This window comes from Falco punctatus (assembly GCF_963210335.1).
Source record: "Falco punctatus genome assembly, chromosome: 8".
Classification (NCBI taxonomy): domain Eukaryota; kingdom Metazoa; phylum Chordata; class Aves; order Falconiformes; family Falconidae; genus Falco; species Falco punctatus.
Window position 1 is genome coordinate 396,163 of NC_137588.1, and position 140,042 is coordinate 536,204.

Sequence of the window (140,042 nt, forward strand, 5' to 3'; positions counted from 1 at the left end):
TACTACTACAAATTTACAACTCAGTACACTAGGACAAAGAAAAAAACGATTGTTCTTTCTCTTTTTGTGTTACATTCAAGTATATTGGAAGTCATATTAGGATTAGGTAGTTATTGCTGAGTGAAACATTCTACTTTGCTAGTAAATGTGGCAGCAATGTACTTTTTAATTTGTGGATATTATGCAGCAGATTAATTTGGCAGACACTATGCACCAAAATAATTAAATCTTCAATATGATTACAAACTTTGCTATTTTCATACACTTTAAACCAGTTTTGGATACTTTTTAAAGCTGTAAGGTAATAGTTCTTTTTATTTAGAGATGCAAGAGTGAACAGTAACAAACTGTACTTTTAAGAATGACAAGTCATTCATTACCACTTACTAGCAAATAATAATTATCAAATGTGTAATTAATACAATTTTTCTCTTAAAAGCAACACACTTCACACTTTCATTTAATAGAATGTTGGCAGAGCTTGAAAAAGCTGGGCTGACAGGTTCCCCTGTTCTTTTAAGGATGGTACAGTAAAACCAAGAGCCTATGTCTGTCTTGGGGTTGTTTTTTTTTTTCCCCCAGACTGAAGTCAGGTAAATTGCTCTGGCTATGTGTTTTGATCCTTCCACAAAAGTATAATAAAATCAAAGAAACATGTTTTTGCCTGTGATAGACTTTAATATGCATGTAAGTACAGAGTGAGCAGGCTTATCTATGTTTCAGCTTACTAATTAGTAAGTAGTCATATTTGATCTTCAGTGATGGCCTCCATTCTTCTTTGGAGGAAATAGCGTGTATTCGATGCCAAGAGCTATGACAAAAGCTGCAAATCCCCACTTGAGTCCCCTAGTAAAGACTTCTGTTAAGGTGACAGGTTTTGCAAAGCCACCCATGTATCTCCAGGCTTCATTACTAGAAGAAAAACAAAACAAAAAGAATAAAACAAGATCAGTGGAGCCACTGTGATAAACATTAACAGGAACTTCTTGTTTGGGGCGGTGGGGGCAGCTGGAAGATGAAGGTATTTCAGCTAGATATACATTGAGACTGTAACATTTCTATCACTTCAGTATCATTTAAGTAACAGGAGTTGCCACAAGTGAAGTTTGTGATACTAACTCTAACCCTTTGTGTATATAATTTGAGACACAAGTAATACTAGGAAACAACATAACTATAGTAGCAGAATCACCTCCCCTAACCTATGTAATTGTTGTCTTCTGTTCACACTCTGAAACAAAATCAAAACCCGCTACCATATGCACAGGATGGAGTAACTACAAAGGCTAGTCACTGTGTTAGACAGTACCTAGCATAGTTAGATCTTAAAAGGGGAAGTTTTTCCAGCCATAGAAAACTCATCCCACTTTCTGTTTCACAATATGACATGTAACTATATTAGGGTCAGAAAAAACTACTAAAACCAATTTAAAAAAAAAAAAGCTGAGAGGATTGCGTTTAGCTAAAAATGTGCAGAATATTTATATTGTTTTGCCTTACTGCTTTCAACCTATGTTGTTAGTGAAATGTTAGCCATTGCTATAACTGACTGTATTTATGTGTAGCACAACCAGTGTAATCTCTATAGGTAGCTACAGTTTGTTTCTTCTAAGAATTTAAAGTCCTTAAGAGAAGGAAAAAAAACATTTGCACAGAAATAAGCAATAAATTCAGAATCGTTATTTCAGGAGAAGATTTTTTTTTTGAACCAGGAGGGGTGTCAGGTATTTATGTTTATAGATAATCCCCTTCTGCAGGTGGTTTCTGTGACTCACAATGAAGGCATATTGGCACAGAAAAGCATCTTCTAGATGCTAGTATAGGGTGCTAATTGATAAAAGCTTAGGTTTCCAAATACGACATCTATCACACAACTTATTCTGTATTGAATATGTACATTAATGTGCATTTGCTACAAAGGTGGAAAGCTGATCCCCTGTTAAAAGGAACTTAACACACCAAAGAGGGAAGTCCTAGAGAGGTTTAGTTTTTCAAGAATTCTAGTGCAAGGTATTAACAATGGAATCTTCTTCCTGGTTACTGAAGCAAATAACTTGATACTTTAATTTCTCCTTTGTTAAGAAAGACTGTCTTGATACTTGTACTTGTTCTATTACCTTACATAAAATTTTGAAAGTTCAGGAGGAATCATCTCATGCTTAAAGAGCTTGGTTTTGTTCCTTATTTCAACTGCTCAAATAATTGGCTCAATCCCCTTCTTTTACCAGAAAATTATTAATTTTTTTCATCTAGGAGGGGCAAAAAATACTAAACAAGCTCTTTTCCAGTTTGCTGTTTTCCAGCACTACCTGAACTTGGAATTGTATGCACTAAAAGGTTAGTTTAAATTTGTGATATTAAACTGTGTCCTTTTTTAAAATGGGAATAAGCCTATCGCTTGCTGTAAACAATTTTGTCTGAAGCAAAGGGGAAAAACAAGAAAAGCTAACACGGCTTGCACTCCACAGAAACAGAAGCAAAATAAATGTGCCACAGGCCTGTAAAGTTTAACAGTAACGATAATCCTAAGGACTCAAACGTCAAATGCTTCTTGTCATCATCAAAACTGTTTTACTCCATGCTTACAGCCTTAAAACTGCTTCAAAGGAGGGGAAAAAGTGCTGTGAAACCCAAAGCCACCTAGAGGTTATAGCACGTTAACAACTTTTTAACAGGTTACCTGTTTGCTCTTACGTTTTTCTTGTAGTTATTTGAAGCAGAGCCTTTTCTATGAAGGCCTCTGGAACAGTTTCCTCATACAGCTTTTCCCTTACAGAAGAACCAGACTACACAGCACAAATCATTTAGCATTTTTATTCCCCAAGATTAAAGACTACTTGAGCAAAGTATTACACAACTCACCATGTGGGAGAAATACTTTAAGCCCTGTTTTAACATCTGCCTAAATGATCCAGATTTGCTCTGGCTGAAGAAAGAGGTGGTGTTCTTCATTGTTGAGTGGGACAACTGAAAAGGTAAAAATCTGATCTTCCATTATGTCATTCCCCTTATCTTCCATTATATCATTCACTGCTTAGCAAAATTAAATGCTCTGTTGAATCAAAATCCACATTGTATGCTAGTACATTTCTTCTTTTCAAGTAAAGGCCTCCTGTTGTATATGAGGAACGCTATTCCTACTCTCAAAGTCAATGTAAGTTCCAGCAACTTCAGCAAGATCTGAGCACACAATCTCTTCCCTGAGAAGGGATAGGCTTACTTATGTGTCAATTTGTAATATTACCTATGTGTTTTGGTGGATGAGGTATTGGTCATTCATGCTGAAACAGATCTGGCACAAACATCACAAAGTGCAAGAGTGCCTTACAAAATGCGAAGACTGGTCAAAGCAATGCAAGGCATGACCTCCATGCAAAAAACTAAACAAAGACTTAACTGAAAATCTGTCTAGTATATTCCAGATGCATTTTCACTAGTTTCATTGAAGAAAGAATAATCTGCAATGACAAGGCCTGGTTGATGCTACAAGATGAGATATCCAGACTGTTTCTGAGGCTCTTGGACTTACCGAGCCCACGGATCCCTAAGACCCCGTTTAGCTAGCCTCTCTTGGACTTCCTCTAGTGGAGTACCCTCTATCTTCCATTGCCTGTAGTCAGGGAGTTCCATTTTGCCATGGCCATGTTCATTTCCATGCCCCATACCTACAGGAAAAGAGGTTTTTTATTTCTTGGACAGTATCAGCTTATTTTCACACGCTTGCAGAGAACAATACCCTGTACAGGAAAAACAGGGAGGTTACAAGAGGTATTCCAGAGTACATAACACTTCACATGAAGCATCTTCTCCATTGTACACAGTACAATGCAGAACAAAGAGCTAAGAGACTTTGTGCTGCATTTCAGAAGCTGGTGATTAAGCACAACAGGCAAACCGTGCAGACTTAAGCATTACTGTGTTTTAAGTCACCACCACCATTACATTAATGAGCAGTTACGTAATTTTTTTTGTGCCAGAAAAGCAATTGTTTCCAATGTCTATAAATGCACTTTAACAACATCAGAGCCCGCCAACTTGCAGGCTTTTCAAAGTAGCTCAAAAAGCTCACAGTCCAGTTTTGAAATTTCTGATTTAGGTATGGCAGAACTATGATGACGAAGCTCTGAAGAAAAAAATGAAAAACAAAGACTTAGCTCCACAGCTCCTTTTAAGTTGCCTCCTATTCAGTCAAACATAACTGTAGTGATAAACAGGTACAAGGCAGATGAGTGGACAAGGAGATGCACCTTACTACTCATTTCATGAGGCTGGGAAATATAGGCGTTATTTAGATACACTCTTGAAAGAACTATGAAAATGTTAAGGTTCTTATTAAAAACAGTGATCAAGGCAGACGGGAAGGCGAACATTTTCAGTGAGATCAGGAGTGACTGGAAGAAAATCATGATGGCTTTTAATTCTCTATTTTCACAAAGCTGCTGAGACTTTGAGCCAAGTTTTCCCACTTTAACACATATCTGGTAGCAAAGAAGAGATTTAAAGTCCTTAATGTTTAGAAGAATTGACTGGAATGCAATGGTGCAAAGAACACAGCTTTGAAGCCTGTAACTCTTGAAGACCTCAAGCTGCAGAGGCCAGCAAAGAGGATTCTCTTGCAGAACGAAACCTGAAGAACTCTAATGCGGTCATTACCCAAACCCGCACCCCGGTCTACAGCCTCACCATAAAAACCCAAGGCCTCTCTCCTACCAATACTTACCTTCCTACAAGAAAGGGGCTTATGCGCACATGCACACTGGCGCCCGCGGGTCAGGACCAGCAGGCTGCCCTGCAGCACCAGCCGGGAACCCTCCGCCAGCGCAACCGGCAAAAAAAGGGCCGAAAGGGCACTCCGAGGCCGCGGGGAAGGCGGGGCGCGCGCAAGCTCGGCTAACGGCGCGCGGAGAAACGCTCAGCAGCACCCGCCGGAGCGGCGGCCATCCCCACCACCCCCTCCCCTCCCGAGCCCAGCCCGCACATAGGCGCTCCCAGGGTGGGCAACGGCGCAGACGAGTCCCAGAGGACGCCCGCCCCTCCCGCCGACAGACCCACCACACCTGCCCGCTCCGTGACCCTCCTTCAGGACGCAGCGGCCACCCGGAAGCGGAAGTCTCGCTAGGGACCGGCCGCTCCAGGAAGCGTAGCCAGCCACGAGGGTTCCAGGCAGCTTCCGTTCCGGTTGCTCCCGCTGGCTTGCAGAAGGCAGCGCGGGCGCCCCCCAGCCCTCCGCGGCTCACTGCCCTCCTGTCGCCAGGCAGGCAGGTCCCGCACACGGAGCGGTACCGCCAGCTCTGGCGGGGAAGCTGGGGACGGTAGGAGGAGGGAGAGGCGGAGGAGAAAGTGGCCAATCAGCGCGGGGCTTGTTGGGGGCGGGAGCGGCCCAATGGGCGGGTGCGTTGTTGAGCTGTGGGGTTGGCAGTGGCTGGAGGTGGCAGCAGAGGAGACAAGGGTGAGGGGGCGGCGGCAATAGCAGTCGGTACCGGAGCCGTTGGGTGGCGGCGGCGGGCGGGGCCTAGGCCGACACCAAGCGCTCCCGCTTTCGCTGGTGGGCTGCTGCCCGCCGGTCGTTGCCGGGTGCGCGAGCAGGGACGGAATCCCGCAGGGTCTGCGTGTGCGGGGGCGCGAGTCGCCGCTACCTCCTCCCGCCCTCGCCGCCGCTCGGCCTCCCTTTCCCCCACACCCCGGCCGGCGGTTCTCCCGGCGCCGCGGAGGGGCGGGCGGGGGCAGCATCCCGTACCTAGCCGTTATGTAATCCCCGGCCCCGCGCGGCCCCGGCCCTGGCGGCGAGGAGCGGCGGAGCGGCGGCGGGGCCCGGGGCAGTGCCCTCCCGCTGCCTGTCGCGGGACTCGCCTCCCGCGGGGAAGAAGTCGTGGGGGGAGCCGGAGGTGCTGGCAGGCCCGACGGGCACCGGGAGCAGCTCGCTGGCGTTCAGCGGACACATCGTAAAAGGGCCTCGCTGTTTGTTTCCGCAGGGGCGGCGGAGGGGCGCCCCGGGACCCTGGAACGGCGCTGCACGGTGAGCGGCGGTTCGGAGTCCTACGGGCAGCCGCGATTTGCGCGAGCCAGGTGCTTGGGGCCGTGGAGTACCTGCCGCGGGGGGGTCGGCGTTTCTCCTGGTGTGGCTGTGTAATTGTGAAGGGTCGATTGCGTTGGTGTCTGGGTAATTATTTTTTCTGTTCCTCAAGGTTGAGTACATGGTCCCCTTCACCCGAAAAGAGACTGGTAAAAGTTAACTGCTCAGTGAGTTATGAAGGCTTGAATTCTTAGATCTCTTATAAGAATGAGAAAAAAACACTGGGTTATGGCGTTATGCTGACAGATTTTTAGGACAGGCTGTAGTGCCTTTTTTTATTTTAATATCTTGATGTAAAGGTGCTTCTGGTTTTCAGGGCTTTTTTATAGGGAGCGCATGAGAAGAGTTCCAGGAGGAATGCCATTATCATGTTGCTAACAGTGAAACTGTTCTAAATGGAGTGCCATCTGTTTAATCCAGACTGCCTCTGTCTGGTTTCAGCAGTCAGTGTTTTTCACTGTGAGATAGTCTGCAAGACTCAGAGCAGTCTCTTCTCTGCAGATGCAAGTGTCAGGTTGAGGGGAGACACCTTTGTTTCTGTAATGTATGCAGGGTGGAATTGCAGGAGGGCTGCTTTATTCGTGAGGTGCCTAAATCTCTGTCCTATGGAGGATGAAGTTCTGTCAGATAGATACCTGTGAAGTATTTCTTCTTTCTTATTGTGACTGAAAGTTAATGGGTATGCGTTCAGAGTCTGGTGTTGCTGAAGGTTGTTTGTATTTTCCTCAGAAAAAAAAAAAAATTGGGGACCCATGGATGTGTTTGGTACCAGACACCTTGGTTTTGTTTTTTGAAGGACAAATACAAAGTCCTGGGTTTACTTTTTTTGGTTGTTGTTTGTTTTCTTTTCTTTGTGGTGCTTGGAAGCATGCCTTGATTATTTATGCATGAAGCCATACTTTACTGGAATTGCTGAGTCTGTCAACATGAGCATTCAGTTCTGATCACAGAGTATGGACTTTGTGTGACCTACTGCAGTCAAACAGATTTGTAGCAGAAGAGTGCATTTGGCAAGATTTGTTTCCAAATATGCTATTGCTTTCAAGTTTTAGCAAGGTTTTGGGTAGCTGTTTTCCCCCCTGCCAAGTACGTCAAAACTACCAAGTAGGAAAAACTGTGTGCAGTTGATAGACTCACTCTACCATGAGGCTGCTTAATGTTTTGCTTCCTACATTTCCTTGTCTTTCAGCATGGACCATACTCTTTCTTTCTTTTAAAAACAAGACTGCACATATGAGGGATGTGATGTTTTGGGAATATAGGAAGCTTTTTGAAGCTGTATCTTCACCAAATAAGTGAGTCTGCATAATTTCGAGGGGGCTTACAGTCTTGCTGCAACCTGTTTTTTGAGATGGAAACTTCACCATAATGACAGTGTCGGTCTGAAGAAACGAATAGTATGCAGAAAGAACAAACGTAAAGAAAATTAATTTTGTATCTTGTGTAAAAAATGTGGTATGCCCTTTAGGAAGGGAAGGTCATTGTGGCTCCATGTACAAATAATAAGTACTTTTTGTGGTTTATTCAATTGCTGCGTTTGGTTGGGGTTTTTTTTTGTACTATTCATAGTGGTGATAATTACTGAAAAGATTAAGTGTTCAAGGGTACAGTTATGTTAGTCTGTATCTAGCCATCCTAGTTATGATTTGCTGGGATTCCTGCTTATGTTGCTAGGTTAGAGGAAGGTGGCAGGATTTTCTTGAACAGCTTTGAGAAGCCCATGTTTCCAGAAATTTGTTGATAAGCATTTTGGATTATCAGATTGTGAGATGCAGTATAGGTACTGCTCTTCTGTGCCAGCGTATATAATATCCTTTCTAGTGTTGAACTGTATTTATAGTGGTATGCTCTTCATGATTGTTTTTTGGAGTAGGGAGCTGTGTGACTGACAGTTACGTGAACTATTTTCAGGTTTGAGATTACAAGAAAGGGTTGTGGGGTTGTTTTGGGTTTGGTGTGATTTTGGGGCTGGTTGTTTGCTTGTTTCTTGGCTCAATATCTTAATACATATTTGAAATACTGAAATACTGCATCTTTTTTTTCCAGAAATTGCAGGTTACTTTTCTTCCAGCTTTGTATTAGTAGCCATTTATAAGTCATTGGAAGCCTTTTGTCATTTAAATAAAATGGTCAGTCCTGCTTAAATTACAGTAATGATGGGAAAGATCTGTCTTTAGTCCACATTGGTTTCTTTGCATGGTTTTAAAAAAAGGCTATGAAAGGTAGAGAAGCAGATTATCTTCTCAGGCAGCATTAGGGAGCTAAATATTTTATGGATAGTATATGCATATTTTATTATATGGATATTATATGGATATTATATTATATGGATAGTTTCACCTCTATTTTGTAGAAGTGATGTGCTGGAGCAGTCATCTTAGTTTACTGTTTCTGTTTGGTTTGGGGTTTTGTTTTTTGGGGCAGTGCAAAGACATGTTTTTCACAGGAACAGCCATACTGGGCTAATCTGCAATTCTCTCTTGAAGCCTAAAGCTCTTGGATCCTGGTAGGTGACAGGACCATTGTTTCAAGTCCTGCTTATTTCCCACAGCTAAGCAGTATTTGACAGCAGGTGCTTTATTATTACACTCTCTTCTAGGCAAGCGTATAGGGTTACTCCTTAGGTCAGCTCTCCCAGTCTCTCAGTGGGGATGATGTTTTGTATGGATTTTTAATGCATGGCTATACTTAATTTTTAAAAGCCTTTGAGCCTGTGTATGGTTTTTGCATCTGCCGTGTTTTTTGGCAATAAGCACCATGCTTTATGTGCTGTGTGAATAAATCATGCCTCTGTTCTGTTTTTGAGCCTGTTAGCTGCAAACTTCATGTGATACTCCTTGTTTTCTTTATGAGGAGGGACAGAGTTGTTTGGCTCCTTCCTGAGCAGTTTTACAGGAGTTTAGAATCTCTAAAGACCAGGGTGATGTGTTCACTCAAACACTTGTCTGGACAGGAAACTAATTTTAGCTTCCATTAATTTTCCTTATGCTTGTTCCCTTACATTAAGATACGAACTAGTATCAGGAAGGGAAACTGGAGGCTTCTCCAGCTGACTCCTAGTGAGGGACATCTGTGCCATAGGAATGGTCCTTTAAGAAGTTCTGTGACTCTTCTCACAGGAAATTCATTTGAGCAGAGACAGTCATCAGTAGTACAGTTTGACTTGCTACTTCAGTCAGTTATTTTCATTTCTAAATAGAATAGTTGTGAGAAGTAATTCTTATTTAATGCTGTTTTCCACAGTGTTTCCTTTGCAGTTATTTGCTTGTAGTAGCTAAAATTTCATGCAGAGTTGGTTTCAAGAAAGCATTAGTTTCTGAGTTGTGTAAATTGTTCACATGTTTCATGTAGGCTGTAAAACTATAAAATAGAGATGATGACTTTTAAGAAAGATTTGCAGGTGTCAGGTATTATCCCAATGATCTGTTGTTTCTTCTTGAACCTTTCTTTTGTCATCATCTTTGGCAAAAGTAGACATTTAAGAAAACCTGAATTGCGGGATGGTTGAGGTTGAAAGGGACCTCTGGTGATCCAACCCCTTTGCTCAAAGCAGGGCCAACTAGAGCAGGCACCTTGAGATGTTGTCCAGTTAGATTTTGAGCATATTCAAAGATGGAGACTTTGCAACCTCACTGGGTAATTGTTCTAATGTTCAAACGCCCTCATGCTGAACAAGTTTTTTCTTATGTTTAAATGGAATTTCTTACATTTCACTATGTGTCCAGATGGGTGCAAAGTTTTTTTAAGAGTAAGAAAGTATTCTGAGTTCATGTTTGTTTAACTAAGTGTAGCTAAACCAGCAAGCTGGTTGAATTTTTCTCTCTGCACCTTGGCTTGGATAATTCATGGTTCTAATAACAAAACAAATAATACAACTTTTTTTTTTAAGAAAAAGCTTTAGCCACAGGACAGATGTATGGAGTGACTTGGTCTCCTTTTTTGTATTTTGTACTCGGACTGCAGTTTCTAAACTAGAAATAAAAGGTCAAGAGGTAGAAGGGCACTTCTGATGAAATAAAATATAGTTATCTAGTAAAACCCTACTGTAAAACAAAATTCTGTATTGCCAGCAATACCACAGAGAGGAGAACATGTAAGCCTTGATCAGGAGCTTGGTAAAATAGTATAGAGTTTGCAAACTGTTCCAACACATACTGCAGGCTGTCAATCATAGTAAAAGTTTTGTATTGCAAGGGAAACTGCTGTGTGGCCATTAGTCATTCTTGTGTTAGTGTTAGGTTTTTTGTCAAATGTAATGAATTTGGGCACAGACTCTTTTATATTCTGCTTTCTATAGAGCCAAAGAAGATAGAGGTGGTGTGCTACAGATGTTTAATGTGTGACATTTATTTTCATTTATACTGTTTTAAGAATAATACATTATGTGGTCATGGAACATGTAACATATTTGTCTAACAAACTGTGTTGCTACTTTTAAACTATAATCTGCGTCTTTTCTTTTAATGCCAGTGTAGCGTAATTTGGATCTCATGTACCCTGATGAAGGACTAGGCTGAACTCCACAGCAACATTACTCTGTCACTGTGAGATATCCTTTTCCTCTGAGATCCTGTGTTTCCCATGCTATGGATTCTATTTGAAAATGTTCATGGGAATAAAAATGACTTATGGTTATCTACTTCAACAGGTATTTTATTCATAATCACAATTCAGATGATTTGTAAAAGACAGACCTATCATTGTCAAGTGACCTTTTTGGTCTTGATTGTTTTCTGTTCTTCTGCAGACAGTCCAGCTTGCCCCTGCTGCCCGCTGTCTATGTCAGATCTGCCACCTTCACCTCCTAGTGTGGTTCTGTAGAGCAATACGGATTTTATGGTTCAAAATTCTTAACTTCTTTTTGTGTGAAAATAGAGAGCCAGAGACATTTGGAAGGAGATCCCACTAGGGTAGTGACACAAAATGTCAAGTGAATAATTATTGCAAAGTGGTAACTATTTGTTTATTTTTCTCTTAATACTGAATACCATTACTTTGAAAATGCCAAGTTCCATGGCTGCATAATACTGTTCAGCACAGGATCTGATGGTGATAGTTGGAGCATTCAAACCTGTTTAAAACACTATTTCAGGAATTCCTGCTTTCTGCATAATCCGCATTATTTTTCAACAGGACAGATTAATTAATGACATCTCATTTTATAGTGTATAAATTATACACATGTTAGACTAGCAGTGAATTTTGCAATCCAGAAATAATAAGTCTGTGTTCTTGTGTGTAATCTCCATAATTTAGCCAATCTTGCTATGTTTTTGTTTTACTTACTGTGATTCTTCAGAAAACTGATCAGGTTAGATCTTCCATATTAGTGTCTGCATTTGTATATGGTTAATGGATTCTTTAAATAGTTATATGTTACTGTTCCTGTGAATATTTAAGTTAAATGTATGACGTGGACATTTGTGCAGGCTACATGACTGCAGTTTGCTGAATCATGCAGGGCAATGTTGATACTTCTGGGATTTTTTTCCATTTCTATTCTCTATCTTTAGTAGTTTGAGCTTTAAAATGTAATCATATTTAGAGTCTTCCCTCTTCTGTCTTTCCTGGACCCGTTTTCGGTGGGGGAATTATTCTACATCTATCTGGAAAGATAGTGAGAAAGTTTAAAAGAATGATCTGATTTTTAACGATTATTTAGCTGAGAAGCTATTGGGTTGAAAGATAATGAGGTGAAATATGTGTAAAATCTGTGTGGGGTTTTTTCCTTCATGGCTTCATTTATTTCCTTTTTATTCGCATAGGTTGGTTATTGTTTGAGTTGGAGGTTTTGATATCCCGTTACCACAATTACCTTTCTCCTGCTTTGAACTAATTTTCTGTGGATTGCAACACCTTATCAGCTTGCCTTCTCTTGCAGCCAGAACTTTCTCACTTGAAGGCTTCTTTCTGCATAATTTAGGTAATGGTGTTCTTATCATTATCTGTTCTTTGTTTCCCAAGGTTGACTCCCTTGATTAGAAGTCTGTTAATTCATCAGTTTTGATGACTGGAGAGGGTGGGTCAGCTTGACCTAAACTTTGTGTATGTACTTGTTGAACGTATAGTTAAACACTAAATCAGAGTTTGGTAATTTGGGAGTTTAGGCAGCAAAGTCAGTGCTAAGATTTATATTCTGCAGAATGCGGGATAAAGTCTGAATTTCCAGGCTTCTGTTATAACCATGTTGCTTTGCTAAAATATGTATGTGTACTTCAAGTAGACAGAACTAATGTGTTTGTAGTTGAACCCAGTCTTGACAGTACAAGTCTGTCTTTGTACAACAGTGATAGTATAAGAGTAAAAGAGGGTGTTAATATTTTTTTCAACTCTTATATTTTAATAACAGCAGTGAGATAGATCGTTGGTTAAAGTCCATTTACTGTAGTGAAATTCCACAAGAATGGAGGAGTTTAAGTTATAATAATGTGCCCTTGTACATAGAAATTTAAGGCATGCTGACAAAGACTTTATCCTAGTAAAAGCTCACGTTTCTCTGTGTGTGACGGTGGAGAACTTTCTGTTGCTTTTTTCTTTTTTCTTTTTTTCTTAAAGATGGTCGGTTGAGCCAGAACAGCATAGAGATGTGAGCTAAATACGGGCACAGAGGAGAGTGAAGGGGGTTTGGATGTGGAATGGAAAAATGACTAGCTCCTTATGTGCATGGATTTTAAATTTATTTTTTTTAGCTGCTTGTTTCCTCTTCTTACCATAGAGCAGGCCTTAGACAAAATTGCTGAGGTTCCAGAGCTGCTTCTAGATTGTTAATTATGCGTCCCCTCTATTTAATAATTATGTAACTGACAAACCACCATACCTGATAGTCTGTCTTCAACGTTGCACCTGTGCAATAGTTTGAAATAGTAACATCCTTAAGTTTCTGGAAGTTATTAAACCGTATTTGTGGCAATTTCTTGGGAAGATCACAGAACAAAGTGCTGTTTTAGTCGGACTTCACCTGAGCCATTCTAGTAGCTTACTTCACATAAGCAACTTGCAGCATGATTCTTGCCATGTCAGAGTAGCAAGAGCTTAATGAAAAATCTCTTAAACAGTTCAGTGTTACCTATGGAAGTACAGAGATGGGAATCCTGGGCTGGAGGCTAAGTTGAATATAAGTAGGAAAGGAATACCTAAAATAGCGAACTCATTTAAGCTAAGCATTCATAAGCTCTATTTCTGTGCTCTTTATTTTCATAGACATTCTGTGACAGCAGTCCTTCCTTTAAATCATAACTGTCACATGCATTTCATGATTCTCTAGTGAACAGGATGGCTAGTAGCAGGCTACTGCCTCTTCTGTTTGCTTACATCTGTGCACCTGCCAAGGCTTGTTTCATGTGCTGTGACTTTTCAACTTTGCCTTCACCCAGGTTACTGTAAATGCCAGGTGGATTTGGGAAGCCTCTCATTATCTGGGGAATAAGAGAACTTCCTAGCTTTCTTTTTTTTTTTTGTTTGGGAGAGAAGGAGAGAACAAGATTTTCTTTCTCCTCACCATAATCAGCGTTAGAACTTGAGACAGCAAATAAAAATTTTAAAATAATTTGCGCTGAATATTTGCCTGGTCCATCCAGCCGATTGCTGGAATGTGAACAGTCTAGGCGCAGCTTATTGTTGACAAGTCTCCAAGGGACCAATTGCAGAAATAACTGAGATGCCCTTTTGCTTGTGCAGGTGCTGAGTGGTCTTGGGATATGCATTGTAGTTCTTTTAAGATTTATAGTAGTCCTAGTGAGAATAACTGACCATCACAGAATGTGCACATTTTCTGCATCAGTGGTGAAAATACGTATGCAGTCATTCTTTGTACATACAGAAATGAAACTTTAGTAGATTGTTACAGTCACTTCAGCCATGGAAAGATGTTTTTGAGGCATCTGGATGTTTAAATACTTCAAATGGCAGATGCATTATACACACATACACACATACCTTGCGTTCTATCAAGCACTGCACTAAACTTTGTGAGAGAGTACATGCTTTGCTTTTTTCATCTTTATAGGTTAATTCCTTTCAGTTAGCTAGAAGTCTGCTATGGTTTCTAGCACTTAATTTTTACAGTTTACGTTGCAAAACTGAAAAAAAAGGGCTAATTGCCCTTTTTAACTGAAATTAAAATGTTAGCGTTTCATGTCCATTTTTTAGCTTGGCAAGTTAGCCCAAACTTAATTCCCAAACTGGAATTTTTAGGAAAATGGTTGAAGATGCTCTAATAAATTCTATAATAATGTTTATAAATTAACTTTGTTCATGACTTTACCCTTTTTTCCCCTAGCTACTTAAATATTTAAATTGCATAAAACTCATGATGTTAAGGCAGAAAAATAAATGCGCAAGAGTGGTATTGCACATTTGTTGTGCACAGTCTTAATTGGGTTAAGGACTGCAGACTGAGTTAGGGGTTAGCAGCCAATACTGATTGGCATTGATGTTGCTGAAATTGTGTAATCAAGTATTGTGCTGATTGTCACAGGGTGTTTTGTGTGTTGTTCCCCCCACCCCCTTTATTTAGCAATGTATAATTAACCAAATGTTCAAAGGTTGTTTTTTATTTCCTTTGTGCCCTTTTTCTCAGACTTGCAGGTATTGGTCCATGCTAAAGGAGAACACTGGGCTCATAAGACAAGTAAGAGGAAGTTCAAGGAAACTGAAGTAAAGAGTGGGCTGCCTCTTCATTTTAAAGCTTTCTGCATTTATTAGATGAAATTATCTGTTGGTCAGTGGGGGTGTGGGAGTTTGGTTGGGTTTTTTTGCCAGCTGCTAGGAGAGAGCTTCTTCAGCACTGCTGCTTGTCATTTTACTGAAACACTTTGTAGGAACATTACCACATTTGGGTGGTGGAGATGTGCATGGGTATGATGGTCATCTGCTTTTCTCTACTGATGATACTTCTGTGACTGTAACTTACCAGAGACTGTATTTGATAAATTATTTTGTTAATAAATTTTTGGTCTTGTGAGAGAGGAGGAAACAGATCTTAAATTAACACTATTATGCTAATGAGGGTACCTTAATCACCATTAAAAGAGTTTTCAGCTTTATCAAGTTTTGAGGTATTTCAAACTCATATGCCAATGGGTAGCTTTTGATAGAGTATTTTTCCTGCATATACTGACTTTGTGCAGAATTCCAGTAGCAGTTACTTTATTGCTATTTCTATGACCTATTGGGGCATTTTGCCATTCTGCTTTAGTAATGTGTGTTGACTTTGAATAGATTGTGATAATTATCTCTTTGTGAATGCAGACTTTATAGCTTTCTGAAATGCATAATGTTGCTATAAGTAAATTCTGCATGTTTAAGCATATGCGTCACATCTATGGAAAAAGGTTTTTATTAGCATTTACTTTTTATTGCAGGAGAATGTTTGAAGTTACAAAATTTTTGTTTGTTTTAGTTATTAAAATAAAACAGAACTGACTAGGAAACAAATTTGTTAAAATCTGGTTACAAAAGTCTTTTCAATGTGCCAGTTGGATAGCTGGCAGATAAGGCAAAAAGCATGAGGATTTCCCCTCAAGTATGAAACTCCTGCTGCTCACTGATAAGAAACAATTACTGCATAAGCATCTTAACTTGCAAATCTGCACATAATTGCAAGTACCAGGGTGTTAGGTCTGGATTTGTGTTTTGTTCAGGAAAGTTTTCTCGTGTACAGAAGTAGTCACATGTGGACATGTGGGTTGGTTTTGGTTTGCTGGTGTTTTGTTGTTGTGGTGGTTTTGGGGTTTGTTTTGTTTTGGCTTTATACCTGATCAGCCCTACTTTTTGAGAAGTTACTCAGTGCTCTCTCTGTAGGTCTGCTGTCTGCATTCCAATAACCTCCATATTTCTAAACCTTCTAAGTTGCTCTTGAAGGACTGCATGTGTTTTGTGAAGCATGCTGTATGAAAGGCATTAGATAAATATATTCCTTACATCAAAAATGTGTAATCTAACAATTTCCGGTGCCTGGTGCTTGAACTTTGGTAAATGCTGCTGATTCCTATCAGCACAATTACATAGGGAGAGTGATGCTTTTAACAGGCTGTTTAATTAAACTCAGGTTTTGATTAAAAAATTTTGACAATGTGTTTGAAGAGAATGAACTGAACTTGCTGTATTGCCAATATAAGAAAAAAGTATAAGATCATAACTGTTACTTAGATGGGCAATGTGACTTACCTGTAAAAGAGTAAGGAAGCCATTTATATTTAGTATAATTCATGTGGATCTATTTCAGTTTGACATAATATATAGTATTTGCTGAAGAAGATGAATATTGCAAAAAGCATTAATGTAAGGCTTTGACATATTTGCATATAAGGCTATTTCTAATCTTTTTCCAAAGGTAAATTTACTTGGGAGACTTGAGGGAAGGAAAAACGCCGTTCTACCAACTGATTTTGAAGTTTGTTTTTATAGCAGGAAAACTATTTAGTATTACAAATAAAACCTCAGAGTTTCTCTGTTTACGATGAGATTATGGCTGAAGTTTAGAACATTGAGTCCTTGGTGAGAATTTCTGCTGTTGTTTTGTTGAGTGTAAGAAAACATGTCTGAAAATCTAGAACATTGTAAAATTGACCATGTATAAATAATTCCGTTCCTCCCTCCACACCAAACAAACTGGAGGAAGGGTACCCATGAAGCTATCTGCATGGATTTTTTCAGTACTGCCTGCTAATTCCGTAATTCTTTGTAATCGTGAAAGACTCCTGCTTTCTGAAGGTACATTAGGGCAGTATTTGATAAAAACCTTCGAATTTTGTTCAGGCTATTAGTATAAAATATGCATGAAAAAAGTAGTATGCGTTTAACATCTTGCTCTTGTTTCTGTGTTGTTGGGGAGGGGATACAGGGCTGTGCATTTCAGTTGCTATACCTACGGAACGCTGTTCTTGTTTTTGTTGTCTGTGGGTGAGTGGGTTTACTGAGCTGTAGCTTAGATAACTGAAAATTATTGTGGAAGGTCTTGTCTAACAGGGTGCATAAAAGATATGGTGCATTTAAGTTACTTGTGCTAGGTTTGCGTTATATTCCTAAAGAGATAGTGTGCAAAGTTTAGCCCCAGAAAAAGACTTTAAATTTCAGGTAAAAAAAGGCCCCACCACCATCCCTGCAAGAAACATTCCCCCATATGTTAGTAAATTAGTGCTCCTCACTATTTAAAATTGCATGAAAAATTCACCACTTTACACTAAAATATTAACTAGTTATTCCTTAAAACTGGACAGTCCCTATTCCGTTTTAAAATTGGTTTAATAGCAGAATAAGGACTGTGTAAACTATATGCACAGTGTTTAACTATTCAACAGTAAAGGTTAATTATTAAACTCATATCAAGACAAAAGGGGAACCTGGGGTAGTTGTTACAGTAGTTTACTAATGTTCTAATTCTCATAGTTATTTCACAGGGAAGTAACATATACTTCCATGTGATAGGCCACAGAATGCCAGTTATATGGTAAGGTGAATTTCAGAATTTCATGAGAGCTTCTGAAAAGGTGATTAAAAAGGGTTGTGCTTTCTTCAGATGCACTCTTTCTTTGCTGGTTTTCTGCAGAGGAGATGGTCCAACAAAGGCCATTGTAACTTCTTGCTCTGGAGGAATCCTAGTGAAGTTAGTAGGATTGGTTATGAGCATAGGTTTTTATAGCATAGTTACCTTAATCAATTGGGTCAACTATGGATAGCTGATGTTAAGGTAGCTCTTAGTGAACTATATTGTACAGAATTATGGTGGTCAAGATCATCTTACGTGTAGAAATTTTGACTTGCATGGTCTGTCTCATCTCAATATAAAATAACAGTGTTTTCTTCTCATTTGCTGAGATTGCTCATTGCAGTTCTTAAAATCCCTTTCTAACTTTCAGAAAACAAGTGTGAGATTGAAAATGATTGATACTGAAATAATGCTGTGATGCACAACATGGAATAAGGCAAGTTGTTTCCCATAAAGTGACAGGCAGAAGTAGTAAAGGCAGCTATAGTACGAGCAGTTTTGACTCTGTAAGTTGAAGCAGATCTTGTTTCTGGATTCCTGATGCTACTTTGCTTTACCTGTGAATAGCAAGTAGTCTCTGTGTGTGGCTTGAGTCCTTTTCCTGTTTTGTGTGCAGGGCTTGATTGCCCCCTGTACTGCACTAGATCAAGCAGAACAGATGTGTTCTGAAGTTGTGCTATCTTGATGAGTAGTGGTGAGATCAGTGATGATTCCTGTAACTGTATTTATTGTTCAATTTGCTTTTTTAAGTCTAGGAACTTGCATTGGAAAAGCAAGACCAGAATATCAGTCAGAATTAACTTTATCCTTGAAAACCATACATCTTAAATGTGAATGATGCATCTGAGTCACACATACGAAATCTATGGCATCTTGCAATAAAGGAATATATCCTAATGCTCATAATTATTTTTTTTTAAACTTTTAACACTGGCATTTTGTAAGTTTACAGTGGAACTTTGTATTCTTACTGTAACATTTTTAAAAAATCAGCAATATGACACAATTTTAGCTGAAATTGAAGTACATTGAGATAAATTTGAAAATTCTACGCATGTAAGAGTTTGTGGATGTTTAAGTAAGTGTATGGGGGGGGGGGGGGGGGGGCAGGAGTCTGTCACCTCAGTTTCATTAACTTAGACTTTACTTTCCGGAGATGAAGGCTTTACTGTCTGGAAGCTGGAAAAATTAGAATGATGATTTCATTACTTCAGCAGAAGATCCTTTAGGTTACAGCTCGTTGGCAATATTTAGGGTAGAAGAAAGGAAGTTTGGAAATTTAGGTTACATGATTAATTAATTAACCTTTTGTGTGAATTACAGTTGTAGGAGACAGTGCAATGAGAAATACGTAATACTGGTGTTCTATCAGTCTGGATTTGATAGAGGACTTAATTTTTTTAATGGCTTTTTTCATAATATAACAGACATTTATTTCTATCAAGTGACAATTTTAGAGCTTGAAAATGAGAAGCTGCTTAGAATCTACAGTTTGTATTTCTAGAACTGTTCCCGTATGCATTTCTTTCCTTTGCAGGTAAGGTAGCGATCTTTCTCAGTAGAACATAGGCAGTCATGTTCTATAGTGTGTGCTTGAGGGTCTTTTGGTAGTGTGGTTTTTTTTGTTGATGGTTTGTTTGGTAGGTTTGGTTTTCTCACAAAAATTCTGTTTCGAGATTACTCCTTGCTGCTCATTTTTAGTACTTAGCACTGAGTGTCCCTTAGTTGTGATTTTGCAAGTGTTAGTTTCCTGTTAGATTTGTTTTGTTTTGTTTTTGTTTTATGCTCCATTTTTTACTATGCATTTTCTAGCTTTAATTAAGTCTTTCTAGATTTAATTTACTTGACAAACGAAAACTGTGAACCAAGGAGTTTGGGAGAGGTAGGGTTACATGGAAAGTACTTTGCATGGAAATGTTTTTGTAAGTAAAGAAATGAGTTGCAGACAAACTAGCATAGGAAGAGTTCCTGCATATGAACTGATGCAAAAGGAGGACAAGACTATTGTTTACAGTAGAGCGGGTTATCACACAGGATCCTGACAAGAGAATGTTTTAGGTTTAGTGTAGGATGACTACATGAAGTTGTTTATAAGGAGACTGGTGCTGAGAGACTAAGGTAACGTTTCTATGGCTAGTCTGTGTGTGTGTGTGTATATATGTATTTTTAAGTGTGGTGAGTCTTTAGAATAGACAAATTAACATGTGTTTTGCTGTATTTAGGGCTGCATGATAATTTCTTTATTGTTTCCCAAATCCTGTAAGTAAAGTAGAGGAGTACTTTCTTCCTATACAGAAGATAAATGTCTCCTTCCACATTCTTGATCATCTTAACTCTTCTGTTTCATTCATTGCATGAACTGCTAACAGGAGAATTTAGCTACCAGTGTACAATTGTGGTTTATTCTAGTTCTTAGACACTGTGAGGCAAACAGGACTTAAATTTTTCTCTAGTCACCTGACTTCTATAGCTCTCTACAACTTCTCTGTGCAATACAATGAAAACATCAGCTGTAAAATATTTTTCAAAACTCTTTATAAAGTGTCTATTTTCAGTGTTGTATTTTCATTCACACTGTCCTAATTGTTTGTCTTCAGCAATTTTGTATCTGCAAAGCACAGTTTCACTGTAGTAATTGCAGAAAGATAGAATGCTTGTCAGCTGACCTTTCTGATGCTTGAAAAGGCACAGAAGATAATTTAAAGCTTAAAATGACTTAGAGGAGGCTTTTTGGAGCAGATGTGCTATGTCTTTTACCTTTTTTTGACAGCAACTGAAATGGATGTGACCTTTTTGATAAGGAACGAGCTCACTGTGCACATGTGGTATAATGAAAATTTACGAGAGTTTTGTCAATCATGTTTGACTTCACCGTGGTAAGGCTTTCTCCCATCATTTTCACATAACTAACTTTGTTGCTGGTATCCAAAAAAAAAAAAGGTTTTTTTTAGACTGGTTATTATTAGTGAGCCAGAGTGGGCAGGGAAGAAATATGTTACCCAAGTTGTTCTGCATGACTAAAGTTTGTCTAATAAGGCTGGCAACCTAAATCCCACATATAGAATATGTCAGCATTTATGTTTTAATGTTGGAATGTATGTCTGGCTGCTTAAGCTTGCAATTAAATTACCCAAGAACTGGAATTCGAAGAAGGCTCTGCTTGAGCTGGTGATGTAAATTAATAACTGTCCAGACAATGTTTTGTTTCTTTTTGTCTGTCAGTTTTGTACCTTGTAGAAGTTTCTGTTTCTCTGTACTGTGGAGCTGTGTGGCCAAGAGCGTTCTGGCAAAATACTTGTACCTGTTTCTAACGCCCAGTTGCAGTTGTAGTTCTGACTTTTTGAGGACAACGGTTTTCTAATTAATTTTTTATGTCCTTACCAAAATGGGAGCTTATGTAAGTGTTTATTAAATATGACTGTGATAGAATAATATGTTTCTGTAGATGGATAGAAGGGAATCACAGTGGAGTTTGTGATATGTTTATTATAAGAAACATGTATTGTAATACATGTACTTTTAAATAAGTACAAGAAGTCATCTACCAAAATTGAACATTCCCAAGGCAGGTCTTATTTTTCTCTTGGGATTAGATTAGCTGAAGAGTCAATCCTTTTTCCACTGTAGAAATCAGAACATACCATGGCTGTTTAATATGGTCTAGCATGTCATTTGACAGTAGCTGGATGAAGCTGTATATACTGAGCAGTTAAGGAGGGAGAGGGTAATGAGGCACTGGCGCTGACACAGGCTGCCCAGAGCAGCTGTGGGTGCCCCGTCCCTTGGGAGCACCCTGCTCCACTGGAAGGTCTCCCTGCCCAGGGCAGGGGGGTTGGAAGGGACCTTCGAACCCAAACCATCCTATGATTCTATGAGTTTTCAGAGTTTTACATTTCACTGTTTTGATAGTATATTACTGTAGTAAGTTTTATTTCAGACTGGTATTTTCAAAGTCAATGATACAGAGAATGGTGAATTATATGAACGATATCTTTAAAATGGGAACCTATTTCTAGGTAGTGAATAAAAGGATTGTCATTTGAATGTAAGGTCATGGTATTTCAGTCTGTTTGTAACTTCAGTTACATATACATGTAAAAAGTATAGGTTTATACGTATTTTATAACTAGTTGAATCATAGAATGGTTTGGGTTGGAAGGAACCTTAAAGACCACCTAGTTCCAACCCCCCTGCCCTGGGCAGGGAGACCTTCCGCTAGAGCAGGGTGCTCCCAGCCCCGTCCAGCCTGGCCTTGAACCCTCCCAGGGACGGGGCACCCACAGCTGCTCTGGGCAGCCTGTGCCAGCGCCTCGCCACCCTCACCGTGAGGAACTTCTTCCTTATGCCTAACCTAAATCTACCTTCTCTCAGCTTAAAGCCATTATCCTATCACTACATGCCACAATCCCCCCCAAACTGTCATTCTAAGTGCATTTGGAAAGTCAGAGTTGTGAAGTGCTGTCTCATACTAGCATGAGCTAGGAGAGTGCTTTTGCTTAGTAAAATTCTGTTTAGATCTCAACTGTAATTGGCAGGTACACAATGCAAGACTGTGACTTCCTTTGAGGACAGAGTATTGTAGCATTAATTTTAAGCATAAAGATTCCAGGTCTAATGATTTAACAGCCTTATATCTCATTTTGCCACTTTATGCCAAATGAGTAAGTTTAGGAGAATTTTTTTATTATTTTTATTTTAAATGCTTTTTTGGGGAAGCTTTTGAGTAATTGATTTTTATATTTGATTTAAATGTTGAGTGACTGTGGTCCCAACTGTAACTTCTCTGTTCTGTCTGTTAGTGGGAATTTAAACTTTCTTGCTTGTTTGGTGTTTAAGGAATCCTAACGATCAGTCCATGTGTAACAATATTTTTAGTATATTTAAATATTACTGTTGCTAATAACTAATTTCAGTTTAACTGTTACAGTCCCTATAGATTATAAGAATGTTTGAGCCATAATAGAAAAAAATATCTAGGCTTTTTACAGTAAACATGAGAAATCACTTATATTCTCTGTATTTTATTTGCTTTGGGAGAGACGTGAACACTCTGGAAATTAAATTCAGTACTCTTAGTTCAGGCCGCTTCAATAAATATGCACAGGATTTAATGCAGTTGAACCAGTTGATTTTAGAGATACACCCACATGGTGCTTGATTTATTGTTTTTGCTTCTCCCCAAAGGTACAGCAAACCAGGGAATGAACACGAGCACAAGGTGTGCTTTACAGACCAGACGCTCATGCGAAAATCCCAGAATACAGTGTGTGTGCCAGGCCGAGACAGTCATGCTGCTGTTGTGCTTGTGTTCCTCTTCGACAGACGCGGCAGGGTGTGTTGGGAGGAGCCTGGCTGGTGGGATGCAGGACAGGGCAGCGCTCCCTGCTCTGACAGGAGGCTTGGAGCATGGGCATGGTGGGCAGGCACAGCCACCAGGCACCGGGCCAAGATGCTCGCTGTGCTTTTGTTAAGTGTTCGTGTAGGGTGTCAGTGCTGAGTTAGTGTACCATGACGTGACTATGTTGCCTGTTTGTATGAGTCCTTAAAAATGTTGTTAATATCCAGGCAGATAATTTGAAAGGGAGAGGTGATTTGCCCTAAAACCAAGCTAGTAGAGTAATCCTAGCTGGATTACCCTAGGTGTGGGCTCCTTCTGTATTGATACAGCAGAGCTATGTGTCTACATCTCTTTTAAGCCGCGTGAGCAAATCAAGCTTTAACATCTGAAAAAGCCTTCTGGGAAAAATGCAAACATAGCATTGGAGAAATGAATATTTTGTGTTTATATTTTTCTGTAAATGTGTGCAAGACTGACATGTAGATAAGGTCCTTTTCCTCCTGGGATATAGTTCATATTATTGGTCTTTAATGTACACCCTGTTTTAATGTACACCCTGTCAAAAATGTGCTGAAAGCATCAGAATAACTAGCTGTATTTATAGACAATCAAACAAGCTTCAGTTGGAATTTTCATTGAGTGAAAATGGATAGATTGTACAGTAGAGATGGCCCAAAGAGATCTGTTATGTAAAGCTCACTTCCCCTCACTCTTTTAACAAATACACAACAAGCACTGTATGTTGTTCTCTTCTTCAGGGATGAAAAAGCACAGGATTCCTGTGTAGGTGCCCCGCATTCTAATCCTTTGCATACTCTGGAGATTATCACGTGCAGCCTCAACAAAAATTCTTGTGTTTCTTCAAAGTAGAACCGTTAAACTCTTACTGTACCATATGTAAGAAAACACTGTGCAATGGAGTTTTTCTTGTGTTGTTCTTAAAGGGCATAGTATAAGCTCTGTGCTTCAGCAGTTGTTCTCAAGGTAGCTACTTTCCTAGGCAGCAGGTATGGCTTTGGTTCTGAAGCTGACTTATACTGGAAAACATCCCCAGACACAGGGCTTGCTTGAACATCAGAGCATGGCACAAACATTGGGAGAGAAGTACATGGCATACTGGAGGGGAAGGTCCCTTTTTCTTTTTCATGGTAGCTAGCCACTAGATGGGCTTAACTATAATATCAGCCTGCACCCAAATTTTGACACAAGCACAGGTTCAGTTGTTAGCTTTATGTGAGTTGACTTGTTAGACAAAGTGCTTTATGTGGACTTTCTCTAACGTGCAATAGCCTTCTGTAAGACAACTTAATTTCTTAGGTGGGTTAGGTGTTAGGCCATTATGACACTTGAAATTTTTGACTTGCCATCGTAGGAACACTGGCATCTGTATAGCATTCACAGTAAGACACTTGAATCATTCTTGTGATTCCTGGTGGTTTTGTAATTTCTTTAGATATGCCAGGCTAAATCCTGACTCAGGAGAATTGCTAATTTTTCAATTCAGTGATTTCACTTATTTGTCATATTCTTCTCTTTCTCCAGACTACTACGTTTTTACTGGCCTGATGCATGTGTTTCTTGATAGCCTCATGATTTTCCTTATCTCTGCGACAGTTAGCTTGCTTACTGTTCTCCTTGCAGTCTTGCTCTGAATTGTAGTGCTATAGGGCAAAGAATGCTTCTTGTTACTTAAAATATACAGTAGTATTTGGTGCTTTGCTCAGTGTGGCTTTATCAAATATGTTTTGCTTTCCTGTTGGAGCTGTGCTGTAGTTTCATACACATTGATGTTCACTGGAGTGTAAAGAGAAGGGGGATTTGTGTTTTGCATGGGGTTTTTTGTTGTTCTTTTTTGGGGGTTTGTTAGCTTGTTTTTAAGCATAATCTTAATTCCCCCTTCCAAGGTTTCTCCGAGGAACTAGTCAACTTCATACAGAGTTGATGTAATCTCAAATTGATATAATTGCTAGAGGAGAGCAGCCACTTGCCTCCAGTTTTTAACAGGATCATCTGAGCTGAAGTAATCATTTGGGGGAGAGGAGAATTTTTGGCCATGAGTTACAGCTTACGTTTGCTCAGATATCTACTACTTTCTGTGTGTAAAACTGTTTGAACCCCTATGCCCCATTTGTGATGCTATGTAAATTGCTTTTCAAAAAATTACCCTCTACTTAAATTTAGTTCTAGAAGACCTGAGATTTGGTTTGTAAGCAAACCGACAAACGAATGAAAAAATTTGAACTGTTACAGTCAGACTCTCCAACCAGGTCTCTGCACATCTGCTTGTGTTTAGTTTTTTGTGTGGAAAACTGTACAGAAATAGAAATGCCCTTGTCTGGTTTGCTGCTATATAACTGTGATTCATGCTTTGGGGCTAAAATAACTCTAGTTCCTATGCAGAAAAAAAAAAAAAATGTCTAACTTAATGCAGCTCTGGAAAGGTCCACCTTCTGAACGTCCAGGATCTGTATCTTTGGTTTTAACGCTAGAGATAGCAGGTTAGGTACAACTGAACATCTAGGTAGCAAGCATAATAACATAGAGCTAGATGGGATCACATGATGTTTCTAGAGACTGGTGTATATCAGATATCATGCCTGGATGTAAAGGGTGTTCCTAGCGTGTTGTAAAACTTGGGAAGCTTCTAGAAGTCCTGAATCAGCTCTTATAATCTGATACTATGTCTTGAAGATGCGTGCCTGATGATTATGAGGAACAACTGATAATAAGTTAAATACATATGTATATTTATCTTTCAAGTCTCCTGTGCATGTTTAAAAATCTGTACATAATCAGCTACAGTGTGCCTTACAGGGTAGAATTTGTTTATTTTTTCAAACCCCTCATAAATACTGTCAGGGAAAGAAGAGGAGGATTTGAATTCCATTCATTCGGAAGTGTATTTAAGATTTCTGCAAGGAATTGCCTTTTTTTTTTTTTTTTTTTAAAGAGTTGATTTTAGGAAATTTGTAAGGGACATGGGTTTGTGTATATCATCTCATGATAAAAGCATTCACTTGCAATTTAGCCTGAAAAGGATGGTACCAACTGTTAGTCTATCTCTAGTTAGTGCAGAGGAGGTGAAAAAAAAAAAGAGGGGGCACCTTTCAGTAATTCAGTAATTTGGAAGAGGAATTAATTTAATAAGCAGTATGGAATGGAAAACACCCATTGTTCATATACTTCAATTTCCTATTAGAGTGCTCTAGATACTGAAATCCTCTAATTTAGCTGGAGTGGCCTCATTTGCGTGTTGTTTACCTCATGCTCAGCATGAAGGGATCCTGCAGTCAAAGGTGAACTTCAGTGTAATACATAATTTTTGCAATGACATTGAAATTCTGGCTCTATAAGGAATATGTATTAAGAGCAATGATAGTAAGGAGGAGTCTTGAGTATATTCTGTTTAAGAGGTATGTGTTCTTCAAAGTCAGGGTATTGATTCAGCTCACATTTTTATAAAAATACTACTCTTTCATCTTACATCTTTCTTGCACTGTTGTTCATTAAGAAATAGTGCTTCAGTTTTCCTTTCTACAGTGCTTGTAGTACTATGCACCATTAATAAGTAAGGTTTTTCCACATAGGTGACAAAGCCTTCTTTTTGGATGAAGGCAATTTCTCCCTTCTCCCCCCTGCAAAACTGTTGAGCCTTTTTTTTTTTTTTTTTTTTTTTTTTTTTTTTTTTTTAATGGCAAATTGCTTTGATACAGAAGGACCCACCCAGCTTTAGTGGATTTGATAAACTTCGTTTTGTAAGGTCAGAATATATTACTGTTTGCTTTACTGTATTTCTCTTTATTTTCTGATCATTGGAATTTCTTTTCACTTTTCAGAAAACAGGGCAGTACTTGAAGGCTTGACAAATGCATCCCAGATTGAAAAACTGCTGCATTCCTCCTCCTCTTCCTCCTCTAGAAAACTGACTTTTTGAAGAGGTAAAGTCGAATGTTGCACTTTCTGTAGAAAATACTTTTTTTCAAGGCAAAGTGAACTAAATCTCAGCTTTTTCTGTTGCATGTCCTGTGGTGTTCTAAATTAACTTATATCCATGTCTAATTCTGGTGACTGATAGCTGTTTCCCTATCTATTGAAAAGTATGGTTTTGGAAATCTTTGTTCACTAGGGTCTATTGAGTTGTGTTGTATTATTTTATAGAATTATTTGTCAGCGCTTTTTCTGAAGTAAGTCACCGAAGTGTTTGTTGAATTTAAATTAATCTGATGTTATTTCTGATTCTGATACCTATTAGGGTATTTAAACACACTTTATAAATCTGAGACAGTTCCTTACCCACAGGAGTTTATATTCTTTGAATGACTTGCTGCCAACAGCCATGTGAAAAGCTGTATGTAGCCCTTTTCATATGAAATTGCTAACATTGAACTTACAGCTTCCCAGCACAATTTTTCTATCTTACTTCACTTCATTTTCTGTTTAACAAATACTGATGTGTTCTTAAATACCAGTGTTCTGAGACCAGAGTAGGTGATCCCAGTCATGTAGCCTGGCTATTTAAAAGCCATTAATCATAGCACTTTCATGATGTAACTTGTATATCAAACTTCTAATTTTTGGTTGAGTCTAAACAATTTTCAAAACGCATCTGAAAGAAAATTGTGGAAATTAAATAATTCAGTTCATGTTTACCTGCCTTTATCTTACAAATTTTACAACAAATTCTGAAAATAGTAGCATTTAATGTGTTTTTGACATTACTTGTATGAAGTTGGTGAGCATAAGTGTTTGTAGGATTAAAGATGATTGTAGCAGTCTTCATCTTGTTGTCATCTGGCTGTGGAAATGTTTCTCTTCCCCCACCCCCCATCCCTTCCCAGGCTAAAAGAACTTCAGAAAAACTCAACTGTTATGAAGGAAAAAAAAAGGGGGGGGGGGAAGCTTTGAATCTGATGGCTATTTGTAGGTTTTAGGGAAAATGCGGTAAAGATACATGACAGTACGTGGCAGCTTTGTTGCATATAATTGTTATATAGCAATATCAACTTCTTAAAAAAAAAAACTGACCAAAGTATCTCTTAAAATACAATGTCCCTTCACAGATTTTCTGTTTCTTGTTTCTGTTCAGGCAGCTTTTAACCTTCCAGTCCTGTAAAAAATAAACTTTTGTTGAAACCTTAGCTTTAAGAATCACTGTCTTCATATATCTAGTATGGCTTCAAACAGCTCTTATATTTTACTGTCTCCTCAATGTATCCCTTTCCAAGTCACTATTCTTAGGTCTTAGCCTCTAGTATTAGGCTACAGTTTCATTTCACTTCATCAAACTAAAATTTTCTGGGATCTTAATGACTTCCAGGTATTGCCAACCTGTACTGAGATCATGCAGAAAGACAAAATGACCCTTTACTGCTTTAGACCTATTTAAACATCAAGCAAAAGTATCTAGTGATGCCTTGTGTTTATAACATTTTTGCTGTTCCCTTAAGAATTAATTTTATGAGAATTCAAAAGATGTTAGAATATGAATAACAAGTTGTCCTTGCATGTTTGTTTGGTGTTTTTTTTGGTTTGTTTCTGAGAATTCCAACATACTTCTAGAAGAGCTAAATTTTGCCGTTGGAATGAGACACCTCAAAATTCTTTAACAACAAGGTTTAAGGAGTAAAGTTCTGCTATTAGAATTTCTAATAACTTAGGTGCTACGCAACTGCTTGACTCCAAGCTGTATCTAGAACTGTCATTACAATCTCTCACATGGTTTGTTCCATGATGCTCTTTACTTTGTTCCATTTGTCTTTTCTTTGTACTATATTTGGTAAGGGAGCAAGAATGAGATGATATGTTTCTCTTTAATAATATACATTTTGGCCTGAAGCACTGAATCATCCTTTTTCCTCCTCTGCAAGTCTGAAGAGAACAGTTTAATCATTGTTAGGAAATAGAACCAGTTGTCCAAAATGCAACTTTTCCTTTTGTTTGATTACATATTTCCAATAGAATTATATAGTAACAGCTGTTCATTGGCATAGGATTTTACAAAACTTAAGTTTTGCTGCTAGAACTCTTATTTAATTTCTTTTATTCTGTCTCTTATAAAGGTAAGAGAGAAGCAAAGGAAGTAAGAAAATGTTGGGATCAGAACGAGGTGTTGTGGAAGAATGGCTGTCAGAATTCAAGGTCAGCTAAGAAGACAAATGATAGCTATACCATTGGCTTTACGCCACAGACCACTGATTATTTTTTTTTTTTTAATATCCAATAATCAACGCTTTAAGTATCTATTACCTGATCTCTCAAATTCTTCTAATGCATAAAGCATGCAAAGGTCTCAGTAAAAGAGCCAGCTGGTACATAATATGCAATGCATAGTTTTAATAGTTTATTTTTGTTGTTTATTATTATAGAGCAGAACACTGCTATAGCAATGTGTTTTTTTAAAGTGTATATTTCTATGTAGATCAAGCTGTTAGAATTTAACTGACAGCTGGATAATGCTGCCCTAATTTCTGATGGGGCAAGTTTTTTATTTTTAAATTTGGAGTTGAAAAAATATTAAAGAAAAATATTTGGCTCTGTTTTTATCCAGACCATAGAGGGGTAAAAATTAATTGTTTTATCTTGAAGAATCCAGAGTAATTTTAAGCTGTTTTGCCTGTTGATAATTAACGATGAGTAAAATACAGGATAATGCATAAACAAGAAAACTGGATTTCATGACTGATGAAACAATTCTGTTACATGAGGAATTACTAATTCTTAATTTAAGTAATTGGTGATACACAGTAAGCCATTATGAGCTGTTGTTGGACATTTCTTGAGGAGCCAAGGATACAAAATCCCCAAATGTGGTTGCTTGATGGGACTTGAGTCTGTCCATGCTCATTCTAGATTATTCATACCTCTTAAATAATTCCAGTTGATTTGATAAAGACTTTGAAAAATGCCTATTAAATAGAATATCAAGAAAGAGAGTCCTCATGTCAAGCTGGAGGAAGTGATTTTATGAAAGATAAATCTGAAACTGCTTTTTGATTTAACCCTGAAAGTGTCCCCAAATGCTATTCATTTGGAGAAGAACTTGTACTTAATAAATAGATTTTGAGTCTGAAAACTTACTAAACTTCAAGAATTTTTCTTGCTGTTGAGATGAAACTGAATCCTTTTGTGGAGATCTTTAATACTTGGAAGCATTGATTTATCAGGGTAATGCTTTTTTTGCCTTTTTTTCCCCTTTTTCTTTAGGCATTACCTGAAACGCAAATTTCCAGCTATGCAGCTACATTGCACCGAAAAAAAACACTGGTACCAGCTCTTTATAAGATCATTCAAGACCCAAATAATGAGGTAGGAGACTTTAAAAAAGATTTTTGTTCATATTCTTATATCTTCTACCTCTACAACTACCGCTAGCATAATTGAGAAGTGAAGAGAGGAAGGGTCTTTGATTCTTCTTTCTACTGTAGTCTAACATGGTATCACCTCTTTTTACTCTCCTGTTTTTTGACAGTTACTTTAATGCCTTTCTGATAAAACACAACACTGTCTGCTCCCAAAAATACAGTTTATGCTGTCTGCTAGATTTTACTTGCCACAGCTGACTGTTACACTGGATTTGGCATGTTTTAAACCACCTTTAGGTCATCACAGAGGCAAAGTAGGCCTTACAGTGAAACTCAGTAGATCAATGTGCTTCTTACCTGGTAGCTTATTACAGTGGAAGATGGAGTCAGTTTATTAAACCCTCTTAAATTAACCACATCTTCTTTTGCATATAGTAGTATCATGTTTCTGTAATTCGGTTTACACTGCGTAAACAAGAGCAGGACTGGGGCCCCAAAGTATAATTATATGCAATGAAAACTTAGCTTACTCTTGTACATAATTAATTTTGTAAATGACGTTAAACCGAGCTTTCTATTCTGTTGGCTTCTGCAATGAGCATTTCTGGGAAAATGTGTGAAATACAACTTCTGCATACTATTCACTGCTGTGTAAACTACTTTAGATAAAATGCTTCAAAATACTTGATTTCTCATCTGTGATCTCTTGTGTATTTATAAATTAAATGGCAACTGTATGGCAAGTAAGTTCTTAATTTTCCTAAGTACTGCTTTTGGAAGCTGAATGCTTGAATGAGCTTAAAGGAGATTGCATAATGCTCATGCAGTTAAAAAAAATAAAGCTTTGTAGCTGCCAGCTTCATTTCAGTGTTACAAATAACTTGCGTAGGGGCCATTTTCTTTGTACTGAAGCCATTGGTATTATGTCTCCAACCTCAAGCCACCATTGCTGCGATTGTCTTTTAGTATATATGTATCTGTGTATGTATACTTCTGAAAATGTAAAATCTTTCCTTGCTTTGAGAATAAGCATTTGATTTATTTTTTTAATGATGCGAAGAACCAGATTTGCAAAGAGTATCTTCTTAAGGGTGTGACAGTAATCTTATGTTACTGTACGCTGATGCCTGCCAAATACTGCTCTTTGGAACTGCTTCTGCCATTTGGGCCTGATTGTGATATCGGGTATAAGATAAGCAATCCCAAACTCAAAGATGACTAACTTCAGGTTCTGCTTATTAAGGCAGTTTGTATTTCCTTGTTGCACGTCCTCCAAACTTATTTGCATGTGAGGAGTATAACCATAGTAAATTCATTACTCTACATAATCCTGTGGTAGTACTTGGCTCTTGAGAGGTTTTAAAAATATGCTTTACAGGGCATTATTTGTTAGAAGGACAACTGATAGCTTATGAAGATAAAGCTTAAGTGGTAGACTTATCAAAATTTACTTGCTGGATTCTTAAACTTGATGGACAAGTAATTTTTTTGTACAACTTAGTCATAAAGTTAATCTTGCTCATAAACAGCTTATTTAACTGTATAATATATTGATTTTTGCATCATTTGAATTAATTCTAAACTAAAGTGCTGTTTGAAGTACTGTTAGGTTTTTTTAGTTTTGCAATTTTTTGAGTTGGTTTATGGTTTTAGACATGAATGCTGTATGGATTTTAAGCTAACACAGTACTGAAATGTAAATACTGAATATTCATGTTGGTCGGTTTAGGTTTAACTTGGAAAGCTCAGCCTTGAAACAAAATGACATCACCTTTGCAATGCCAAGCACTGCCCAAACCTATTACTCTTCAAATAATAACTAATTTCACCCATTATGTTATAGTTAAGCTTAAAATGAGCCCGTTATTTTCTACCACAATTGAATTCTTCAAAAAGGCAAGCATTTCCACTCTTTGTCCTGCGTATTATAATACATTATATTTCACTTCAAGATGTGGCTCTTAGGATTTGGCAAATTTGTAAAATAAGTCAAACTAAAGCTATTCATCAGCTTCCTTAAAGCATGACTAGTTTGCATCTCTGTGAGGTGTAAAAATGAAGTCTGCAAATTATATTGTTCTCACTTACTGTATATTTAAACCAGTAAAAGCTAAATTTGTAATTGTTATGCTAATAGGAATGCTGTTTAATATAAGTTTTCAATTTATTGGAAAAGAGATACGTTATAAAATACTTTTTTCTTTGGATTTTTTTGGCTGGCTGCTGTGCTACTCAGTTTCCTTTGACTTTTGCCTGAAAGATCTTTGGAATTAAAGTAGTGTCTGCTGCTTCATGGATATACTCACTACTGGTGACAAAAGCTCCATTTCCTCTGTTTATCCAGTGCCTTCTCAATATTTATATTCAGAGAGCTAATTGGAAAAAGCTGGTTCTCTGAAAAGCCAGAAAACTAGGATGCAAGGAAGATACTTGTTCTTTCTTACAGTGTCAAGTTTCGTGTTTTCAGGTGGGAGGCAATCATAGTATACTTTGATAGGAAAAACTTAGGTGTTTGTGCATGTGAAAACGTTTGTGTTTTAGTGCCTTCGTGTTAGCAGCTTTTTCTTATGGACTTAAAGCTCTGAACACACCAAAAGTGTGGCTGCAGTGGTTGCCACAAAAAACTTTCAGGTTTTCACCTAAGAATTTTACAGTTGTTAAACCTTTTGCTCAACTAATATGACAACTACTAGGAATTAGGATTATTTACATGGTTGCAGCACCAGTGACTGGATATATCTTGTATCTTTCTAGGGAGCATGGTTTCACTTAGAAGACTAATATTCTAAAATATTCATTTGGAAGAAAGTAGAATAAACTCAGTAACTGCTCTGATTGAGTCTCATCTGACTTATGCTGAAGTAAATTATTTTTTCCCACTGTTTTTAATGGGACTTGAATTAGACTAGCTAATTTCAAATAGGAAGCAGCTTTGGGCTGCTGTCATCTCTGATCTAGTGGAAACACTCTTTATTGCTATGCTGCTATATATATCTGGTTTCTGATAATATTTGTTTAGCTTTTCTTGCATGTGTTATCTCCTTGCAGATACACTTGTATTTATTGTTTTCAGAGATTTCTTCTCTTCCTTCTTTATGCTAGCATCATGCTTAATTTTCTTGTAAAGAAAACCTACAATTTTTTTCTGTGATTTCGGAATTATTTAGTAAACACTATTTTTATTTGAACATCTGAAATGTGTTAGGCCTTTCATAAAATAAGAGTACATTTCTGTCTCTGAGGATTTGAACATTTACTGTAACAGATGGCTTTAATAATTAGTGTCACTTTTAGATAGGAGTTTCTACTAAGTAAAAATTAAGAAAAAGTATACTTATGCATCTTTTGAACATAAAGTACTGTGTATATATGAAATACTGGAATAAATAAGGTAGATAATATATGCTCAACTTGACAGAGAAAGCCCTAGCATTGTTTTATTAAAGTGATTGCAATAGAAGCTTTGTGGACTTCTAATTTCATTTAGATCCCAAAACAAAAATTAAGTGGTGAGGTATTTTAGCTGTATGGCTTGTAAAAATCTGTGTGCTGCAAATGAATGGACTTCTCTCGTATCAACATTGTTAGTGTCAGCTTTCTTCCCTCCCTCTTGTGGAGTCTCTTTGCTTCTCCTGTAAAAGCAGGATTTTAGCTTAAAGTAGCTGGGCTGTCAATCAGAAGCCTTGTTACACAAGGTACTTACACCAGACTCTTGTATAAGAAGAGATTTGTCTGATTGCAAAATTTTATTTTATGTAGATGTCATGTTATGGCTTATGTAATCAGTGGTTTAAAAATGGTGTGCTTCATTGGACAGAATACTGTGTGTTAGCAATAAAACTAACGTGTTCACCCTTTCTTGGGTGATGCTCTCAAGGCAGCTATGTGTATGGGTAGAAAATTCTGTCAAATTTGTGTTTTGCGTTAGTGATATACTAGAGTAAAATATCTTAAGTCTAAGTATGTGAAGTTGTACAGTCAATACAGATTCATGGCGTTGCACATTTATCAAACAGTCAAACGAGTCACTTGTAGAAATGTCAGTCCCTCTGATGATAAGAAGGGACTTCCCAAAATTTTAAGAGGAGGGATGGTTCACAACAAACCACTGAAGTACGTCTTCAGACAGCACAGCAGAAGAGTGACAGTGAATGCTACAGGAAATTCTTGGTACCAAGATTTTTGGTGAACAGACAAATTAATAAAAGAAGAATACATCAAAGTCTATGAAACATACTGCTAATGGTATGAAAGTCCTAAGCTTCATGTACCTGTGAGTGAGAATGCATACTGAAAGAGGAGTCTTATATGCCTTACCTGATCAGCTCTGCACTGGGCATTTCCTACTTAAGGCTTTTTGTGTCACCAGCACAGCTGCTATTATGTTGGTCAAATGTAGGGCTTTTATTGCTCAAAAAAAATATGTATATGTATTTTCAATGTTTAATATCATATATGTATATGAGAGCTGCATAAAGCATGTATGGTTAGAAAGAAGACCTACTTAAGGTTCTGGCCTCTAACTCTGTAACTCTTCTATAGGAGTATAGAAGCTTTAGGTTACACGAATGCCTCCATCTTTTTGGATGTTGAATCCTACAAGTATTTACCTTAGGTCAGATCATCCCATTTCCTGGAGTGTAATACTAGATTGTGTTACTTACTACTTGCTTAGATGTAAGGCTAGATAGGTCACAGACCTTATAAAAATTCCTCTTGGAATTCCACGCCTCCCCCCCCCCCCCCTTTCCCTCGTTTCTGACTTTGTTTAGTTGTTTTAGTTTCTGATATGATTAGTCATGAATAAGGGGGAGACAGTTTGATGGGGTTCTTTTTCTTCTCTTTTCCTGTTCATTAACAGTTTTAACAGTTCTGTGGATGCATTTTAATTATTGGTTTGACATGGTAGACTCTTAAAAATGGCAGGGTTTTTCTTATGCTTGTATCACACCGACTTGGTAAGGATCTTTTTTGATTCTTGTACTGAAACCCAAAGGGGCAGCTCAAGACAGAAAAATCAGTTTGCATTGTAATCAACAAATGCATACTTGTCAGTTTTGAGACTAAAAAGCTGTAGGTAAGAAATTAATTTCTATTTCTGTCAATAGACTTGTCATTAGCAGCTCATTTTTAACCTTTGTACTAATATAAACCTTACAACTGCACCATTAAAGTTTTATGGTGCACATAGTTCAAGCCATGTGTCTCTCACATGCCTTAAATTAGTACCTGTGTATAAAGTGAATCTTGTACTGACAGTCTTGGAGAGTAATGTTCTCAAAGCACAAGATGGTGGTGGCTATAGTAAGGCCACATTTCCCAATACTGCATACCAGTGCCCCTCAGGTCTGTCCTTGCAGGTGTCCTTCAAAGGAATGTAGTTATCACTTTGGTTCATTCACTTGCTTGCCATTGAGGAGTGCAATTTTTACTGCCTGCAGTGGCTATATGATATAGCCCCTATATTTGCTATTTTGTTCTCTTTTAATTCATTAGCCTTTTTGCTTTTCCACAGCTCCTGGAGCCTGTTTGCCACCAGCTCTTTGAACTTTATCGTAGTTCTGAAGTTCGGCTCAAGAGGTTCACACTGCAGTTTTTGCCAGAGTTGATCTGGGTATATCTGCGTCTTACTGCCAGCAGGGATAGGCAGAGTAATGGCTGCATTGAAGCATTGCTACTTGGCATTTACAATTTGGTAAGTGAGATGAGTGGGAATGGCTGAGGAAAGCTTTGCTCTGAGGTTTTGTGTCACTGACCACTAGGAATAAAGTAAATTATTGGAACAACATATTTAAAATTGTAATATGCTTACATGAAATCATATTTAATCTGCAGGATAGCATAAGGTAATGAAGATTTAGTAAGAAGTATTGCAAAAAATACTTCTTTTATAATAATCTTTTTGTGACAAACATTTGAAAAGGATCAGATCATGGGCTTTCTTGAACTGTTATAAACTTGTGTTTGTAAGGTAATTAAGTAGTCCTCAGTGCTGAAAAGTACAGCTTTCTATGGAGATGATTGTCAGGGCAACATGCTTCATTAATATGTGTCACTGACCCCCACCCCACCCCCTGCTTGCTCTGAATATGTCTTTTTCAGGGTAATTTGAAGCTGAACCACTCTGCGTGTTAGAACTTGGATGCATGTATGTGTACATTTGAGGCACAGTTGTCTTGAGTGGAACTGTGATTTTAAGAATACGTAAAAGTAACTGTACATGAAGTTTGGCTGTTGGATGTAAAAGTATTTTTTTATATCCTTACCTTGGCCTGGAAATGGTTACTCTTGTAACATTATGGAGTGGTGTGATAAATTTAGCAATACTGCCAAGATAGGCATTCTCTCATGGGGATTTTTGTGTACAGGACTTTAAAACATATTACACTGAAACATCGTCCTTGTCTTTACTGTCATAGTAAACCCCTCCTTTAAATTGCGTATTGTGTTTCTACACATCAGAAAACACAGAACAATCAAACTGATTGTTAAAAAAAATATAATTCTTGTTATGTGTCTCTACATCAACTCTTAACTGGAAGATTCAGTTCTTTTAGGAAAAAAATTGGAAACTGCTTGCTGATTTTTTGGTACTGTTTACTGTGTAAGAAGTAGCATGTTTATCTTTGTCGATGGCTTTCTCATAAAGGTCCTTTTATAGTTCCTTTGAAAGTCATGTTGGTCATTTATGTTTTTTAAGGACAGCAATTTCTCCATTCTCTCCAGATTAAGGAAGAAAGGGGCCTCAAAATGGACAGTGGCTCCCACTTACTTTTCCCTTTGATCAAATTGTTGATATTTTTTCTGCACATATACTGAGACTGAAGGAGTGAAGTTATTGTCTCAACACTTAAGAAGTGTAAGATGAGGATAAACCTTTTGCATTCTGCTAAATCCTATCAACAGTCCTCCAGCTGTGATCCCTAAAGCCTGCTACAAGTGCTGTGCTACCTTGGACTGAGTTTTCACATAAACTGGAATGACTAGAGGTCATTGTTTGGAAATTTGCTGTACAAAGTGAAAAGGCAGGGGTTTAGATTCCTTTTTGGTACAGTCGTCTGTAACTGCTCTTGGTATATTTGCTTTAAAAACTGCTGGGTTTGCTTATTAGTAGCCTAGCAAATATAAAATCTGACCGGTTTGAAAGTCTTTTGAAAAAACTTCGTGTATTTCTTACAGATAGAATGCCTGAAGAAACTTTGCCAGTCCGCTTGATTTCACTTTTTCTCTATGGTGCATTCATTATGAAGTACTGCCCATTGTCAGCAAGTAACTCATCAGCCCTCGTGCTTCTAGATCAATTGGGCTTAAAGTGTAAACTTGCTCTACTACGCAATTCTATTATAAATAAATGTTATAAAGGTGGGCTAGAAAAGCTTTTTGTTCAGTTTCGGTTTTGATGAAGGAGCCACTGATCAAGGAGCCAGTGCTGTGTTTTTTAAATGTTGCAGACCGGTACTGCAAAACAGTCTGTGATAGAGGTCTTTCCCACTTTTTAAATAGGTATGCAAATTTGCTGATATTCTGCAAAGGTGCAGAGACCTTTGGGGTGTTAATAGTCTTACTAGATCAGGACATCTGACTGCTTCCTGTTCTTATTTGTTAAACACCTTTTAAGAGATGAAAATGATTCAGAGTCCTGTCTCCTTACTTCTCTTTGGGTTTTTGTTCTGGTTTTTTTAATGCAGGAAATTGCTGACAAAGATGGAAACAACAAAGTTCTATCTTTCACGATCCCTTCGTTATCAAAACCCTCCATATATCATGAGGTAAGAGAGCTGCTGTGGTAAATTAGAATTGGATCTATTAGAGAAGTGAAAACTGGATCCATTTGACACAACAGGCCATTTTAGATGCATCTTGTTGCAGTAAGTTTTCAGTGTCAGTAGCTTGCAATTAGTCTAATCGAATTCAATAGCATTAGTAGAAGAAAAGGAATGTAAATGTTGAAATCTTTTTGCTGACAGTGCCCATTTTGAACAGAGGTCAGTTGTGTTGTAGTTGCAACTGTGCGTTTTTTTGCCTCTTTATTTGTTAGTATAAAAGTAGCCTTCATTCTTCTAATTCCTCCTTGGTACGGTTTGAACTTGGAATTGTGTTTTTCTTTCTCTACTGTTGCTGCACAAAAGGTTTATGCAATTAGGACAGACACTGTAAATGGATATGTAAGAATAAAAGTTGAAAATTGCTCTCACCTGGTCTATTTTAAGTGTGGAAGCTGTTTATAGTAATGAAATTAGATTTACTGTATTCTGGAATAATCTTAATTTTTACAGATCACAAGACAAGCGTGTCTTTTGGCATGGGTGGGTAGGAGTTTTAATGTTTTTGGAGACCTTTTACTTATGACTTGATTTCTCCCCTGTCCTTCCTTCTTCCTTCTGGCACCTACTTGTAGCCCTCTACTATTGGATCCATGGCTTTAACTGAAGGAGCTCTATGTCAGCATGATCTCATCAGAGTAGTTTATAGTGATCTTCATCCTCAAAGAGAAACCTTCACAGCACAGAACCGGTAGGTGGATGTATTCTAATACTGGATGTGCTTCGCTAGGCATTTAACAAGTCCTTAAACATTAAGACTGAATATATGAAATATTCAGTCCTTTCCATTGACTGCTTGGAAATAAATCTGGAGAACTTGGTGGTTCTTGGTAGAAGTCTTGGTAATCTTGAGGTATAGTATTTTTTTTGTTTGTCCCAGTTTTGCATGTTCTTCTGCTAGTTAATTTAGCAGAGACTAGCTTCTCTGTCATTTCTGCGTCCATCAGGAATATCTTTGGGTTTATGTCTGTCAACTCAAATTCTCCTGAAAGTGTAACAAAATTCAGCTTTGGCTCTGAGGCTGCGACTGCTTTTTCCACAGGAAAAGGGGAATGCAGTTGAGTGGACAGACAGAACTAAGGATGAGAGAAATTACCCTGCTGTTCTAGTGACTGCCAACTTTACCTAAAGCCAGCTCTGAGAAAACTGATAAAATAATTTTGAATGCATTGCAGGCTTGTCCAGTTCTGTAACTTTGCCCAAATATTATGCCATTTCCTCCATAGTTCCTGGATATACTAATGAATTTCAGTAATAATAATCTTAAGTGTTTAATACCGAACCTTTAATAACCTGTTTCAAGTTAGTGAATTATAATGAAAGAGGATTTTGGGATTTATGTGTTTACTTCTAAAATTTTTCCTGTGGGGTGTTTTTTGAGACCAAGTTGTAGATTGTGTTAAATTCTGATAAAATATGAAGAACTTAAACCATGCAAGATTTTGCTCTTATCTCTTTTCAGGTTTGAGGTGCTGAGCTTTCTTATGCTGTGCTACAATTCTGCTATTGTCTATATGCCTGCCTCTTCTTACCAATCACTTTGTAGGATGGGTTCCAGGTGAGAGGCTTGTCTTTGAAATAGTCTTGCAGGGTGCATCTAGACTTCTAAATAAGAAAGAATTAATTTACTTGTTGTGTTTAATAACTTATAATATTTAACCACTGGTCAGTCGTACAGTTTAATTGGAAATTTGAACCTGTGCTTGCATACAGATAAAACACATGGGTGATGTTACTGCTGTGTGGGCTTTCATTCTAGTTATAGTTAAATAACTTTATGTAACTTGGAAAGAAGAAAAAAAGAGGCAATTTTTTTTGAAAATTAATTGAAGCTGTTCAGACTGATTTGTGGTTGGTGTGTTTTGGGTTTTTTTGGTTTGGTTTTTTTTTTTTATTTCTGTCTCTTTTAGACATTTTTCAGTTTGGTTAGCTAAAAAAATCCTGTCAGGAATACCACCACTTTCCTTTACATCCAAATATTAATGTCTTGCTTCTGAGGATGGTTTATATGAAGTGCTTGTACAATGTTCTGGGGTTTAGTGGTTTGTTTGGGTTTTTCTTTGGTTTTTTGGTGGGATTTTTTTTGTGGGTTTTTTTCCTTCCTTTCTCCCCCCCCCCCCCCCCCCCCCCTCCAATAACATCCCACATTCTGGAGAATTCAGTACTGTGATTTCTCAAAGTCTTATATGTGCCCTTTATATAACGTTCTACTTGAATAGTCTTAGAAGCTTCTGGCTGGCAAAGATCCCTGCTTTTTGTTCTGAAAAATCTCTAGTATATCTGATATTCCCATCCTGGTTTTTACCAGCATTTTTGTCTAAAATGAAATAAATTCTCTTTCCTGGTACTCCCAGAGGAATGTCTTTAAATGTTATGATTTTTAGCCTGTTTGCTTCAGCGTGATACTGCCATGAAAGAAAAGCATTACATGCAATTTGGTTACATAGCAAAGAAGAAATTAACAACCTTCTAACAACATTTATTCTGTAGTAACACAGACATGCAGCTAAGATTATAGCCTGGGGTTTTTTCCTATATTTTCTAATGGGAATGGGTTATTTGTTGCTGTGCTTCCATTATCTTCACTTGAGTTGTAGCTATGCAAAATTTGCCAAATATGTTCAGTTTTCCTGCATCTGAAAATTAGACCCATTCTTTGGGTAGAGAAGAGACAACATTTTGTAGGCAAGGGATTTTTATGTTGTTTTTGAAACAGTGCAGCAGCTATTATGTATTAGTGATCATTTGTTGTTTCCATGATAGATACAGATATTAAAGTTATGAATAAACTATTCTGGGTTTTGTGGAGACTCAGTGCAATGCAGTATATGGGAGGGCAGGCCTTTTTTCAAGGGTCAAAGGTTTTTTTCAGCGGGCAGCTGAGAGCAGTTCTCAGGAATACCGTATCTGTGTTACCCAGTTTCAGGTAAAAGGTGATTGCATGCTGTCGTCATACATTAGATTAGAGATGTCACAGTTCTTTTATACCACTGAAATGTTTCCTTTAAAGAAGGTTGGTTTTGGTTACTGTATTTTGGGGAGAGTCTCCTACTTGGCGGCTGGCAGTAGAGAACATCTTGCCACCCTTATTCTTCAGAAGTGGGTTATGACTTGAAGAAAACAGATGGAATTAATGGTGGCTATATGGGAATAACATGGGATTATCAGCAAGCCACATCCCATAAAACTGCTTTCATGACTGGGAGAGCAACATAAGAATGTTCGATGTTGTGTACTTATATTTTAAAAATTAACTAAAATATCTGTGATGTAAAGACATATGTAGTGTTTGTGGAGTTAATGTTCTGTTACAATGCTCTGTTTTTTCAGGCTGTGTGTGAGTGGATTTCCACGGCAGCATGAGAAACGCTGGAAAGAACGCTGCGGTAGAGTGGTATTAGACCCTGATTTCATGGTGCAGCTGCTCACAGGTGTCTATTATGCCATGTAAGTGGATGTGTTGGGGTTTTTTTTATAAAGAGAAATGTCTGGTTTTACACGGTTTAAAATATAAATGCTAGTTGGTTTATGATTGAAAAAAATAGTTAAACTCATAACACAAGCTTGTAATTTGATTAGTATATTTCCTGTTACTTGCTCACTTGGCCAACTGATAATTTGAAAACATGTTTGTCAGCATTGAATTAGGTGAAGAAGGGCCAGCAGCAGGTGCTGAAGAGAGTTGGGCTTCTCATTTCTTTTTTTCCCCCAAATTTCCACTACCACCAGATACCTTCTGTTCACAAGTGTAATGAGCTTGGATGCCAAGATAATCTAATGAAATGCAGACCTCTTGAATGTCAGTAGCTTCTGAGGTAGCAAAAATAAATTTCTGATGGAAATTCAGTTCTGCGGGTAGTGTTAACCTTCACATCTTGACCCTATTTTAAAAATTCTTTCAGTTTGCCCTGATTATGGCATCAACTTGGTCTTGCTTGAAGGTGACGGGACGGGGAGCAGCTTTTTTGTTACACCCACAAGATTAGTAAAAAAATAATGCTTTGTCTATACTTCTAAAACAAGTGAAGGGGCTGGGGTGTATATACAGTTAAACTTTCTACATAAGCAAAGAAGTGAAGAGCTGGATTTGGGCAGAAAAAAAGTTGGAGTTCACAAGATATGAAAGATAAATATGTATCTTTACTTTTTAGATATAATGGTCAGTGGGATCTTGGCCAGGAGGTACTGGAGGACATAATTTACAGAGCACAGCTTGAACTCTACTCACAGCCTCTGCTGGTAAGAAACAATCCATTGAAATTTGTGGTCTTAGTTAAGAGGAGTATGCATGTGTTTCTGAAGTGGACTGGTAATGAAAGCATTTGTGGCCATTTACTGCACTCCAAATGCAAGCGGTTGTTAACAGCTGGTGTTTCAACATAGCAGTTTATACCATGCTTTTTTCTGCTTGCATATTAAGCTAGGGTGTTGGGATCTCCTAGGACTCATTGACGCTGAAAGCCAGGGTTTTCTGATGTGTTACAGTCGGATCAAAATGTTGTTGTTTTGGCATAAGCTACCAATGAGTTATTCAAAGAAGCTTAATCAGAGGGTTATATGACATAGGACTTTGGTTGCAAAAAAGGTGTTTTCTTTGCTTCTAGACCTTCAGCAGGGCTGAGAATATGCTGTGTGGTTTAACTGATAACAGAGGAGAAAAAGCAACAACAGGACAGAGCTGAAAGTGAAAAGGCGCTTCATCTACAGAGTCAATGTCAGGTTTTGATTGATCGAAGTCACAGAGGTCTTAATCTTTACCTTCTTCAGAGGAACAGCAATAGAAAGGAGGAGTTCTGACTGAATGGGGTTTCTTCAGTTTCCACTATACTTGCTGTTCTGATCATAAGAGGAGAGAAATGAGATGGGGAAAGTGGTGAAACTCTGCTGGATGCAGGTGGATGTGATTGGGAAGGATGAGGAGGCTGACAGAGAGAAAGAATTGGAGGGATTTTATTTTTTGTCAGGTGTAGGAATCAGGATCAAAATAAGAGGGAAGATGAAGGAGAATAAAGTAAAATAGGCTTGTCTCGGTTTCTGCATCAGAATTGTGGCTAGAAGCCTTCGGTGCTCTCTTGAACTAATGGCAGTAAAATTTCACTGCTTTTTACATAACTGAGAAAGGAGTGGATTGGGAAAAATCTTCTTATGTGGCAGTCAGAGCTCCCTCTCTTCTGCAATAAATTACGTAAAATTATTCTCTTGATGAATTAATATTGGCTATAAAATTTATCCGCAGGCTTTCTGACACTGCTGCATTTTAAATGCTTGGTACCCATTGAATTATTATAATAGTTCTTTTTGGAAATGACTCATCGCTGTATCAGATTGAAAGCTTTAAATTAAATATTTAGCCTGCTGAATTGGGCCACCCTATTAAACTACTACATTTAAAAGGTGTGTGGGAGGATCTGAAACTTGATGATACGACAATTTTCAGTCCTTTTTGTTCATTTTTAATCAATTTGTCCTTAGAGATTACTTCTAATTGTAAGAATCATCTGGAATATCTTTAGTTTTTTTCCAAAGCTACTCCCCCCAGCCTCTCTGGTGTCAGTGGTGGGATGACATCACCAGTTTTCCCTCTTCCCCAGTTGTCAGGTTTTTTGTGCATATGCATGCAGTCACATCTGGTTTTTTGTTTTTTTTTTCATGCGTATGTGTGCAGAAACATCTGTGGGGGTTTTTTAATACTCTGATCATTGCCTTGCTTCCTCTCATGTTTCTCTACAGTTTTCAAAAGACAGCCTTCAGAAATTGTCAGCTTTATTAAAAAATGAGCTGCATGTCCTTGGCCTTGTGCTACATATTCAAGTGATTTGACTTTTTTAAAGGTTGGAGTCCTTTCACCTTGTTGCATTTTCCAGGACTTGTATGTTATTTAGCAGTATTATAATTTTTTTTATTTTAAACTCAACGCTGCTGACACAAAATAAAATACCGTCTCTGCAGCATCCCAGGTAAGCGTAGGATTTCCTAACAGCAGCAAATTCTTTGAAGTCCATTTAATATTCAGGCAAACCCCCACATTAGAATTATTTTTAGATACCTGTACTCGAGGTGTTTGTATATTTATAGGAATACCATCAGTCAGCATTACAATGAGAAACATCACAGACCCTGTGTTTGGGTGTATCTCTTGAAAAAATATTTTTGACGTTATGGTAGATCCATGCTTTTGTTTAATTAGGTTTATATTGCCTGTGGACTTAAGAAGAAAAAATCCGAAATAGCAGCATCAGAAAGCTATGAAATATCTGTCATGTAGAAGCAGTGTTTCACTGTTACCCAGAGACTGCAAGGGAAAGGTGTTGGGTTTTTTTCCTGGGAAAAGTATCTCTATTAACAAACACTGTGTATTGGTTTCATAGACATGAAAACTGTGAGTTTCTGTAGAGGGAAACTAATCCTCAAGACTCAGTGTTACTACCAAGCTAGCCTGGACCTGGGGAGTAGCTCCATTCCGGTCAGTCTTTTTCTCTGAACTTCTGCACTTGTTTCAGACAGAAATCCCTGTCTTCAGTGCAGAGATGCACAGGCCTCCTTAGCCTAGTACACAAGAAGTATGGATCAGCAAGTCCCTATTGTGACAGCACCTTTATCCAGTGTATTTTATTGATGTACTTGCTGGTTTTGTTGGATGCTCTTTTTGTTAGAGCTCCTTTCTGGTAGGCAAGAGTGGATGTCTGGCCTGAAACCAGCCCTCCCTTGCCATCAATAGTTGCAGACTTGGTGTGCCAAGTCTGAATCACGCTGTTTGTTTTCCTGCTGTGCTGGATTAGACACAGTGAGGAAATCTTTTTTGCATCCCAAAGGGTTGCAGGTTGTTGGTTTTTGTTTTTGTTTTTCTGGTGGAGAAGGGCTGTGACTCATTCAAATTGGTTGTTTAGGTTGTTTCAAAGTTTGACTGTTGTGTTGATTTTTGTCTCCATATGGTTCTCCTCAGTCCTGAGAAGTGCAATTTGTGCTGTTAGGAAGGGCCAGCTGTTAAAAGGTTCAACAAGCAGAAATGCTCTGTCACTTTTCTGGCCCTGTTGCAGAAGCTTTTTCCTACTAATTTTTAGTTTTTAGTCCTGTATACTGAGAAGGGTACCTATTCAAAAGAGGATGCAACTCCACTGAGTGGACAGTGGGAAGGCAAACCATTGTTGAACGTCTATCTCCTTTGCCACAGTACAGCGCAAATGATCTTCTGAAGTCTTTAACGTGATCAAGGGTAGGGTGAATGCAGTTTGTACCGTTTCAAGAGGATGGTGTAGGAAAAGGCCTGTGTGCGAATACAAGTGAGGCTGAGAGAATTGGGTAGCAAAGGGTAAATTGGTGTTGGGCAAGTGGAAGGTAGAATGATAAGGAGCATTTCTGTGATGGTGCCAGTAATCTTTTGTGCTGGTTAGAAGTCAGACAGGAAGGTGGTGTAGAAGATGTTTAATGGGGAGTTACAGGGTTGCAACAGTAGCTGGAGATCAGGATCAGCTATGTGGCAGCCATTCCAGCCCCTCAGGTAATGGAAAGTGTTTGATTTAGTTAATGTGCTGTGATCTGTGGCTTTACTGTTTGAAATGGTTTCATTTCTTCTTACGGTTGCTGGGTGATTTGCCTGTTACAACTTGTAGAAGAGTCACTTTTACTTTATTGTAATGTGAATGAACACCTTTAATTCATGGAGCTTTTATGGCATGCCATATGCATTGATATAGTCTTTTTATCAAATGTTATCTGAGATCTTCACAGGACAAGCGATACGAAGTTCTGCTAATAGGGTCTGTTCCAGTGGTTTAGTAGATTTCTTGTCGTTTGTGTTTTTGTGAATGCTAACAAAAGACAGCTTAATTAGTTAAACTGGTTTGGTATCTGTGGGCTTTGGAAGTTCAAGGAATTTGTTGGTTGTCCTTTACATTTCCAAGTCCTCTGGCAACCTAAGACTATCAAGACAACATTGATGAGGTTTAAAAGCGTGGTAATTCTGTTACTAGGTTGAGGGGAACATACAAAAATGCTGCTTAGAGCATAAACCTAGGAAATGCTTGATTGTAATAATGTGCTAAACAGTTGATACTACTCCATCAGCTAGCCACAAGTCTTTATACAATAAACAAAATGCCTGTTCTTAGAAAAAGAAAATGGTCTTAAAGGAAGAAAAATGTATATATGCATTGTCAGGAAAGTGGATTATCTTGCAAAGATACATACTCTAAAGCAGATCTGTATTTTATTTGAGTGAACAGAACAGTCAACCTTACAGTTTTATCTGTGGCTTAGAATAGGGTTTACATGCCTTTGCCTTGAGCTAACAAGTAGACTGAATGGATTTAAGACATGCAGACCACATGTATTTTTAAGTAAATACGTTTCTCTTGCCACATAGTGAACTCTGTTCTCTCAAGTTGCAGAATCAAGTTTTTTGTGATACGAGAGAAAATCCGTTAGAAGGCAATGTAAAATTGCTTTTCACAGTGTTTCTTGGAAACTGTAGTGGAGAGAATAGCCTGCCCAAATTATGGTGGGAACTGTTGCTAATTTTAGAGATTAGCAGGTTACGTTTTCAGTAGGTGTTTTAGGTCTAAATCTCTCTGACACTTCTAACTACTGTCTTCATTACTGGGGGAGTAAAGAGCATATAGGAAGTCAGATGTCGGTGAAACATAAGAGACCTATGAAGTTGTGATGTTAAATTTAAAATGTGTCTAATTTTTATTGCTGGTTGGTTGTATACATTTGTAAGATTTTGGAAAATCATAGTGTATTCCTTTTATTTTTTTTTTACTTTTTTACATTTTAAGTCATATGTTCTGTGCAGCAACTTTGTTATTGTTCAGTACTGTACATGACAGAGACTCAACTTGCTTTTCAAGAGCTGGTACACAAGTTCATTTTTTGAACAGTTTCGTTGTAAACTATGAAACAGTTAACTGAAAGTTGCTTTTTATTATTTTTTTTTTAAAAAGCAAGCCTCTAATCTGACAACGGCATTTTATAGGAAATTTAAAGAAGTAGTTAAAACATCAAAGCCAAAAGAAGTCACTTGTTCTTCTCAAAGCTGCAAAGCAAAACTTCTGACTTTATAATAGGCTATTACAATAAAAAATCAGATATAATAAAGATTAATGCATTTTAATAATTTTATGCTCGTTGGCTTGGTTGCAGTTTTTATTTTTTAAATCTTGCAGGTACCTGCAGGCTAATCCCCCTTGGTTAGTTTTTTGGTTGGTTTTTTTTTTTTGGTGGTGGCTTTTTTTTTTTTTTTTTTTTTTTTTTTGGTGCGGGGGGTGTGTTAGTACGGGGTAGGGTGGGCTGGAAACTGGCCCTGTCTCCCCCATGCACAAGGCCATATGCTGTTCACATTGGCTTGGCCTGTGACTTAGTTTTATGACACTCTTGTCATAAAACATAAATGGTATTTTTCTTGTAGTTTTGCAGTCTCTTTTGGATGGACACCTTCCTGTGTAGGTTGTTACCTCTGTCGGTACAGATGGCAAATGTAGGACAAAATAAATTACTTAAAAAAAAAAAAAAAAAAAAAAAGGGAGACAATTCGGCTATATTTTTGGGAGTAGGTTTGTGATGAACTTTTCAATGGAGTTATCAACTGCGATTCGTGGGGATTGGGCTGTCCGTCTGGAGGGGATTTGGCATAATTAACAATTCCTGGTTATTTCCCTTTCTGTATTCAGCCAGAGATCTAATATTGCCATTAGCGCAATCAAGGACAGTTAGAGGTACAGCATTTTACTTTTATCTTAGGTTGCAAATGCCATGAAGAACTCACTGCCCTTTGATGCTCCTGATGCATCACAAGAAGGCCAGAAGGTACTAAAAGTAGAAGTTACCCCAACAGTGCCGAGGATTTCTCGGACTGCTATTACAACAGCTTCAATCCGTCGTCATCGCTGGAGAAGAGAAGGTGAGCTTTCTCTGCCAAGAGCAAGTACTGTAGTGGACTGTATTCATCATCATCACTGTGATCTGGCCTTTGAGTTTGAATGTTTGCAGAACAGTTGGTTGGGTTTGTGGTTTTTTTTTTAGTTTGTTTTTTGAAAAGTGATACTCCATAACTATGTATAGTATTTTACATCTTCAGAGCACTGCATGAACGTGAACATTTGGAGTGTTTGTTTTGTTTTTGATTTGGTGATAACCCATGAGGTAGGTGAGAAAACGGAAAAGCTGGAAAATGTTGAATAAGTCTGCTTTTTTTTTTTTCTCTCCATGTAACGTGGCATGAAATTGTAGAGATAGTTTGGCTTAGAATTTGAGTACTTTCTTTAATACACATTAAAACTCAACTGCCTCCTATCATAAATAGCTCAGAGAATGAATGTTACTATCCAGACCTTGATAGGGTTCCAGATACCTAAAGCTGCTGAAGGCAGTGGGAGAGGGACTAGCTGAACATCAGACTCCTACCACCATATGGCCCAATTTAGAGATGGGCCATGTTATAAAATATCTTTGGATAGGTTAGAATTAGTCCATATTTTTCCTCTGTGAGTACTTACGTTGTATGGAAGTGTGCCTGACTATGAAGGAAAAGTATATAATAAATACTCACCTTGATATGATAACATCTTCAGTGTAGGTGTTAACAAAAAGCTTGCTTTGAAATCAGTTTGTCATACTTGTAAAGCTTTGTTGCTGCATGTATAAAACATTGACTAAAACAAGCTGCATAAATGGCTGAAAGTAAAAAGTAGAATAACCTAAAATTAAACTGAGGGTAAAAGAGTCTGAAAACAAGAATTGCATATTTTCCTATGGTATTCTCTTCCACTGCGTGCACCACACCACCCACCTCCCCCTGACGCATGAACAAAAGGATTTGACGGCCTCTGGTCTTCAGCTGAATTAGGATGTCCAGGACAAGTAGCTGTCTTCTGTTTTCAGGACTGTGGGTCATGTTTGTCTTCACTATAGTTGCCATTATATTTGTTTACTGGTCTGGTCTACAGTGTAGCCCACCTGTCCCACTCTGTGGATGTTCTCACGACTTTTAACTAAGCATGGGTAGTGTTTTGTGTCTGTTCCATGTCCACGTAAATATTCTATTTTCCCTGCCTGGGTTGGAATGCCAAGAATGGAATAGAAAAGCACTAAAATGTTATATGTTGAATCCCAGATGGCTTTGACTTCTCAAACGAGGCTGACTCAAGCATACCTGGCTCACCGATCCAACACGGCTCCACAGACCTAGGGATCAAACGTGAGCAAGAGGGGGAGGTGCCGATGCGCAGGACCCCTGAGCATGGCTTCCCGGAGCCCACCTTGGCAGCAGCCACAACAGAGGGTAGGACAGAGATGAGGAGGCAGAAGTCAGTGAGGCAGTTGCTGGAGGAGGATCCTGGCTCCCTATCCCCAAGCAGAACTTCTTTCCATTCTAGTGTCTGTTTCCGCTATCCCAGGGTGTATTAGCTTCTCTTTGCAATACACGCATCCCCTATATACTTAACATCAGGTCAGGTACTACCTTTTGTTATCATGTGGGCTGGCCTGGGGCTTGCATCTGTGTGGTGAAAGACTGCTTGGCATGGCAAAAAAGGGAAGAAATAAAAAAACAACTCCCCCCAGAATGATGGGGTAATAACCAAGAGCTTTGGGATTGCTTGGAAACTTTCTATTACTGAGCATGTTTAATATTCAGACAGAAAAAATGCACCAGACTAACATGAATCTAGTCCTGAAAAGCAGACTCTATAAATTGATTGGCTACAACTTAGTTACAATAGTGTCTTGTTACTCTGCAGTCTTTAAATTTCCAAGAATGAAGTTTCCTGTTCCCATTAAAAGTCAAGTGTATCTAAGACAGATATACAACTGCTGATATTTTTATTTGCCAGTCATCCTTTAATTGAAAATTCATACACATACAACTCGTTTATATGAACGAGTTGGCTGCTCTAAAGACAAGTACCAAAAAAGCACGTGTTGTTTTCAAGAAGAAATCAAGTTGTCATGTTTCTAAAAACTTTAAAAACAGTTACTGCTTGCTTTCTCAGTCATGCTGTCCCCACAAATGCTGCAGGACTTTGTATGTCACTCTGCAGCCAAGAATGGCAGGTAGAGTAGCTGGCAGAAATTTATTTCACTTAAGTTCATCTATTAATTTTCTCATCTTTACTGTATAAAAGATGTGGTTTTGAGTACTGAATTTGAATCATGATTTCTCCTTGGAGATGAGAACCAATTTCTTGTAAATGTAGTTAAACATATTTTCAAGTATTTTCCTATCTTGAGTCATCTTTTCTATCTGAACATTCCTTTGGTATTTCCAGCCTCTGTAAGCATATCAGCTGATCATAAATGAGATTTATTTACACATTTGGATATGACATACATAGGTTTCAGATTTGGTCTTCTGGAAACAATAATCAGGAGAATTTGGAGATTTAATGTAGTATTATCACAGAATCCTTACCCTTAATCAGAGTTGCTAGCAAACAATGATTAAGACATCATGCTTCTGTAGAAGATAGTTGCATAAAAATGTTTAGTGTGGTTTATAACGTACTTCCTGGTGCATATTCAATTTGAGCATGCTCCGTAAATGAGTCCTGTCTTCTATATTCACTTGTTCAGTTGGTCCTACTCCATTTTACTAAACTTTGCATGTGCATGACCTGAAGGATATGGAAGAGGTCCTCAGCTGCAGAGAACCTTCTGGGAGAGACAGGAAGGGGGAAAAAAAAGTTGATAAAGATTTGGCCTCCTGCTCTTAATTGATTTTAAGACATCTATATAATTTGGCATGGGTTTTGGATAAGGAGTCACTCCACATGCTTTACTTCTGTTGAAGTGGGTTGAATACCCTTTACTTCTGTAACATTAGCAATATATAATTACATGCTTGGGCAAACTGAATTCTGCCAGTTGACAGCATCTGAGAGAAGACCAAGGAATGGAGTTTGGCTTGCTTATCAGTATAGAGTTGTGTGTGTATGCATAGTGGTCTATTACTTTACTGATGCTGATTTCACAGAAAGTTTCAGCTAGCAAATTCTCTCTCACAAATATATTTTTGATATCAAATACTATGAGAGACTGATCATTTCTAGTGACTTTTCAACCTTCAAGTATGGGAAGGATAAACAGAATAAAAGTAACTTTAAAAAGTGGTACAAACCTCTTTCTTCAGATCGGTGTTTTGAGCCAATAAGTAGAAAAAGACATTTCAAGCATGACTCAGTAATGCTTTACAAAGATTTCCACTTGGGTGGTAGCAGCTGTGGTTATGTGCGCCATTTTGTGTCAGTGGAGAATCCTGTATCCATGTCTACTGGATTAATCATGTACAGGCATAAATAATTACTTGGGGACAGACTTACGCTGACAAGGAACAGTGAGAGTCCTGAATACACGCTGTAGTGCAATTGTACGGTTTCTGTCAGGTTGCACTGTCTCTTTCACTTCTGACCTTACAGTAGAAGAGTGCTTGGGAGGAGTAGGTTTCTAGTTTTAGTTTTCTTTTTTAATTGTGTTACTGGTCTATTACAGGGAGAAAGCTTTATGACTTCATTCTGGTTTTCCCCCAAAACAGAATATGTAAGGACTCAAATATTTTTTGTTTCTGAGGGCAGTTTTTAGAGGAGGAAGAATGTGTGTTGGGAAAAGAATGTTTGCTGAAATCAGTCCCACTGAGAACTCCTATAGGTATATAGGTCTGACTAAACAGAAATTCTCTTGCATGTTGTCTTCTCTGTCTTCTTAATTTTTGAGCACTGCTGAGCTGCTTAGGCCTCTGTATAGTTGCAGCATCCAAAAGCTTGCAGCAACCCCTCTCAGTCTTGCCATTAAATTCTGTGGATAAAATGGCACTTTTTCAGCATGACTGTCTTGCTTCGCTGTCCCTGAATAGGAATATCTGTTTTAGCATCCTATTACTCCGCAGCGTTTTAACATAAACTTTGAAGACAACTAATGTTCTTGTAATAATAAAAAGCTTAGCAGTATTGTCTGGAGAGACATACTTGCAAGACACATCTTTTGTTTGAATTAAGAAGGCCTTGAGAGGGGACTTCAGCTGCTGCTATTGCTGCTTGTAACCAAACACGCTTTCATCCAGCTTTGCATGATTATATAAAGAAACATAAATGTTGGTTTATTGAAAAAGTGCTCTTGCTTTTCAGTATGTTCCAGTTACGTCATGTTTTTATTAGCATCTTTGATTGTGTGTGGGAAGGTTGGGGGCGGAGGGAATGGAGATGTGGTGGGTTGTGAATAAAATGTATGGCTGTCTAGTGTGAGGAAATACACTTATGTCCCAATGAGAAGATGGAAGGCCTACATTGACCAGATGGGGTGGGCAGAAGAGAGGGAAAGTGTATGTATTTCAAATACGGTTACAGGAAGTTAAAGCAAGTAACACACTCTGATTTTAATAATAGCCCTTCCTTGAAACCTAGGAAGCTTCTTTTTCTAAGGCTACAGCCTTTACCAGGGAAGTGCAGTGATGTGAACTATATTACCTTTCTGCTTCAGGGAGACTGATGAGTCAAAAAGAACAATACAAAAATACAGAATAATCTCACATTGCATTGTTCTGAGAGAGGCCTGAGAGTGGTTTTGATTTGAGATGGCTAAACATCCTTTGTAGGCTGATACACAGTAATGATAATTCCAAGGCCTGTCCTGAAAAGAAGTAGTAAGCTTAAAACAGAACAATAAAAACTCCCTGTAATTTTTTCTTTTTGCTTTACGCTTCAGAAACATGAAGTTGGATCAGGCTATATTCCTGCTACACAGAGGTGGCAACACTGAAAGCTTTGTGTTTGTTCTGCTTGTCATGATGTAATATGTTCCTTAGTGCTCTGCTAACAATCAGCATGAAAGGATGAGCTTCCGCTCAAATGTTAGAATCTCTTAGATCCTTGCCACCACTTTTTTCCCATTCCACAAGAGATTTAAACATGTTTGGTTGGTGGAAAGCTGGGTTGAACGAACTGCCGGTGGAGCAGTACAGTGGCTTTAGCTGGGACAGACCCACAGGCTTTGCAGATTTCTCTCAAATAATCAGCTTTTATCCAGCAAATAATCCACAGCTCTTACAAAGAAAAATAAAATTCTTACAGCCTGAATGTCTCCTTTTTTGGTAGCGTTGTTAAACTTTATGGCCTTTTCCCACTGAAATTAGATATATGGAGCAAAAACTCAAGCTCCATTGAAATTTGAATGCTGTTCAGTTTTCTACTAAAATGATAACACTTTTTGAGTACCTAGAGCTTAGAAAAAGTACTGGAGAAAGATTTAAAAAAAGAAGAAGAAGAAAAAAGTCTGTTACAACCCTAACCATATTATAGGCCTGAAAACAAGGATTTAAGAAAGCAGTTTGTCAGGTTTTTTTCTATTTGAGATTCCAAGTCAAAACCACAGTGCCTCTTCTACAACATGAAGTGTTTCAGAGGTTAAATTTCTCTTAATGAAATGGTTGGGTTTTTTTCTCTGAAAAATCTAGATGCTGAGATAAAAGGAAATATGGTGGAGGTACCTGGATAGGATTGCTGGAAATTCAGGGAGGATTGAGCTCTGGAGGAGAGAGATCTAGGAATTAGGTTAATCTGCAACAGAAAATACAGTCACATTGTTTGAAGTGCCAGCTACACACAACAGAAGCCTTTTCTCTCTTGTTGCAGTGTTGTGATTGCTGGCCTAGGAAGTAGCCTAATTCTGAAGCTTACCAAGCACTTGCTGGAACTTACTCTGATTGGAAGAGATCCTGAACATGCTTAGGTCTTGCCTCAAAATAGGATAAAAATAGTCTGAAAGCCTTTTTTTTTTTTTTCTTAACTTTTTCTGAAAAACCACGTGTAGGAGGAGAATGGGCACCAGTACCTGCCAACAGAATTGAAACAAATTAACCAAATGGGGCCTAATTTTTCTTGTTTATAGACAAAGTTTGGGAGATATTCTGGCTGATAAAAGTTATGTAGAAGAAAGGCAAATCAGCTCAGGGAGTACTTATTGTTAGATTCCATTATTGTGTTAAATATGATGGGAAGATCATTGGCTGAGAATCAGAAGTTTTTAAGCAAGTGGAAACCGGGTGGATTGGCAAACGAGGTTTAACATTCTGTGCACATCATCTTCATGCAGCTGGAATGCTTACTGTGTGTTCTGATTGGTTTGGGGTTTTTTTGGTTGTTTCTTAATAGATACTGAAGGTATAAATGGAAGAGAGGAATCTGTGACCCTTAATGATGCTGATGAAGGATTTTCATCAGGAGCTTCCCTCAGCAGCCAGCCAATTGGGACCAAACCTCTACCATCTGTGTCCCAGAAGAGCAGCTTAAGGAAAACGGCAAGTGGGCGTTCTGCTAAGGATAAAGAAACCTCTTGTACAGCAAAATCTAATGAGAGCCCTCGCGATTCAGTAGCTCGGAAGCAGTACGTGCACCAATCCACTGACCTTGGTGCAGACATAATTGAGATGACACCTACTAAGAAACACCTCAGCTTGCCTGCTGGGCAGGTGGTGTCAAAAGCCAACAGTCTGAGCCTGATCAGGACCGCCAGTGCTTCCTCCAGTAAATCATTTGACTATGTGAATGGCAGTCAGACAGGCTCCAGTGTTGGAGCAGGTTCAGAGTCTGTCACCAATCTAGCAGCTGGCAACACCAATCGGTTTTCAACTATCAGCCTACAGGAGGACCGACTAGGCCAAGCTGGGGAAGGTAAAGATCTCCTTCCCCCAGGAGCTCCCCTAACCAAACAGTCTCGATCTCCAAGTTTCAATATGCAGCTGATTTCCCAGGTGTAACTTTGACTTCCTTCCTTGGGACTCCTTCTTTCCCCTTAATCCCCAGGCAAGTTCATCCTTAGGCAAAACATGAGCCATCTTCCCGCAGTGTGAAAATACTGACTGTTGTGATCTTGTTTGATTTGGTTTGGCTATCATATTGTATTACTGAAACAGCAATAATTCTTCCCTCACCTTCATCCCTCCCGCCCCGCCCCCCCCCCCCCCCCCCCCCGTAAACATGGTTGTGAAGCAGTATATAATGTACTGTATGCCTTTTTCCATGCCTTCCTTTCTCCTTGGGTGATGTGCAATCCATCGTAGGCTGATCAGTCCCATTTCAACACTGTGAGACTGGAGACACCGGCGGAAATGGTGAACGTGATCCCTATGAGAAGATGCTTTGGCTTTGTTAAGAAATAGAAACGGGTTTGTTTTCTTAGTGTACAGTACTGCAAGACTACTGGATCATGACTTTTCTTTCTCAGAACCAGGAGTGCCTCAGAGATTCTAGTGTGACTTTGGACCTCTCTGAGTTTGTGCAATCAGTTCTGGGGAGGGGATTGTTGTTGCTGCTCCTGGCTGCCTACAGCACTTTTTTTTTTTTTTTTTTTTTTTTTTTTTTGGTTAAAATATGAGAGTAGTTGTTTTTTTTTGCCTGCCCCCAGTCTCTCATCCCAGAATCTTGTGATGTTCAGCAACCAAGACATGCATATTAACAAGTTGGGCTTTTCCCCTCAGAGAGAGGATTCTAAGTGGATAATGTAGGTTACAATGCACTTCTAATGGTGTTGTAGCCGTACATAATGTTACATGTCTTCCTCTCCAGGACACAGGGTCATTCTGGACATAGACTAAAATTTAGATCACACACTGCTGTTAAAGCAATTTGGTTTGTAAGTGGGAGGAAAGCACTACTTTCCCAGGAACTAATGCTAGCTCTGCTCCTCTTTTATTGTTGTTCTTGTGAGGTGCTGATCACTGAATTGAAAGGTGTATTCAGGTAGAGTATTTCTCAGGCTGCTTTCTATATGGTATCATGGCTGTTGGACACCGCCACCCCTCTCGCTGCTTTCTCAGTATCCCTGAATTCAGTCATGGAGTCGTTTGGAGAATCCTGCAGCCCAGACAGACCATACTCTTAAGGGGCTGTCTTGGGGAAAGCAACAATAGTTTATTAGAAAGACTGAAATTTCAATGTGAGATGCTTTTCTAGAAGCATGGTTTGTGCAAAGGGGTACTGACAGTCCTTGTTCCATGAAGGATCACACTTCATTGCCTTGATATATATAATCCATTGAGGGGTTTTTAACTCTTTATTTTAGTGGATTGGCCCTACTCTAGAAAACTCAGAATTTGTGGCATTGAGCCAAGCCTTGAATGTGTATGACTGGTGTATGGCCACTGACTGGTACTGATGCTAAAGAACACTGCTTAGAGGCACATTTCTGGTTATGCAAGGAAATGTCGTTTTCTCTCCATCTCCCTCTCTCTCTCTCTTTTTGGATTGTTAGAGGGAAAACGGGAAAGTTCATCCTCTGTGCTTAAGTCCTATATGATATCCTGGATGTTTACAGATTGTAAACGCACAGGAATGAGTTACAATTTTTATGTGGGCACTTTGGTTTTGTTGTCACTGTGAAGGATAAACATAAGCAGTTATAAATAGCAGGCTATCTTTGAATGATAGTCTTTAAGAAATTCAGGACAATGACATGGTGTTGCATAGCTGGTAGCTGGTTTGGGGTTTGGTGGTTTGAATCTCTTTATTTCAAATAGAACTTTTTTCCCAAAGTTATGTTAAAATTCATTGAAATATTTGAAGGGAGTTTTTTGTGGTTTGACGAGTCACTTTTGTAGTCTAGTCTTTGTATCTTACATCCATGAAGTGAATTAAGTGGTATCTGGACTGATGCAGATATTCGATTGAAGAGTAAATGGAATCATCATCGGAAGGAAAACCATACAGTTTCTAAACTGAATTTAATCTTTTAAGGACCATCAGTTACACACAGATGGAACTACGGCAAAGTTGAGATTAAGCTAAAAGACATTTTCTGTAAAAATGTCAAAAGCTGTATATGACTGGACTCTATTTTTTAAAGTTTTGCTAGTGGAGACAATTGGTAAGTAGTGGCTGGAAGTACAAAGTTTATATTTTGTAGAGACATCACAAAGGAAATTCTGTTAAAGAGCTGTCACTGTAGATTGAAAAGGACCAAATAATTTGCTTAAATCTTTGGGAAAGAAAAGGTCAGGAGTGTCAGCTAAGAATGACTTTATTATAGTATTTTAAAAAGTAGAGTTCTTCATTAGCAAGGTTCTCTACTTTCTACGTTTGCCTTTGTAAGCATTGCTTCAGAAGTTTTAGGATACTTAAATTGGTATCAGGCCAGATTTTAAGCCCCTTTTTATGTAATCTAATTTTTTTAAATTTTTTTTGTGTTTTTTATTTTTAAACACTCTTATCTGTGGGGTCCCGCACTATTAAACTGTTTCAGGAAAGTGAGACAGTTCAGTGACTTCAGATAGGGAAGTAAAATGTATGTGCATAAATTCAAATTGGTTAAAACTTCAGACTACCTTTTTAAGATATTTTTACAGTTCTCATTTTGATGATGTGCCTTTTGTTACTGTTTCATCCATTGTATTTTGGTTGGTTCTTGTGTATATATACCTACCACATGTAAGGCTTTTTAAAGAGTTTGATTTCATACCCGGGGGGGGGGGGGGGGGGGGGGAGTTTTTGCTGTGTGCGGATGTGGTACATCTCTTAACTTCTCAATTACTTTTTTAGTGCAATGTTTTGGTTGTGGGAGCTTGTTTTGTCATTTTTTCAGACAAGTACTGTTCAACATCTATCTTACAAAATGAGTCACCGTAAATATCTGCAAACCAGCTGTAGTAACAGGCTTTGCCAGTGCCGTGTATCGTGTCTTATCATCAGTGCTTCTAGATGTGTCTCAGACTATGCCAGGGTGCATTAAGATTGTAGCAAAATTTTATACACTAAAGTTCATTACACTTCAAAGTATGGTGGCAGAAATAAAATTAAAAAGTGTCTGGGATGTGGGTTGAGGGAATAATCTGCAGGCTTTCTGTTGATTTATGCTAAGTACTAAACAAAGTGCAAAACGTACTTAAATTTTCTGACACCTGTGACAAATATTTAGACTTAAAATCTCTTTATCCTGAATTCACTCTGCTGTGTCTTGTTTTAGAACATTTGGTACTTGACATGAGGCGCTAGATTTAGATTTCTGCAGTATTTCAGTGCAACTGCAGCATTGTAATAGAAGGTCGAAAGGCACAAACACTATGTTTTTTTTCCTGTGTATGTGCACATGCATGCACATTCATGTAATTCTTAGGTGAGGAACTGTGGGTACTGTGTTTTGATGTGTGTGTATATATATACATTTAAGTAGGGATAAATGAATTATTCCTTGATACAAATTTTACCATGTCACAATATGCTGCCATTTTGCAACTCTGTTTTGTTGGGCTTTATAATTTTAAGAAATAGGAAATGTTGGAATTGCTAACTGCAACTTGATTATCCTTTTCAGGGGTTTATTGTGAGCAGCCTTTTGGTTGATCAGTGAGCCAGTTTTTCATCCTGCAGGCAGCAAAGTCATGAAGTAAAAATATCTATTTAAATGAGTGTTGCAAGATGGAAGTTTAAATTGCTGTATTATCCTTTTAGTTTTCATTTGGAGACTTTGTATGTCAGCTGTCTGTTCTAAATGCAGATTTCTTTGAACACCCTTTCTGATGTGAATTCGGAAAACTTGAACAGCATACTTCGTTCTGTGATGCTGAACATGATGTTGCAGCCAGTAAGCATTAGATCTGATATTTGTAGTTTGCAAGTGTGTTGGTCTTAAATACAACATTTCCAACATACTCCTGCTAGCTTTAACGTAATTTAAGTGTGTCTGTTTTAACATCAAAATAGTGAGAAGAAAATAGTTTTCTGATGAAGTATTTATTTGCACTACTTATGAATACTGGAGTTTACTGGGACAGGGTTTTTTCTCACCATGTGAGGTTTACTTGTGTGTGGGTAGGTACATTTGTCACGTGTTGACAATCAATTGCCTCAACTGTGTGTATACTGTATGTAAATATGAACATATTTTTCAAGATTAAAGGAGAAACCTGCATCTTGGTGGTGGTAAAGATACTCTGTAGTAAGATGACCCCAACTCTAACCCCTTTTCATCTCCAGATAGAATGTAGTTTGTTTTACTCCTTTAATGAAGATTATTAGTATTTGTGAAAAATTTTCACTCCAGGGAAATTTTCCTCAATATTTAATGTATAACATATTCAGAGAATTATATTTTGGAAAATTAATTTTTGAATAGATAATTCTATGCTATGGCTGTATTTTAACCTGAGAGTTTGAACTTGTCCTATTTTATGATGAACCAGTGGCTCTCTCTTAAGTGTTCAGCATTGTAACTTCAGTCACAAACCAGAAATTTTTGTTTATCTTGGCTTACAAAATTAAGTTGAAGACCAAGTGAGAACCAAGAAGTAACCTTTTGAGTAAAATCATAAAAATCAAGCAGTACAGATAAGGTATTGTACTCATAATCCTGGAGGAGGTGTGGAAAATATAATGGAATATGTTTGAATGAAATGTATGTACTGCACACAAAAGGAAAAAGATGTTTCTGATATTAGTAAATCTAATAATATCATCCTTAAATTCTGCAGTTCTCATTGCCAAAGATACTGCTACCTTGGCGTGTTTAATATTATATAGCATTAAAGCCATTAGCTAGGTCTCATTTGTAAAAACCATTTACAGCCTAGGAATAGTTTGCATCAGAAAAGTAAACATGCCCCTTTTTTATTTAAATTTTTTGTTTGCAGTAATTGCAGGACTAAATTTGAAAAATATCACTCAGTTCCAAGCGTGGTAAGCAAAGAAGCCAGATCCTCTGTACTTGCATTGCATTCTTGGTTATATCAAATTGTTCAATATTTTATATTTTCTCCAGTATTTTAAATGCCGTTTGTTTCTAGCATATGGGCCTTAATCTCTCGTGATTTTTTTTTTTTTTAGTTTGTTTTCCCACTGGCACTTGGATAAACTTTGCTGTGGAAAGCTTTTCTATATAGGTCATTCAGGGTAACAGATCATGACATGGGTGTTTGTGTTGGTGAATACATGTATCAGTGTGTCAAAATTTGCATGTCATGACCAGCTGAAGAGCCAAAACCTCACCTGCCTCTGACGCAGTGGTGGAAGGACGATGGAGAGCTGTGAGCGAGACTTGGTTTGTCAGTGGTTCCGGAAAACATGTAATAAGTGGATTTTGCAGGACCAATACGTTTGAGGACTTCCACATAGTCATTACAAAATTTTATTTAAAATAAAACAAATCTTGGAACAAGGTTTCAAAACAAAACAGCTGGCCATTTCAGATAAACTTGCCTAGTAATTTTGGCAAGCGTCAAGGACTGTGACTTTTAAAAGTTCAGAAGCAAGCTGTAGAAGTCTTAAGGATACCTTACAGCTTCCAGAAATAGATGTAGTAAAAATCTGACCCATTTGTCTGCATTTGAGATTTAGTGGGGAAAAAAAAAACAATTTTTGCTTCCATTCTTTTATTAGTTTTCCTCTAGGCTGCCCCCCCCCCCCCCCCCCCCCATGTTTCTTTGGTTGATGGGCTTTTTGGGTTTTTTTTTTGGGGGGGGGGGGGCGAGGTGTTGGGTTTTTTTTTCAATGTGTTCATCAGATTTTGCCAAAGGTAGCATCTGAGGGACCAAATGAATTTAAAATGGGTCCATAAATTATCCCTCCTTTCACAAAGGATTATTAAGCTATTCCTGTGAGGAGCTGTTGATGGGAACAGATGTATAGTAAAACTTTGTGTCTGTACAGTAAAACCTTGTCCTATATTTTAGCTTGTGCATGATGAGCAAAACGATGAGATCAAGTTGTATTAACCAGTTCCTTGGTTGTGAGCTCCCAGTGTTTTACAGTCAGTGAGATGTAAGCAATTTAGAGTGGAGTGTCTTTGCTTTCTGACGATTAATCACTCATTAAAACGGGGTTTAGAGTTCACACAGGTTTTTGGTTTTAGAGCGTGAAATGTTCAGGGGAGACTTCTGTTCAGGAGTATCCCCCTAGTAAAGTGACTCTGTGGTGCTTTGTCATGGAGACTTCCATACAGATGGGATCCTGCCTGTGTGTGTCTTCATCCTCCCCCGAACTGATCACGAAACAGGAAAAGCAGTGTGAATGAAGCAACCATTTACTGTCGTTTCTAAAATGAGGAGGACTCAGGAGTGACAGAAGTACTGGCTATTGACGCTGTTCTTTCTGTTCGGGCTTTGTTATTGTTGTGCTAGACTTTTGTGTTACTAGGTTATGAGAAATGCAAGTAGTAAAAACTTTGTGGCTTCACGTATACAGTAGATGTGAGTTAATGATCACTCAGGATAAACCCACCTTGTTGAAGTGTTAATAGATTCCTTGTACCTGGGGTGTCTCTGTGTCTGTGTGTCAGTGTTCAACTGTTACTTTGAAACAAGACTTCTTATAGGTTTCTTGCAGATAGTGAACACTTCTGGGATAGCTATTGCTAGCTGGTTATTTATGGGAAAAGTACCGCATGATTGAATAAAATGGAGTCATTTAGTATTGCTTCCGTATTGAAGATTCCAGGAAAAAGCTAATAAAGGTTTTTAATTATAAAATCAGATGCTCTTAAAACATCCTAGATTTACTATGGTAGCTTTTATTTGCTATTAAAAAAAACCCACAACAAACCCCAACAACTAAATTGAGGTACTCCATGCTGCATTTTTTAAAATTTGTGGTTCCTGTACTTTACAATGAATTTTTTGATCAGTTTTCGTCCTTGTAAGAATACAGGATATGCCGTCAGTTTTACTAGCAAAAAGAAACACTCCGCAACGGTCGAGAGATTATTTTCTTACTTTTTTCTGTCATACCAGGTTTGTTTCTCTGAACTAAGGTTTCTGAGGATTTTCACTGCGCCAGCATTGTGTGCCGTTACCCCTGCCGCCGGAGGAGCGCCGGCGGCGAGCGGCCCGCCGCGGGGGCCGGCCCCGGGGGGGGGTAAGGGGCGGCGGCCCGCGCGCTGCCGCGGGGGGTCCGCCCTGGGGGCGGAGGCGGCAGGTGCTGGAGGTGGCGTTACTGGTGCATGTAAGCCATTAGCTGGACCGTCTTGCCGAGCTGGTTAACGCTGTTGACTTGTTGAAATGTGAAATGTAGTTACTATTGACTCTGTAAATACCTGCCAGAGATGAAAGATGATTATTTTAAATCGTTGTAAATAGAGATGTATAAAACTCGACACAATCTGCAATGCAGAAGAAAGAATATAAATATATAAAGATGTTAAATAAATATTGTGCTGTTTCTAAACAGAAAAGCAAATCACCGAGTTTGGTTTTGGGGGTTGTTTTACACGCTGCCTTACATCGTTGGGGCGTGCAAGGCGCGGCGCAGCGTCGGGGTGCGTGGGCGGGAGGCGGGGGTAGCGCGAGGGGCGGGGCGGGGCGGGCGGCTCCGGCGCGGTGCTCGCGGCGGCCTAGTGTCGCCACGGCAACCGCGGGCGCCCTCCCGGCGTGGGCGCGCCTCACTGGCAGCGGAAGTCCCGCCCCCTCGCCGCTCCCGCTTCGGGCGGTGGGGCCGAAAACAGGGTCGCGGATTGGCGGGGGTACACGTCACTCAAGGCTCCGCGTCGTCGTCGTCACCTCCTTCTCCCGCTCGCCATTGGGGAGGGCGGCGGAGATGCTCGCCTCCGGCGCGTGACCCCGCTGCCGCCCCGCGCTGGCGCAGAGGGTGCCCGGGAGCCCGCGGCTCGCGGGGTGGGGCTGTAGGAGCCCGAGGCTCGGGCCCGGGTACGCGGGGGCGGCGCGGTGAGGAGGCGGGCGGTTCCGTCAGTTCGTGCGCGCGCGCCAGCGGCAGCGCCCCCTGGCGGTGTGTGATCCGTGAGGGAGCCGCGGGCGCTGGCGGGGCGCCCGCCATGAGCCAGCCGGAGGGGAAGGTCAGCGGCGCCCTGGAGGTAAAGTTCGTCCCCGACGAGGCGGTGCTGAGCCACATTGCTGACGACGCAGGTACGGCCGGCCCGGGGCAGCGTCCGCCCCGGCGCCCCCCGCGCGGGGACCCCCTCTGCAGCGCCCGAGGCGGGCCCCGGCGGGCCGGGCCCTCGCTGGCCGCCGGCTGCCTCCCCCGAGGTGCGGCCCTGCCCCCGCCGCGGCGCGCGGTCGGTTGCGCGCGGTCTGTGCCGCTCGCTCCCCGTCGCTGCGGAGGCCGAACGCCGCCCGCCGCCGCCTGCACGCGGCTCGATGCCCGCTGCGCGGGGCGCTGCCGCTGCTCCCAGACCGCGGGAGCCGGTGCGTGTGCGCACCCTCGGCAGAACCGAGGGGCCGGCTTCGGCGGTGAGGGAGGGACGGACGGCTGTGGGGTCAGCTGGCCGTCGTTAGCGAGACACCTTTTCTCCCTTCGTGTTTGTTCAGTGATTTGCACAAATGGAACTTGGCCGCTGGATGGGGTATCTGTGTACTACTGAGATAGAAATAACGAAATGGGGGGCGGTTAAAGCTTCTATTGCCATCCCAGGTATTAAAGTACGGAAGGACAAGGCTCAACTGGCAGTCAGTGTGAAGAGATTTGCGAAGAAGCTTGAGAATATTTCAGATGACGAAGCTCAGGAGATCCTGGCAGAGGAGAACTATGTTGCTGCTCTTGGAACATGTGCCCAAGGTATTGGCGTGGGAAAACCTAACACAGCTGTCACTTCAGGAGATTCTTGCAGCGCTGAGGTTGTACAGTGTTGATGAAATTGCATCTCAGGGCTGACCGGCTCTGGCTGTGCTTGCGGTAACAGGTAGAGGAGAGAATAATGATTCTAGGGTTTCTTTGTGATGTTTATTTTCTAACACCTGCAAGATGAAGAGTGCTTTGAGCCAAATAGTGAAATGTTGCATTCCCTCTTCCTTGGGTTGGGAACATACCAGTGCTTCTCAAATAGCTACAAGTAACGCTTCTTTTCACAGATCCGGTGGGAAACGGCTCAGGTGTAAGCGGTGGGGAAGTTTACTCATTCCAGACTCCGAAATGCTCCAGCAAAATGGCAGAGCTGGGTATGTTTTCCCCTTTTTTCTTTCATTCTTGCTGTGGCTATGGTCTCTTCTTGAGTGCTCTATTAATGTGATTTGTGACTTCTGTTTATTCGAAAGATATGTTTGCAGTATTTCAGTAGCTTTTATCTGCCTCTGAATCAGCCTTCCTCAGAAACAAAGTACAGGGCTAGGACAAAGCAAAGGCTTGATGGGGGTAAGCAATACGGATAACAAACTAACATGGAAGAGAGTTTCTTAATGCTGGGAGAAAGTCTGCATGGAAGTGCCAAAGGATGGCAGATGTTTTATTTGTGTAACTTAAAAGTATGTGAGAATAGCTCATTATGGAGCAAAGAGTCAAAAAAAGGCGGTAAGTATTACCTTTGCGTGTCAGGGGATTTCTCCTTCGCAAAGTTCTGACTGTGCTTGCTAGGCTAACTGTGAATTTAGGAGAAGCAAGCAGAAAGGGGCAGTTCTGGAGAGTTCTGTTAGATGTAGTGGTTCAAATAAGAGCTCTTGAGCCCTCCTGCCTCTATGTTTTGTTTCACTCGAATGAATCTTTGTGTGCCCAGCATCATCTGAACTTCGTTAGTGTTTAGCTGTCACAGCTACTGATATATCCTACAAAGGATGATCCGAGGGAGAGGAGTCGTCCTTCTGTGTCGCTCGCTATAGAGAAATTGGTTTCTGTACCTCTTTACTTCTATGGCCTTCTGTGTCTTGGGAAGTTACGTGTTTCTTATACCTCCTTCTGCAGCAGGGTGGGTTTCGCTGGTGCTCCTTCCCACAGCTGTGATTCAGTTTGAAAACGGAGACAAGTCATACAGTGGAAGGCTGGTTTTCTTGAGGGACTTTTAGCAGGATATGGAGGTCTTCCGTATTCAGATCAGTGATTCCACTTCAGCTTGTGCTGTTAAGTAGTAAAAAGAGGTAAATAGAATACCAAAACACACCTCCTGGGGAACTGGTGTGTTTGCTATACCTGATGCTCTACTATGTCCACTTGAGCAATTTTAAAGGACTAAGTGAGCATGACCAACCATTGCTCTGATTTGAAGAAGTGTTCTCCCAGGAAGCAAAGCGTGCTCTGCCATTGCCTCAGCTATACTTGTAAAATGAATTAACTGAGGAGTTCAGGCTTTGAAAACTTTATTGAGGAATACATTCACCATTAGAGTTAGAAAAAAAAAATGGAAGTGTCTGGTCCACTTCCTGAAATAGCTAGGAAATTAATACTTAGTGTTTCAGGTGCATGGCTCCGTGGCTGGCTAGCCAGAGCTGGATGTTTTATACCTGATATATGAAACTTCTTCCCTTGTTCCCTTGACCCTATTTCCGACAGCCTCTGAATTAGCCCAGACACCAGGACAGAGTGTTGCACCTGATCACTTCAAGTGCCCTGAGAAGACAGCCAAAACTCCTCAAAGCAGCAGTAAGTCCTGTGATGCTTTGGGGAACTGAAGCTGAGTGAATGGCAGGGCGTTATGTTTCTATTTGGGTGGTGGAGTGGATGCTTGAGTGCCTGCTTCTGTCATGCTTCAGTATTCTAGTCAGCTTAACCTTGTAGACTGAACTGCTTTGTGTGCATGGCCTCTGGTTTGCCTGGCATGAGATCTTTTATTCTGCCCAGCAACAGATGAGAAAACAGGAACTTTCCTGTTTTCCTCCGTGATTTCCTCCGCGCTCAATGGAAGTGCTTGCACTTGAGAGAGTTATGAGCTGGGATGATGTGCTGAGCAGCACCAAATGGATAGGATTGTGTGGATGTTCGTGTGTAAATTCAGGCTATTTATATAATAATATTCAAGCACCCAATGCTGTAGGGAGAAATACAGGTGGGAGGAGTCAATGCAGGTCAACATTGGCAAGAGCATGCTACTCTGCACTTCAGCAATGGTCAGATGTGCTCAGGGAGAGGGTGTTAGCTCATTTTTTCAGCCTTTTCCCTCCTGCTGATGGCCTCCCAAAGCTGTGACCAGAATTAAAAGCTGCCTTTTGTGGCAATGACATCGACTGTCATTGTGCTCTCCTTGCCTACCTGTGCAAAACTAGAGGCTTCCCTCATAGGATTAACATCCAGGGAGTTGTTATTCTAGTGCAGTGTACCTTTGAATAGTGAATGCCTGTTTTTCTAGTGGAACATCTTGTGCCACTGTTGAAAATGTGCAGTAATTTGAACGATGCTTTTTCTTGCTTTGCAGAACGCTCAGGTTCAAACAAAGTGCAGCAGAGGGTAAGTAATGTCTCTGCTTTGCTTGGGAGTTTTTTGACACATCCACACGCACCCACCCCCCACTTTTAAAACTTGGAACTAGCCATTAACTACAGTTCTGGAAAGGAAGGACCTTGAAAAGCCTCATTTGCAATACATATGTCTCTCCTAATCTGACCAGGCAGGAGTAAATCAAGTGAGAACCAGAGCTACCATTAATCAAGCCTGTGGGATTTAGAGTCAGTGGGCAAATAGTGGGTTTGACAGCTTAATTAGCACAGGTGGAGACTAATTCTGTGCATCACACAAATCAGTTAAACTCATAGCTTTCTGTGTCTCATCGAAGGAGGAAACAGCCTTAATCATAAGGAGTGCTGTTAGAACAGGAATTCAAGAACTGTGTGCTGGTTGGTTTTTTACTTTAGCATTGGCTTGTAAAAAATAATCTGTGATAATGGGGGGTTGTAACTTGATGTTGTCTCTTGTGATGCTACAGAGAGATACAGTCCAGAATTGCCAGTTGTGGTGGTTATAAAGGGGGTGCTGTGAAACAGTTGGCTTTCTAAAACCCATGAAAAGCCATTTCATACTAGAAATGTGTGCACAGCTTTTCCAGGATGAGGTATGCCTGTAAGAGATGCTGTTTGGGGATGCTGTGTTCACTCCTTGATGATTTCACATCTCTTTTGGCAGGATTAACAAAAGTGTTTCCCAAGTATTGCAGACTTGATCTGGTGTCCAAGTCAGGTGTGTGCCTTACACATATGTAAGGAAGATATGCCAGTACAGCTTGATGAGCCCAGGCAGCTTGGGTTCCCTTTGCTGTACTTATTCTGAGTGGTCTTCTGTCATTCCAGTAGTTGTTCTTATAGCAAACTTCCAAATTGCTTTGAGTAGACAGTGTGATGTGGAAGATGACTGCTCTGGGGAGCCAAAGCATTTTCAGTTTGTCATTGCTTCAGTTTGACTCTTCCTGAGTGGCCAAGATTGGCATCTTGTTTGGAGATTTCATGATTTTCTACCCTCCCTCTCGGGATATTAGTTGAAAGAATTAAGCCCCTTTTGGAACTTGATCCTGCCCCCCTCTACCTCTAAAAGGCAAAACAAGAGGTCTCCATGCTTACTGCCTCTGCTTTCCCAGTTTCTTATGGCTGAAAGAGCTTGGAAATGTAACCTGATTCTACTTTTTGCTTGGCAGAAGGCTGTTTTGAGGATATATGTGTTTCTTCTTCTAATGTATGTTTTTTCTTTGCTGTTACAGAGTAAAAAGAAAGAATTTCTGTCTACCACACCTTACAGACTCAGAAAGAGGCTAGCAGGTAAAGGTCAACCTTTGCAGTCAGCTTCCACAGTCAGTGAGACACTGTGTTCAGGGGAGAGTGTTTCTGCTGGTGGGCTTCTGCCTGTAGTAGGCAATCTGACTGAAGTAATCTGATTCATCCTGCAGAGTGCAGAAATGTCCTTAGGTCTGTGTAGTCCTTTTCCCTACAACAGATTGCTGCTTATGTAAGGAGTGGGAGGGTTAGAAGCACCAAGTTGTTAAACTTCAGTAACGTGATCAAAAGAGACAAAACTTTCAGTAATCTTAACCTATACTGACACTTAAGTCTGGCCCAATTGCTTGAACCAAGGCATAAAACTTTTTGATGATGGCTGGGACATTCATGGTAAAGTATTTCCAATAACTGGTTGGCTCACGTCGAATGCAGATCAGTGTATGGCATTTTGTGTTCTGTTTCTTCTTTTGTGTTGAGACACTGAGACTGAGCCAGATTCTGTCTGTGCTTTTCAATCAACATTGCTAACAGAAGTCTTACAAAACCTTTTTTTGCAGTATGACCGAAAAGATACTTGGCTTGCACAATTGGTGTTTGGGAAAACTGACATAGAGATGCTAAGAGAAATAGGGAATTCCACTGTCCATTTTTAGTCACTTTTTATGGTAGGATGTGTTTCTTAGTTGGTATCAAGGAGCAAGCTTTATTAAACTGTAATTCCTGAGCCTAGAACTGGGAAAGGAATAGCTATGTGTGTCTGTGGTCCTCTTAAGCATTGATTTTACTTTTCTGTGAGATACATTTAGGAATCATATGCTTGAAAAACATCTAGAGAATGTATGTGAGAGAGCAAGATGGTGCAAAATGTGTTCTGTAGAAGGTGTGGTTACTAGCTTAACCTTAAATTTACGCTCTAGCTCCAGATTCCTGTTTAGAAAGTGAGAGTGAATATTCTGCTTCCTGCTCAGAGGAGGATGATGAGGAAGACCAGAAAGAAGTCAGCACTGTTTTATCAGGTCAAAAGACCCCAGCCAAAGCTACAGCTGCAGCTACATCTCCTCCCAGAAACGCCCTAGCCAAAAAAATTAAGGAGGAAAAGATGGTGAGTGTGCAGAAAATACACCCCTGAGCTAGCAAGAATGACGGGATACATCGTGACAGTAGGTTGTCACTGACCACACCTAACTATGGGGAAAATCTGCTAGACTCATTTCAAATCAAACCAGCTGGCTTGGCTTTTGCTGTACCTCGGGGCAATTCCTGTTGGACAGGCGTCATGTGGGCTAATCCAGTCTGTGTCCTCAGCAGCTCCAGAAATTCTAAGATGTCCATGAAGCAGGAGACCTGGTACTGAGAAAGGATGAAGAAATTGACTCCTGTAGCACCAAAAGAGGCATGCACTCTCCGTCTTGGTGTTCAGCTGCATTGTCTGGTTTCCTTCCAGCACCAGGGATCCCTGCACCCCCTTAGAATTATTGCTATGTTTTGCTCTCTCAGAATCTCTTTTCTGTCTCCTGTCTTAAGGAAAGAACCATTTGACTAGGTTAACTTTGGCAGAATGCTTCTGTAGAAGCCATTTTTGCAAATATCTTCTGACTTTTGTTGAGCCTTGCTCTATGTCTCATATCAGCCATCTTCAGATATGTTTGTGGGTGCAAAGGGAGAGGGGTAACTGGACAGCAGGAGGAGTGTGGCTGATCTTGCTGTCCCTTTTTAGAGCAGTCTGGTGGAGGAATACTTTGAAGCTCACAGTAGTTCCAAGGTGCTCACTTCGAACCGAACACTGCAGAAGTTGCAGACAAGAAGACTGAATCAGGTACGCCTCACAGTGAAGTACACAACTCTTGGAGTTTTTGATTCTTTGATGAAGAAATTTTCTTCAAAATTTCCTGATGTTGTTATTTTCACTTTCTTTCTGTTGATTACATACTTGGTGGCGATGCTGATTTAGGTAGCATTTTGAGCATTACGTTTTCTGCTGCTCTGAGCAGGGACAGTGCCCAGTTGTTTGAACCTCCAACAGTAGGGAAAATGCAGGGAGAAGGTACCATCAGGTAAGCAGATTGTTGAAAGCTGCAGTTACCAGAACAGGTTGAAGTTTGCTTTTGGGGGAGGAAAAGAGGGAGAAGTCGAGTTGTAGAGACCTGCCTTAAAAAATTACCACCAAACCAGCATTTTTGTCAAAGAAAGGCTTAGGGGAATTACAAGCTGTCTTGGCTATTTATGTGTACAGGAAATAGAGAGAGCCCTTTTCATCTGAGCATTACTGGGTCAAGCCACGTGCAGGACTAGGACAGCTCTAAATGTTGTCACCTAGTTTGTGAAATGCACTTTGTCCTCGGAGACAGGAGTGGTCTAATTGTGGTGATCATATTTGGGTTTTTTCCTGTATACCTTTTCTAGAAGACAGTTCAAAGTGAGCAGTTGCACCCTCCAGAGACATGTACACAAGGACAGGTGCTGGGGAAGCATGTAAAATACTTGGAGCTCTCATGTCTATCACTGCTTTTTGCACCCATCTGTGTTTTGAAAGGTGGCGTATATGCAGATTGCCTGATGCCTGCTGTTGTCTGGAATTGCTACCCAGAGAAACATCTGGATTCTTAACAAGTTCTTTCATAACAGCTCTGGAAGGAAATCAAGGCTTTCAGTATTAAATCTACTGCTGGCTCCAAAGAAATGTTGTCTCTTGGTGCTTTATGTTTGTCTGATACATTGCAGTTGCCTGTGTTCTTTCCAGAGTAAACTGTCATCTTCTGCAAGGGAGTGGAAAGCAAAGCTGTTAAAATTGAAGAGCAAGGGAGGCCAGTGTAGACGTGATGCCATTTGTCATGCATTACTGTGCAGCTTAAACATCGACATCCCAGCATATCTTTAAAGCTGAATTAATCTTCTGATTCTTGATGCTTTTGAAATACTACTACATTTAGGTGTCAGCTGCAAATTACTTCTTTTCTGCTGTATTTCTTTTTTAAGATGATGCTTGTGAGCATTCTTTTGCAGTGACAAACACCTGAGCCATTGCTAAGCACGGTGATTGCAGCACTTGCTCCTGTGAGCCGGGCTGTGATGTTGGTATCTTCCTGGTACCGTGCTTGGTGCTGTGTAAGCTCTTAGTGTGTTTGTTTTTTCAGTAGTGGTTTTCCCATACTCGGCAGGAAGAGATAAAACACAGTGTGATGCCATTTCTAGCCCTAGTCTGGCTGCAGTTGCCCATAACAAGGTTACTTAATCTCTGCTTTTTTCTCCAGTAGCAAAACTGTGCTTAGAGGGGTCTTTGTGGGAAAAAAAACACAAATTGAGTGCACCAGCAGTGAAATCTATTCTGCTTCCTAGCTGGAGAGCATACTAGAGCGATATTTGTAAGGACTCCAGGTGAACGTCTTGCTTTTTCTCAGCTGTTCTCTTATCTCTTTCTCAACACAGAAAACACTGCATGACCTTTTGAAAAAAGCTCCCCTTGCCTATGCTGCTGAAATGAAAAAGCTAAGCCAGCAACATGAATCCCTGTTTTCCAAGTGGATGCTGCAATTACAGTAAGTATCCAATGAGAATCATTGAAGAAGCCTAGTAAACAGACACTACCCTCATGTCCACAACATCATGTTAAGGAGCGACTTTGTTTTTTTCCTTTGGTCAATCACTTAAGTTTAAAATTAGGTGGCATTAATTTAGCGCAATGTTTCCTGTGCATCAAATCATACCTGGCTGACCGTGAACTGAATGCCTGCAGTGAGATGAAGTTGCATTCTGCCTGGCTAGTTTTTCTGTGCCTATGCAAACCAAGCTAGAAGGGCAGTCGCAAACAGGGAACATGAATAACAAGAAAACGGGGAATGTGAACGATGAGAATGTCCTTTGTCTTTTGTGAACAATCTGTTTTGCTTACAGCAGTGTAGTTGGCAGTGAGTAGCCCACCGCCAATTTCTTCAGTATGTGGCTATCGCCAGTGTCGTAGCTGTTAACTTTGAATGCCTACAGTACCTAATGACCTAGGCAGGAAGAAACCTTACTGCTGTTGGAAACGTTAGCAGTATAACTTTTATTGGGGTTTGTGTGTATCTTCGTAGAAAGGAGAAAAGAGTAAGCATCCAGGAGAGCAAATGGGGAACTGTAGAGAGCTGCAAGATTCTGAAGTGCCTTAGAGAAGGCAGGCCACCAACTCTGAAGTTAAGTGTAGATGTTGATGATGAGAAAGGCCCTCCGAGGCTTTGCGAGGGAGTGGAATATAAAGAAATTTCTGGTCCATGGAGCGTGACAGAGTATATGAAAAAGACATCAGCTTTGCAAGTTGAAGAGCTGCAAGAGGAGTTATCTGTGACCCAGTGATGTGGGCAAGTGGTTAGAGATGTATGTGGCAGGGCAGAAGGAACAAATCTGTAGGCGACTGAAGTCAGTGACAGTTCTTGAACACCTTACCCTTGCCCAGTGCTATTTGGGTGACCTGACATTCTTCTTTCTGGTCAAGATGATGCTTTTCTTGCTTCTCAAAAATAAAGCTTTGTGATTCCCTACCATGTTCTCTTTATGCTTTCCTGCCTCTTTCTCTGTGCAACAATTAGGATAAGAAAGAGACATGAGAATAATTTTTGTTTTGAAATTGTGCCTGTGGATCAGAGTACAAAACCACTGTGAAGGCTTACTTCTTTTTTTTTCCTTTTAAATGCTTTGACCCATGGTAAACATTTAATCTAGTCACTGGTGAGGGGGTGAACATGAACGCTGGCTACTCTTCATTATCTGAAGTTGCAGATCTAGTCTCGTATTCTTGGACTACACCGTTTTTGTCCCTAGATGTTTTACTAAATTCATGGGCCTCCAGGCTGCTAAAACGCTTTTACTAGGATGCATGTGCTACATCCATATTTCAGATTCCTTGCGGCTAACCTTATTTGTCAGCTGTGAGCTGAAAGTAAGCCTGGTATTGATGAAACATGAAATTTTTACAGGCAAGATGGCAGTGGATCGTTTTGCTTAATGAATGTATGAACACAAAAAGGGAGTTACACTGAATCATAAAAGTACATTTGCTCACTTTTCTGCAGCTTGGGTTTCAATATCATTCTTTATGGACTGGGTTCAAAGCGTGATTTGTTAGAGAAGTTTCGTACCTCTGTGCTCCAGGATTCTGCTCACCTTGTGGTTAATGGATACTTCCCCAGCATCACTGTGAGATCTGTAAGTGTGGGGAAAAAAGCTTATGGGTTTATCTAATCATTCTGCACTACAGATACCTCTGAATTCTTTCAGTGCAAAATGTTAAGGAAACCTGCCACATCCTATAGCAGCAGATTCTTGAATGAAGAGCAGTTCCTATCTCTCCTTTAAAAGTTTAAATAAATTAGCCCGTGTATTTTCAAAGGGATTGCAGTAATTCCCATTGCTAATAGATACAGTCTAAAGCCTTATTTGTTATTTTATGTCACTGTTTTGAAAAAGGGTAGAAATTTTTGGTTTGTGTTGACTGTTTTGGGGATTTGATGGTAAAAATCAGTTAACTCCCTCATGACAGCCAAGGGTTCAGTTTCAGATTTTCTGCACTAGGTCCTTCAGTGCCAGAGCCCCTCAGAAGGGTCTGCTGTCTTCTTTTTCAGATTCTCAACTCCATCACAGAGGAGGTACTGGACCATATAGGGAGCTTCCGCAGCCCCCTTGGCCAACTTGAATTCATCCATAAAAGGTTTAAAGAAGGTAAAACGACTAACTTTACACATAAAAACATTAGAGTCCACTTACTGTTAGGAGAGCCTGGACATAATCTTTCCTCATAGCTTTCATGTGTGCAGTTAGTTTCATAGTTTATTATACTAGTGTACTTTCTTGCTTGTAATTTATACCACATATGAAAATATATATATGCACTAGGAATATATGTGTACGTGATCCCAAGCTGTTAACCTCAGTCACTATTTCACACACTAGAAGGAGACGGAGGAAGACATGAGTGTTCTAACAAGACAGAGGTTCCTGAACCTTTTGGCAAACTGAAATGCTCCTCTCTCTTGCACTTAGCATAGTGCTTTTGGACTTTTTTCACATGGTGTTTCTGTAGCCATGCATTCCCTGGAAGACAGCATAGGTAAACTCCAGCTGTATGCGGGATGGTTCTTAGTGGCTCCTTGAGGACCTGATACAAACCTCACTGAAATCAACAGAACAAAGAACTCTCGAACGATTTGGCATGACAGTTGCTGACAGATTCCAAGTCCTTTAAGCTCCTCCTGGAAGATCATGGCCTGAGGATGTTTCCATAAATTTCAGTATAGGCTGGATTAAGGCTTAAATGTACATGGTTCAGTGAAATGGCCGTTTAAACTTAATGTATGTGTAGAAGAATGGCTGCAGAAGCGTGGCCTTAGAATCTCTGAAGATCTGCACAATGCAGGCCTGGTATTAGAATAGGCCTGTAATCAGAATTGTACTGAAGTTGCTGTGCTGAAGTTAACAAGAAAGGTAGCCTTGAGCTATTCTTGAATCCTGAGACCAAGTAATTATGTTGTGCCAACAGGCCGTGGATGTAACAAGCTACAGCTGCTGGGAAAGCAGGTGCAGGGCCAAGAAAGATAGGGACCGGTATGGGAAAATAGGGAGTAACAAACTACAAGGCTGAAGCGCAGCAACATAATTAGCTACATGGATAGAATGCTTATTTTAGTCATGATAATTAGGGATGTGAGAGCCGCGCATGTTTAGAGACTAATAACCAATTATATTTCTGCTTTATGAAGATGCATGTGTATCGGTTCTATATAAGTAGTGTTAGAAACTAAGAGCAAGATGCATAACTCGTATTGAGCGTCTTGATATATGCACATACGTTAGGACGAAATAAAGGACAGCAGTGTCAAACAAGCAGGTTAGAACTGGGTTCAAAAGCAAAATTAAGCAGGTGTGTGTGGCACATGGAATGCTTGCTGGATTCTTTTTGAATATCCCTTTACCACTTGTGTAACTGTACACAAATTGCCACAGAATCTTAATTGTGCATGGCATTGGTGTTTATGTTCTGTTTTCCATCATTACCTTATGAGTGTTTCTGGTGTGAATAAATCAAAAAGACGGATTAACGGCTGTACCCACCTGAATCTACACAAATCAGTCTTGCGTAGTATAGCTGATCTGACTGGGAGTCTGAAGAACCTCTGGTTTCCATTGGCAGCCAAGTATGTATTCATTCATTCGCACAAAAACTGGCTACCATTCCAGATTTGTTTTTGGATTCAGGAAATAGCTGTTCCAAGGGATAAGTAGAGCAGCACCGAGTTAGCTGGAAATTTTAACATCTACCATTTGCATTATCCAAGCTAAGTCTTCGTAACTTCCTTTGAGGAATGAGTGGGAAAGATTTCCAATGAAGTTAGTATGCGTTGGATCCAACCCTGAATAGAAAATGCATTTTCATTGTGTGAGGAGGAACTTAAGGATCTTAGTCATGTAACTGAAAAGAAGCTGAACAAACTGTTTAGATTTTCATCCTAAAATACGTTTCAGTGACCTTGAATTGCAGGACTAAAAGTCATAGCTAAAATGGCAATTCCTGGTAAAGCTATGAGCAAGTGGACAGTGGATTACAAGAGAAAAGCTTAAACTGCAAAAAGAACTGTAACTGTGATGAGAAATGCAATATAGTGAATTGAGAAAAAGCCTTTCAGGTGCTCAGAAACACTTAAGTGTGGGATAGACATCAAAGTAAGCTGTACAGGGAAAGTGATTTGATACTGGAGTGATTAATATGGGGCTTGATGGAATAGACTTGTTCTAGGCTGCACTGGGAATGGAAAACCACTTTGTGTGCAGTTTCTTTGATTGGTTCTCTGCTGTTTTTTTTCTGATCTTGCAGATGCATCTTTAGAGCTCTATGTGCTGATTCATAACCTGGACAGCCAGATGTTGAGAGGAGAAAGAAGTCAGCAGATCCTTGCACAGTTATCCTCTCTGCCTGGTGTTTACCTCATTGCTTCTATCGATCACATCAATGCTCCTCTCAGTGAGTCCCCTTGGGCCTGATGTAGCAAAGAGAGAAGAATCTGTGTTTTACTTTGGGCTGCTGAGCATGTTTCATAAGCTCATGTATTAGTACCGTTACTGTGCAAAGCAGATCTGGTAATGTGTGTGTGGTGGTAGCAGCTAGAAGGCCCAGCTGGAGCTCTGGCTGTGTTGAACCAAAACTGAGAACTACCAGTCACTGATCATAATATACAAATAGACTCCAAGCTTCTGGCACCCTTCGATTTAGGGGCTTACTGAAGTGGAGATTGAATGTTATGTCTGTCATTGCATCTAAACGGTTCTGTTTATTAGCCAGAAATGCTTTGCACACAACTGACTCTGGAAGGATTTAGAGTATATCCATGAAGCTGGTATGAAAAAGGGATGCATGTAAATGTTTTGTTGCACAGAATTTGTCTTCCTTGAACTGCAAGTATGTGGCTGTATGTACTGTGAATTTCACAAGCGTATCTTGTTTCCCCAATCCTACAGTAGAACTAAGCACATTTTAATGTTGGTTATTTAACACCTTAGAAGAGCTGAATCTCCCAATTCTGTCTGCTCTTCTTTTCCCTCTGTCTAGTGTGGGATCAGGCAAAGCTAAGGCTCTACAACTGGCTTTGGTATGAAACAACCACATTTAATCCTTACGTGGAAGAAACATCTTATGAGAACTCACTTTTAGGACAACAGTCTGGATCTTTGGCTTTGAGCTCCCTAACGCATGTCCTGCGCAGTCTCACTCTCAATGCTAGGTAAGACTGTTAAAACTTCATAGCAGCACTTGCTGAGGATCCAGTTCTTAATGGGTTACTCTGGTCTACACCTAGCAGGAAGCAATTCCTGTTTTCTGACAACAGTGTTCAAGATGGAGATGGTAGGACCTGGATTCCAATTGATTGGTTACTTGAAATTAACAGTGTTTGGATAGCAAGCCTTGTCCAGTGATGAGATTCACGACCGGAACTTTGTGCTTGAGGGAAAAATCAATACTTCCTAATGGTGGGGGGGGTTCAGTTTTGGGTTTGGTTTGTTTTCTGTTTCTTTTTTTCCTGTTCATTTTCCCCTGTCTTCCTCCTCTCGCTTAGGGGGATATTCAGACTGCTTGCTCGGTACCAGCTGGAGAACAAGGACAACACATCTTATCCAGGTATGTACCTACTTTTTCTCATCTGTGTGGGGTGTTTGCCATTGCCAGCTTGGTCACAGCAGCACTGGCTTCAGTAGCATGGACTGTCTTTCTAGAGGTACTGTCTGACGGACAGGAAGTCAATAGGCAGGCTGGTTCTGAAGGACCTCGCCTTCCTGTTGTCTCCTTTGATGTTTAGACGTGACTGACACCATTCATGGGGGACTGCGGAGTTAAAAAATTAAAATAAGGAAGAATATGAATTTTCATGACTAGCACTTAAAGGACCAGGGAAAGACAGGAGATTCTGTTCCCATGCTGCTCCCAAGTGACTTCTGATGTGTCCCTGCTGTCTAGGATATGTGTGGAATATCCTGTCACTGTCTCTAAACAGGTGTTGCAGGGGGTATGAATAACATGTTAATGGTAAAGAAAGTTGGAAGTAAGATAGAGGAGTTAGAAATTGAGAGGAACCATGCTGGGAAGTGCATTTAAAGTGCTATTGAAATTCCGTTAGGCAAACAGGGTGAGTGGAATGTTAATTCAGCTGTTTGGCATTAATTACTGAAATATTAGCTTGGCTGTGTACTTGAAAGAAGTGATGTTACTGTAGCCACTGTGGTCTAAGCCAAAGCAAGGTTTGTAGGTGGAGATGATACATGTTGTTAGACCTGGAAAAATCTGACAATCTTACCACTTCTCTTTCTTGCTCTCACCTTTTCCTATGCCCAGGGCTGTCTTTCCAAGACTTCTACCAGCAGTGTCGAGAGGCTTTCCTTGTGAACAGTGACTTGACACTCAGGGCACAGCTGACAGAATTCAGGGACCACAAGCTCATCCGGACCAAGCGGGTGAGTTGGGGGAAGAAGGTAATTCTGGGTATTAGCCACCTTAAACAAAAAAGATGCTTACTTGCTGCTAAGTATCCCCAAGACTCACAGCTCACAGGAAGGCTGTGTTGGTTGAAGCACCTAGAAACTAGCAAGAGGCTGAAATTCTGTTAATTGCAGGTCTTTCCATGCCTCTGATTTCTCAACACCCTTTACGTGCATAGGGGGCTGTAAAAACGCAGTGTGCTTTGGTCACTCTGCAACCTGCAGGTCTCTTCTTCCTGAAGACCTTGAGAAGTAACAGACTCTGGAGCCTGCCAGTCTGCTTCCAGTAGTCACCTGTGTTTGCACAAGTGCAGAATGCAGGCCAAGCCCTAATAATGCAGTATGGTAGCAGATAGGGGAGCACTGTGCTGAGGAGCTGTGTGGTGTCAGACTAGCATAGCCCACCAGAAGACTTCACATACACTGACTCTTCTTGGTATTTGTGCATTTCGTGTTGCTCTAGTGAAATATTCCTGGTTTTTGGCAATGTAGTCCTTCTGAATGCCAGCCAGCTCTCACCCAGACCGCAAATGTTAGCACTGCAGTGCTGTCTAGTGGCTTGCGTTGCACTGTGCTCTGGTGTTAACAGAATGTGTATGCGTGTCTGTCCTCAGGGAGCTGATGGTGTGGAATACTTATTCATTCCTGTAGATGACAGTACCTTGACCGACTTCTTGGAGAAAGAGGATGAAGATGTATAACGTGTCTCTGTTCTCAAAGCGTCTACAGCAACTGCTCTCAAGGGCTGCTGGAGAGGGGCCTATGCTCAGATCTCTTTCCCTCCAGCCCCAAGGCTGCTGGACTACTTACTGAAATGTAACAATGGTAATGAATGATGCTCATTGTTCAGCTGCTTCAGGTAGTTTGGAATGATGACTTCTGTAAGCGAGGCATCTGTTGCTCTGTAGTCAGGTTTGTCTGCTTTGTTTCTTAGCTCAGATGCTGCCTTCTTCATAATCTATGCAGCCAACCTTAAAAGCCAGAAAACCAAACTTGGTAAGATCGTGCCTTCTGCTCTCTGCCCCACCAGACATGACAGTTTGATTGGAGCAGTTTACTTGGGAAGTGCAAATCACTAGATGGTCAGAGCTTTAGTTTGTACTTGTGGTGCAGCTTTTCTCAGCTGAGTGCTTTCCAGTACTCCTCTGCCAGTTAGACAAGACTAGCTTCCAGTGTATGAAGAAGCCAAGATTTATAATGCTAAGAGACCTGCCTTGACTGCACGAGAGAAGAATACTAGTGGGTTTGGGATGCTGTGGGTAACTTACTAAACTCTCAGTAGAACGGAAGGACTTGCCCCAAACCCAGATCCTTTTATAACAAGATCCAGATACTCAAAACTGTGGTAGGCTCAAGTCATTACCTGTTGGTGAGGGCTTCTTTTATCTACTTTCCAAGCTGCCATCCAGGACTATGAAGAGGCTGTGAGGTTTTTTGGTTTATTTTTTTAAAAGCTTGAGTGTATATATGTATTTTTTACATCAGGAGTGTCCACTGATCCTGGAGGAGGCCTTAAATGCCACTTAATAAGCTCTTCCTTTTTTTAAGCCCTTAGAGGCTGGGAGACTGCTGAAGTGTGACAGCTTTTCTTCACTTTTTTTCTCAGGTATGTGGGGGTAAGGCCTGTAGTTCCGTCAACCGTAGTCTGCCAGCCAGACTTCAGGGACTCTGTGTCTAATGTTCGGTAGCTGTGTTACAGCTCAATGTTGTAATAGTTCAAATCAATAATAAATAAAGTACTTTATTAATTTTCATTAGCTTGTCTGGTCTTCCACAATCTTTTTATGCTATAGGAAGATAAGAGATCCTTGTGGCACTTTCATTACTATGTCAAATACCTGTACAGATCCTCATGTGGTTTGCAGAAGATTTTACTAACATGTTAATAAAGTAACTGATTAGTTTGAAAAGTATTTTATATTGTTCCTTATAAGGTATAAAAATTAAAAATAGTTTGCCTGCATTTTAATACCAGTATATAGCTTTTGAAGAGAAACAAAACATCACATGGAATAGTAGTTACCTGGTCTCACTCGCTGACAGAAGCAACAGACAGAGGTTTACAGCCTGACCTTTGTTTGTTTTGAAAAGACAGGGTATCTGCTTAGCCCATTGACAAGTTGACCTTTCAAATATAGGACCTAACTAGCTTTGTGGGAGAGCCTGATGGGGGAAACTGGTACATGCCAGCAGTACTATCCAGATTCCTCCCACAGAACATTTTCCAACTAACATTCTCTTCTGGTGGCATCTGCCTTTTATAGGCTGCAATTCTGAAACTTTGCAAAATGCATCAGATCCTGCCTATTGCCACTTAGGCTACCACCACAATCACTAAAACAGATCAAGGCATTGTGTCTTTCTTGAGTTCTCCAAGTTAGGTGTAGAGTTCAAGAACTCTGCTGTGGTGACGCAAGTCGAGGCGGACTGAAAAGAAACACTGTGTCTGCGTGGCTGGGTTCGGACAAAATGGCCTTTATTGATTATACAAACTATTAATGTATCTTAGACAGTGCAGGTGTCGGACCCTGAGAGGTTTTTGTGTCCTTCTTGCTTGCTATTTGCTGTTGCTGTAGGTGCCTGTATGCTGTGGTTCGGTTCTAAGTTCCGATTCTTCACACCCTGTTTACACACCTGACAATTTGTGGCTGTCTTAAAGGTACACGGCTAAGTCTTTGAAGTCAACTAACTTGTCTGCAGACCCTAACAATTCCCCCTTTTTGTTTTTGAACACCTAGTACCAGGTTTGCCGTGTTCTGCAGGGCCCTTGCAAACATGATGGCAACCAAGGCAATAGCAAACAAACAATACTGCCAATTGAGTGAATGGATGCCAAAAAGGCTGAAATTTTCTCAGATTTTGATAACATGTTGCTGCAATGGGGCGCCCAAAATCCATTCAGCACATACCATCAAAATCCTCACAGCCATGTCCTTGAGCCAACAACAAAAAGCCAATAGTTGCTCTGTTCTGTACGTAATGGTGGCAAATTTGACTCACGTTCTTAACTGCCTCCCAAACAAGGTGATTTGACTTTGTAATGCTTTCCCTGCTGTTAGTTCGAATAAGAGAAGAAGCGCTGCAATACGTTCCCATCAGTTCCATAAATCAACTACATCATTACCACGTGTTGATTTATGCAGGTGTCATGGTCCCATCATAGCCTCCTACTACATTAGCATCTACAGAAAGACAATTATCGACATTCAAATTGCAAATGATATCAACTTCTTTTGGATTAACATTATACAGAGGTAATCAATTATCTCAAATATCAAGGCTTTTAGTAAGATTCTTCATTCCCCACATACATTCACTTTTTTGCCACAATTTCTGCAAGTCAGTTTCAAGGAAGGGCACACCAAACAAGGACTGGTTCAGTAAGGAGGCCACACATCAGTTGTTGGGTTGACTGGCGGCAGCAGCGCTCCCACGGTCCGGCACGCTAAGCTCGGGCCGCACACAGCGAGCAGGTATCCATCGCGGGCCTTCATCTGTAGAAACACAAGCATCACCTCTCCCCCAAGTGAACAATCCATGCGGTCCCGACCAATGCCCGGTACGAGGGTCTTTCATACGTACTAAGACACCTTCATGCTTTTGCTGCTTGTCACCAATTGACACAAAATGTTGGACAACGGGAGGCACCGCATGGTCAGCAGAGATTTTCAGAAAGTTCAAAACATAACATGTTTTCTCTAATCGTGCCTCTGGGGTCATTCCCTTCATTCCCCCCCCCCCCCCCCCCCCTTGTGTTTTTTTTTAAGTTAGTGCCACTTTATTAATAGACTCACACCAATTTATACCCCCAGCTAAAAAAATACACACGCTATGCAGACTTTGTTATTTAAAAGGTGATTGGTTAAAACTACTTGTTCACACACTCCCATCTCCCCTAAGATTGGTCCCGGTGTGACGCCCACCTGCTGCTCCCCCCTTGTGCAGGCATCCTGTTTTTTCTCATCTTTCTGTCCAACTCTCTTATCTCTCTGCAAATACAGTTTGTTTGTCTCCCTTGGCCTTGCATATGTCCTTCACAACACTTGCAGCTTGTTACGGTTTTGGCCTGCTCGGCCTGCTATTACAGCAAAGTTACGTGGTCTGCATTGCTCATAGTATGTCCGTTGTCTTCCAGCCATTCCACAAATCCCCCTTTTTGTTTTTGAGCGATCCAGACCCTTTTTATTATTCTGTTCATAATTCTTATAAAGCAATTCCACACACAGATCAATATCATTAAAAAGATTACAGTGGCAATTAATACCGTTGTCCTGTGCAGAAACAAATCTTTTAACCATCCAGTAATTCCTAAACTCTGTAGCCAGTCTGTTAACCCGTTCTCAGTCTTTATGGCCTGTACATTTTTTCTTAACTCAGCGAGCTGCTCATGAATAGAGTTAGAGTGATCAGTCAAATTCATGCAACACTTCCCTTAGTGCTGTTCACTATAGGCTGCTCTCTACTGTTCATGCCGTTTCCGTATCTTCTAGAGGCGAGATCACATTCCTCCTTTGTTTCTGTCTCATCCTAGTTTCTTCTCATACTCCCTTAAAGTTATTTAACTCTTTGCTGCAGCATCTCAGCTGCACTTCGTCAAAGCAAGGCCAAAACTGCACATCAATGTCAAAACAACCCACTGTCTCTGTTCTGTTGTTCCGTACAATTCTACCAATTCTACAATTCCCCCCCCCTTTTTTTTTTTTTTTTTTTGGGGGGGGGGGGTTGGTTTGTTCTGTTTTGGGTTTGTTTTGGTTTTTTTGTTTGTTTGTTTTAACAGCAAAATACATTTCAACCGCTGTAATACAGTAGATTATAGACAGCTTTTCCACGTGACAGAACACAGTCACCCTGTACTGCGAAACAGTTTTTTGCAAGTCCTGTACTACTTTCCAAGCAAACGGTGTGTGAACGTGAGGATTACCAGCAGCCGCGTCTCCCAGTCCAATAGGATGTGTGCGGTGCATCGGTGGAAGGCCAGGAGGATCAAGGAGCGGCCCGCCTATCTGCTCTACTAAATCCCGGTTCCCGTCTCTTAACGCCCCATCTCTTACAGCCTGCCAAAATCGGCGAGGGTCGCGCGTCGTTACTGTACCACTGGAAACTGGATTTTTACCACCTCCAGCTTCTTCACTGCCTGGGACTGATAACGTTGGCGTAGCTGGACTCGAATCCGGGTTTTCGGCATTTCCACCCGGAGCCGAGGGGGCGGGCGCGGGGCCGGAGCGGCCGCGGGAGGCAGGGGTGTGGGCTGGCACAAACCGGGGGGGTCAGGGGGGCTGGGCTCGGTCCGCCGAGGTTTCTGCTTGTCGTCCTCGGAATTGGGATCGGTATCGAGTATAAGTCGATGCAGTTGGAGAGATTTAGGGGATTCGGGGCACTGGGGAGTGGCGCCTGCTAAGGGACACGGGCTCTCCCCCTCCCCCGCCCCCTCATCCTCCTGTCTGTGTTCTGGAGGGGGATACAGGGCAGGTTTGAACGATGCACCCTCATTCGCACTTTGCTGACTTTTTAAGCTCCCACTCGCGTCTTGTGGACTCTGCAAGTCTCCACTCGCATTTTGCTGACTTTGCAAGCCCCCATTTGCGTCTTGCGGATTTTCGAAGCTCCCTACAACATGTCTAAGCAGTCCCCATGTAGGCAAAAGCCCTGACGCCTTTTTGCCCCCTTTCTCCAGAGCTTCTGACAGTGTTGATCCGAAATTGTCCCAGGTCGACACACTAAGAGCAGTCGCGGGGGACATTTCCACTCCATGTGTTTTGGCCCACAATAACGTATTTTTTAACCGAAGCCCATCTAAAGTAATTCCACGCTTCTTTAGTACTAATTTCCACACTGATAGCACCATGGTATCTTCTTTAGATAACTTACTCCCCGTGCTGTCCCCGGTGGCTCACCTTACCGGTGTCAGTGCTCCCGGGATCTGGCAGCCGCTCGCGCTACACCGCTTCACCAGGCTCCGCCCCCCCAGCAACCCGCTGGTCACGGCCTCAGGATCGCTCCTGACACCCCTTACCGGGGTCACAGCGGCACCGTCTCACAATCTCTTTTTGATACCCTTTACTGGGATCATAGAGGCACGTGGGGGTCACCAAATGTGGTGACGCAAGTCGAGGCGGACTGAAAGGAAACACTGTGTCTGCGTGGCTGGGTTCGGACAAAATGGCCTTTATCGATTATACAAACTATTAATGTATCTTAGACAGTGCAGGTGTCGGACCCTGAGAGGTTTTTGTTTGCTGTTGCTGTAGGTGCCCGTATGCTGCGGTTCTTAGTTCTGGTTCTTCACACCCTGTTTACACACCTGACAATTTGTGGCTGTCTTAAAGGTGCACGGCTAAGTCTTTGAAGTCAACTAACTTGTCTGCAGACCCCAACACTCTGCCACTTGAAAAGATGTGTTCTGGAAAAAATTTTAAAAGTATTCTAGCTAAGCAGCAGCCATACCCCATTTTGCAGTCCTTTGACTTCCCCCAGTTCTTGTGAAACTCAAGATGTTGGTTTAAATTACATTCTGAGTACGTGTGGAAGACACCGCCTAATGTGTTTATAACCAGTGATACCATGGTGTGTTTTCAGTGCAACTAGATCTGGTTTTCTAGATGTGAAATTGACTTTAATGAAGTGCTCTAATCATCCTGAGTTCAGAGTCAGCCACTAACAGTAGACTACCAGATGCCCAGACAGGCCAAGAGGAGGGCTGCAGGGGAGATCACACATCTGCTGAGAGGTTAAGTTTGAGTAATTTTTTGGCTGCTGCTGATTCTGTGATGCAAGCTAAAGAGAACGACTGTGAATTAATTCCAGGGGGCGGGGGGGGGTGTGTGTGTGAAAAGGATTTTATCCCAATTTCATTTACCCCATCTATGCATTCATTTTCTGTCTCTTGAATTCTGTGTATGTACTAAAGCGGTAGCAGGGTAATGTCTTCTGTAGCAACACAGAACTGTTTGATTTGGAGGGGTCACTTCTACAATCCTTTACTGGGGAAAGAAGAAATTTCTTTCCACTTCCTGTTCCTCAGCTTACTGAGAGGTCTTCACGGTACTGATGAGAACGGTGGCCATCATAGGCTGTGATAGCCTCAGTAGCTTCTGGTAATACCGCAGTCTTCTCTTTCCACTTAAATGTAAGTGGAACAAGACATTGCCAATTATGTGGTGGAGACATTGCTTGTTGAGCCAGTTTTATTAACTGAAAAGGATGGTGCCAAGTTCTCTACCAATTTGCCATGGAGATATTTTAATTTTGTTCAAATACTCTGGTGTGCACATAATCCAGACGTGGTATGTTGGGGTTTTTTATTAAAAAAACAACCCACAACAAAATAAACCCCGGGCATTACCAGTGATGAAAATGCTACTTGTTCAGTTTCAGTAATCCTGTAATTGAGTCATAGTTATATAAACTGTTTTAAAAAGGAAAGTAATAAAAGCACATTAAATTCATTTACAGCTTTGTTTTGAGTTTTAACCTTCCAAAGCTTTTATTTAATTGAGAGTCCCTCTATTAACAAGCCATAAAGCTGCATTAATGGTAGATTGTGCAGTTGAGTACTAGAACCAAATACCTGAATTGTGGTCTCTATTTGCATACCAGTGGTGTCTTAATAAAACTGTTAAGGCAAATGGATGCTCCACACCCTTTCATAAACTGTTATCAGGAGATTTATTAGCTAAAATATCAGTGACTTGTACTGATGTGATTCAACATTACTGTGGTAGGTGGAACTGCTGTGTAAGCTTAAATCTGGAGATAAATCGAGATTTTATATTTTACCCAAACCAATCCTTGAGTATCACGGTTACTGAATTTATCTAACAAGACTTCTAACAAGAATTTATCTAACAAGACGCAGTAACTTATTTAAGCGCAGCCCAGTAATTGAGTACATCGGCCCTCTGTAGCCCAAAACAAGCATTTATTTATCTGGCAGATGACAAAACATATCCCAGACTTTGAGGGAACATACAATACAATCATTCTGTACTGATCCAGTTCAGAGCATCTCTATTAAGCTTGCAGTTGGATAGGTCTGTGCAAGATACCATGAAATTCTTGACAGAATTCTCTCCCCACTGTTTTTGTTTCCTATGCTACCTGGAGGGGATCTCTATCCTTCTCAGACACGATTATGTTGATTTTGTTCTGTAGGTGGACAGCTAGCATGTCACGCAACTCTGACAAGAAGCCTCGCTCAGTGTTGCTGTGCTCACACAGAATAACACTTATCCCATTGGCAACCGCATCCAGAACATCATGGTGGGACATCTCTCCTGCCATTTTGAGAAAGAAACACCATGTAGATCGCCAACAGTACAGTTTAGGTAACCAGGGTTTTTGTAATGTATGCAGAACCTTAGCTACAAGCTGGGAAGACGTAACAGGATTATCTCCCATAAGGGAGAATGCAACACCATCTGCTTGGTGTAAGAATATGTAATGCTTCTGCTCCATCTCCCCTTGAAGGACAACCAGCTGACGTCCCATGTGTAACTTGAGACAAAACCTCAGAAATTCCTTGCCCTCAAACAGTGGTAGATTCTACCACTTTGGGCAGGAAATAAAGAGTATGCAGTGGTTTGGAAGCAGACCGTGGGTGTCGTGCATTGCTGTGACGGAGGACAGCAGTTGGGAAGCCTTGCGAAGAAGCTGTCTGAGGGTCAGCTCTGCAGGGCTGTACGCAAGGGGGAGATGGGGCATGCCTTACCAAAGACCTTGCCTGAATTAAGTATTACAGAATGCAAGGCAGCCTTCACATTGTTGGCAAGCTGTAAGGAGTAGCTGTCCCATTGACAGGAAAGAGGATAATGAACCAAGTGTCTCCTTGGTCAGATACACCATGGCATTCCTTTGGAAGATTCTGTAGACTACATTATATTCCATTTTCCATGAAGGAATTCTGTAGGGAACTGAACTCTTATCTTGCCAAAAGAGAAACACACTGAAGGTTGCTATAGACTGCCATCAACACTGATTTTGTGCTGAAATAATGCACGTATAGCCATGCTTTCATTCAAATAACCTTCACTATGCCATGCAGCCATCTGATCCACGTTCTCTCTACTGTAATGTTACTCTTTTATCATTCCAATAACTAACTGCTTGTTTCTCGATGATGGCAGGTAATTCTTTCTGGACAAATCTTTCAACAGCCAGTCAACTTTTTTTTTTTTTTCTCCTTTCTCCCCGCCTCCTGCTTTTTTTTCCCCCTAGTGACTATTTTTATAAAGGTAACAAAACAGCAACATAGTATTTTACCTGTGAGATAGAGGTCAGCTTCTGTTCCCTTCAGGATGCTGCTCCCAGAACCAGCACACAGAGCAGCTTTCCTCACTGGTGATTCTGCAGGATGCAAGGTGCCACAGTTAAACTCCCTTCCCTGTGCTCAGCCCTTGTGTCAGTATTGCTGTTAAATTGTTTTGCAGTAACTACTACCTTGATTTTAGGCTCAGTGTAAATTTGCTGGAGGAAAAGACACATCTGTCAGTTTGAAAGAGTCATAGGCCTATAACAAAAATAGACGTGTAGATTTTTTTTCTTCAAGGGGTAGAAGGTTTGCAGAAAACTACAGCACAGAGGCTGGCTGCTAGGTAGTCACTCCTGGTGAGGTGTTAACTTAGGTTTCTGAACCCTTTAATAGGCTGCTACTCTTTCCAGGACTCTCATGTTCCAGTTTTCCAACTAATGATGCCACTTAAGGCAGTGTTTTGCCTCTGAGATACACTAGTTCCTAACTTTTAGCTCTCAAGTGGCCAGTCTCGGTGCAAGCTGAGAGCTGGTCCATGCCATTAAAAATTTGCCCATTTGCTATTATTGCTGATTCTAAGCTATTACACATGTGATGGTGACAGGAAATTTAATTCTTCATATATATTACTTCACTAGTGAGGGGACACACAACACAGTTTCAAATATGTTAAGGTTTTACAATATATTGCCATGTAATTACTGCTGATAATTTAAGTGGAGTCACACCACTACAATCCTGCACCACAATGAGAGGCTTCAGAATAGTTTGGTTTTTTTTTTAGTGCAACTGATAGTGTCAGAGGCTTCTAAAAAGACTTCTGTCTCATAAGTTCTGAAGAGTTCTCAACACTTGCTCTCAAAAATACTAATAGTTGTGCTTCCTGGACATTAGGATAGGTAACAGGCATAAGAGGATGCTTGTTCCACATTTTACTAGTGACCCACTGTTTGTACTAGGATAGTTCACCTTCCTTGCCACTATTTCTCTTGCATCAAAACATGTCTAGTTGTATGTTCATAAGGATACCATAAAGTGTCTTACTGTTTTAAGATGCTTTGAAATTTAACATTCAGTTGCAAAAGGGAGTGTACAGTGAAATGGTACGCATTTGTGTCTGGTATCTGGTGGGGGAATCTTAGTCATTACACAAATTATGGAAAAGTACGTCTCATATTCAACTTATGCTCTCCCTGCTCCACAGTGATAACCAGCATAATATAGAACTTCCAGTTAAAAATAAAGATGAGATTCTTTTTGCGTGATTTTATCATGTAAATTCTAAAATGCTGTTTCTTAACAGTGCTTCACACTACCTGGAAGTAAACATATCCAGGGCAGCAGGATTTCACACACTCATGTACCCACTCACGCCCCTTGGCTTCCTGGAATACTAGTTCTAATGGACAGTCTCACTTGAAGGCCTGTTTACCTAGTGTCTTGCTCGCTCCCACGGCTAAGCGGATGTGGGGTAATTTTAGGTGGCTTTTGATACGCTCAATTATGTCTGACAAGGAGACTGGCTCGCTCAGTGTGCACAGACGTCCCATACCATTATGGGGAAGAAGAGGCTGAAAAAAAAAAAATTTAAAATCACTGTGAGAAAGCTGACCCCAGAAGTTTGCATTGTTTTTCATACTGTACAAAGATGAATATGCTGGGCATTCAGGAATGGCTCTGAACTTTACAAAAAAAAATACATCTCCAATATAACATACTAAGTATACTAGCTATTGGAATTGATTCAGAAGTTAGTACAGGCCACACAGCTATTTGCTGCATTGTTCTGGAAAACGTGCGTGGCTTCAAATCCCCACAGGCCAGTATTTCAGAGCACTGATGGGGTAGCACAGAAAACCTGTGATGCTATTGACTACTGGATTCCAGCATTTGGGGCACTTGGGTCACACAAGTAATACATTTCACTGGATGTAACATATGATTATATTACCTTTTGTAACAGGAGAATCTCGGTCTTGCGATAAAGAAGGCTGTTCTGGGACAATAATGCCACCACCTCCAACAGTGCTTTCTGAGAGCAATTCAAACTGACTCGTGTTTGCTCCTCACCATCAACCCTGAGGAAAGATATGCTTGGTGCTTCCTAGGAAACTAGATAAAATTTCAGCATTGTATTAATATAAACAAAGTTATTCCATCCCAGTGGCTATTCTACCACAGAGAAAGAAAAAAGAAAGCATTGTAATAGCCTAGTCTAGTCTAGGTTCTTGGAAGAAAGGAACCTAGGGGAATTTAACTCCACTGTCCTCATCAAATTTCCTGTTAATACTCTTCCTTACTACCCCTAATCTACGTGATGCTGTACTGAGTTCCTGTTACCATTTACTATGACAAAGACTGATCAGAAAGGGATGATTATTCCCTGCATTTCTAGATCTGTTGCTGAAAAGAAACAACAGCAACACACAGAGAAATAAAGTGATTACAACAGTAAAATACCATTCCAGCGACTTAGCGTGTCAAATGACAGAAAGAATCCAACATTAAGAGAGTGAAGCAGATACCTGGCAGGGAGAGTGGTGAGACAGAAGATCTCTTGGATGTCTTTGATTTTGGCCAGCACCATGTCCAGATGCTCAGTGTTGTCTGTGCAGAATTCTACCCGGTGACTGCCCTCAGCTGGATAGCTTGGCGCCATTGATGGATGCAGTGGGACGGAAGTACAGGCACCTGAGAAAAAAGTACAAGATTGCAGTTTTATAAAGCTTGGTAAGTGTCCTAATACTGATTTAGCACATATCCTAAAGAGATGCAACAAAAAGATGCAAATGCTGCACTTGAATCCATTTTCCCTTATCAGGACTGAGGACTTGCTGCTCTGTTGTCTCCATTAGGCACAGTCTAAAATAGACTAAAATAGCAAAGCAGCTGATGGATAGACAACATTTGTCATTCTTAACACCATCCGTTTTATCCTAAGAATTGTATGAAACCAAAATAGCGTCTGGTTTGTAAATCAGGCTGGAAAAGACATAGCTGTTTTCATTTATGAGCCACAATACAGGATAAGAACCTAAAAGCTTTACCTTAAGTCCTTTGCAAACAATGAGATCTCGCACTTTAGAAATGAAAGGTGGTGACTTAGGTGCCTAAACTTTGCATCCAAGATGCCCAATAAATATGCTGCACCAGTTCTGACTACAGCCAATTGTAGTCATGCATCTGGAGCTGTCCTCTAGTGTTTGTGTCCGGCATGCCTCACCGAGATAAATCCCCTAAAGACGTGTTTGTGGGGTACTTAGAAGTACGGAAGGGGGCAGAGAAAAAGCCCTGAAATCGTTAAGTGTAAAAGCTGGAAGAAAGGGAAATGAGGGAAAATAGCACATACTTAAGAATAATTTTAACCTTTTTTGTTTGTTTAACAGAATCTCACCGAGTCCCTTCGTTAGCCAGTTATTGACTCCGTGAGGTACGGCATCGTACGCTGTGTGTGGAGAGTAAATCCCGATCCTGTGCTCCAGAGCTCGCACCACCAGCCGTTCCTTCCAGGTCTTCCACGTCACTCGCTTGAGCGGCGTGAATATAGGAGGGTGGTAGGAAAGAACGAGGTCTGCCTTCTTCTGCACTGCCTCCTCCATCACCGCCTCCGTGAGATCGTTAGTGAGGAAAAGGGTGCTCACCGCGTGGGGAGGGCTCGGTTCCACCAGCAGCCCCACGTTGTCCCAGCTTTCGGCCAGCGAGAGGGACGCGAAGTCGTTCAGGGCTGTAACGAGCTCCCCGAGGTCCATGAGGGAGCGCGAGGGCAGGCGGCCCCAGGCGCGGACGCAGCAGAGAGGCCGGCGGGCGCCCCGCAGCATGCGGCACTCCGCCGGGGGCCGGCAGCAGGCGGGAACGAGCCCGGGCGATTCACCGGCTGAAGCGCCGCCCGCCGGATCCCGCCGGAGCAGCGCTCGCCTCTGGCGGGGCCGGGCCGCGCTCGCCTCGCGCCGGGGGCTGAAGGCGGAGCCGCGCGCGGCCGCGCCCCTTCCGCCGCGCGAGCGGTGCTGGGGACGGCCGCCCCGCCTCTTCCTGCCGGCGCGGGAGAGCCGCGCGCTGCCTCGCGGCGGCGGGGCTAGGCCGCTGCCTCGGCAGGTCCGTACGCGGGCGGGGCGCACGCTCGGCAGCCGTGGGGCTGGGGGTGGAAGTCGCGGCGGAGCGGCGGGTCCCGGGCTGCCGCGAGCGGGCGGGCGGCAGCGAGCGCGGGCGGCCCCTGGGGCGCTCCAGCGGGCGGGGCCGGGCCGAGGTGGGGCGGGGCCGGCGCTGGCGGCTTCCCCGGCTTCAGTGAGGGGCCTGGCCCAGCCCGGGCGCGAATGAGGGCGGCGGTGCTAGCGAGGGGGTTAGCGCGTACCGCTGTGCAATCCCACACAGCCGCGATTCTGTTTTCCTCGGCGTGAATGCTTTGCTTGAGAACGTTGCTAAGATAAAAAACGTTTAATCCTGCGCTTGGATGCAGGTGCCTGGCTGTTGCAGGCAGGCAGCTGTCAGAAGGTGGCTCCGGATCTCGCTTCTGTGGAGGTATGGGCGTGTGGGTTTTTTGCCTGTTATTTTCCGTCATTTATAAAACGATAATATTTGGAAAAGTTGTAACTGCTTAGTATAACCGTTCGTCTTGGGAAGATGGTGTTTTTTGTCACCACTCCCTTTCTGTAAGCTGTTTTGCTCTTCCAAGTTATTTACATGCTGCATAGTTGGGTAAGGTGAGTGAAACATTTATCTGCAGTCACTTGGGTGGCACTGTAAAACTGTGTGGTGCAAAAGCATGTAACTGCACAAATATTTTAGAAACAGATTTTGAAAAGATTTGGAAATTGGTGGAAAAAACCCCAACAAATTTCATATGTTTTCTTTGCAGGAAATTGCTGTATACAAGTCTACCTCAGCTTTTTGCTAAGCAGTCATGGTGAGAACAGTAACCCTTTTTATATATTTTCATCCCTTCTGAAATGGAAAGAATTCACTGAAATGGAAAGTGAATAGCTGCTTTGCATCTCAAACTGTTACACGTTTTACTCTGCTGTGAAGACTTTGTAACAAAATGTTTAGGTTTTCATTTCAAACTTCTAACAAGATACCTTGAAAAGGAAAACAGGTCATTTACATCAGTCAAAAATACAATTACACTTTCAGTTCTGAGATCCTAAATTTTAATCCTGCCTTGACAAATATTTCGTAATCTAGTTTGGATTCTTTTACCACAGAAGCTTTATTCAAGTTGCAAGCAGATAGCTCTGCTTGAGTGTTTGTAACCTATGCTTGCAAGCTTCTGAAAGTTTAGCAGATCGGGAAACAGGGATAAGACCGTGTGTCTTAAACTGTGCATACACCTTTTATAGCATCCTCATGGACACCGCAGCCAACTGTCTTCTCTTCTTCAGTTGTATACTTACAGAACAGTATGCCAGTATCAATGCGATGCTGATTTTGATTAGTTTTCTGGTACACTCATCCCCAGTATAGCCTCACAGTAATTGTTTTTGTGCAACGTAGCACTTTTCGTGGGAGCACTGTGACATATTTGGCCTACAGAGAGAGATTTGCTTAGGTGGCTGGGTAACTACAGTTTTAAATTTTATGGAGGTTATTTATATGTTCTTAAGAGAAGTGTGTAATTTTGTAGATTTGCTTGTTTGTGAAGGCAGATTATGTATGGTGCCATTCAGAACTGGCCTTGCCACTCAAAAGGCAGCAGGCAAGTAACACGCATCAGTTGTTCCTCTGGTTGTAAACCAGTGAGGTGTGCGCACCACGCCATCATCTAAAACAGATAACAGCCTTGGTTCTTCAACTTTGCAGTTAAGTGGCTGAGTAGGTCCAGTTTGAAAATGAATAATGTCTCTCTGGAGTGTAATAGTGTGAAACAGAGCTGCTGCATTACCGTAGCAAACTTTGTATGTCCTGAAACTAAATGAAACCAAGAGCTTTCTGGTGATTTCACAGGGTATGTGGAAGGGTTGTGACAGTAGCCTTGCCTATGGCCATGTATTGAAACAGTGGTTATATACGGTGGGAACTTCCTTATGTTCGTGGTGGGACTGGGAAATAAAACTGATTCTGTTAGCATATCATTGCTGATTTGTTTATTATTTTCTGCCTTTTGCTCAGGCTGTCACACTGCATACGGATGTAGGAGATATTAAAATTGAACTGTTCTGTGAGCGTACACCAAAGACTTGTGAAGTAAGTCAAGTAACAGGAGCAGTATTGCCTCATGTTGAAACAAAGGAGTAGAAATAGTGAAGACTACAGAGGGGGTGAAGTGGCTTTTGCAGTTCCTCTTTCCACATAATGGAATGCTAATGTTAAGCTGGTACAGTGCCTGTTCTGCTTGGGGAACTTGTGCACTGTCACACTGCCTAGAGCTCTGCAGCCTGTTTCTCACCAGGTAGGGTTAGGGGCCACTTCTCTCCAAGTTCCAGCATCTCCCAAAGTGTCCTTTGCCCCTAAGGAGAAATATGGCACATGGCCTGGGATTCCTAGATTTCCCTGGGTTTGCTCACACTCACACAGATTTGATTTTAATTTAAAAGAGTAAGAATCACTCCCAGTTTGTCAGAGGCCCCAGTTTTTCCTTTCTGCAGTAAACTTAAGCTTAAATTGAAATAATTTACTTTTTAACTAAGAAAGCTGTGTCATGAAGTTATTGATTAAAAATTTACATTTACAAAATAAAAATGTTGACTGGACGTGATACTTCTGAGCATGTCTCAGGCTTCTTGTTTGTTCCTCATGTCAGACAATTTTGTGCTGTAAGCTTTATTTAAAATCCTTTGTCTCTGTGATGGTGTCAAAGGAGCATATTAACTATAATTTATGACTATTTTGTGGCAATACTCTGTGGAGTTCACATGCTCACAGTGCCGTGTAGAGGCAAAAGGGTTAGTCTTCGTCTTGCCGATGCTGTCGTTTTAGTAAAAGGGTACTGTTTCTGAATTGTTTGTTAATATGGTTTGCTTCATTTCCTTAGAATTTCCTGGCTCTTTGTGCTAGTAACTACTACAATGGATGCGTATTTCACCGGAATATAAAAGGCTTCATGGTTCAGACAGGGGATCCATTAGGTAAATTCTTTTCTCCAGGACTCTCTGTAGAAAAATGTCCGTAAAAATAGTATATAAATATAATAGAAATAGAAAGAAATTATAAGTTTGAATATTAAACCCAAACTTAAATAAAGTAAAAATAAAATATAAAAATTGTTGATAGTTTTTTGTGATGAGATTAGTTTTCTGTGGTGAGCTTGCAGAAGAGCAGCTGTTACCCTAGTTCATGCATCAGTAAAGCATTCTGCAAATTTTAGTTTTTCCAGCTGTTTCCACTAAGTAAAATGGTTCTGCTGACTTAGCAGCTGTTGAACAGGTAGCAGTTTCTACTGTGGTTTCTCTGGTTTCTGCCTGGAAAGGCTACACTCCCTCTGAAGCATTTGGGGAAAATGTCCCAGACAGTGGCAGCTGTTTGGGAGAGAATCTTATTCAGCTGTGTGTCTGTTTGTACTTGTATTGAATTTAATTTGAGGATATGTCATGTTTTGTTACACTACCTAATAGGTGTACCTTATAGAGAGTTATGTCTCTGCTCGGTATCAAGATGTGAGAACCCGATCCCTGCCTCAAACAAATTACAGGCTGTCTGGGCTCTTTGTTGTAAAATGTTGCCACACTACATAATTTCTGGATTTTTTCAGTCCAAAAATCAGTAAGCTGTTGTGGTGCTTCTTTGTCAGGCACTGGGAAAGGAGGTAACAGCATCTGGGGCAAGAAGTTTGAAGATGAATTCAGTGAATACCTAAAGGTATTTCTGTGCTCTCAGTATGCAGTTATGTTTTCATATGAATTTTCTTTACAGGTTGGAGAAAACCAGCATTGGGCTGTACTGTATCGAGTATCTCTTTTGTAATTGTGAGCAAAGTATAATGCTGCAGTAAAGGGATAGAAAGATTATTATTCAAATAGGAGTAGGCATTTCTGTACTTGGCAAGTTAGGTTTGAGGCTTTTCATCACTGAGAACTGAAGTAGAAAGAATTTTTAACAAAGTATTTTTCATGCACTGAAGAAGGCAAAGAAGTAATTTTTCACTGTAAGAGCAATTCTGTGGAGCTAGTTATGGACTGTGATGGAATCTATTAGCAACCAAGATCTGTTCTTAATAATGGTATTGAGGCAGAGTACTAAGTCACAGAGCACTTTGTACAGTTTAAAGTCCTGCTTTCACAGATGTGTATTCAGGTTGAGGTTTTTCCCCCTCTTTCAGCACAGTGTCCGTGGGGTAGTTTCAATGGCAAACAATGGTCCGAATACCAATGGATCGCAGTTCTTCATCACTTATGGCAAGCAACCGCACCTAGACATGAAGTACACTGTGTTTGGAAAGTAAGTGATCCAGCTGCGTGCCTCCTTATAGTGTTAGTGTATGAGGGATCTGAATATTTCAGGGCACATGCAATGCAAATTTAGAAGCTTCTGGTTCTAAAACGCTTTAAAATATTGGATGTGTATATGTAAATGTACGCTCTTGCACTGTCACCAGAATTAGGTGCTCCAAAATGCTGCTCCTTTTTTCTTAGTGGGGAATTCAGTGGAAACGGGCAAAAGTCATACCTCAGGAATGGAGCTGTTTTCTGTCTTTTTTTTTTATCCCCCCGCCCAGTTATTCCAGCTTGCCTTTTCATCCATGCCCAAACAGATGCAGCCCGATTTTAAGCAAACTCCAGAATAGCTGGATACACGGTTGTAGGATTTACCGAAAAGCAAGAATCTGGTTTGGGACTGGATATGGAGATGGGTGTGGTGCTGACATGGTCATGCTTCTGTTTGGGTGGACCTTCCTGTTGGTCAGATAAAACTCATGGGACTGACAGTTTATAAAATCAGATGAAGTTGTTTAATATACGTATTTTAAAACACTCTTATGTTACTGCTGATAATAAATATATCATCCTTAAAGCAAATGTTTTAATTTTTGAGTCTTTCGGATGCTGCTTTTTCTATCTCAGAATCATGGTGATTTCTTTCACTTTGTTGTTAAGAATTCTCTAGTGTACAAGTGAATCTGCTGAGAAAAAGTCGCCTTTAAGTTAAATATTCAAAGGAAACTATCGGAATGTGAAAATACTATTTTCTAGCAATTGTATTGTTTATAGGCATCTAAGTATAGATGTGCCTTTCATTTCTGAGTTAGTTTACAAATATGATAGAAAGGAGGCTCTTAGGACATGTTTATTAGAAAAGAGTAGAGGCTCTGACAGTTGCACTTTGCCAGTTTGTCTGTGGCAGTTTAAGATACTCCTGCTTCAGTTGCAGAATCAGCAGAATGGCACGTGCAGCCCCTTCTGGCCCACGACCCGGCATCCTAGATTCAAAGAGTTGATGAATGTGACCGAGTTGAACAGTGAACAGCAGATGTTTTCTGCCAAGTCCGTTACTGGGGAATAAACTGCCAAGTTTTACCAGAGCTAGTTATTTAAACAAAAAGTGAGAGGTTCATTAGAACAATCTCTCTTGCCACTTCTTCCACCTGAATAGGAAATCCGAAAGCCTAAACACGTTTGTGCCATTAGATTTACACAGTTACTACGGTCTTGCCTTTGAGTCAGAAGGTTAGAAATTACAATCTCACCTATCCTATGGCTGGTCAGTCCTGCCTGCCAGGAGGTGCAGCCAGGGTCTTTATACAGCTATGGTTGGTATAAAATACGGTATTGTCAGGTCAGTGGGAATTATTTGTACTTTCTATCAGAATCTGGAATGGATGCTTAATATTTCCTTTGAGAACATGTTATATACCGTATATATTGTTTTGGCTGTCTTATTTGTATCATTTGCTTGCAAAGTCTTCGTTCTATGATACTTAACGGTAAAGAGCTTTGAGCTATCTCAGTTGTGAAATTTACATCGTTATTAGGAGATTCCTAGCACTTCTGCTTTTCTTCCAGAGTTATTGATGGCTTGGAGACCCTGGATGAGCTGGAGAAGCTGCCTGTGAATGAGAAAACCTACCGACCTCTTAATGATGTTCACATTAAAGATATTACAATTCATGCCAACCCTTTTGCTCTGTAGCCACAGAGTGCCTCAGCACATTCTTTAGAGACTGGTCAGACCAACTGCTGGGGTGTGGGGTTTAAAGTGTCATTAAGAAGGATTGCTTGAGCCGGATCATATCTTCGCTCACTGAATGCAGGATTTTCAGGTGTTGGCATTGTTTGGGAGCTGTCACAGAGGAGTCTTGTGCTTTACAAGCCAGTTTTTCCAGAGCATCTTCCAGGATTTGGGTTTTTTAACATTGTTTTTTATACTTGTAAAATAAGAAGAGACTCAGAAATACATATGTTTTGGCAAATCTTTTTCTGCCTTATCTGTCTTAGTGATACTGTGTTGAAACAATGTCCTTTGCTACAATTTCATACTACCAGTTTTCTGGAACTTTCTCATGTAAATCCTAACCTTCCTTACTTTACTGGGTTTTTTTAGAAAACCAAGTAAGATACACAATTTTTTCCCCTAGGTGAGAGGAGCAGTGTCATAGATAGATGAAACCTTTCTCTCCTAGAGGATTAAAGAGCATGTTTAGAGGAGTGCTTGCTCTTGTACTGCTGTGGTGGAATGGTAACCTCTTCAGCCTTCCCGAAAGGTATGTCAGAAACACTCGCTTCTGCTGCTTGTGCAGTGCTTTTGGTATGAAAGAGTAAGTGTTTGTGTCTTTAACATAGCTGTTGATCAAGACCAGGTAACCATGGTTTTACTGTAAGTTGTTTTTCATCACTTTATTGCACAAACAATAGGGGGTAAACACACCAAAAAGTAGTGACAAAAAGACTGTGGTCAGACTTCTAATCAAGAATATCCTGGTGTACCCAAAATAATAAAAGATGCTGTGGCCACGATGATGTTGAACAAATGAGAGAGGTACGTTGTTTGGTCTTTGTTTGAGACCAGGTATCGTTGGATCAAATAAGAAAGCTTGCAAGGAGGTACAGAGATAGCCGATTATTGACCGGTCAAAAGGAAGAATAGAATACATGCATACATAATGCATGCGTGTATATCTACATACACATGTGTGTGATCCTATGCTCAAGTCTAAGCATAAAATAAACTGGCATAGGCAGGGAAAACAGAGTGATTTGTACACTTCGAAAAAGCCGTTCTCCACCTTGGGTGTACTGGGAAAAGAAGAATGTTCTCTTTGTTGCAAATTTAAGAAAAAAATGCATTTGGGTATCAGGTTATATTCGTAAGGCAGGAAAAAATCTATGCGTTTTCACAGAGGTTCACTTTGACTACAGTACGTAGAGATGAGAGGATATGTTTCTAGTCCCAACTGTGCCTGAGAGAGACAAACAGGAGAGAGTACCCACAGTTCCTGCATCCACCTCATACCATTCTGGACTTCTTCCCCCAATCCTCTTTGGACTCTGTCAACATCACTTAGCGAAGTCCATTCTCATATATATGCCTTGTAATCCTGGGGAGGTCCAGGTCCAGCTGACTTGCCATCTGCTTTAGACGAATATTTCCCATCTTGAGACTTCGCTGCTTAAAATAAAGAGGGGAACTTATTTGCAAGAGAAGGGCAAAGGTACGCCAGGTACAGGTTACTGAGGCTTTAGTGAGCAGAGTTAATTAGTACTCTCTCGCTCTGGGACAAAGTTTCTGTGTTCTGTGTGGAGTGTTGCTGAAAGCTCCCAGCCCTTGCTCCAAACTTCATACATTTTACCATAATACTTCAGTCAGTTAAGTAAAGGATTTAACTACTTTATCTCTGTGCTTTCTGTCTATTCTATATAACCAGTGGAATGAGCAAGTAGACGGAAACATGCAACTGCGTGTTTAACTGTTACATTGACACTTCTGTGCAGAAGGACATACTGGAAACTGTCCTACAATGCAAAGGAACCAATACTTTTAAATGTTGACATCTAGCACTGAACTGGGAACAGTTTCAGGTCTATTTGTTTTTTTCCTCTCTACAAAAAGAAGGTTATTACATACAATGTGTGAAATACAGGGACACCATGCAATTTGCTCTCTGGAGGACACATTAAATTTAGATGCTTTCTTTTTTTATCTAAGGCTGTGTAATGAAAGGAGAGTGATCTTATGGGACAGGATTACATCCCAACTTCTAAAAATTGTTATGCCTATTTTCCTGTTTGTGGCTCTGAACCCCTCCCAGGATCTCCTTGACAACCTGGAATACAACAGGAAAAATAATGGTGGGGTTGGTCCCATGCACTTGTTGAAGAGAAAGCAAAACAGAGTAGGAAGTAACCCAGCTGCACAAGTATGTGTTTTTTTTGTGGGCAGTCACTGGGTACAGCATACGTGCCAGGTAGTTCTGGTGATGTGTATAATCCTTCCAGTAGCAAAAGTGTTGCAGAGTGCTGCTCTTGGTGGTGTTGGCTTGTGCTTGGTGAAATCCTCTGTTTGCTTCCATCAGTTTGGCCCTTTATCACAAACACTAGAGCCACAAGGTGAGCTGTCAAAATAAATCTACCCATGCAAAGAAAACTGTGTACATTAACACAACAATCCTGCGTTATGACTGCGATGGAGGGTCTCATCATGTATGTTCTAGATTCTTGGACCTCTGCAGGCATTAGAAAAAACATAGGTAAGGCTAGTGTTTGAAATACGTTTTGGTGGGAGCTACTTGATCTCAACTGGAGAGCAATGGGCAAAAAGAAAATAATGGTGCGTTATCTATGGGCAGTGTCAAACTTGCACGTGTAATGTAGGTACATTGATCAGAGGGCCAGGTGGCAAAACAGATTTTAAAAACAGCACAAAGAGAGAGGAGGGTCATTCATCAGGGATGGAAGTGTTTCAGTAGGTTTAATCCTTCCCAGAATAAAAAAAATCATTGGGTTGTAGGGGGAACTGGTGTGTATAGGCTGTTGCAGTGTTTCAGAACTGCTGTACCCTTGGGTGTTCTCTCCCCACGTGAGTTGGAGTGCACGTGAGATGTTTGCTTACTGCGGGTTTTTGGGGAGCCGACCTTCGGGCATAATGTGTGGTGCTGGCGGCAGAGGTGACAGCCTGGAGGCAGCTGGCAGGCTCGAGCTGCATCTGAGTGAGCTGGTGGCTGGTGGCTGCGGTGTGGCACAGGCAGCTGCGACAGGGTGGTGAGCAGCAGGGCGGTAGTGTTGCGGGAGGGTCCGCAGCTTGGTTTTTCTTCATTCTGTGGGTATAGAAGGCTGGTCTGTGTGTTACAGATTTGCTAATAAGTTAAGATTGATTGAATTTATTTGATTTTATAAAATCATTTTTAATAGAAATATAGAGGGATAAGAAACATATTTTAATGAAACTTATAGTTGCACAGTAAAAGCTGTTATGAAATCCTTTGTACAGTCCCGTACCAAGGCCAGAAGAAGGGGCTAGAATCAGTGTTTAAAACTTAAGTAATAAATTTAGGGCTTGAAAGGTTTCTTTGTAGTTAACTAGTCTTCCGTATGTAGGAAGTGTATTGAAATGTCAGAATATAGGATTAATGGGAACTGGCGAGAGTCGACTGGAACAGCGAACTTTAGTAAAAGGTAATTCCGGCAGGGGGAGATCGCGACCACCGACTCACATACCACCTACCCAAATGGTACCCCAGACCCATTTCTGGACCTTTCTAACCTTTACTGCACAGAATCGGATATGGGAGGAGAGTATGTTAATGATTTTTGGGAAATACTATGGTTATGCATGAATACTTAATGAATATGCGTGAGTAAGTTCTATATATGGTGTCTGATTTTGAAGCTTGGTGTGTGTTGAGGGGACTCGCTCACGCACGCAGCCGTCAATAAAGAAGTGTCTGCTTATCTACATCACATTGGTGTCGATAAGTTCTTCATTCCGAGATTGCGGTAACGTGCACTTGGTTGAAGAGTTGCATTTAGTCTGGTTTTGTTTATGTTCTGTTTTAGATCTGAAAACATGACTGGGAGCTAGTAAAAGATACAAGACATGGGGGAAAAAACACAGGGGGGCAGGACATGAGATGACACGAGAAATGGCATTCAACCATTTGGATTTTTTTAATGCCGGTGATTTACAAAGAAATTGTTAGTCACGTGTGGCCCTTTAAAGCTCTGTTGATTTACAGCCGACTACGTGCTTTGGAAGCCTCCCGCCGCCCCCGCGGGGAAGCAGGCGGTGAGGCGCTCCATCACCCAGGGTGAACAGCGGCGGCACGGCGGGCCGGAGTCTGGCCCCGACACCGCCCCGGCCCCCCGCAGCCCGCTCGGGCCGCCGCGCCGGGGGGAGGCGCGTGCGGTGCCGCTGGCGAGGCCCGGCGGGCTGGGCCCGAGGGCGCGGCTGGGCTGGGCTGGGCTGGGCTGGCGGCCCCGCCCCCCCGGTGACGCCGCGGGCGCGCCTCTGTGACGCGACAGCGCGCTCCAGAACGTTCCTGGCAACGCCATTTTGTGGCGGGCTGCGGGGTGAGGGTCGGCGGTCGGGGCCGGCGGAGGTGGAGGTGGGGCGCCGCGCGCTTGTTGCGGCCTCGTGCCGCCGGGCGGAGCGGAGCGGGGCGAGGGGCGCTGCCTGCCGCCGGTGGGGGGTGGCCGGCCGGCCGGCGGCTCGTCCCGTCCCGTCCCGTCCCCGCCGGAGCAGGCGGGCGGCGCGGCCGGGGCGCTCCTGCCGCCGTGCGGCCGCCATGTTCTCTGCCTGCGCCTTGCTCCGCGCGGGGAGAAAATGGCTTCGCGGCTGCGGCGGGGGGCGGGGGGCGCGCGGGAACGGGAGCGCTCGGCGGCTGCGATCGGCGCGGGGCTGGGAGGCGCCCCCGGGCGCGCGCAGCACGTTACGTGCCTCGCGGAGCGAGATGCGGGGCGGGGCGAGCGGGAGCCCCGCGGCCCGGCCTGGCCGCCGCACGGGGCGGGGCCGGGGGCCGTACGGGGCGGGAGCGCGGGGCGCCGGGCGCGGCGGCTGGGAGGCCCTCGGTACGGGGCGGGCGGCCGACCCGCGTGCCCTCAGCGGGGACCGCGCTGGAGAAGCTCGCGGTGTAAAAAACAGCGTGGTAGAAAGAGCAGAGGAGAGCCGAAACCGGGTATTTGAGGAAGGACGCAGTCTTCCTTGTAGTGTTAATTTGGCAGCTAATGGCTCTGGAAATGAATCGCTTGTCTGTGGGGTGTAATTCAAAGAGCAAAATATCCCTGTCACAGATGCGGCATTCCAGGCGAACTAACTATCCCGGCTGGGGTAACAGGGAAAGCCCGGACCACCGGAGGTGCGATAGTGCCGATATGAGCTGGAAGAGGTCGGTCAGCCGTGCACGGGAGAGCAGGCACCGCAGGCAGGATCTTCCCCAGCTTCCTGACAGGTAACTATAACTTTTTGATTTCTGATGCCAGCAAACATGTGTTTTTAAGATTTCTGTTATTCTCATCAGGTCATCTGATAATGTACTCGGAGATGTCTTACAGCTTAAAACAAAAAGCCGTCTTACAGGGGTACTAGAATTATTTTAATAAAGTTTATTTGGTCCTTTGTTTCTAGTACACGTTCAGAAACCAAATCTATAAATGAAAGAGACCATCGTGAACGACGCTATGTTGAAGAATACAGAAACGAGTACAATCAAGGATGTGATATGGGGCATCACAGTAGCAAATCATCAGGTCGTAGTGGGACGAGTAGTTACAAAACGAAATACAAGACACATCACACTACCTGTCATCATCATCGTTCACAGGTGGTGTGACCAATTTTAATTTAGGAAATTTTTTTAATTATTATTTTAAGAAGATAGATTCTTATCTGGGTGGTAGTAATTGAGTGTGGGGGTTTGGGTTATTCTGTCAATAATTTGATAGTTTATTCCTTTAGCTAGTACTAGTAGATAAATTCTTTATGCTAGGATTTCATTTCCTTCAGTGAAAACGTAGTTTGCGGGTATGCTTGTGATACCACAGAACACAGCCTTGCGATACGTTCATTGGGCATATTTGAGCAGATCAATCGATCATGACCATCAATTGGAGTACTTGAAATACAGGCATCACTTTGATGCTTTCAAAATTTTTCTTACAACAAGCATTTGTTTCAGCCCTACTTGAAAAATTCAAGCACAAGTTTTTAAACCGGCTTTTGACTAAGTATCACTGAAATAGCAAGTCAGGTTCTTACTATTCTTATTTTTTTTATTTATACAGTAAGATGTGTTAAGTATCACTGAAAAAATCTGTGGAATCAGTTATGTATGGTATCTGCCCACTAACGGCATTTTTTCTGATCTTTGTTAAATATATGTTAACTCTTAAAAAAGCTGAAGATAGGGTTTATAGTTTTAAGACCTTTGGCTTAGACAGCCTAAAGTAAATGTATAAACTGTTTATGATTTTTTTAAAAAAATTTGTATGAAATACTCCAACCAATGATGTAATCTCAATTACTTAACGTGGGTATTTTAATTTGGCCACAAGGCTATTTTATATATATACATACATAGATATAAAAAAGATAATTATTAAATCCTTTTGCTTTAAAAAAAGAAAATACGGGCACTGAAATCCTAGAGTAAAATACGGTGAACCAATCTTCTAAAAGAAAAACAATTGTGTTGTAATTTTTTTGTTGCCTTGCCACTTTTGAGTATCTCATCTGAAAATCTGTTCCTTGCCATGTTTTTCTCCTGTAACATAAACTATGTGCCCTGTGAATTTCCGGGGACTGAATTTGAAATTGCTCCTGCCAACTGTTTGTGGCCTGGCGTGTATCTGAATGCCTGAATATCTCCCCGCTGAATGAATTTCGTATTCTGACCTGAATTCACTCGGGTTTATTGATTGGCTGGATGATCTTGGTGCCGTTCCAGAAGAGTCATCGAAGGAAAAGATCCAGGAGTGTAGAGGATGATGAGGAGGGTCACCTGATCTGTCAGAGTGGAGACGTACTAAGTGCAAGATGTATAGAATATTTTTCAAAATTTATTAACTTTTCAGATAGAATAAGTTCTTTTAGCATAAGATGTGAGGGGGCTTTGGAAGTCTTTTCTTTCTGTCTTGACTTGTTTTGTTTGGGGGTGGGGATTGTTACTCTTTTTCTGTAGAACTTAAACACACTCCTTTTTTCTTTTTCCCTCCCCCTGCCCCCCTGCCCCCCCCAAGTAGTAAATGAAGTTAATGAACCTACTAGAACGAGATGCCTGTAAATGTACCTTGATGAGAGTTGTCCAATAACACCTCTCAAACTAGACATTACAAGTTAAAGCAGCACAGTCTAGAATAGCTTCAGTGATAGTACTTCATCTGTTTGTTTGTTTTGGTTTTCTTTGTTTGCTTTTTAAAAAAAAAAATACCTGAGTAACTTCACAGCTTCTGTGACTGAGAGTTCTTGTCTTTATAGATGAGATCGTTGCTACTTTGGGTGAAGGAGCCTTTGGAAAAGTAGTGGAATGCATTGATCACAAAATGTAAGTCTGTAATTAAAAACACGTGTAACTTTTCTTACCGCTGCTACCATAGTGTTGTTCATGAAGTGCTTTTGGATTGTATCAGGTTTTGCAGGTGCCCCGCGGCCTGGTAGAGGTCAAGGGCTGATGGGGAGGGGGTGGCCTAGACAGCGTGGGGTGAAGCCGCACCCCCACACTGGGCGGTCCTGGGGTCTGTACCACCCCCAGTCTGTACAGTCAGTACAGTCTCTTGACCTCCCGTAGCTTGCCTTAAAAGTATCTCTGACGGTGCTGTGCCGTTTGGGTTCTAGCAGCGACTATATTGCAAATAAAGGGATTTTGCGCTGGACGGCAGTTTCACTGCGTGCAGAACAGTGTGAAGCTAGGCTGTCTCTGTAGTCACTGCACAGGGTATCCGACACCTCAGTTTGTGCTGCTGGAGCGGCTGAAGGCGGCTTGTCATTTTTGACAGTCGTGTTGTGCTGTGAGGTGTGGAGGTATGGAAGTTACTCCAGTATTAGCCCAGTACATGTAAACAGAAAGGGGAGGTAAATGGGGCTTTTAACCTGTAAGAGTAATACTAATATATATAAGGTATCATCAAGTATGTTTTCAAAAATGTAAAGATTAAATTTTAGTTCTGTTTGTGCATTGACAAACCTTGGTTATGTCACATCAGTATGTACTTAAACCCCCCCCCGACCTTTTCCTGGTGAGGTTGCTGCCCTTTTAAACAATGTATATAGTGATTAATGAACATCGTTAGTTAAAACTACTCATTGTTCTAATGACTGTTGAAACCTGTCTTTGCAGGGAAGGCAGACATGTCGCTGTGAAAATTGTAAAAAATGTTGATAGGTACTCCGAAGCAGCTCATGCAGAAATACAAGTACTGGCGCATTTAAATGCATCTGATCCCAACAATACGTAGTAAGTGTACAAAGCTGACTGTACTTTGTTCTGGCTTTAGAAGTTCTGTGGCATCGCTTTCTGTAACGTGTGTCGTACGTAGCTCAGCATTATGCAACTTCCTGTTGCAATTCATGCGTTTTCCTGCTTTTGCAGTCGCTGTGTCCAGATGTTAGAATGGTTTGAGTACTATGGACATGTTTGCATTGTTTTTGAGCTGCTGGGGCTCAGCACCTATGACTTTATTAAAGAGAATGGCTTTCTGCCGTTTCGGCTGGACCACATTAGACAGATGGCGTATCAGATCTGCAAATCTGTGAACTGTAAGTATGTTTCTTTCCTTGCTTTGTTAAATGCGCTTTGTGGAATTGGCTAACTCTTCTTTTGTTACCTCGCAGTTTTGCATTTGAACAAGCTGACACATACAGATCTCAAACCAGAAAACATTTTATTTGTGAAATCTGACTACGTAGAAGAGTATAACCCCAAACTGGTAAATTGCTGTCCTCTTCCCCACCTCCCCCTCAGCCACTATCTGGGTGTATTTGGTCACTTGCATCTATCTTCCTGCGTTTCATTTCAGAAATGCGATGAACGCACACTAAAAAATCCAGACATCAAAGTTGTGGACTTCGGGAGCGCAACGTACGATGACGAGTATCATAGCACCTTGGTGTCTACAAGACATTACAGAGCTCCTGAAGTGATCCTAGGTCAGTAGCAGCCTCTTAGGCTGATCTTTTCACCCGAGATGCTTTTGTGTGCCATTGAAGCGTGCCACAGAAGTGTTGTGCATCTTGCTTGAACTGTTTGCAGTCTAGTACAAACATGGATCTTTTTCACAGCACTGGGATGGTCACAGCCATGTGATGTCTGGAGCATAGGATGCATCCTCATAGAGTACTACCTGGGATTCACAGTATTTCCAGTAGGTAACAGTGAACCTCAAAATGACACAGCATGTGTAACGCTCCTCAGGTTGGTGAAAATCTGCTATGGAGAGGTGGGGGACTAAGGGGAATGGTCTGTGCAGGAAATTCAGCTGCATTTCTCTGTAATGCTGAGTCGAAGAGAACAGAAGACGCAGGCCCAAAGGAACTTTCTCAGCAGGTGCCTACAGGTTGATTTCAGTAAACATTTTGGCAGCAGCTTGACAGGAAGGATCACCCCGTTAGCATTTGTAACTTACAGTAATTTACACACTAGTAACAGATGCAGCTTTATCTGTCACCACCAGCAAACACTACTCAAAATACCTGAATTTTGTCATCTTGACCGTATTGCTGCAACTCAAAATTTATTAGCAAAGAAAGAAAAGGTAGGGCCAAGGGAAAAAAACCTCCAATATGTTGTAACTTATTTCAGGAACTGATGACTACAGCCTCTCTTCTTTCCTTGATCTGAAATTGATTACTCTTTGCAGAGTACAGTCAAAAATGAAGCAAGGCCAGGGTGTGATGGTTGCTCACTGTTAGAAGTTACTAAAACTTTGTCTTGACTTCCCTGCAGACCCATGACAGCAAAGAACACCTGGCAATGATGGAGCAAATACTGGGGCCCTTGCCAAATCATATGATAAAGAAAACCAGGTAATTACGGTTTTCCATACTGGACTGCTATAAATACTTTCAGATTTGGTTTAGTAGCACATTTTTTAAAGTTTAATAAACTCAGATTCATCCTTTTGCTTTATTTAACAAGCTGTCCACTCTTGAGGAGTGTTCCCAAGCTGTGAAGGAACATGCTAATAAACTTCTATTGAAGGGACAGAACAGAATCTCTGAGTAACAAACTGTGGTCTGTTTAAGGAAACGCAAGTATTTCCGTCATGACCGGCTGGACTGGGACGAGCACAGCTCTGCTGGCAGATACATCGCAAGGCGCTGTAAGCCACTGAAGGTAGGCTGACGGAAGGAAAATGCTTTTGGGGAAGAGGAGCTTTAGGTGCAGTTAAAAGTAAAATTAAAAAAGAAATGCATTTTGTTGTTTTTTTCATGAAGGAATTCATGACCTGCCATGATTCTGACCACGAGAACCTCTTTGACCTCATTCAGAAGATGCTTGAGTATGACCCAGCCAAGCGCATCACTCTTGAAGAAGCCCTGAAACATCCTTTCTTCTCCCCCCTGAAACAGAGGAAAAGGGCACTGTCTCCTGCAGCGGAACAGGCTGACACAGATGTCAGCACACCAAAGAAACACAAAAAGTGTTAAAGTACTTATTGCGCACTTAATTTGTAAGAGCCTTATTTTGTATTGTAACTCTTTGGATACTGAAGTTAAATCCAGCTGCTGGCATAAAACTTATTTAAGAAAAAGGTAGCGATGCACCTGGTTACATTTGCTCGGTAAACACAGATCTCAGCATATGTGCACTTCTAAAGAAGAAAAAGAGCACCCTCTAGAAAACACACCTACTTACCAGCAAGGAAGTGTTACCAATTGTGTTTTATTCAACTGTCACTGGAATAGCAAACACCCTTTTAAGTGTCACTGATGCTTCCTTTTTGGGCGAGAGAACAGACACAGCCCTTAATGGGTAAGGATGGCCTTTATTCGGTTAAAAATAAGGTACAAAGTAAGGAAGATCACTGTAGTACTGAACAGATTGCACTGTGATCACAAGGGGGGAGGGTGTGTTTTGTTGGGTTTTTTGTTTTGGTTTTTTTTTTAATTTTAGTAGGCATATTCTGGTTACCATCATTCAGTTAATGCTTATTTACTAGCTTACAACAGTATATTCTTTACTTTTACCAAATTATGAATTATCCTTGAATTGTGAGCTGTCCTGAGAATTTCAGTTAAGAACTTAAAAGTTTCAGGGTAGAGATAAACAGTTTGGTTTGATGTGTCAACTACCAGCATGAAGGAGTCTGTAAAGTTCAGGGAGAGGGTGGCATTCTGCCTGCCTTGCCCCCAGCAGCACGCACCGACCCCTGGCGCAAGCAAGCTGCTCAGCCAGCGAGCTGTTGGGCAGCTGCCTGCGGAGCAGCACTGCTGGTACTCTCCAGGAGAGCGGTGGCGCGACTGCCCCTGGCTGCAAGGCAGGCTCGGACATGCCTCCCTTGTCCCCCACCATCATTGCCATTCGCTGCCACCAGAACAGCTTCTCTCCGGTAGGACACAGAGCTCCCTAGAGCAGGGCAGCTGCCTCGCTGGGCAGTTGGAATGGAGGAAGAGAGGGCTGCTTTGTGCTGGAAGCAGGGTAAAGAGATGAAGTCCTTGGGGAGACGGACAACCACCGATGGATGGGGTTATTGGGAGCAAGTGGTACAGACAAGCATCACAGCAAGTTAGCACACAAGCCGTGGCCTCTTCAGAGGCTTTTTACAGTTTTAATTTGCAAACAGAACTGCCATAAATCTCATTCACCATATCATGTCTACTGAAATAATAGATAGAAAACCCAAAGGGTAAAATTAATCTTGTTGTGGAAGGCCTTAAATTACATTATTACAGTAGAAAATACAGGAGGTAGAATATAACTGAAAGGACAAAATGCAGATTAAGAGTCAAATCTATAATGGCTCCTGTAAGCTACGTAAGACATAGTTTTAAAAACTAAACCCAGTATTTCAGTAACTATAGAAAACGGTTAATGTAAATTGCCATGAGAGCCCTTATATCATGCTTGATACAGGGAGGTAGGATGTAAGAATCAGAAGGACACGTGAGACATGACACTATCTACAGCTCCTGTTTGCTTTACTGAGGACAGTGCTTTGCAGGTCAGTCGCCCTCTTCAGCTTCAGACTCTGACTCTGGAACAGAGAGACGGTTGGAACTGGCAGCCAGCAGCCCTGCAGCCCCCCCCCCCCCCCCCCCAGCTCAGCTGCTGCCCTGCACAACGCCTCCACCTGTATTGCACGGGGCGGGGGACACACAGAGGGGGACACCACCACCCAGTCCAGAGGGGCAGTTCCCACCCTGCACGCCCAAAACAAAGCATCAGCACACAGAGGTTCCCAAAATGAGCCTGTAAACTGAGCTGCTGCTTACCTTCTTCAGCATTTTTGAGCCATTCAACAAACTTCTTCATTTGCTCCAGAAAGACACTCTTTCCTTTTGCAAGATGTGCATCTTTATACCACTTCAGGATGGGTTCTTCACTCAGAACTTCAGCTGTAACATGTCCAAGAGCAGAATTAACACAGCGCACCACTGAATGCCAGCTGGTGAGAGCCCCTGACTGGCAGCCTCTGCTTCCTCCCCTGGAAGCAGCATCACAGGCCCCTTCCCTGGGTATGGCTGGACACACCTGCACCCATACACTTCAGAGTGGCTGCTGGGGGTTTCCTGAGCACTGCCCCCTAACAGGCTCGAGTATTTTGTAGCTATTTGCAGCGACATGCTCGTAAGGAAAGCTTCAGTCAACAGTTAAGGACAGATGCAAATTCCCTGAAGCCCAAAGTACACCACAGGAAGCATTTAGGTTAGTTTTACAAGTACAACATGATCTTCAGTTTAACGTGTTTCCTGATGTTCCCACAGGCATACAGCATGTTTTGCCCCAACACCTTATAACAGCCATTTAAGAGAGCCTAGAGCACCCCACGACACCCTGGTGGCCACCATCTCTGGCTATTTACAGTCAATGTTCAGAGAGCGCACTAAGAACACACTGTCCTGCGTCTTTCCCTATGTGATTGGCCAAAGAGCCTCTAAAACCTGAGTTCAGCTTTGATCTACCACAACTCTTAAAGCCTAGAGACAGGCAGCACCCTTGTCTAAAGGAGTGCTTCCCCACGTGCCAAGGACAGCTGCATCCACCTTTGTGTTTCACTGCTCCACCTCTGCAAACCAAAGGTAGAAAATTCTTCAGCACATGAAGTGCAATGGTGTAGCACTGACCTTCCCTAAAGGTCTTAGCAGGACTGAAGCCTTCTGCAAATACAGGCTTTAAAAAAACCCAACCAAACAAGAGCAACCCCACAAAACCCCACAGAGAAGTTACCTTTATAGAAGAGCACCACGATTTTCTGGAAGGCCTTCATGAAGTGAATGTTGTCATAACAATACTCCTGAATCTTCAACAGAAGAGTCAGCTCTGACTGACCTTGGGTAGTAAAGGCAGCGAGTAGAGGGCTGTATTGCTGTGACAGGAAGGACAGGTTGGCGCACACAGAGCACCGCGTTTATCACCTGCCTAAACTGGTTTCATGTGGCAATGCCTGCCCCCCCTCAGAGCGCCCCTGCAGAAGTCACACCGCTGTCGCCTCAGCAACATGGACTATAAATACCACCGTTACAAGGAGTAGTAGTCCCTGTCTAACGCTGTCTCTGTGTGAGGGGGGTTGTATGTTCAAACTCATTCAAAAAGGGAGCTGGAGACAAGAGGAAAGCCCGAGCCCTATCCAACAGGTGCTGAAGTCCTCACTCAAGTTACAATACCTTCAAGTGCTTAATGGCTTGCTCTGCTACCAGCTCCTCCTTTTTGTTCCATTCCACTGTGCTCATCACACTCGACCAGATTATGGCTACCACAGTTTGTTCCGAGATGTTGTTTTTCTTCATCTCCTCCTTCACGTACAAGATTATCTGGCAGTTAGAATCAAAGAGTCAGCACACAGACCACATACAACACAAAGCCAAATTAAAACTTTGTTCTAAGAGTAACCCAGAAGCCTTCAGAACCACAAACAACCCCTGTGATCATACAGTAGGATTCACGACATAAAGACTATGAAGCCAATAGCAAAACACCTTGATCGTAACTTTATTTCTTAGGGAGAGCTCAGTGTTTAAGTTCAGTATTTAATTAGGCATGTATCTTCAGATTAGTATTAAATGCTATTGTATTTCAGATGATTTGAGACAAATTCCTACAGAAAAAAGAAAAAAAAAAAAAAAAGCACCTCCATCTTGTTACAAGTACTTACATCCTTGAACGGATCTCCCCGTGACATCTGCTCCTGAAGTTCTTTCTGCAGCTCTTTCCGAGCTCCTATGGTTTGTTGGTTCCGAACATACTCGGAAAGTTCTTTTAGTCCTGCTTCAGTGAAGTACTTGGAGAAGTGTTCAACACTTTGTTTGTTGGCTGGGAAGAGTTCCTGAAAACAAAGTTTACACCAACTCTTTCACAAAAGAAACACATGTTGAGTACTTTCCTGGTAAATGCCATTTACTAAACTGGCTTAAGTAGTAAATCAGCGCTTTTGGTGGTACTCACCATCAGCCTGTTATCCATGTTTACTTTACGAAGACTGACAGCCACTGCATTAATATCTTTCTCATTTATCCATGATTTGAACAGCTTAACTGCGAAAGCTGCAGAAACACCTGTGTAACAGGAACAGTACTATTATTACTGAAATTCAAAGCAATGGGAATCATAAGGCCTCAGAGTACCGGGCACCTAGTTTGTCACAGCCCTGCTCAAAGCAGCAGCAGCTGTGCTCAGAGGCAGCCCCAACACAATCTGCGGTGCCTCCACCTGAGGATACTGCAGACTCTGGCACACTGGACTTTTCCCACCACTCAGCATCACGAAGGCTTCCCCGCAATAAATTCAACTCTCCTTGCTGTAATTTAGGAAGGAGCCTGAAGACATGACACGCCTTCTGCATCCTGCAAGGCACCTCTCCAAAATACAGTACTTGCTGGGCAAGGCCAGTGATGGCAGCCCCCAGTGTCATGCAGGGACGCCCTACGCGCAGGCTTTCTGGAGATGGCTAGCTCTCTGAAGTCTTAGCAAGACCTTCCAGGCCGCAAGGCAAAACGTTTACTTCTGCTAATCCTGCAGTAACTATCACGAGGTGAAGCTACTGAGCTGCAAGAATGTACTGTCACCACACCTTCCACCCGCCTGTCACAGTTCTGTCCCCCCCCCATCCTTCCCTAAAGGAGGAGCTGGGCAACACTTACCTTCTTTAACCAAGTTCTCGTTGTAAAGACTGTTGAGAATCGATGCATTGAGTGTCCCATTGGCTAGCAGAATACCTGTCAGCATGGCCAGCTTGTTCCGCTCAGACTCCGAGAACCCTTTCAGGAACAGCAGCAACTGCAAGAGGAAGGAAGAGGAACCACCCTCCTCTCACTAAACTGGCTACTGCCTCCATGTTAAGACACTTTTCTTTCAGTCAAGCTATTCAACTAGCAGAAGCACTAGTTCACAGTAGTCTTCTCCACTAATCATACAAGCTAGCTGCTGTTCCAGTAACAACCTTAAAAGGGTTGTATTTTGATAACCCACTGTATTATGTAATTCTTCTGTACAGAGTGATTAACTAGCAGAATTTCAAGGTTTGTTTTGTCTGCTGCTAAGAACCTACTCCATACCTTTTTGACTTCATCTTCAAAGCCTTTCTCCAGGTACTTGTAACGCCTGATTAGCTTGTTAAAAACCTAAAAAGATACAGACTATATTATTTTTTGCTCTGAACTATCATTTCATTAGAAATTTTTTTAAAAAAAATCAAGTTCAGTAAAGTTGGTGTGAACTCTTTAGAGCACTTTTAGCTTACAACAGTGCTACTCTACCTCTTCTAGTAAGCTGCTTAAAGCCATACATTATTTTTATCTAAACTTCCAACTACACAAACATTTCATTTTTGACCACCAAAGAGTTTAAGTTAAATAGTACTTATTTCAGAACTAACCTGAGCAAACGCTTGCATGGTTTCTAGGTCTTCCTGTGCTGCAAATACACAGACGTTTGTGCGTGTCATGTCATCAGCCAGGGTACCACCTGGGGCTAAAGAAGGGTTTCAGCATTAGTGGCATTACTCCCCAGTGAGAGTACTGAGTGGTCCTCACATTAACAATTCCAGTACCCGTAACATGCAACGCGTTGTCCTTTCACGGTGAACTGAATGACTGGATCACTGAAGACAACCCTACATTTCCATCCGCTCCACTGCTGTAGTGGAACTTTTGAATCAGCAGCTTAGACCTGAACATTTAAATATCCTGCCTCCCCTACTTACTGCTAGAGTGGATTGGCAACACATCTTGTATTAAGGTATGGATTAAGTTAACATGACTGTATGAGCTCCTCTTCCCTTTTAAAGGAAGCCACTGAAGCTGCTCAATCCTAGCAAGCGTCCTTTTAGTGCCTGCTGCAATAGTGCTGCTTTGTTAGTAGGTGTATTTTAAACAGTAAGTCACAACAAGAGATGAAACATGTGGACATGCATGTTCAAAATTCAGTGCCCCAGAGATGAGCTTGAAACTTTAGTCCTGAAAGACACTTCAGCTTTTTAGCTGCTAATTAGAAAATGCTATTTCACCATTCCTCTTTAGTTTAATGCAAGCATTTGACTGGTAGCCAGGCTACTTCACTAACTTGGGTAAATTCAAGTCACCAACTCCAGCGTCAGAATATCTCATCACCAATTTCTATGCCATTCTACATGTAAGGGAGATCCTTTTGTTATGTATTAGCCAGAAATGTGACTTAAAGATAGAGATAAGCATTAATGGCAATAATATTAAAAGGTGGTAAGGCAACAGGATGCCAGTTTTTATTTTGGCCTTGTCTGAAGATCAAAGCTAGTTACTTCACTACTTGTTACCTTGTTACAGTCAGGGAATGGAGTGAAGGATCTCTGTATCTCCATTAGTGCAGCACTGCATTTTTCCCTTCTTCTCAGCCTCACTCCTAGAAGGAACACTTCCTAACACAGTCTGCACTGCTTTAAGACTCTTGAATGTAAACCCACAGATTGTAATGACTTGTACATTGGCAGTTTCAAGTACTAATGCTCCACGTGTCAGATAAGTTTACTTACTTGTACTACCAGCTCTTGTAACATCAGCAAGAGACTCTTGCCAAAAGGAACATCACAGCTAACTTCAGTCTGCATAACGCTGTTCCAATACACAGCTTTGGGATAAGCAGGCACGTAAGTTAAACCATTCTGAAAGCCTTCTTTTCCAGCATTTGTCTGAGCAAGTCCCCTGCCATTTCTGTGGTATCAGTGCAAGGACCTCCTCAACAGGCAACAGATGCATCCTCCCAAGCCAGCCACCCCCACTACAGAACTGCCATTCACAGCCTGACTGTGGCCAGTCAGGTATTTCCTCTCCTCCCCCCAGGCATTTAGGTAATTTGAATTCTATTTCTGCTAGGTTACAGAAAACCTCCTACAACTGCTAAATTTCTCATTTAAAGTCCTCACCTCCAACTACTGCCTAACAAATGTTACAATCTGAGACGGACCTCTCCCAGTCCAGGCGAACACCACAGAGGGTCCTCTTCACAGCCTTATTTTAAATGGGTCCCTGCCATCTGAACCACTTCTCACTAAACAGCATTTAGTCAAGTAGGAAATGTAAAGTATAAATCTAAAATCTAGAAAAAATCTAGAAGTACCAATTATTTTTTTTTTTTTTACTTTTCTACCTTGTTTAGTTTCATCTGCTTCTTACTTGCTTGGTGAGCATCTGTTCCACTCTTTGCTCTTTACACACAGCGGGCATGTGAGTTTACAAGACTTTCCACCACACATTTCACTTCCTCAGTTTTCTGCCGACTCAACCGCCCTCTCATTTCTCTCTCCCCCATATCTGCTAGAGCCCACAATTTCACTATTGTCAACAACAAAGGATTTGTAATAGCATTTCTAAGACTAAGCGCATCCAATTCTTCTGTAAACAATACTGCTTTCCAAAATAACAGGGCAGGGTGCACAAAGCACAGGATCATGTCAGATTCTTTCAGGGCAACTCTGCTGGTCTTCCAACAACAGACCTCACACCTCAAACAAGCACTCAGCCATTTCACATCAGCAGAAGTGAACCTAACTACAGAGTCAAGCTCCACTCCTGGTTTAAAAAAAAAAAAACAAAAAAACCAAACTAAAATCCAATATATTTTCCTTTAAGCCCAATATGTACAGTCTACACTTTGAAGAACGCAAACTGACTCAAGCAAAACTACACTAGAGTATTCCTTACAGGAATCTGAATGCTCAGTCAGTCACCAAGATGGTCAGGTAGTTTTACCACAGATAAGTTAAACCCTGTTCTACTTGCTCAATGGGCTCTTTAGTGGAGTATTTGCACTGAAAGAAAACAGTGAGCTTTTGTAGAGTCAAGTGAATAAAAGCTGACAGCAACCCCATCAACAGGACTTACCCAGCATTCCACCAGCCACCAGGATGTCAAAAAGCGTTTCTGCATAGCGGCGATAGTCAAGTTTTGCACCAGAAGCATCAAGAAACTTTGCTACTGCCTCCAAGTCAGTGCCAGTTTCAGTTAAACCTTGAATAATACAGTCCTGGAACTGAGTAGGGTCAAACCTCTCTTTTTCATCTGTAAAGACAGTGTTGAATTAAGTTGCCATAAACAGCTGTTTAGTTTTTAAAGTTTGTAATTTCAATCTCACTTCTAAAAAAACCAAGAACACCCCATCCAAAACCAAAAAAAAAACAAAACACCCCAAAAACTACCCCAACCTAAACCAAACTTGCACTGACGAGCCTGACAACTGGTATTAACTAGCACAAACAGTGGCTTAACAGTGTAGCTGAAACAGCTATATGGGCCATTGAAATTCATTAAGAAGTTTCCCTGCTTTCACTCCCCTATTCACTCAAGGCTTGAAGAAAGGCTATCAAAAGCTAAACCATTTGTTAGTTACCTCCAATAGAATTTTTAACTGTACTTTCACTGAGAACAGTTGTTTGTGATGATCATTGGTTGGCTCTAATAAAGCTTATCTGACTTCTCAGTTCGATTTTTATACCCCCGTTCACATGTCAGATCACTCCTTCCCTCCAAAAACAGAGGCCGAGCTAGAAGGCAATTCTTAATACCTGCCCCTATAGTTTTGTACATTTGACTCCATTAATCATGTACCTTTTTCAGCCCTTTGAGCCTCTCCCTGTTTTGAATGAAATATTCTGACCAAAAGGCTGCACACCATCATCATGTTACAGCTAACCAACACTACTTGCTTTCTGGCTATGAAGACCACCTCCTCCTCAAAATACAGAGTAAAATGAGCTTGAAAGAATTGATTTTCCTCAAGTGCCTGGAAGAAAAGTAGAAATCTGAGCCAACTTCTTATTTTTAGATAAATATGAAGTGATGGACTATTAACTACAGATCTGTTTAGCATCCTTTGTTGTTAAAGCAGAACACATTTCTTCACATTTGAGATGTATCAGTTGTTCATAGCCTTGTTTTCACTATAGGTAAGGCATAGTTAATATGCAACAAATCCACCCATGTAACTAACAGAAAGCCTTAAATAGAAGAGGTCCTCAGCTTCACTCATCTCAGTCTGTCCTTGGACTATGTAAGCCACGAGAAGAAAGACTTCCAAAGAAACAGCACTCGGCTGCTGACCTTACTTTGAGCGCTGTCTACAATTGCCTAGCCAGCTTGGTTAGCATCTGCTAGCAACCTTTCTGTAAGGAACTACACTCAGTGCAAGTACCAACAAGCTGGTAACGGGTTCAAGTCTGGAAATACTCGATCAGTTATCTTCCAGGACAGATCCACAAAGCTCACTGTTACCACAGAGCTGCTTGGAAGCCAAACTATGGTTAAATGTTTAAACAAACAAAAACAGAGAAGAGAGACAAAACCCCAGGACACTAGCATTTAATTGGCTGGACAGACTAAATCCAACTCTCTCAACAGTTTCTCAAGGTGCTTGTGCTTTAACATTATAATAGGTTCTGCAGGTAAACACGTACATGTACTGCTGTACAACTTCATTAGTCATTTGGTATGTACGCCATCCTTAATGCTGTCAGTTTTGAGCTGGAAAACTGCTAGCATGTTAGTAAAACACTGTTAAACAGAACTGTAAAGAGCTGTCCCTACTTCCTCTTTAGCTTTAAGAAAAACACCACCACGATACTAAACTAAATTACTCATCACACCTCTTCAGTCATTAACTCTTCTTACAGGAATAACTGTGCGCATACAGAGCTAGGCACTTGCACATCCCACACTAAGGGGTTTTTTTTTGTTTGTACGGATGGAGGAGTGGGTGGGTATGTGCGGTTTTGGTTTCTTGTTTTGTGAGGGTTTTTTAAATTCAAATCAGGTATTCTTAGAGCGTTAAGGGCACAATATAACTTTTACCCAGTGGCTAAGGCTGAAATTCTTACCGGGTTCGGTACTCCTTAGATCCAAGTACTAACGTGCGACAAGCCTGTGCTGGAGCTGCCCGTACACCGGGGCTACTAAACGCTTCTGCCTCCCGGCTGCGCACACTCGGTACAGCGCTAGCGTGACCATCTATCAGGCCAAGGTTACCACCGTAAATTCAGCTACAATTCTTACTGCTAAATACTTTTTATTAGTGCAGAGCACGTTCTGGCACCCAGAGTTAGCCTCAAGCCCTTGTAATTGGCACGGTCTCCGGTAAAAGACTCAGGGGAGCACACAGGCCTCGGCTCGCCTAGCGACAGAGACCCAGGGCGCTCGGGGCCGCAGGCCGCGCGCCGCCCATCGCTTACCTCTTTTTCTGGTTTTAAAACGCTGGCCCGATAGCGTCGGCTTCTGCGGCTTTTGATTATTCATAAAAGACACCCTGTGAGGAAGCAGGAACACGCCTCAGGGCGCTGGCGACGGAGCCCGCCCGCCGCGCGGCCTCCCCCTTCCCCGGCCTCCATCTTCCCCGCGGCACAGCTCGGCTGGCGGGGGGCGCCCGCCCCGTCCCGGTCCCCCGTAACGCCACGGGCCTCCCCGGGCGGCGGCGGCACCTCCCAGCCCGGGCACAGCGCGGAGCCGCCGCGCCCCGCGACCGCGCAGGGGCAGGTGGGGAGCGCGCCCCGCCGCCCCGACCGCGCCGCAGCCCTTAGGCCCGGCCCGGCGGCAGCCGGCCCCATCCGGCCGCGCCAGCCCCCGCCTCCCGCCGGCGGCGCGCCGCAGCCGCCCCCCGCCCGGGGCCCGTCTCCTCACCGACTTTAAGGCAGAGAGAAAACGCCCGAGCGGCCCGGAGCGGAGACGGGCGCGAGCAGCGGCGGGGAGCGGCGGCAGCAGCGACGACAAGAGCTCTGCGGGCGGAACCAACGCGAGAGGAAGAGGGAGGGCGCGCTCCGCCCCGCCCGGGACGCACCAACCCGCCCATGAGGACAGAGGGGAAAGGGGCCGGGGAAGGAGGCCGGCCCTCCCCGGTGCCGCTTGCTCCCCGCGGCCGGCCCCGCGCTGCGGGCCCACGGCGAGGCGCTCCCCCTCCCCGCCCGCGGGGCTGCCCGGCCGATCCGCCTCCCCGCCGGCGGGCGCGTTCGTCATCTACCCTCACGGGCCAGTAGCCGCCTGGCGCCCCCCCCCGCGCCGGCGGTGCCCGTGGGTGCACCCGGCGGGGGAACGCGGCGCCCTCTGGCGGCGGCGGCGGGGCCACCCCAGCTCCGCTCCGCTGCTCCGGCGGGGCCTGGGGTGCTGTGGCCGCTCCTGGTTGCCCGCGGACCGTCCCGCTGCGCGCAGCCCCTCAGCGGGGCTCGAGTTCAGCCCCGGCCGGGACGCGCCCCGGCCGGGTACAAAAGCCGGGCGACGGAACGCAGGCCGCTCCGGAGGGGAAAGGCGTCCCGGCGCCCGCCCTAGCGCGGTAGGGCCGGCCAGGTGCTTGCCGCCGCCGCCGGGCGGTGAGATGTGCCCGGGCGAAGCGCGACCGGCCGGGCCCCCTGCACCCCGGCGCTCGGGGGAGCGGCGCCGCCCGTCCCCGCCTCCCCGAGGCGGGCGCTGCGGGCCCCGGGCGCACTGACCGCCGGCCGCGCTCCGTACCCGGGGTGGGAGCTGGGCCCCGCCGACACCGAAGGGAGCGTGGCTCCTGGCCTCGGTATTGTAGGGTTTCACTCCCCGCTCAGAATCACTTGTTCAGCAAGGAAGCACGGCTTTTGGAGGGGAACTCGCCGGTCAACACGTTACATCCCTTCCCCGATCATTGCTACTTAGCGAGAGCCGTACAGCTCCCTGCCGAAGTAAACCGGCTGTTGTTGAGGGGCTGATGTCTTAATCGATTAGGTTTTGAACAATCAGACTCACAGAACAGCTTTAGACAAAGCTGCTGTCAAGCCATTCTTGTTCATTTAAATACAGAGTAACGGGCAGAAAATCTGCCAGCCCAGACCCTGTTCTCACTTTCAAATGGATTAGACATTCCAGATTCAGATTTGACAAGCCGTTTTGTACAATTTACTTGATATGTATATCGGAGGCATCCTCAACATTAATTATGACTGTGTTAAATTTAGGCCCAGAATGTCTGGTTTTTATTGTCATCTTGATTAGCCTTTGTGTTAGGTGCTGTACACATATATATACACAATATATATTAAAAGCTCACTCTACTCCAAAAGGCACATTTGACCCCTCTTTCATTTGTGCATTCCTGCAAATAAGCCTGGTTTTCAGTAACTGTTGGAGCTTCCGTATGTTTACTAGGTGTCTTTTTCTCTTATGTGGGGAAGTTATAAAAGTTCATGAGGCTTTACAGTTTTAATCTCACACCTTTGTCAATACCATACCTGCTGTGCCGTTAGCTCCTAGATTTGCTATTACAGTTGTAGTAATTCCTTCTTTCCTCAGATCCTGATGATAACCTTATAAATACTTCAGTATCGTTGTCTGCACAGACAGAATTATCAGTTAAAAGCTGCTCACATCTGACATAGAATAAAGTCCCTTGGGTCCAGAAGTGCAGGCCTTCTCTTCTGCAGTTAAAACACAAGTTCTTTCACTAGCAATGATAATAACAGCCCTTATCCTATCTTCAGGCTGTAGAGCAGTCTGTCTATTAGCAGCCAGCATAGGTCCTTTAACCACTGTCTAAAAAATAAACGGTGCCAGACTCTCACACAGCACGTAACCAGTGATGTCTATCGGACTGAATACGAGAACGTGCAATATTATACCCTCCACGCTGACACAGGACAAGTGATGCAATCGCAACTCAGTTCTTTGCTCCCCAAAAGGGCAAACCACTAAGCTAACCTAGAGATTGTAAGCTTCTCTCTAGACCTTACACAGCTGCCAAATTTCCACCAGGTGTTACAGGTGTTAAGTATAATGTTCCTTTGACTAAAGCTCTTGACCAGTTATCAGGTGTATAAAGAGAGCAAGTCATTGTGCTTCAGGAGGAGAAAGTGGGGTCACCTGCATAACCATGACTTTTGAATTAAGGTCATCCCTAGCCCCATTTCTTTTTTTATCCCCATAAACCACTGCCTTGGATGTGAATCTTTTCTTTTGTCTTGTCTGGCCTAGCAGAGAGGTTGTCACACCTCTCAGCTAAATTGTAATTTTTCAGAAGAAAGCAAGAAGTGCCCTTTGGTGTTCTTACACGGTATTCTAAGTGATCTGCATCAGCCACTCACAATATGGGGAACACAACAATTCTGGTATTTCTTTTTTTCAGTAGGCATGCTTTGAAAACCTGATCCCTGGATATATCTGTTTAGGAAAGTTAATAAGCATTCCTTATCTATACATACAAGAGGTATGAGAGATTACATTTGAAGCCTTGAAAAGAACCTTAGCTTTTATCTGAGAAATTCTTTCATCCAGGCATAACTGGTTAGCTTGCATTTGATCCCTCTGTCTTATTCAATTGGTCATCTTAAAGTAAAGCCGTATCTCCAGTGAGGCTGCTTACCTTCCGCTGCCTGTTCTTGCCAGGACTACAGGCATTTGCAATGGTGCAATCACCCAACCCAGCATTCACTTAGTTACGCTACCCTTACAGGTTAAAACTAGAGTAAAACTTGGAGGTAGTAAGATGACCAGCTCTGTAAAAGCAGGTAAACAGTGAGTGGGGTGACTTAAGAGTTCTATCAGACAAGGAAGAAGGGACCGATTGTTACCTTAATGGTCATAATTGGCTCTAGATCTTCATATACAATCTTCACCTTTTCAGCCCTCCATTTTGCCTGACTCTGCAACCACAGCACAATTCACCTGCAACACACCAGTGTATTACCCAAAGAAAAAAACACAGGAACAGTTAAGTTCCTGTACAGAGAGCATATTGTGGAAATAGAATCTGCTTATAGTCTGTTTCCCCAAAAATAATATCCCAGTGCAGACTTACCTTTATTAGATGAGAAGTCATTTAATAGCATCTTTCATCTGCTGCAACATTTCTGGCATTAGAAATGCTCTGACATCAGTCGTCACGAACATTTCCCCTGTGTTCATCCTGAGGTGGTCAGATACTGGTCAAGTAAAACCCCATCTGGCACAGATTGCTTTCCTTGTCTGTACCGAGAAATGAAGGAAACTCAGACGAGAAGAAATGGAGAGGTAAGAGCAACATATAAGGAATTATTTCTGCCCCGATGCAAATACCGCACAACAGTATCATTTGCAAGGGATACAGCCTGAGGCCTGGGACATTCTGTACGGTCATGCTGGCTGCACAGATCCTACAAATTTCTTAGCTCTGTTGATGCTCAACAAGAAACAGTGTTGTCTCCCATTGCCATATTCTAGTGTATAATCTGACAATTAATTTCATATTTGTTCCAACTGGGCAGTTCTGATTTTGTTTGTCTCATCTTTGAAAATCTCAGATGCCATGGCTATTTTGTACCTTCTCAGAATCCATGACAATCAGTCATTTATCAGCCCTTAAGGAATCATGGATAATTCATTTAAACCCCAAGTTAAGACAGCTTTTCCTTTCTTTCTCACTGGGGAATGATAATTCTGTTCAGCCCTGCCTGCCTGGCACTGCATTAATAGCTCTTGCATTTATTTTCATTTCATTGCAATAAGATGATACTTGCAAACTCAGTTTCCGTTTTTGTAAATAACTCAAGCAAAAGGTCCAGACACTCTTCCAGGAGCAAGAAATACCTTATCTTCTGCATATGCTTGCTCATCCTTGCCATTTTCCCCTGGAACATCTCTTGCTGTCACTACATCAACTACTCCTGGCACTTGAAGGGCTTCTGATGCATCAATTGATCTAGAAAGTAGTACATGCACATAAATAAGTATAGTAAATGGTACAAATATCTCTAGTACAGGTCATTTATTGAACTTTAGGACAGAAACATAAGCCACTTTGTATTCTCACCTCAGATATCTACACAGAGAAGAAAGTGGAAAAGTTTTGATTATCATACCGAGAAAAAATAAATGGAGGCATAAGCATCAGTGTGTGCATGGCATAAAACAGCTCTTTAAATTCTAGTTCCAGTACATTCTTTGTACTAAAAGGGGTGAAGGCATTAATGTAGACTGTTCTGTCCATACCTGACACTACTGAAAGCACACAGTAAAGAAATTCTTACCTCATTTGTAATACATACCTCATAATATGGCCAAACCAGACAGTAAGAATAGAAAATACTTGCTAATGTATTTATGTTCTTATGTTTTTTCTTACTTACATACTCTTTGCACAGTGACCACAGCCAGTGAAAGTTCTCCATCCACTGGACGAATGTCATCCATGTAAGCTAACTCACCAGTGGCATGCTTAATTCCAGACTGGTGCTTGACAGGACGGCCCACAGGATCGTCCGGAGACTGTCCTGGGCCAACATCCTGCGGAACAGGAACAGGTGATCCTCAAGCCAGAACAGTAATTACAGAAAGCTTTAACCAAAACCACTTTCTGAGGATATTTTGTGATCATAAAATCCATGTGGAAACCATCTAGATTTTATGACAATATTTGTGGGACACATTATAAAGGGCTAATTCCATTTTTAGAATTTGTACTATATTGGCACCAAGGTGTCCTGACAGAGGTCTGAGAAATATACTGCATTAGATACCATTCATGTCTCTAGTAAATGGCAGTCTCTTCTGTGGAAAGACTGCACTAAATTAATAGGAAAAACATAAAAATAAAGAAAAAGAGAGGTAAAAGGGACAAAATGACTAGTTCACAAAGTGGAACGACAGCAGACAAAGGAGAGCTAAAGTCTTCTGGATCTTATAGCTAGCCTGTCTGCTTCAGAGAAAACATATCTGAAATCAGGAATGTATTCAGGGATCACTCTAATTCCTTCTTGCTCATCTTCCTAAAGAGACAGGTAAAATAATATTCTGGCCAGTGTCAAGTAGACTAAAAAATGGTTTCATCCAGGTTTTTGCTAATTAAATTCCCATCAACGACCCCCTCTATTACTTCAAAGACAGCCTGGAATTAAAAGCATTTCAGACATACTTAATGAAAATACAGCTCTCTGTTGCTGACTTGCTGATAATTCACATTAACTTGAAACACTATTATCAGGGACCATGAAAATCTTCCAACATTTATGTTTTGGTTCGGCTTTTACTGAGTAAAGAGTTCTCTGTAAAACATATCTTCTTAGTCTCTGAAAGGAGAACACCACAAATTCTTGGCTGACGCTGAAAGTTTTTGATGGAAAACTGGTAAGAAGCAGCAAAAGTTTGATTTTAAAACTTTTTCAATTTTGCAACAAAACAAAAATATGGGTGAAAATTCTTGATGAAATGTGAATTTTTTTTTACTTGAAATCTTCTACTGAACAAACTTTCACATGCCAAGCACCTCTCTGTTTCATACTGTAGCTTTGCAAATAATATCTTTAAGGCTTGAACTATCACAGAGATACTGCAGTAGGTTAATCCGTTTATTTGTACTGAGGACCACTGACAATTTAACTAAATTCTGCTGAGCTCTCGCATAGCTGAAAGCTATGCCCCTGTTTCAGCTGTGTCAGGGCAGCCCGATGCTGCACATCACCCTGAGGACAAGGAGTGCATATGCACCTGAAAGACCAGGAAATCTATCAAAATGAAGATTTCCCACATAGGCTAATAGGGCTATATTATTGCTCAAGAAGCTGAGACAAGAACAAACTTAGTAAGAGACATTCTAAATGAGCGGTAGGAGAAGATCAGTCTTATATTTTCCTTGCTCCTGCTCTGATGATACTGGAAGACTCCCTTCGTATATGATGTAAACAATAAAGCAAAGTGACTGGACTTTGTGGGAAATCAGGATGTCAAAATTTCACTGTGTATGTGACAGAAAACAAGAAGTGTAGGAATCGGGGAGGATCATGTTATCCTCATTTTCTGTGTGTCATGTATCCACTATACTAGACCCAGACTAGTTTCTACAATATGTAAAATGTTTTTAAAAATTAAAGCACCTACTTTCCCATTTGTCTGCAAGGAATAATCTGTTCAGAAATACTGTGTCCTTGGGACGGTTGGTCGGTATTGAAATTTTTGTTTAATCAAAGTGTTTTTCAGGCACCTCCTGTCTTACAAGACTGAATATATCCTTTTATCCTGAGAATACCGTGTATGTTGTTCTTGTATTTGACAAGTGCCATGTAGAATCATGGTTTCAAAATATGCAAAAGCAATCACTGAGAAACATCTGTCTTTGCAGGCAATGCAACAGACCAGCGGACAAGCCAGAGAACTGTTGCAACCGTGGACTGGCCTTTCAGGTAAAAGACATGCCTGAAACACAAAAAAAAAGAGCTATGTGTTTGTGGAATCAGTCATTATTTTAGTGGTGTTAGTACCCTTCCTGTAATAGAAGAATCCATCACTAAGCATTACTGCCTAGATACCTTCACAGCTGCATTTCACATGTTTTTTCCAGCACTCCAGACATTTAAGCATATTCACCAAGCAGGTTTGATTTCTAAACAGAGAGCTTAATGTCCATCCTGCTTAAATCTACTCATAACTTGAAGCAGACTCCAATGGGATTTGAGCAAGCTCAGCATAACCAATCAAGGTCATATTAAAGACCTTGTGTAGCCTGCAGAAGTTGTTCACTCCTCCTGGCAGTTCCAGACATTGGAACATGTAAAGCAGATGACAGCATCTCCTTCCCGGCTGAACAGCTTTTTGAGCCAGCAGCAGTTTAGCCAAGATCTTTAATGCAAGTATAAAAGTTGCAAACTATCCATTTAATACTTGCATTCTTCGAGCATGAGTTTCTCAAAGGCAGGTCAAGTAGCAGAAAGGCAAATCTGCATTCCACTTTGTGATTTCATAAAGGAGCTTATGCCTTACTATGTGTGTTCTGCACTGAGATGCAATCATTATACAAGTAAACTGTACTCTATGACAAATGTTTACAAAGCCAACTGCCTTGCTGCAAACAGCATTCTGTAATGCAGTAACAAATCAAAGAACCATGCCATGCTTTCCCAGAACTCAAATTAACTTTTGTGCCTCTGGGATGATTGTGTAATAGCAGCAAGAAGGGGCTATGAGCATTTGCAAAAGGAGTGCAAACAATTTCGCAAGAAGCTGTTGAAAAAAAAACAGCCTGGCCTGCCTGCTTGGATTCTGCTCGGTCTGTTCTGGGTAAATCCTGCACTACCATTTTCACAGGTCTCTTCTCTTGCCTCTCTGCAGATCATGGACACTGCCAGCCTCTTCCTTTCAAGTTACCATCTGTCCTTCTGTGACTCTCCAATAACTACTGCAATAAACCCTCTTCTTCCTTCCTCTTCAAGTCATTTGCCTTTCCTGTGGACCTGCAGCATTTCCCATGTGTAAGTCCATTCCCAGGTTGCCAGGGTCTATGTACCAGTTGGAAGGAAACAATGGGTCCTGTGGTCACTTGAATCCAGCAGAGAATTACAAGACAGAAAAGACGGAGAAGCTCGTCGGGGAACTTTCAAAGAAAATACTGTATTTCACAAAAAATATGGTCCAAAATGAAATGGTTCTGAGTAAGAATTTCTTTTGGGAGAAGTCTGGAAACAGTTTTGGTTCTGGATAGGCAAACCATTGTTTTTTTTGAAAATATGAGCTATTTTTTGTAATGACAACATACAGTTTATCCACGTTGAAATGCCTCATTGACAACATATACTTTATCCACATTGAAATGCCTCATTATGTTTGACTAAAACTAATCTTTTCAGCTTATCTTTCAGCTTAACAAAGACAGATTTTAAACATCTGCAGAAACTCAGTCATGCATTAGTTCAGGAGGAAATGTAAATTCCTGTGTTGGATCTGCAGGTGGGAATTCTTCTGGATTGTAAAGACCTGAAAGAATCTGCAAAAAAAGTGTGTGTGTGTGTGGGGGGGGGGGGGCAGGAAGGAGAACACATATTTTCAGAATTAAGTTGCAAGCCTTCGTCAACAGATGAGATTCTTTCATCAGGTGACATTGAGTTTAGACAGTATAGGCCGAGTTGCATTAGAAAATTCAACTTGCCCAAATTGATTTTTCATGTTTAGTTCTGTTATACCTATCCACAAACTACTCTAAAGACAACAGACAGTCACACTAATGACTGTCAAGCCTTTGCTTGAAATACATCAAGCCTCAAGAAAGATCTTGCAGTATTTCCTGAAACTGGTCATAGCAAATGTGTAGCAGCCACATCGGGTAAAATGTATACTGTGTCAAAATGCAGTGCTGGGTGCTATAGTTATGTTCTTTTCATAAACTCTGCCTGTTAAGGAGCTTTCTGACAGAGAGTTTAACATGACAACAAAGAACTTAGCAGTCCAGCTGATCACAAAGACTTCTTTTCTGCTTAAGGAGAGCCTCTCTACCCTTGCATAAGCACTGCAAGAACTGAATGGTGACAGTGCAACATAAAAATTAGCTTTTTCTACTTGTTTACAGATGTCTTTTTTCTGCTGAGGCCTCTTGTGAGGCTATGCATCTTCTGAGCTTTCAGGAGCTTACATGAAAGGAGACTGGATATTCTGTGTTACCAGTACTGGTTAGTTTTTTCTGCCTTACTGATTTATTTTCAGAATCAAAAACATATCAGACCAGATAGCAAAGGTCTCAAGTATATTGACTAGGAAAAGAGACTGACATATCCTAGTTTGAAGTCTCTTATCCTTTCCCCAAACAGTCATTATCTCTGGTCTCCCTGAACAGATCATGGCATGGTAATGGTAAGATCTGGCTCTGAATGACCTAGTCTGCTGACTGACTCTGTTGATGAAATGGCAAAAAATTCTGGGTCTCCCTTGATCTTCACAATATTTAGGCACCAGCTATTGGATGAAAGCAACTATGAGAAATGCAAATCAGTGAAAGTGAAATAAGAAAGCATCCAAAGTAAGTGCTGTTCTGTAACTGGCAACTGCTGCATTGCCAGATCCATGCTTCAAACAACTTTGGCAGCAAGTGGCCAGTAATTTCCAGTTCTTAAAGGGGCTGAGATAATACACATGTACACACACATCCAGTTACCCTCCTTGGGGCTCTAAGGTTACTCACTGTCAAACAAGTTTTCCTCCAGTTTAGAGGCTCCTTGAAGTTTTTCAGTCAGAGCAAATTTGTCCAAGGAGTTTGATTCCTCATCATGAAGCAAGACGGGAGTCATATTGGGGCACTATGGCCTCTTCTTGCAGGTGGATGAAGACAACAAGTTCTGAGATGTACACAGGGAATGGAGGACCTTTCTGAAGTCCTTATGTGTACTGGAGTTGCCATGTATACCCTTATACATAGTAACTGTGGAAGCTTTGCCAGACTTGTGATTTTAGAATACAAAGTAGACTTAAATGTTCAATACTGAGATTCACACTCTCACTGGAAAATGTCAATAAATAGGTCAAACCTCTCTGCATTCTGACTACACAACAATGCAGATACACTTGTGCTACCTTTCTGCAGCATCAAAAGCACAGAGCATGGAGTTCAGTCTGGGCTAAATGCCCAAGCACAGGAAAGCAGTTGCTGCCATAGTTCAAGATGATCCTTTTCTACAAATGTTATAATGCAAACAGGAGATAACGGAACACACCCACCCCCACTAACATAACTTACCTGACCTCCTGTAGAAGATGAACACACACATTCTTCCTGATGGAAGCAACACTGTCCAATTCCTCTGAGTTGGCAACATGTTGGCTTCTAAAGAAGTCATATTCTACTTTATAAGAGCAATAAGGCAGCTTTGTGATTTATTTGTAAATTAATGTTTTGATTCTTCCTGTTCAAAATCAGATTTGTTCAGTCATTTCAAGTTGCTCCAGGAGGCCTCTTAAACCATAGGGCCCCTAGGACTGAGTTCCCTTTGCATACTAAAGAATCCAAGGACAGAAACTCAGAATTACTTCAGTAGTGTATGGATCAAGTCTTTGGAAGTGATGCAAAGGATTCTTAAGTGCATTGCAAGGGTACACGTAACCCTAAAGCTAGTGGCAGTTGTAAGTGCCCAGCACACTTAAAACTAAAAAAGCCAAATCTTCTGAAGGCTTAACCAAAAAGAATTTCCAAATGAAGCTAGATTGCCGGTAGGTACTTCAAGCAGGCTCAGCCTTTTCAGATACTACCAACTGTCCCAAAACAAGAAATGCACTTGAAAATACTGGCCTACCCTAGCAAAAGATGTGCAGCTGTCTATAATTGGCCTTATCCTGTGCAACGGCACAAATTACCTGATATAAACCATACAAAGTCTCCAGTGTGAATGACCTTTCTGTGATTTTAGGATGTCTTTAAACCACTACAGCTATGACAAAATACCACTTTGGAACATCATCTATGGCTCTTTTAAGTCAAATCATACTTATGACCTTGGCAATCGAACATGTATCCCTTTATTATACCTTTTACAATCTACTGTCTGAAACCTGCCATCCAGAGCAGAAATCATCTGCTCCGGGGAAGGTTCCAGATGGTTTCTCAGTAAAGCATATATGAACATCACCATTCCAGGGGTGCAGAAGCCACGCTGGGAGCCATGCACTTGTCCAGCCTTTCCTAGAACAAAACAGAACAACAGCCCCTAAATCCAGGGTATGGCTTCACTGGCTTTCTGAATGAACATCTTCAAGTATGTCACCTACCAGCTGTAGGCCAGTAGCAATATTTTTAACTATCCCACTATGACCATTCATGAGGAACATGCTCAGAGCAATCACGTAGTTAAAGCATAATACTCACTCCAGTTTAGAGCCTCATGATCCTAATTCTTTGATATGAGAACAGAATAAGGCCCAAGACTTTCAGTTTAGACATCAGTCATATGTTAAATATTTCTAACCATGAAGGACAGAACACAGAACGCCTCCCTAACCAGGGCTTCAGCACAGACCAGTCCCAGAATATTATTGCAAAATAATATTGAGGGGGAAAAAAAAGGACATTTAGAAAACATTCTTAAATCTATGTGGTCAGACTGTGCTTTTCATGGACAAGCCAGAAGGGAGGAAGTAAAGAGCTGACCTAGTCCAAGGAAAATCTCTGGCACACAGAGAAAATGAGTCTAATTTGATACCTCAAGTCTGGTTGCCACCTGGAGTCACTCATCCCTTACTACAACCTATGCAGTATGTTGTCCTCAATGAGTCGTCCAGATGCCATGCTGGTGACTAAATGAAACTGATGCTTTTTGTTCTTCCTCATCCCCTTCTGAAAGCTGACATCCTACATGGCATGTGGTTGGGTAGCCCTGTGTTGTGGAGATTGTGATGTGCTCCCTACATGGTAGTACATTAGAAGGAGTATCTTCTATGCTCCATACTCAGCCAATTACCACCCAGCAATTGCTGTATTAATTCCTAAAAACACCTGTTCATCTAAAAAGATTAGACAAAATTCAGAGTTTCTAGAATCCCTTCAGAGACTCTACATTGCACAGACACACAGCACCTTCTTACAGATCCCAGCTTCATTACAGACGTAGGACAGGAAAACCTCATTATCTTACAGCCCTACACAGTCCACTTTACTCTCACATGAACTGGATGAACCCTGGGTTTTATGCTACCAACCCCTTCCACAGTGGTGACAGCAGCACTATGCAGTGAGCATATAGGGAGAAGGCAGGAGCTGGCAGGACGATGTCTTTGAGGTGTGAAGAACTGTGGTGTTAAATAGCTTTGTCATAAAGGTCAATGGAGGAGGAAACAAAGGATATTTACTCCAGCTAATCTGGAAATGCTCAGATTAAGCATAAAGATATGGGGAGAAGGATATGCAAGCATACAAAACCCTGCACTTGGACCATGAAGAGTATGAAATGTGAGCTTTTGGCATCAAGAACAGAAAAAAATTAACTACTACTTCTGGTGAATTACTGAAATTGTACTTGTAAGCAGCATATTCTTTTACTAGTGAAGTATTTACTCCAACTACATCAACTTTAGAAGTATACTAGTATAGTATATACAGATAGTATATATATATGTATATATAGTATATACAGATAACTAATTATAATTCTAAAAGTTCTGTGATATATAAATATCATAGATATGACTACGTAAAAACTGTGGTAGAAAGCAGGATGCTATAAGGACAATCAAAGACAAGAAGTGATTATCCATTAATTAACTGTTGTTCCAGAATAACAGCTTTTCTGAATATGAACAGAAAACATCTAAGCACTGCTGTTCGGGGGGAGGGGGGAGAAATAAAATAAAATAAAAAAAAAGGCAGGCATTGAAAAACTTACCTTGCTGCCAATCAAAAAAGACAAGTTCATCTGATTGTTGGGGACAAGCCATGCTGTTGCATTAAGGTCTGAAAAATAAAGCTTTACACATCAAGAGAAATTAGTGAAACCCTGTATGTTCCTAAAGGTCAACTGAATTTGCTTTGTTCCACAGTATTTGTTTTCAGACTGAGCATCAAATTAAGTAGATGGGGAGGAGCCAGCATAATGTATGCTCTTCCTCAGCTATTAATGCATGTTCAGATGCTAATGCACCAAACTTTCTACTCCTGCTCCCCACCCCAACTCCTCTCTGGTGAGCAGAAATCATATGGAAACAATTTGAACCCCTCTGATTTTAACCCTGTAACCAAGGGGTCCTCAAACTATGGCCCGCGGGCTGGATACGGCCCCCCAGGGTCCTCAATCCGGCCCCCCGTATTTACAGAACCCCCCGCCCGGGGTTGTGGGGGGAAACCAAGCAGCCGCAGATGACTGCCTGCCGCTGCATCCGCGGCCCCCTGGATAAAAAGTCTGAGGACCCCTGCTGTAACCTAACAAATAAGGCACTTAACTGCGAGGGGGACTTCTGGGTTTGAGCAACAACTGCCAGGCCTGGGCTTTTTATATTTTCCAGTAACTGATGAATTTAGAATACGTAGGCATTCCTGAAGCTAAAACCCAGGGCATGCAACATTATCTACTTCTGTGGGGTATCAAATGCTAAGCTGTGGAGCAGCGCTTCTCATTTTAGCTTGGCACTTACCTGAACTCTCTCTATTTTTTTTCCTGCTGAGTGATGAAGTTTTAACAGCATCAAGATTATTACTACACTCACATTTAAAATTTCCTTCTGATTATCCCTGTGCCATGACAGCTCTAAACCCTGACCTGTGTGGGTGCCATTAGAAGATGACCACACTCTAGATTTACAATGTTCTTAGAGAGAGAAATGCCAAATCTTGATTTGGGATTCTAGATTCTTATCTATTTCTGTGGATGCACATCCAAGAAACAAGATCATTAACCTTTAAACGCTTTATTACAGCCAGCCTTTTTTTTTTTTAAAGGAGACTTAATTTATATGTATATGTCTTTCAAAAGTCTCAATTTTTGTATATGCATGTCTTTTGTTTCATTTGCTGTTTTCTGTCTCTGTATTTCATTTAGCGCCAGTGTAGGCCTGCAGGGCATAATCAGTCCCCGATCCTTTACCAATCCCCATTAGAAGGAAAGAAAATGATTCTAAGCAGATATGCTACTTCTTTCATGGTTTAGCCCCTAATGTATGCCTGAGAGCTACCACAATGCAAGCACTGAAGTGATGCCAGCCTCTAGGTCCCACAGGCAAAATCCCGAATAGGTCCTGCCAACCACAGCACTTCTGTAGTATTTCACGTGTTATACGTACAATACAGGTTCAAAGGACTAAGAAGAGAAAGAACCAGATGCAATATGAGATTTGGGCAGTCCAAGATCTAGTTTTCAGAGTACTAGGCCTCCAAAGAGAACCTGGTATTTATTTTAGGTGTTTAAGCTTACACACACACAGAATGGGAGTGCCGAGGGTGGATAGTTATAGAAACACTTGTTTCATGAAGAAAATGAGTAGAAAGTTCTCAACCATCGCTAGTTCAGGTGTTTCTGTACAGTGCACATTAATGTGTCGGTAGCTGTAGGGCAAGGCCTCAAGGAGGAGAGTCTGAGCACTGTTAGCCTGATGAACGGAGATGTGTTAGGACTTGTAGGGCATAAGCCCTGGGAACAAAGGAACAAGTTAACAGCACTCTTGAGCCATAGCAGTGGAGATGCCAACCCGAAGGACAAAAGAGGGACTTACAGCAAGATAAGGGAACGGATAGTGCTGATAAGGAACTTTGTTATTCACCAAAGTCAAGTAGAAAGAAACCCCTAATCTTAGAATAAAGATTGATGCTAAGATAAAATAGACTAATCAGTACCTATTGTTTAAATGATGCGTCTTAGAAGATAACCAATCTGTGTAGTTCACGCTTAAGATTTAACCAATCAGTGTCTAACATGTAGAAGGTAGAAACGTATATAATGTTATATATATATATATATAATATATAAATATATTTATATAAAAAATATAAATATATATATTTATATAATATAATCGACATTTGCTTGCATCAAGCAGCGTCCCATCTCTTCATTCGCCGCAAATTGGTGACCCCGACGTGATGCGTTTAAGGATCTGACGTGAAGGGCTCTCGAATCACCTAACTGAGCGACTTGCAGCGAATCCCACAGAACTTTGAATGGACCGCTGAAAGGGAGCGGGAGCCGGCCGGCCTGAAATCCCTCCGGAGTTGAGAGGTGAGCTGTGGGAAATCCGTAACGGGGAATCAGGCTTCGTCCCCAGAAAGAGACGTATATGGACTCATGAAGGGTCTTCTAGTCAGATCAGGGAGTCCGTGCCTCAGTCTCCTCAAATGGTGACCCCTATGGTGGTGTTCCGAAGCCTTGGAAGAATAAGGATGGAACTGGTTGATAAAAAAGACAGCTCGTGGAAGAGGGCTGCGTTCCGGAGGAGACGGCTTGGCTGAACGATCGTCTTGCTGGCTGGACCAGGTGGACAACCTAAACCCCGCGGATAACGCCTGTATTCATCGAGACAGGTGAGCAGCCAAGAAACCTTAGAGATTTAAAATATTTGAAGAAATTTTAAGACGCTTTAGAAACCTGTACTCATTGAGACAGGCGAGCAGCCAAGAAACTTTAGAGACTTTGAAAGAATGAAAGTGTGTACATACAGCAGCCAATTGTATGATGCTGCCGCGGAGGGGAACTCCGTGTCGGGAATGCATTTAGCATCTTGGTGGCAAATTCTGACTACTCGTTGCCAAGTGTGGACTAATTCTACTAATGGTGCTAAACCAGAGGAAGCTGTAAATTCCACCGACAGCACGACTCTTCTCAAGACACTGTCAGTGATGGCGATTCTGTCCACACCTCCTCTGCCCCCAAAGCTTCTGTCACTGATTGCAGCGACCCTCACAACACAGGACCAAGCACGGGAACAGGACAACTCGGACAATGATTTTATTGACACTGATAAACCTTTTGATCCAGGTCCTATAGATCTGGAAAAGGAGTTAGACCTTCCCCGCCCCGCCCCCCCCCCCCCCCCCCCCCCCCCACCTCCCCCGATGCATTGACTGTATATTCGGGGAGGGTGAAAGGGGTCTGAGGGATTGGTGGCAGGAATGCAAGTGGGAAGCGCTTAAGCGAGGGGATTTGGGAGTCGCTATGGCATGTTCAGTATTTTGTCAGACAAATCAACCTGCAGAGTGGCAGCCTGTGCAATACGAGGCTGTTAAAGAGTTAAGCAAAGCAGGGGGGATTCATAGCACATTTGCTATGTCCCTTCTTGAAGTGATGGCAGAGCCTTATACACTCACACTGCATGACTATTAGAAGTCTTTGCTTTGTGTGGTACTAACTCCGACGCAGTGCATGATGTGGTTATCTGATTTTTGCGAGCTATGTGCAGTGGCCTTGACTGAAAACCTTAATCGGGGAATTGCTGTTAACTATGAGCAGTTGGCTGGAGAAAATAACTGTGCCGATTCTGTGACTCAGGCAAGGTATCCCAGGAACAACTGTTTGCAAATGAATGAGACGGCTATTAAGGCAGTCCGGATGCAGGAGTCTTGCCACAGTCTTGCAGGGTCCTAGAGAGTCACTAACTTTAATACTAACTTGATTGATTGGCTTCAGAATATTTTGCAACAAGTCGAACATCAGGAAGCTCAAGGGTTGCTTTTAAAACAACTAGCTGTGATAATGCCAATGAAAATTGTAAATGGGCAACTTTCACAATCGCAACCCCAACATGTGTCAAATGATTGTAACGCAGAACTCACAGCAGACTGTAATTCTCAGGCTGAGTTCTGGAACGCAGCATAACACATTTTTGCTTCTCTAATCTCTTCTGTAAGAATAGTACATGCTCTTGCTTAGTAAATTATGCTGCTAGCTTGCTAAACAAAGTAATACTACAAATACTATTCTTTTTTTTTCTGGCTTATTAACAGATGTTGATTCTGTCCATCATATGTTGCTACAGAACCGAGTTGCTATTGATTTTTATTATTAGCACAGGGACACAAGTGTGAAGACTTTGATAGGATGTGTTATGTGAATCTGAGTGACCACTGTGAATTAATTCACAAAAGTATACAAAATTTAAAAGCCTTAAACAAAGATCTGCAGCAGAGCCAGGGGCAGGATGCCTTTGGTCTCTTCTCACGGCTGGGAAACTTTGGGCCGTGACTCAAAAGTATTACAGGATTTATTATAATTATCTTTAACCACCTTAGTGATGTTTGCCTTGTGTCTCCCATGCCTTTTTTCCTGTATTCAGTGTTTAGTTGATTGTAACATAAAGCAGGTCATGGTCACCCAGCTACACACCCCCTTTGCCTCCTCGCAATTAACAAGCAAAAAAGAGGATAGAGAATGTCTGAAGAGAGAGATAGGAGAGGAAGCTGGAGAATATTTGACCTAACAGGAGATGAGAGAACAGCTGGGTATTGTGAAGGAGAATAGGAAAGATAAACATGGTTATCTAGTGTTTAATAGGTGTCTGCACGCTTGTAGAGATATATAGCTGTGTAACTGCATGAATGATTTCTGCCCTGAGCCTGGTGGCGCATACAGCTGCGGTTTGTGTCCGGGCTCAGAGATGTAAATAGGGGCTTCTCTGTTATGGTGAAAGTGTCTCTGGTTGCATAAAAAAAAGAAGGAATGAAGGGAATGACCCCAGAGGTATGTTCAGAGAAAGCATGCTATGTTTTGAACTTTTTGACTGAACCAGTCCTTGTTTGGTGTGCCCTTCCTTGAAACTGACTTGCAGAAACTGTTGCAAGAAAGTGAATGTATGTGGGGAATGAAGAATCTTACTAAAAGCCTTGATATTTGGGATAATTGATTACCTCTGTATATGTTAATCCAAAAGAAGTTGATATCGTTTGCAATTTGAATGTCGATAATTATCTTTATGTAGATGCTAACGTAGTAGGAGGCTATGATGGGAACGTATTGCAGCGGTTCTTCTCTTACTCTTATCCGGAGTGACAGCAGGGAAAGAATTAAAGAGTTAAATCACCTTGTTTGGTAGGCAGTTAAGAGTGTGAGTCAAATTTGCCACTGCTTTTTGTTGTTGGCTCAAGGACATGGCTGTGAGGATTTTGATGGTATGTGCTGAATGGATTTTGGGCGCCCCATTGCAGCAACATGTTATCAAAATCTGAGAAAACGTCAGCCTTTTTGGCATCCATTCACTCAACTGGCAGTATTGTTTGTTTGCTATTGCCTTGGTTGCCGTCATGTTTGCAAGGGCCCTGCAGAACATGGCAAACCTGGTACTAGCTGTTCAAAAACAAAAAGGGGGAATTGTAAAATTGTACAGAATAGAGACAGTGAGTTGTTTTGACATTGATGTGCAGTTTTGGCCTTGCTTTGACGAAGTGCAGCTGTGATCCTGCAGCAAAGAGGTAAATAATTTTGAGGAAGTATGAGAAGAAATAGGATGAGACAGAAACAAAGGAGGAATGTGATCTCGCCTCTAGAAGATACGGAAACGGCATGAACAGTAGAGAGCAGCCTATAGTGAAGAGCGCTAAGGGAAGTGTTGCATGAATTTGACTGATCACTCTAACTCTATTCATGAGCAGCTCGCTGAGTTAAGAAAAAATGTACAGGCCATAAAGATTGAGAATGGGTTAACAGACTGGCTTTCAAACCTTGGGTTAGGGGGCTGGTTACAAAATGTGATCAAAGGAGCATTGATGGTATTGACAGTATTGTTGGTTTTAGTATTACGTGTTCCTTGTTTGTTTCAATGCTTACAAGGAGAACGCTCAAAAACAAGAAGGGGGAGATGCAGGAGGGGGCCTGGAAATCAGGACCATGTTAGCTGAAAGGAATGTGCTCGAGCTTGTAGGCCACAAACCCTGGGAGGACAAGGAATGTGAACAGATAACAATCAACAGGGTGAGTCATGCTGAGAGAAGATAAGGGAATGAGGAACAGACGGGCCAAGGAGAGGTAACACCTTGCTGTTAATTGATGATATAAACACTTACTTAAAGTGTCCTTTGTTTGTAGTTCACCACCAATCAGGGATTGCCTAGTATGCAATGCTTAGCTTAAAGAACCAATCTGTTTAAAGCGTGCAGCTTCTGAAAACATACATAAACTGGTGATTGTGTACAATAAATCGACATCTTGCTTGCATCAAGCAGCGTCCTGTCTCTTCATTCGCCGCAAGTAGCCAAGCCTATGTCAGTGCCTTTGGAGCCCTAACCTTTCTGCTTACCTAGCCCTCTGAGTCTGCACATTTTAATAAATATTAAAAATGTAACAAAATACCCTCTAACACCTGTATAGTCTAAGAAAATTTATTTCATAATATCCCAAGTAGCCATAGTGTCATCTGTCAGGATGTCTAATTGCTGATATTTCTAGCTTCCATGCAGTTTTTCAGACACTGAAAAGCCAGAAGGCAGCTTAATGTTTCAGCCCCCAAAAAAAACCCAACAACCCATGTTTGCTACATGTATAGCTTTTACTGACACAACTAGACAACAGTGCCACTTTACAAGTGGCAGGTAGGAATCTTTGTTAATAATAACTGAGGAATACTGACAAGCAGACATGTGATCTGCACTGCAGAAAACAAAGTGCAGGTCTAGAACGTGATGAATCCCTAGAGGGCAAACACCTCAGCACTGCAGGTGGGGAAACGTTATTGCCTGCAAGGGCTGGGCCATGATTTTTCCAAGATTTGACTTGTCTGGAACTAACCAGCTGATGCATTGGTACACAGGAGAACAACAGACAATGCGCCTTCCCTCCAGTTCAGTAGAGCTACATGCTGCCTGCTTCAGCAGATCCCAGGATTTATCCATATTTTGGGGCTGCTATTAACACTTGGGATTGGGAGCTGTCATCAGTAAGCCCACGCAGCGTAACTAAGGTGTTTCAAATCAGAAAAACTAATTATGGCAGCAGCATTCACATTTCATTTGATTTATTGACTTTCTCACACTATATAAAAGCCAAAGTTAACACAAAGAAAGTGAGGAAAAATAAGTAAAAATCAGTGGGGCTTCAGCTGTCTAAACCACACTTCTAGTGCCACTATAACCTGCTGGGCCTCCAGTTGCTATGTTGCATCTCCCAGTCCTGTGCTCTCCTATGTCTCTGCTGTCTTATGACATATAAAATGTCTAGACCCCCACGTTTAAGCAGCTGAATTTCATCTACTCATAGTGGTTACAGAGAGACAGACAAATCAAAACAATAAAGATTTAATTTCTTAATAGTCAATGCAAAAGCAGTTTAATCTACTAACTTGATTTCTGTCACAGATACAGTATCAACTCATAAAAGGGATGGAAGGCAAGGAGAGAAAATAGTTTGTGGAAGACTGAGGAGCAGTGAAACAACAAGAGCCTTCAGGCTCTTGACATGTCAAACAAATTAGAGCCATTTATTTTCATTACAGATCTTCATGGCTCTGGAGCAATCTGACCTGTGAGCAACCGGAAGAGCAATCCCCATGCTCAGCAAGGAAAAACTGATGCAGAGGTTCACTGAAACCACACACTGAATGTACAAACTAGCTATTTTCCCAGTTCTACTTGCAAAACTTGCTGCAATTTTTCAGGTGCTACTTTGCATAACTTCTGTGGACTCACTAAAAAAGGTGAAGTGTTTTCTCTGTGTTAGGATGTACCCCAGATGTAAGCCCCAAATTCAAATACCATGGAGATTCACGTATTTGTGTGTGTGTGCATTCAGAACTGAAATCTCAGGTTTGCACCTCAAGAGAAAGAAAGGCTGAAGTTCTCAAGTCAGTTCAATATTGTGGATTCTGATGCTGAAATCTGAATATTGTGGTTAGAACTTTCATAATACATTAATTTTGATACAGCCTATGTAATTTCTTGGGTCTCATCTTAGGTTACAAATACATACATACCTGAAATTTAGTAACACCAGAATTTGTTACCATTTAATACAGCGCTGCTTTATATTTTCCTGTTTTCTCCAGCTGCTACTACTTGGATGTGGTCTAATCCCACTGCACTGTAGGCAGCATCAGATGACTGATCTTTGCAGATCATCTTTTGATCTCATTACAGCTTTTTTATCTTCTTTATCAGAGGAGTAGCCAAGAGTGAGAGAGAACTCTCAACTGTACTTTCATGGCTCAGCGTAGTCCCGAGCACAGGATTAAGCACTGCTTACAAATCCTTTCCAGAGACAGGTTCATCCAGTCTCCCATTCAAAGCACACTGAACTCCATGTGAGTCTTCCCATTAAGTTCAGAGGCTTTTGGCTTGCTCCATGAGAAAAAGAAAGCTTCCAGTGGAGACTACAACTAAGTGATGTCACAGCACTCTCCAAACTATCAAGCTGCAGCAAGGTCTTTTACCATCTCGTACCAACATACTCTTCATGCCAGTCCCTCTGCTGCCTTCTCCTCATCCCTCCTCACCCAGGGTGCATATTCTCCCTGCTGCTTCCTCCTCTCTTCCTTGGCTGCTCCCTCTTCACTGGCTGCCCAACCTCTTAACAGAAACAGCCACAGCTGCATCTTATCTACATCAGCCAACACCCCAGCCCCTGAAGCCAGCCCACAGCTGTATATTATAATATTAATAATGTTAATTAACCCAGCTTCATCCCTCTACAAAGTGACTCTTCCAACTTTTGTGATAAAATTAATCTCCCATATATCTGTAGGTCAGCCATAGCAATTTGCCTGGCATAGCAAAAGAAAATCATAACACTTGTCTCTTCCATGTTTTTAACACAAAGATGCCCATGTCAAAAGAATCTAAACCAGCTTTACTACAGATCAGAGCATCGCTTCTCATCAAAAAGGGACTGAATCCAACAAACAAGGTTCTGATTCTTCAGCTAAGACCTCTGGACTCACACTCCACTGCAAGACTCAAATCTGAATTAGAAAATTAGCTGAAGCCATTAAAAAATCATTTATCATATGAAGTTGTTAAGTGTAGTAAGTGGCAGTAAGTTATCTAACATACCTTTATACTTCACCCTACCTTTCTTCTCCTGCAGCACTTGAGCTAAGCTGTTCAGCAGATCTATTTGAATATATATGCTTCAAATGCAGGACATGTATTCTAGCAATTAAATGCAGTAATTTAAGGAAAGTACTGTAATGAATACACTGGATGGAGAATGAACGGAAGATGTAGTGTGCCTATTTTGGGTAGCTAGTTCTATTCTGAAAATGAGGAAATATATTTATCTGTGTGTTGATTAGTGTGTATTGGGGCAGTAAATCAGTTTTCCATTCCATTCCTTTCAGGTCTTAAGCAGTCTGGTTTGTCATTCACACAGATAGGTCCCGAGGAGTGGAGGAAGCAGATTCATTTTCTGTGATCTAAGAAAACAAGCGAGAAATGAAAATACTTGTTAATATTATTTGATTGGCAAGCCCCCAATATAGCCCTTATCAGGTGTCTCCAAGTCACTCAGCAGGGTGCCCTACAGGAGATACCTACAGAAGGTGGCTGGAAGGAAGATCAGTGATAACTGGGCTCAGGGCCAAACAGGGATGGAGAAACACAATCTCTGCACTGGTGGACCTGACCTCCTGCAAGGTTGATGAGAGTAAGCCCACAAACCTATTGATCCGGGTACCAATGATACCCCACCATGACCACAGAGATACCATGGGAATAATCTGTGAGTGAAAGTTCAAGCTTCCATGGAAGAGCCTCAGAGAAGTTCAGGGCACAGTATGGATTTACATGCTGACAAGGACCTTGCCTACAACAGATGTTGTATGCTAAGTAAAAACTTACACAGAAAAAGAATTGTAAT

The 140,042-nt window shown here is 41.5% G+C and overlaps 8 protein-coding genes across 23 annotated transcripts in view; 4 read left to right on the forward strand and 4 right to left on the reverse strand.

The window, feature by feature from the left end:
• Positions 1-657: 657 nt before the first annotated feature.
• NDUFB3 (NADH:ubiquinone oxidoreductase subunit B3) lies at positions 658-5,335 on the reverse strand. Of its 2 annotated transcripts, none has more exons than XM_080400625.1 (3): positions 5,058-5,335; positions 3,530-3,665; positions 658-912 (listed from the first exon to the last, which is right to left on the reverse strand). In XM_080400625.1, exons 2-3 carry the CDS (start codon positions 3,661-3,663, stop codon positions 756-758), a joined length of 291 nt encoding a protein of 96 aa, XP_080256751.1. In that variant the 5' UTR covers positions 3,664-3,665; positions 5,058-5,335; the 3' UTR covers positions 658-755. The 2 variants fall into 2 exon arrangements, with proteins under 2 accessions (XP_080256751.1, XP_080256752.1); XM_080400626.1 differs by lacking the exon at positions 5,058-5,335 and adding an exon at positions 4,721-4,932.
• A 120-nt stretch (positions 5,336-5,455) lies between these two features.
• On the forward strand, positions 5,456-61,246 carry HYCC2 (hyccin PI4KA lipid kinase complex subunit 2). 2 transcript variants are annotated; one of them, XM_080400574.1, is made up of 13 exons: positions 5,456-6,016; positions 26,736-26,837; positions 28,959-29,037; positions 30,103-30,204; positions 35,716-35,895; positions 37,889-37,969; positions 38,599-38,714; positions 39,486-39,581; positions 41,354-41,470; positions 42,175-42,262; positions 47,762-47,921; positions 49,134-49,301; positions 54,160-61,246. In XM_080400574.1, the coding sequence occupies exons 3-13, from the start codon at positions 28,987-28,989 to the stop codon at positions 54,762-54,764; spliced, it is 1,764 nt and encodes a 587-aa protein (XP_080256700.1). In that variant the 5' UTR covers positions 5,456-6,016; positions 26,736-26,837; positions 28,959-28,986; the 3' UTR covers positions 54,765-61,246. The 2 variants fall into 2 exon arrangements, with proteins under 2 accessions (XP_080256700.1, XP_080256701.1); XM_080400575.1 differs by lacking the exon at positions 49,134-49,301.
• A 1,195-nt stretch (positions 61,247-62,441) lies between these two features.
• Positions 62,442-79,093, forward strand: ORC2 (origin recognition complex subunit 2). 2 transcript variants are annotated; one of them, XM_080400576.1, is made up of 16 exons: positions 62,452-62,849; positions 63,355-63,498; positions 63,792-63,878; positions 65,200-65,289; positions 66,059-66,090; positions 67,331-67,388; positions 68,264-68,448; positions 69,064-69,162; positions 70,773-70,882; positions 72,392-72,524; positions 72,941-73,037; positions 75,187-75,333; positions 75,919-76,090; positions 76,424-76,485; positions 77,197-77,315; positions 77,954-79,093. In XM_080400576.1, exons 1-16 carry the CDS (start codon positions 62,759-62,761, stop codon positions 78,038-78,040), a joined length of 1,713 nt encoding a protein of 570 aa, XP_080256702.1. In that variant the 5' UTR covers positions 62,452-62,758; the 3' UTR covers positions 78,041-79,093. The 2 variants fall into 2 exon arrangements, with proteins under 2 accessions (XP_080256703.1, XP_080256702.1); XM_080400577.1 differs by lacking the exon at positions 63,355-63,498 and having other exon boundaries at positions 62,442-62,849.
• Positions 79,094-79,229: 136 nt separating this feature from the next.
• NIF3L1 (NGG1 interacting factor 3 like 1) lies at positions 79,230-90,475 on the reverse strand. 2 transcript variants are annotated; one of them, XM_080400618.1, is made up of 6 exons: positions 89,981-90,475; positions 89,112-89,277; positions 88,538-88,664; positions 88,019-88,157; positions 86,598-86,681; positions 79,230-79,961 (listed from the first exon to the last, which is right to left on the reverse strand). In XM_080400618.1, exons 1-6 carry the CDS (start codon positions 90,402-90,404, stop codon positions 79,897-79,899), a joined length of 1,005 nt encoding a protein of 334 aa, XP_080256744.1. In that variant the 5' UTR covers positions 90,405-90,475; the 3' UTR covers positions 79,230-79,896. The 2 variants fall into 2 exon arrangements, with proteins under 2 accessions (XP_080256744.1, XP_080256743.1); XM_080400617.1 differs by lacking the exon at positions 79,230-79,961 and adding an exon at positions 85,239-85,612.
• A 119-nt stretch (positions 90,476-90,594) lies between these two features.
• On the forward strand, positions 90,595-96,926 carry PPIL3 (peptidylprolyl isomerase like 3). Of its 3 annotated transcripts, XM_080400623.1 has the most exons (8): positions 90,595-90,678; positions 91,040-91,101; positions 91,439-91,486; positions 92,689-92,763; positions 93,551-93,644; positions 94,307-94,374; positions 94,835-94,953; positions 96,516-96,926. In XM_080400623.1, the coding sequence occupies exons 3-8, from the start codon at positions 91,484-91,486 to the stop codon at positions 96,640-96,642; spliced, it is 486 nt and encodes a 161-aa protein (XP_080256749.1). In that variant the 5' UTR covers positions 90,595-90,678; positions 91,040-91,101; positions 91,439-91,483; the 3' UTR covers positions 96,643-96,926. The 3 variants fall into 3 exon arrangements, with proteins under 3 accessions (XP_080256749.1, XP_080256748.1, XP_080256750.1); XM_080400622.1 differs by lacking the exon at positions 91,040-91,101 and having other exon boundaries at positions 90,603-90,678; XM_080400624.1 differs by lacking the exon at positions 90,595-90,678 and having other exon boundaries at positions 90,807-91,101.
• A 137-nt stretch (positions 96,927-97,063) lies between these two features.
• CLK1 (CDC like kinase 1) lies at positions 97,064-107,636 on the forward strand. 7 transcript variants are annotated; one of them, XM_080400589.1, is made up of 13 exons: positions 97,064-97,213; positions 100,503-100,731; positions 101,736-101,893; positions 102,070-102,265; positions 103,388-103,478; positions 103,918-103,984; positions 104,777-104,893; positions 105,029-105,195; positions 105,271-105,585; positions 105,718-105,800; positions 106,382-106,461; positions 106,681-106,771; positions 106,873-107,636. In XM_080400589.1, the coding sequence occupies exons 3-13, from the start codon at positions 101,736-101,738 to the stop codon at positions 107,083-107,085; spliced, it is 1,578 nt and encodes a 525-aa protein (XP_080256715.1). In that variant the 5' UTR covers positions 97,064-97,213; positions 100,503-100,731; the 3' UTR covers positions 107,086-107,636. The 7 variants fall into 7 exon arrangements, with proteins under 7 accessions (XP_080256715.1, XP_080256718.1, XP_080256717.1 ...); XM_080400592.1 differs by lacking the exon at positions 100,503-100,731; XM_080400591.1 differs by lacking the exons at positions 97,064-97,213; positions 100,503-100,731 and adding an exon at positions 100,878-101,050.
• BZW1 (basic leucine zipper and W2 domains 1) lies at positions 107,521-117,899 on the reverse strand. The gene is made up of 12 exons (XM_080400615.1): positions 117,733-117,899; positions 117,288-117,361; positions 114,949-115,125; positions 112,470-112,564; positions 112,150-112,215; positions 111,736-111,871; positions 111,041-111,150; positions 110,751-110,921; positions 110,263-110,409; positions 109,826-109,964; positions 108,871-108,993; positions 107,521-108,632 (listed from the first exon to the last, which is right to left on the reverse strand). The coding sequence occupies exons 2-12, from the start codon at positions 117,349-117,351 to the stop codon at positions 108,601-108,603; spliced, it is 1,260 nt and encodes a 419-aa protein (XP_080256741.1). The 5' UTR covers positions 117,352-117,361; positions 117,733-117,899; the 3' UTR covers positions 107,521-108,600.
• Positions 117,900-137,472: 19,573 nt separating this feature from the next.
• Positions 137,473-140,042, reverse strand: part of AOX1 (aldehyde oxidase 1) — a 45,926-nt gene continuing 43,356 nt past the window's right edge. For 2 of the 4 annotated variants that reach the window (XM_080400563.1, XM_080400561.1), the window contains exons 35-36: positions 139,721-139,812; positions 137,473-139,599 (exon numbers count right to left, since the gene is read on the reverse strand). In XM_080400563.1, the coding sequence (XP_080256689.1) occupies positions 139,545-139,599; positions 139,721-139,812 (147 nt within the window). In that variant the 3' untranslated portion in view covers positions 137,473-139,544. The remainder of the gene's footprint in view (positions 139,600-139,720; positions 139,813-140,042) is intronic. The other 2 variants (XM_080400564.1, XM_080400562.1) reach the window with 1 other exon arrangement.

Bases quoted from the DNA above. Each gene is read 5' to 3' on its own strand.
- NDUFB3 (XM_080400625.1), bottom strand. From the start codon at position 3,663: ATGGGGCATGGAAATGAACATGGCCATGGCAAAATGGAACTCCCTGAC. The intron at 913-3,529 runs GTAAGTCCAAGA...TTTTTCTTCTAG, and splicing joins CTTAGGGATCCGTGGGCTCG to TAATGAAGCCTGGAGATACA.
- HYCC2 (XM_080400574.1), top strand. From the start codon at position 28,987: ATGTTGGGATCAGAACGAGGTGTTGTGGAAGAATGGCTGTCAGAATTC. The intron at 37,970-38,598 runs GTAAGAGAGCTG...ACCTACTTGTAG, and splicing joins AACCCTCCATATATCATGAG to CCCTCTACTATTGGATCCAT. The intron at 47,922-49,133 runs GTGAGCTTTCTC...GTTGAATCCCAG, and splicing joins TCATCGCTGGAGAAGAGAAG to ATGGCTTTGACTTCTCAAAC.
- ORC2 (XM_080400576.1), top strand. From the start codon at position 62,759: ATGAGCCAGCCGGAGGGGAAGGTCAGCGGCGCCCTGGAGGTAAAGTTC. The intron at 62,850-63,354 runs GTACGGCCGGCC...TTGCCATCCCAG, and splicing joins CCACATTGCTGACGACGCAG to GTATTAAAGTACGGAAGGAC. The intron at 63,499-63,791 runs GTATTGGCGTGG...TTCTTTTCACAG, and splicing joins TCTTGGAACATGTGCCCAAG to ATCCGGTGGGAAACGGCTCA.
- NIF3L1 (XM_080400617.1), bottom strand. From the start codon at position 90,404: ATGCTGCGGGGCGCCCGCCGGCCTCTCTGCTGCGTCCGCGCCTGGGGC. The intron at 89,278-89,980 runs GTGAGATTCTGT...CTTTTTTCTCAG, and splicing joins CTGGCTAACGAAGGGACTCG to GTGCCTGTACTTCCGTCCCA. The intron at 88,158-88,537 runs GTAATATAATCA...TTTTTTTTTCAG, and splicing joins AGATTCTCCTGTTACAAAAG to CCTCTTCTTCCCCATAATGG.
- PPIL3 (XM_080400623.1), top strand. The intron at 92,764-93,550 runs GTAAGTCAAGTA...TCATTTCCTTAG, and splicing joins GTACACCAAAGACTTGTGAA to AATTTCCTGGCTCTTTGTGC. The intron at 94,375-94,834 runs GTATTTCTGTGC...CCCCTCTTTCAG, and splicing joins AATTCAGTGAATACCTAAAG to CACAGTGTCCGTGGGGTAGT.
- CLK1 (XM_080400588.1), top strand. From the start codon at position 101,670: ATGGCTCTGGAAATGAATCGCTTGTCTGTGGGGTGTAATTCAAAGAGC. The intron at 105,801-106,381 runs GTAGGTAACAGT...ACTTCCCTGCAG, and splicing joins TGGGATTCACAGTATTTCCA to ACCCATGACAGCAAAGAACA. The intron at 106,462-106,680 runs GTAATTACGGTT...GGTCTGTTTAAG, and splicing joins CATATGATAAAGAAAACCAG to GAAACGCAAGTATTTCCGTC.
- BZW1 (XM_080400615.1), bottom strand. From the start codon at position 117,351: ATGAATAATCAAAAGCCGCAGAAGCCGACGCTATCGGGCCAGCGTTTT. The intron at 115,126-117,287 runs GTAAGCGATGGG...CTGTCTTTACAG, and splicing joins TTTTAAAACCAGAAAAAGAG to ATGAAAAAGAGAGGTTTGAC. The intron at 112,565-114,948 runs GTAAGTCCTGTT...ACCCTTCTTTAG, and splicing joins GGTGGCTGGTGGAATGCTGG to CCCCAGGTGGTACCCTGGCT.